Consider the following 142483-nt stretch of genomic DNA (forward strand, 5'->3'; position numbering starts at 1 on the left):
CCAAGCAGTAAATATGTTTCACTTGGAGGGTCATATGGTCTCTTTCCCAACTACTCAACTCTGCTGCTGTGGCATGCAAATGGCCATAGAGAACATGCAAATGAGTGGCTGTATCCGCATTCCAATAAAACTTTATTTCTGCATACTGAAATTTGGATACATATAGTTTTCATGTGTCACAAAATATTCTTCTTTGGATTTTTTCTACCATTTAAAAATGTAAAAACTATTCTTAGCCCGTGGACTATATAAACACAGTCAAGAGACCAGATTTTTACCCGTGAGCTGTAGTTTGCTAACACGTGGTTTACACAGGGGGGAGAAAAGGAAAACATGCTGTGGCCTGTGAGGTTTAAGATATGGTGCTACAGATTAAATCTCATCAATGTTTACGGAAAATGGCAGGAACTAGATGGGACTGTGGCTGTCAGGGAAGGCTTTGGGGAAGGGGCAAGACTTAGGCTCAGGCACAGGAACCGGCTGGCTAAGTGGATGATAGGAAAGCTTCCCAGGCATGGGCGATAATAGTAGAAGTAATAGTAACAGCGGCCTACTGAGTGTATATGATACGGCAGGCTCGGTGCTTAGTGTTTTACAAGCATGGTTTAGTTGAATCGTCATGGTGACTCTATCAGGAAGTAAATTTTACCCTGTCTTAAAATAAGACCAGGGCCGAGAGGGTTAATAATGTGCCCATATCTGCACAGGCAGCAGCAGAGTCAGAATCTCAGCCTAGGATGTCTGCCTCCCAAGCCCACCCTCCCTCCTACTATTCCTCCAGCAACCCCTTTGATCTAGGTCCCTCCCATTTCCTATGATCAGATGCTGCCACGTCCCTGGTGTGCTGGTATTCATGTAAATAACCATTTCCTAAATACACTCAATGAAAAATCAATTACATAGCAAAGTGGCTGAGGTTTGGATAAACAACCTAATTGTTCCCTCTGGGGCTGCAGGCTGAGCAATCCCTGCTGAGAGAAGAAAGAGAGTTAACATTTATTAAGAGCTCCGCCTCAGGCACCGATGTTTCCTTCCTCCTTGACCATTAGGGGTCTGAGCCCATTGGCCAAGCTCCCCACAGAATCCCAGGGAAGCTGCTGGTCTCTTATACCAGGGGTGATAAGTGAGAATTCCGTGTTCAAAGTACACCTGTAACCCAGGTAGACTTGAGACTTTGACCCCCCAAGGGTGCCTTTAGATGCCTTACTCAAAGATAAATTTCTGTCTGCCTTCCTCTGATTGATTTGAGGATAGTCTCTCCAGGAAGGCCACCGTGTTTACACCCTGACTTGCCCCTCACAGTTCTGTTCCCTTCTACTTACAATGTTGCAATTAGACTTCCCTTATTTTGATTCAGGACACTATCCTTGGTTGATATGCAAAGATCCCAGGAAGATTTATTCCATCAAACCTTATTAATCATTAACACCTTGCTGTGAATTAGTTTTCAGGACTTTTCAACCAGACAGGCAATTAAAATTGAACAATCGGCTAGAGAAGAAGGAGAATTCAAGTTTAGGCAGGGGGGCACGTAGGGGAATGTCGAAGAACAGCAAAGTGGCCTTTGGCAAGTGAGGTCCTAAAATGAAGGTACCGTACTTCAAAAGCCTGAGTCTGCATGGGGCTTATTTCCCCATCTTCCCCTCTACCCACCTCTTCCCTGCCTTGGTTAGTAACGTCAGTCATTTGTGGCGGGTCAGCTGGTGATGCTCAAAAAAACAAGATATGGCTCCAAACCTGAGACTCTCAAATAATTACAACAGCGGGCGATCCAGCCTGTAGGAAGACAAGAACATGTCTACGGTTCTGGAGTAAAGCGTTCCAAGGTGTGGCCATCCAACTACGGAGGTCACGGGATAACTGAAGGACACCAAGCAAGGAGCCAAAAGACAAAGATTCTACTCCTGGTGCTGTCCCACGTGTACTTGCTGTATGACATTGCATAAGTTCCTTTGCCTCTCTGGGCCTTGGTTTACTCCTCCGTTTACTCCACTGTTCATTCGACTTTGTGCCGGCCTTGTGCCATGCCCTGGGGATGAATATCGTGACTAACAGATACCTTTCCTGTTCACGTAAGGTTTACAGTCTAATATGGGAAACAAACATGCAGGCAGTAAGTTCACAGGTAATTGCCCTGTAAGATGATGAAGTTGCTCTAGATCAGGGGCTTTCAACCCTGCCCATAGATTAGGATCAAATGGGGCCTCTCAGAAAGATAAAATAAAAAAGATGAACATCTGGGCATTATCTCCAAAGAGGATTATTAAATCTGGTAGCGTTCAGGCGTAGACATGTTTCTAACTTCGCCAAGTGGCTGTGGGAAACCGGGGTTGACAGCCACTGTGCAACCAGGGTTGAGAGCCACTGAGGCAGACAATATTAACCTTTCCTCCTGCTCTAACTTTCTATTTGTCTTTTACATTCTATGAGCAAGCTAAGGCACATGTGAACGTGTATGGGTATTTCTGTACATATGTGTGTGAAAGACAAAAACCACACAGAGACACAAAGAGACCCACCAAGGCCATGCGGCATGTGTGTAGAACAACACTGGAGACCAGCGGGGAAGTAACGTGCACCGACATTGTCCAGACTCGGCCCTGAGGAATGTTCAGATGGATGATTACGTAGAGACTATTTGCCTACTCAATATTCTTTCTTCAATTCCTCTTTGCTTATAAAACTCTGATTTAATTCAGGGCAGCACTGTGCCCACTCTGAGTCTATACTTCCCAGCCTCCACAGCAGCCAGAGGTGACCAATGAGATGCAAGTAGAAGTCATGGGATGGGGCTTCCAGGAAATCCCCTCGAGGAGATACTCGTCAAGGGGGAACACACGAATACCCTTTACCACTTGCTCCAAGTTTCTTCCTAGAACGAGGATGTGATGGCCAGCACGTCATTAGCCATCTGGAACAACGTAGCGACTTTGGGGATGGAAGTACTAAGCTATTAGAGCACAGATATGAAAGGACCATTTCTTGGAGTCACATTCATCTGGACTCCTTACGTCTGTAAGCATCACACATTTACAAGTAATGTAAGTCTACTTTCAAATAACACTATTCACTTCACAGGTAATATAGGTACCTTACAGCAAAGTATTCCCAATTTCCTCTCCCATCTCTTATAACATCGCTGCCATTCATTTCACTTATCCATACACTATAATTACCCAATACACTATTACTATTATTAACTTGAAAACTCATCGATTTGATCAATTAAGAATGAGAAAAATAAAAATTTTCATTTTACCTTCACTTTTCCCTATTCTGCTGCTTATTCTTTCTAACATAGACCTGAGTTTCTGACCTGTATTATTTTCCTTCTCTCTGAAGAACATCCTCTAACATTTCTAGAGGAGCAAGTTCACTGTTCACTGGCAATGAATTCTCTCCTTTCTTTTTGGTCTGAGGAAGTCTTGATCTGTCCTTCACTTCTGAAGAGCAATTTCATTGGGTATAAACTTCTAGGTTGGTAGGTTTTCTTTCAACACTTTAGATAGTTCACTCTTCTCTCGTTGCTTGCATCATTTCTGACGAGTCATTGTAATTCTTATCCTTGTTCCTCTCTAAGTAAGGTCTTTTCCTCTCTCTGACATCTTTCAAGACTTTTTTGTTTTATTTTTGGTTTTCTGCAGTTTGAATACGACATGCCTAAGTGTGACTTTTTTTGGTATTTATCCTGCTTGGTGTTCTCTGAGCTTCCTCGATCTGTGGTTTGATATCTGGCCCTAGTTTTAGAAACCTGTTGGCCATTATGACTGCAGATATTTCTTCTGTTCCTTTCTTCCTCTTCTCCTGCTGACACAATTAAGCATATGCCGCACCTTTTGTCCCATCACAGCAGTGGTTCTCAAAGTGTGGTGCCTGCACGGCAGCATCGTCACTCCGGAAGCTGTTAGACATGCAAATTATTGGGACTCACTCCAGCCCAGACCTACTTACTCAAAAGCTTTTTGAGTAAGGGACCCAGTAATGTGTGCTTGATGAAACCCCCTAGGTCAACGGTCCCCAACCTTTTCGTCACCAGGGACTAATTTGCTGGAAGTCAATTTTTCCATGGTGATTCTTTGGCATGCAAAGTTTGCGAACAGCCATGCTAAAGCCAGAAAATGAGCACTAAGACGTCTGGAAAGGGTGACACGGAGAAAAGGGAAGGACAGCTGCTGGAAACATTTAGCAGCCTTAAAATTTTACACTTAATTTCTGCCTACATGTCAGCGATACTTCTTATTGGGAGTCTTTTATGCCTGCAGTAAGACCTAAAGGAAAACATGAGACTAACTCCAAGTGAACCGCCAGTCTCTTTGCCTCCTTTAACTTGGTTCCTAGCTAGTGGCCCCCTGTAGTGATATCAAGCAGCGTATCACCCTGAGAATTCACTTAAAATGACTCTAGACCTACTGGACCAGAATCTCCAAATCTTGATGTCCATAAAACCGTGTTTTAAACACAGTTTAATAATTCCCTGAGTATTCAGGCTCAGCCAGTCTACAACCTGGCAGTTGGGTGCCGTGGCTAGACGATTATAACCCAGCCTGTTGGTTGCTCTTCATGAAAGCAACAGTGCCCTTATCCCCCAACCAATCTCGATACGTCTTCACTCATATTTAAATAGACTCTGCCTCGCCCTTCCGCTCTTCATCTCTCCTTCCTTCAGATGGATCTGGTGGATTTCATACCTTCAGAGATGGGCTCCAGAGTCCCAGAGCTGAGTGCTTGGCCCCATGTGGCTCCCCTACTCTTTTTTCATGCCGTCAGAGGACTTAACATTCCCAGTGGCATTGGCTGAATGTCTACACTGACCCTCAGAAAGTAACTATTTCTGTTCTTTCCACCTCATCTAGTCCACTGAGGCCTGCCCATGGAAACATGACCCCTCTCCTAAGTTCCAACTAATTACCCTAGTACCTCAGGTCTCCGTAGGACCCGATTCTGTCCCAGGCCCCGGTCAATAGCTAGGGCCCCACTGGTCTCTATGCTTGAACTAGCTCTGCATCCTAAGACTGTCCTCTGGCTTTGTGTCCCGGCCCACAGGCTGGTACCTTGCTCCCTTAGAGAGACTGCATGTGAGGCCTACCCTTCTGCCTGTCTCCAGAGTGTTCCAAATGTCAGCCATTCCCCAGGGCGTCCCATCTGTGGGGCCACATCTCCGTGGCCACTCTCCTGACGCCAGTAGGCTCTGGATTCATGCTGGGACTTCTGGGTCCCTTGGACACAGGTTGAGCTCACTGGCTGAGTTAGCTCCATGTGTCAGAATGAGAGGGAGATCTGACAGCCTTGCCTGTCCCTGTAGCCTCCCTGTGGCAAGACTCATTCCATATCCCAAAACTTCCCTCATCCCTCCCTCCTGCCAGGGCTGGGATGAGGGGAAAGCAAGAGGGGGACGTAAGAGGTGCTCACCCTCAGAGTCAGGGAACCCCAGATCAGCACCGGAGAGGGGGTGCCTTCTTACATGTTGTACCCTAGACCCCTCACTCACCTCATCCGTGTCACAGCCCTGCCTCCTGCCCAGGTTGCCATAAATATTCCTGGTCCCTGTGAAAGACTAAAGTAGGACACTATCAACCCCAAGGGCTCCATGAAGTTATTCTGCCGCTCAGCCGGTATTTATTGTGTATCTCTAGGTTACAAACACAAAGGAGGCAGAGGTCCTGGCTGTCAGGAACTCACAGCATAATGGGGAAGGAAAACCTATCAACAAGAACTAACACAAGACTGGCCAGACCAAGTGCTATAACAGAGGAACATTTGGAAGCCAGTGGCGGCTGGGATTCCTTACAATAAGAGATAGCACGGAAGGCTTCAAGGAGAAGGTACGGATTGAGTATCCCTTATGCAAAACGCTTGGGACCGGAAGTCTTTTGGATTTGGTATTTATTCAGATTTGGGAATATTTGCATATACATAATGAGATATATTGGGGATAGGACCCAAGTCTAAACATGAAATTCATTTATATTTCACATATATCTTATACACATAGCCAGAAGGCAATTTTATACAGTATTCTTAAATAATTTTGTTCATGAAACAAAATTTTGATTGTGTTTAAACTGTGACCCATCACACGAAGTCAGAAGTGGAATTTTCCACAGGTGGCACCATATCGGTGCTCAAAACATTTCGGATTTTGAATATTCTGGATTTTGAATTTTCAGATTAGGGATGCACAACCTGCAGCAGTGTCGCCCGGGACTTGGAACTAGGGAGAGAAAACAGAAAGCTGATAGCAGGTAGAAAACAGCATGAGTTAAGGTGTGGCGTGTTCTGAAGCTGGCAGGTGGCTGGGCATTATTAGAGGGTTAGAGACTTGGAGAGAATGATGGAGATGAGGTCACAGAGGAAGAGGAGCAGATTTCAGAGAGCCATGAATACCCTGTGGAGGAGCGCTGGGCTTTGGTCTATGGCACATGGCGCATCTTGGAAGATTTTGAGGCAGAGGAGGAACGTAATCAGATTTAGCAACACAAATAAAGAATTAGAGGCTGGGGGAAGTGGACAAGATCAGCCATGGGAAAAGCAATTGGGAGGCTGTTTTAAGAACAGCTGGCAAGTAGCATCTGATTTTCTAAGTCAGGAGCATCAAATGCCAGAGGCGGTTACACTATGGGCTAGAAAAGCGGACAGCACCAGGAGGTCAGCCCGGACTGGCATCCTATCATTCCGCAAGCATCTGCAAAGCACTGACTTCTGCAGAAAGAAAACCTAAAATCACTGGCTCAGATGTTCTCTGGGACAGCGGCCTGCAGAGACACTTGTTAGAAATGACATGGAAACCAGGCTCCATGGGCTTCGTGGCCCACATCCTGGGTACCCTCAAGCTGCTGCTGCTTTGACAAGCTTCCGTTGGGAAGAAAATCTCTTCACGCCAGGAAGAAACGCACCTGCCTGTTACGTAGTTCTTCAGGTTGGGGATTAAAGGGCCCTGCTCTATCAGAGTCCCTAAAGAGGAATGTCCACGTCACTTTGAAAGCTTCCTTCCTGCCCTATTCATCTGCGGCTTGGGGCTTCCATGAGTATAAGATGCAGACACTGGAAACCTCAACTCTGAGAGTTCCCTGCTGAAGTAAATCCCAGGCGTCTGTAATGAACGTACTCATTTTGGTGGTTCACTTCTCTCCATCCACACTGAGAACACCAGGCCCCCTACGTGCTAGAGCCTATGCCTCGTCTTCCCTATTTTCAGTTTGCTCTCGTTCCTCTTCCCTTTTTCCATGAATAAAGCCAGAACAGGATTTCTGAAGCACATCAGTCTAATCTGATCACATCCCTGCCTGAAATCCTTCCTGCTGCTTTCAGGATACAGTCAGGATCCTTTGAAGGCCTCACTGGGACCCTTCACGAGGCTGCCCCATGACCTCCCTAAGCCCCAAGCTCAGCAATTAAAAATCCCTTCCAATTCCCCAAATCCATTGAACTCCCACCTGCCTCTGAGCTCTGCACAACCCGTTCTTGTTGCTTAGAGCAATGCCAGCCAATAAAGATAGAATGGAAGCCACGTATGCAATCATCAGTTTTCTAGAAGCCACAGTGAAAAAAAAAGTGAAAGGAGTGAGGGTATCGTGAACAACAATATTTTATAATTCAATCTATCTAAAACATTATTCAACATGTAATCAATATAAAGATGATTAATGAGATTGTTGACATTTTTTCCATACCAGGTCTTCCAAATCTGGTGTATATTCCATACTTACAGTACATCTCAATGTGGACTTGCCACGTTTTCAAGTGCTCACATATCCATCCATACACTCACACACATTGCAGAAGTTAGTGGGAGGCCCAGAGAGGTCTTTATTTGCTCCAGGTCACACAGCACAACTGGGACAGGCCTGGCACTACATCCCAAGGTGACTGCTCAGGTGACCACACTGCCTCCCACTGGATTAACAGGACCACAAGGTGTACAAGTGTGTCTGGGTACATTACGAATGATTCCTGTTTGCTACCAACCAGTGAGGAATGCCATACCTGATCATCGATAACTATATTTCTGGGCTTTTATGCTATTCAGACAAGTTGCCCTGGCTGGGGTGCCTCAGAGAAAAACCCTGCTGATCCCCAGGGCAGGCAGAGTTTTGCCGACACAGCAGTGGGCAGCCAGGGATTCATGCAGACCTGCCAGGACCTGGCACCTTCTCCTTCTAGAAAAGGAAGAGGCTGCACCATCACATCTCTCCCAGTCTCCTAGAAAGAAAGCAAGACTTTTGGCCTGGGTGAGGGGAGCCATGCGTGGTAGCCTAGAGCAGTAGTCTTAAAACTGGGGTACACAGTTACGCTGTGTGACCTGGGGCAAATAGAGATCTTCACCTCTCTGAGCCATCCACCAACTTCTGCAATGTGTGTGTAAGTGTAGGTGTGTGTGAGTGAAGAAAAAGTGAGTGTGCATAAGTGTGTGTGGACCTGTGTTTCGGTGTGCGAGTTGAAGGTGTATGAGTTTGTGAGTGTATATGGATGGCGGTGTGTACATATTCACATACGTACTTGAGTACACATGTGAGCGGAAGGGTGTACTCACTCACTGTGCTTTACTCTCCAGAATGTAAAAGTTTTCAGGGCACCAAACAAAAAGGACCATTAAAAACATTATTTGGGGGTGGATTTCCTTATTGATAAATCAAGGCACAAAGTTCATCTTAGGGCCTTCAGCCCTTCCCTGCTTTATACACTCTTTAGTCAAGAGCAAGCCGCAAGCTCAGTAATGGGCCCTCGAAGAAGTGGTCTTTAATCAGACATCCTGTAGAGTCGGGGCAGTGAGATGTTGGCAGTTTGGGGTAAGGACCTCTTCTCTGCATTCCTCAAGGCTTGTCCAAGAATGCATTGCTTTTGACAGGGTCCCAGGAGAGCAAAGAAAAGACATCATAAGGACTAAGGAAGGCTAAAATATGTCTTTTTTTCTCACATATTAAATATAAGCAACTCTTTTCAACTATTTTCAGTACCAACCCTAGAATGAGCACAAAGAAAAGAGGAAGGGAGGAAGGGGGTAAGGGGGGAGGGGGGTAAGGGGGGAGGGGGGAGGGGGTAAGGGGGGAGGGGGAAAGGAGGAAGGGGGAGGGGGGAAGGGGTAAGGGGGGAGGGGGGTAAGGGGGGAGGGGGGAAAGGGGGGAGGAGAGGGGTAAGGGGGGAGGGGGGAAGAAGGGGAAGGGAGGAGGGGGAAGAGAGGGGGAGGGGGGAGGGGGAAGGGAAGGGAGGGGGGAGGGGGGAGAGGTAAGGGGGAAGTTGGGGAAGGGAGGGAAGGGAGGGAAGGGAGGGAAGGAAGGGAAGGGAGGGAAGGAAAGGAATCTTTGATAGCCAAAGCAGCACAGGTTTGTAATGTTAATTCTTTTAAACACAAAATGTTTTCAGGGCTACTAATATTAACAAGTTATGCCAGATAAAACCTACAGAGAGAAATTGTATGTGCTTTCTTTTGAATGCAGTGTGCCTTATTCAATAGGTAGTTAAAATCTATTTTATCAAATAATGTAATAAGTATTCCAATAACAATCAATTCTGAGATTATTTCATCTTATAAAATGTTTAAAATTTCTTTCTCCTACACCTTCTATTAATCAAAAAATAAACTTAAAAATGCTAGCTACTGGACCAATTCATGTTTAGTAACAGATACCTTTCTCTCTCATTAAGTTAGTTGGAGAATTTATCTCAATGTCTAATGAAAGAAATTATTTCTTTATTTTTAAACAAGATTTATGTTGAATTATTCCCAAAAGCTAACTCTAAAGTTCAGTGCACATACGCATGCATATTTGCCAAAAAAAAAAAAAAGCAGCAGCCACAACTTTTATTATGTGTTTTCTTTTGTTTCATAAATAACTTCCACTTTTGGTTGCACATACATTTAATTGTGACAAACTAATAATGAGAAACAGCATATAAATTTACTCTTGCTTTCCTAATTTGCCATAAAAAAGATTAATTATATTATATCCTTCATGATTTTAATCTTGACTGCTTTTTACTAATCTTTTTACAAGATTATAAGTAATCCTTCTTATAGTGGTTTTTATAATACTCCTTCAAATCTATGATGTTGATTTGAATTAAAAATTTAAGTCAGACTTCTTACAGAAAGTAAGGCTGATTTCCAGACTGGTTTGACAAGAAAGACTAGCTTTGCTAAACAGATTATGCACAAGGCATTTTCCATAAATTGAATGAGCTAAATCTGAGCTATATGGTTTTGACAAAAAGACACTTGAAGCATGCAATAAAACAAATGCATCTGACTTATTAAAATGCATTGAAAAAGGTATATTGAAATTCACAATACTTTAATTTTTCAATCTTTTCTCAATAAGGTGAATGAGACAAGTTGCCACTAAGTTAAAAAAATAAATAGAAGATGTAATTAATAGTCACTAAATAAATTTTGGGGCCAAGTATGGTGGCTCACCCCTATAATCCCAACACTTTAGGAGGCTGAGGCAGGCGGATCACGAGGCTAGGAGTTTGAGACCAACCTGGCCAACATGGTGAAACCCCATCTCTACTAAAAATACAAAAATTAGCTGGGCATGGTGGTGGGCACCTATAATTCCCAGCTACTCAAGAGGCTGAGGCAGGAGAATCATTTGAATCCAGGAGGCAGAGGTTGCAGTTAGCCAAGACCATGCCATTGCACTCCCGCCTGGGTGACAGGGTGAGACTCTGCCTCATAAATAAATAAATAAATATTGGAAAAGGCTTTTTGGATATTCCCAGAAATTGAGAAAGCAAATGGCTCTAATTATGGCAACAAACACTTTAGGAAGTCTTTTTCTCTTTCAACAGAATTGAAAGAGAAAATAATTTTTGATGATAGGTAACTGTGTGATTTGGAGCATTTGAACCCAGAAAGAGTTCAAATAATTGATGAAGTTACCATAATAAAACACCGTCTATTCCTATCAACTTATGCATGTAAGCAAAATTAATCAATGTGCATATCAATAAAATTAAAACAAATTTTCAGTGAAGAACAGAATTGATTTATATCCTTACTCATTCTGCAAGAAGGAATATTTATTATCTAATTGGAGGATCACACTAATCTCCTTAAGAGATGTAGTCCCAATAAATTTCTACTATGTTTAAGTTAGCATTGACAACATTTATGTTATACTTATGTTATTTTGGTAATGTGTACACCGAATTATAATGATCACTCATTGAAGAAGTAATTTTAACATTTGGAAACTTATGGAAATGTATTAATATTAAAATTTCTGATTACACACAATATGAATGAACTTAACATTACTGAACTGTACACTTAAAAAAGACTGTCAAGCATAAAAACATACCACATTAGAATAAAATTCTGTGGGAGTCAGAATACAAAGATGAGTTTAAGAAGATTGGAGAATGAAATAAAATTTCTTGATGTTAAATAGCAGTTTGAGGCTGGGCATGGTAGCTCACACCTGTAATCCCAACACTTTGAAAGGCCGAGGTGGGAGGATCTCTTGAAACCAGGAGTTCAAGACCAGCCTGAGCAACGCTGGGAGACCCTGCCTGCACAAAACTTAAAAAAGTAAAAAAATAAAGAACAGTTTGTTCGCATAGTTTTTAAGGGACGATGATAGATAACTATGGTGTTTCAATTCCATTGAATACATTGAACCAGTAGTGATGGATTCATTTTAAAGAGTCAGTACTTATAATAGCCTAAAATTATGCCTTTGGAATGATTCCAACTTATGGAGAAAATTGTAGATGTTAAAGACATTTGAGGAGCTACACAGACTTTCAGAGTACTCTCAGGGGCACACGAGGAAAACTGAAAGGCACTGCCTTTGAGCGTGGGGAAGAGGAGGGGTCCTCGCAGCGAGGCCAGCCCTGTGCTTCCTGTGGAGTTGTGACTTTTCTGTCCTTGTTCTTCCCACTTCATTTTCTACAGCCATGTCTTTTCTCCTGGAGAAAGCAGTGACCCTGTGGAGCAGTTTTCAAAGGTATGTGACCTTCTCAGGCTCTAACCATTCTACGCTGCAGTAGCCTTTCTGTTCAAAAGGAAACGGAGTTGGGCCAGATTTTTTATTATATGGACTGGTTCATTCATTTAGGAAGGAGAGAAGGTGGAGACCTTTATTTATTGACTATCTGCCATGTGCTAGATACTGTGCAGGATGCTATCTAGATATTCTCATTTATTAACAAGAAAAATTGAGATTATTGGCTGGGCCAGGTGGCTCATGCCTGTAATAATCCTAGCACTTGGGAGGCTGAGGCAAGAGATCATTTGAGCTCAAGAGTTCAAGATCCTTCTGGGCAACATGGGGAAGCCCCATCTCTACAAAAAATACAAAAATTAGCTGGATGTAGTGGTACATGACTGTAGTCCCAGCTACTCAGGAGGCTGAGGTGGGAGGATTACTTGAACCCGGGAGGTTGAGGCTGCAGTGAGCTGTGATCCTGTCATTGCACTCCAGCCTGGGCAACAGAGCAAGACTCTGTCTCAAAAAAGAAAAATCAAGATTATTTTTATATGTAGTTATTATTATACTAAGGATTTACTACGTACCAGACACAGAGTTGGAAACTTTACATAAATGATTTTAATCAGTTTCTAGAATAATTCTGTGATGTAGGAATTATCTCATTTTTCGGATGAGAAAACAAATCTTCCAAGGCTAAGCAACTGGGAGGGGACAAGAGCCTGATCAGGATGCTAAAAGCCACGCTTTGACCTCAGCATTGTCATCCCCATTTAAAAAGGAGGCTCTGAGAGTTTCAGCAAGTTGCCAAGACCACAGTTAGTAAGTCCCAGGTCTGTCTGAGTCATTCATTCCTTATTGTATTCCAGATAGAAAGGAATGAAGGCACGGCCTGATAACCAATAGTCACGCTTACCTAGGACTCTCTAAGTGCGTGATTCCCCTCGCTTCTCTGCCAATTGTATAAAGTGGGCAGAATTAATTTTACTATATTGCTATCCCCCTTCTTTTGTTTTGTTTTCTTTCAAATGAAGGAACTAAAATACCCTGACCCTTTTCTGAAACTTGCATGACCATCTTAGCATCCTCTCAGCTCCCGATCGGAGCAGTCTGACAGCTGTGAGAACCAAGCCCAGGCAGCTGATGCCACGCACACTGGGGCCCCTGAGCTCCCAGGCTGGTACAGATAAGCAAGGGAAAGGAACCCCGACACACTCTGTTATGCTTTTGGCTGTCACTGAAGGTGCGGGCACCTAACTGACACTTGCCATCGTGTGGGGAAACTGTTTCCACAGCCTCATTCCTGGTTTTGAGCAGGAGTCTTTGGGCCCTGTTTAGGACAGAGGCGTGCCTTCGGGGGTCTTGAGAAAATAACGTTAACGGGTGGGGGGGGTGGTCTTAAGAAAAGAGGGGTCCATGGGTCTCACGCCCCACTGCCACTCCCTGAGTCAAGGGGCTTGTTCTGTTGCTTCACCAAGTCAGTCTTCATTGGACTTTGCATAAGGGCCTGGTTTTACTCATTATGTCCCAGGCAATGGCAAAGGGCAGTCATTTAAACCTAATGTAACATGTGTAAAAATCCAAACAGTAATCGGATTGCAAGAGAACCAGAGCTGTGGCGCAGCATGCTAAGGTTGATAGAACGGGCAAGAGGCAGGCCAACGGGAGGCAGTCCCTCCCCAGGGGGGCTCCTCCGCAAACCGCTTGCGGGAGCTCCCCAAATTCCCCTGCCTCTCCTATCCCACTCTTCCTGGGAATGGGGCATCCCCCGCAAAAAAAAAATCAATGGTCTCATGTGTGTGCTTTTTTTTGGATTAGAGAAAAAGAAATACCTTTTGTTTTTCTCTTTTTTTTCCCCAGTTGGCTAAACATGACATCCGACCTACAAGCTTGGAAAACAACTTGACCAGCAGTCTGAGCGATTAGACAGGACCACAGCCTGGGGTATTCTCTTGTGGACTGGGGGAAACCCAGGCTGTCTTTTCTTCTGAAATTTGTGGCAATCATCAAAAAAGAGCAGCTGTCAAACTCGCCTCCTGCCCCAGTGGGGCCACCAGGCCGCTGCAGTCTTTCTTTAATTAGTTTATTAATCTTATAATGCAATACCATCCTCCGTCTCATTGTTCCTCACTAGCTAACCAGGCCTGGACTTTGTAAATATGTTTAATTAAGCTCCCAAAGCCACAAGCCTCCTCTCTCCTTGGTTACGCTCTCCCAGGCCGACATCAGCCAGAACTGAAATAAACTGGCTCCGTCCCCCCGTCTACCTGCTCCCACCTGGGGCTGGGGATGCAAGGGGAGGACATTCTGCAGGAAGAAATGTCCCCCACCCCAGTGAGAGGTGCTGCCTTCCTTGGTAGGAGGTCTGCTGTTCTATGGGGAGACATCACCTTGATGTTCTAGAGAGAGAGGAGAGAAAAGGACACCTTTCAAACTTGTAGGTATAAATGTCTCTTTCTTCCAGCCACCCACACGTGTTTGGGAAGGAGATCTCCCTGCTACAAAGGAGTAGCTCTTCTCTGATATTTTTTGAGCTCCAGGAGACACTGCTCCCACCCTGTAGACATGGGGTAGTCTGGGGGGAGGGGGTACAGGGGAAGCTGGTGGGGCAAGGGTGGCAGGACATGAAGTGAGGAAGAGAAGGTGAAAATAGCCAGAGACAGGTCTGGGAAGGAATTGCACTTGAACATTTCCTGCATCTGCTGTGTGCACATCTGTCTTACCCAATAAACCCTGAGTCCTAGCAGATAAGGGTCAGTATCGAGCACAGTGCAGGGTGTGTAGAGGACATGTAAGTGTGGAAGGAGGGAGAAAGGGAGGGAGGGAAGGAATGAGAAAAAGCAGGTGGGTGGGCGGGTGGATGACGGATAGATGGTGTGATAGGGATTTGAACCGGGGACCACACTTACTGTTATACAGACCATGTGGCTTCAGGAAACCAAGCCATGGTGCTCTTTGCATAGTAGAGTCTCTTCTTAGGAAGGTACTCAGAGAATGTGGTCAGAGATGGCTTATATGAAGTCTGTGCTGCATACCACCAAAATAATGCCAGCAGGGAGGAAAAAAACCCAATCTCTACCACTTGTTTTGAAGACAAGATGCTAAACAACTCACTGCTTGGGTTGTAGAGGTTTTTAAAATGTATTCATGTATTTGTTTTTACTGAACCGTGTCCACAGGGCACCCAGAGTATACAAAACTGCAAATATTAAATCTACCACCTGGGCATTTCTGAACATCCGGGCATTTGGCATCACGCTAACCCCGACACACGTCATATGGCCATGGGGTTGGAGCCCAAAGCAGACACAGGCAGAGGCGGTGGCACAGGGAGGGGGTGTTTAGCTCACGCATCCCAGAATGCCCGTGGATGTCCACATTTCAAACACTCTGACGTACTGCCAGGCTATGCCCCAGTTTTTAATTTGGAAACTACAGTTGTGATAGATACAGGAGTAAAAGAAACAGTATGAGGGAGAAGGGAGAAAAAGAGAAAGAAAAGACAGCAAGTGAGAACGGGAGCTTGCTGGGGCGCTTCTCTGAGCAGTGGGGACGGAACAGCTAGAAAATGCATGCCACACCACATGGCATTCCCGAGGGGGGCTGTTTCCACAGCCACCACTCAACACTGTCGTGGGCTGTTCTCGCCCCAACCCCGAGGCTCAGATGGAAATAGCCCGAGCACCAGGTTCCCCTGGAGCCTACCTTACACCAGGTTTACTACCACTGTCACTTTCCTCACCTCAGTGGTGTGGGACAGGGAAGGAAGAGTAAGAATCTCCCCATTCTACAGACAGGGACGCCGAGGCTCGGGAGGGAACAGAAGGTAGCCAGCGATGAGCTGAAAGGCAAAGGTCAATCTAAACTCCTTGTTTCCAGGGAGGTATCTGCATGTTTTTCCTTTTTGAGACAGACTCTTACTCTGTCACCCAGGCTGGAGCGCAGTGATACAAACTTGGCTCACCGCAGCCCCCACCTCCTAGGTTCAAGCAATTCTCCTGCCTCAGCCTCCCAAGTAGCTGGGACCACAGGCATGTACCAGCACACCTTGCTGATCTATGTATTTTTAGTAGAAACGGGGTTACACCATGTTGGCCAGACTGATCTTGAACTCCTGACCTTAAGTGATCCACCTGCCTCGGCCTCCCAAAGTGCCGGGATTACAGGTGTGAGCCACAGCACACAACCATTTTTCTAGAGGTAAGAGCTCAGAGAAGCCTTAATTGAAATAAGTTTCCCTTTACCCCCATATGGATCAAAAGAGAAGCAAGATGAGGCGAGACTGCTTGGAAGCCTGGAGAAGATTGGCACCACTTTAAACAGGACCCCTGACATACACACCTCCCCTCCTGGAAACATACACACGCCCATGCCACAGGTCCTTACGATTCATTTTATTAAACCCATGAAGTGAAGCACATCCTCTCCACAGAGTCCCCTCACCGCCTGCCTTGAATCTCCCTGTGTTTTTGTTTCCTGTACTGGGTGATTGATTACAGAAGAGCAAATTAGCTCCCACTGCTTTTAAGATGCATTTTCTTTCTTAAAGAGAAGATGATGTGAGCATTACTTCTCCCTGCCCCCTGCCTGTCTTGGCTGTGGGCCTGCAGTCACTGCAGCTTTGGAAGGGCCTTCCTGGAAGGGAGGAGTAGCAGCAGTATCTGCCAGCCTGCAGCAGCCCACCCTGGGGGCCCAGTCCTGAACCCACTTTGCTTCCCCCAGGCCTCTCCTCCTATCCTTGGGGACTCTCGGTTACCCCAGGCTATTTTTACCCTTCTCTGTCTGTACCAATACATGTGAATTCAGCTGCCTAGCAGAGTAGATGCCGTTGAATGAATGATGAAATAAATGATGAATGAATTATAAAGACTAAGATCTCAACTTAATGAAATAAATGTGCTCTGGGCTCTAAAGCATGCTCCTCTGCCCCATTTGTCTCTCTCTCTCTCTCTCTCTCTCTCTCTCTCTCTCTCCCCTCTCTCTCTCTCTCCCCCTCCCCGCCCCCCTCCACCTCCCCCCATGGATGTTGCTATTCAAAGTGGTTCCTGGACCAGCAACATCAGCATTCACCCGGGAGCAAGGTTCCAAGGTGACCTATATACACATTAAACCTTGAGAAGCACCTCTGTGTGGTCCTGAGTGGAGGCAGAGCAGTAGACAAGATGACCTCTCAAGGCCCCTCATCGCCTTGCATGTCTCTCAACATGGTATCAGATAAAGATGGTTATGAGAAGACTTAGCCCAGGGCCGGCCTGGAATGTGGAAGGTGGAATTTCAACTCTTTCCCTCCGAGTCTAGTCCTTCCTGCTGCAATGCTCCTTTGGAGGTCTCAGCTGACAGAACCAGAGCACAGCATGGCTTTGCTCTAACTGCCAACAGTTGGCTGAAGCTACATTTGTTATTCAAAAAGCCTCATTAATCTCCTAATGCCAGTGTAGCCATGGCTGCTAATGGTGTCTCTCATCTCCCCATACCCGGTTCCGGATGGGGCATCCTGGCTTCTGGCAGCAGAGCAGCAGGAAACGGCTTCCTTCTCAGGAGGCTAAGCTAGTGTCTGGGGTCATGGAGCCAGGCTGATTTAGAAGCTGGCTGAGTTCTGCCTCTGGATGGTGTGGTCCTAGGAAGCTGGGACCAAATCCGGGTCACCCTTGGGTCACAGAGCCTTGGAATGGTTCAGGTAGCTGGAAGGATGGATTATAGAATACCATAAGGAGGCTTACGTGAGACCTATCGGAAGAGCTGAGCTGAGCTGAGCTGAGCTGCCCCCTCACAGCCAAATCAAGAAATCCGCCACTTTGTCTCTTGGGTATAGGGACAGGCTCTATCTCGGCAAACCCCGCAGGATGTTTGGACGTGGAAGAGGTGCCTTCCAGAAAGCTCATGATGAGGAAGTCCTGAACAACCAGAGAGCCTTTGCCAAGGTTCGAATCCGAGATTCAAACTTGCTGTATCCTATGGCCCAGAGAACGTGATTTCAGTGTTTTCCTGCCTTCCTTCTCTAAGTTCTGCCTCTGTGGGTTTGTCTTCCCAAGACTATAAACTCTGAAGGGACTGTACCTGCGGTGTCTTCCACACCTACCCCCTCATACACGCAGTATAGCCCTGCTGACTCATGAGCCGTCCACCTGACTCACGCTTAGATAGGGAGGGAGAGGAGAGAGCATGAGGAAGGCAGGAAGAGGGAGAAATAGCAGAGAAGAAAAGGCGGCAAGCAAAAATGAGAGCTGGCAGGGGCACACCTCCGGACAGGGAGAATACGATGAGTATCAAGAATAAGACGCTCCGTGATGACCCACGGCACTGCCCCCAGGGGCTACGGTCCAGACCCGGATGGGTGCACCGCCCCCAGCCGCAGGACTGAGACAGGCACAGCCTAAGGCTCCATCCTCTTTTTTCTTCCAAAATTTTATTATAACATTTTGCAGCAAGAAAAATTGAAGGAATTATACAGAAAATGCCCAGTATTTGCTTTTGTTTTTTAAATGGACCAGACCCTCTGGCCTCCATCAATTCAATTCCATCAGTATTGTCAAAGCTCAGGTGCGCGGGCCGCCTTCTCACGAGCCATTATTAAAGTATTTGTTAGAACAACACTGCCCCCTGCTGACCACAGGCTCTCACTTCTCCGGGACGGCTCTGCCTTGCAAAAGCTCAGAGGGCCGGATCCGGTTGTTCCTTCCCAGCCGTTTGCTTTGTCCTTCCCGTGTCTACCCTTAGCTGTGCCTCCGCCCTCAACCTCAGTTCTGGGGGGACCCACCCAGGCACAGCGATGAGCACCCGACTGAGACCCAGCTAAGCTCAGACAATTAAGCAATGTGTAAGGCCAGCAAATGTCTTCTATCTTCCTTTTCCTTCAGCCCTTCACTGAGGGCTGCTTGTGTGAGGCACAGCATTAGGGCTGCATGCAAGGCAAAGCTGTGTCTCCAGGCTGCGGATAAATAAATACCTTCCCTCCTCTGTGAAATAGGGATCATCAAACTCTCAGGGGCTCCCGAGCAAAGAAAGAGAAAGAGCGCAAAGAACCTGATGGTTTCAGTCATACCCAGGAAGATCTAGAAAGCATTCACCATCTTAAAGCTACAACAGAAATTATTTCCGGGTGATTTCTTAACTTCAGGTAAGTAGCTTGGGCCTTGGTATATGTATTCGTCCGTTTTCAGGCTGCTGAGAAAGACATACTCGAGACTGGGGAATTCACAAAACAAAGAGGTGTAACTGACTCACAGTTCAGCAGGGCTGCGGAGGCCTCACCAACACGGTGGAAGACGCGGGAAGATCAAGGGCGCGTCCTGCGTCCTCGGCGGTGGCAGGCAAAGAAGGAATGAGAGTCAAACGAAAGGGGTTTCCCCTTATGAAACCATCAGATCTCGTGAGACTTATTCACCACAATGAGAACAGTCTGGGGGAAAGCGCCCCAATGATTCAATTATCTCCCACCAGGTCCCTCCCACGACACGTGGGAATTGTGGGAGCTACAGTTCAAGACGAGATTTGGGTGGGGACACAGCCAAACCACATCAGTATATTTCTAGTTAAATATTCTCGGGTGTTTCGTGCTTAAATATCTCACCAAAGGAAAGAAGTAAAGCAGAATGGATCATCCCAAACACTGGTGGCGTCTGGGGCAAGCTCCCTGTGTAGCTGGAAGCTGAGAGAGTGGGATCTCACCTGAGGCTTCTGGCACCTGTTTCATTCAAGATCAATTACAGCTGTGGTTCTCAATCCTGAGCTAGATCAGAATTACCTGGGGGAGTTGTTAAAACCCAGATTGCTGGCCACACCCTCAGCCTCTGATTCAGCTTGCCTAGGGTGAAGGCTGAGGGTTAGCATCTCTAAAACATCCTCAGATACTCACCTGGGTCCAGACTGAGAGCCACTGAGCTCGGCCCTGCTTCGGTAACAACTCCTGAATCTCAGTGACTTCGCACCACAGAAGTTTATTTTTCGCTTGCACTACCCATGGATGAGTCAATGCAGCTCTGCTTCACATAGTCACTCAAGAGCCCAGGCCCACATGGGCCCCCCACCCCCCACCTTATAGCTGCAGCTTGCAGAACATATGAACTTCTTGGTTGCTGTGACACAGGGAAAAGAAACTGAAGAATCATTTCTGGGCTTTTAACTGTCTCAGCCCAGAAGTGGATACAAAAGCCACATCCACTCACATTTCATTGACCAGTGCTACACGCATGGGCCTGCCTATGTTCCAGGAAGGAGTCTTCCACATCACTAGAAGAAGTGGATTGGATGTCGGTGAACACTTGTACTTGTGGGGACAAGAATAACTTTATTTTAAATGCTAATTTGCCATGTAACTTCTGAATAACGCTGAGTCCAGGAATGCCTCCAAAATGTCTAGTTGATGTATTACTCTTTATGTAGGAACACCTATTCATTGTAAGTTTCCTCCAAAACAACTCTTGTAGTTGCAGAAATCAAAAGCTGTGACACCCATAGCCATTACACATCCCTTCCAGAGCCCGTATGCGTTTTCTTCGAGAGATAAGCCCTGGGTCTGGGAGGGTGTTGTGGTGCAGAGATCTGCCTGTCTTGGGACCCCCAAGACCTTGCTTCTGCCTGTAAGTTCCCCCTAATAAATCATCCCAAACTGACAACAGGATTTGTCTGCCCCTTTCTTTGGCTTCTTGGCTCCTTCTACATTTGGGGGTTGCTTCGCACATACGGCCCTTTCATGGAACAGCACTGACAACCACACCACCCAAGCATATCTCTTTTCACTCTCGAGAACTTGTGTGATCACAGCAAAATGGGGTGATGATTAGCGGGAACACATATTTGCCCTCATAAATCTTGGTCATTTATGATGATGATGATGATGATGACGATGACCAACAATAACTTCGGAGTGCTTACTATTATCCAGGAACTGTTCCAAGGGGTTTTTATGTATCAACTCATTTAACCCTCACAATTACCTTACATGGTAAGTACCATTTATACCCATTTTATAAGTGAGGAAACTGAGGCAAAGTAGGATTATGTAGCTCACCCAGGTCATAGAGCTGTAAGGGACACAGCTGGGATTATAATCCAGCCAGTCTGACACCAGAGTCCATGTTTTTAATCACGGTTCTGCTCATCACTATGCAGCTAGCTTTATTTTTGAAGATAGAGGTCAAAATGGGATCCAGTTCCAACAGAAGGGCTTTAGGTGTCCCCACTAATGCCCCGCAATGTCTGGAAGGCCATTCAGGTAGTATCTGTTCCCCGCAAAAAGCACACTCTTCCTAGTAAATTGATCGGGAGGATGGACAATATTTTTCTTTTCTCAAAGAATTGCCTCCCAGGTAGTATAGAACCCCCTTAAGAGGAGAGCCAGGAATCTTCTCATGCCCACTTCCCTCCTTCTTTCCCCTACACTTCCTCATGCCCACTTCCCTCATGCCCACTTCCTCCCTCATGCCCACTTCCCTCCCTCTTTCCCCTACACTTCCTCATGCCCACTTCCCTCATGCCCACTTCCTCCCTCATGCCCACTTCCCTCCCTCTTTCCCCTACACTTCCTCATGCCCACTTCCCTCATGCCCACTTCCTCCCTCATGCCCACTTCCCTCCCTCTTTTCCCTACACTTCCTCATGCCCACTTCCCTCATGCCCACTTCCTCCCTCATGCCCACTTCCCTCATGCCCACTTCCCTCATGCCCACTTCCTCCCTCATGCCCACTTCCCTCATGCCCACTTCCCTCATGCCCACTTCCTCCCTCATGCCCACTTCCCTCCCTCTTTCCCCTACACTTCCTCATACCTACTTCCCTCATGCCCACTTCCTCCCTCATGCCCACTTCCTCATGCCCACTTCCTCCCTCATGCCCACTTCGCTCCCTCTTTCCCCTACACTTCCTCATACCTACTTCCCTCATGCCCACTTCCTCCCTCATGCCCACTTCCCTCCCTCTTTACCCTACACTTCCTCATGCCCACTTCCCTCATGCCCACTTCCTCCCTCATGCCCACTTCCCTTCCTCTTTCCCCTACGCTTCCCCTTGGCCTGATTCCATCTGGAAAGACACTGCACAGTGTAGAGTCACCACCCTGACCCGACATCTACTCTTCCTCCTCTTCCTCTACCTTGGTGGGCCAGTGGCAGGTTCTTATTTGACAATATCACCAGAAAAGACTTTAAGTCTTAGCATCAGTAAGAAAAAGCAATTCTTCAGGTTGAAGCATCTACCCAAAAAATAACGCTTTTCCCTACTCATTGTGATAGCCTCTTATAACTTCAATGAGTATACTATTAAAAATTGTTTCTTTATTCTGTCTCACCAAATACCCTCTCCCCACAAGAAATTGTGAAATGAATACACACACACACACACACACACACACACACACACACACACACACAGTTGAGGGATGAGAGAGAAAAATTCCACCTGGATTCACTGGATTAGATGAATTGTTTTCCTCATTGGTGGATGGGTAGGATTTAGCTGCAAAGAGCCTCTGGCCAGCAGAGGGCAATAGTCTCTTGCTTCAAATGTGAGCTAGGGGCCTGTCCTCAAAACTATCTGGAGGGTGGAGCCGTGGATGTTCCCTCATCAAGAGGAATCTGTTTAATTTGAAACACAGGATGCTCCATGGTTCCTGTTAGTGCCTCAAATGGAGTCAATCAGTGCCTTCAAAATGTCAGATTTTCTCCCTGGGTTTTACAAGTCTCTCACTTCCTGTTTTCTTAATAAAAGTTCAAAATCTCCCTGGCAATGATTTTGAAATACTACAGTTTTCAAGAAATCTGATAATCCTGGCTCTTTTGGTTGGACAGCCATCAAAGATACCTGTCAGTCATTCTATCCATCTCTGTCTCTCAAACACACACACACTCAATATTCACAATTCTTGCTGACAGCTCAAACCCATGTCTGCAACCAGAGATTCAGCAGAGAAGAAGGAATGGCTGGAAATTGACTAAGTGCTCCAACAAGTTATTTTGCATTGACAATCTGTATTATGAGAGATCTCCAACCTTCTCGGGGGTGTGCTTAGCATCACTAAGGGCACATGGCATAGTGACTAAAGCAATTCTTTCTGGTCCAGTCTCCAGGTGGCTAAAGGCATGAAACATATCCTTCCTCTTTTGCAAGAGTACCTATCAGATGGACCAGCAGTGGGGATTGTGCTTTGGAAAAAGGCAAGAGCAGCTCACTTCTTGGCTAATTCTGACAAGTAAAGCATATTGCACCCACAGCTCCTGAAGGGCACCCCACGGGCTCTAACTCAGATTGAAAAGGAAAAAAATGGGGATCCAAGATTTCACGCTGCCAGAAAATCCGTGTCTTGAGAGGGTGGCAAAGGCAGACTTGGGATCCTTGGGTGCTCTCCCTCCAGCACTTGAGCTGGGAAGGCATGCTGAGCCCCATAATTCCTTACTGCAGCCCTGCCCAGCCCAGCAAGGTTCCCGCCCCACAGTTCAGTCTTAACCATCCCTGCGGAGGTGCATTAGTTTGCTGGGACTGCCTAACAAAGGGTCACAAACTGGGTGGCTCAAATGACAGAAATGTGCCATCTCAGTTCTGGAGGTAAGAAGTCTGAAATCAAGGAGTTGGCAGGGGTGGCTCCTTCTAAGGGCTGCGAGGGAGAATCTGTTCCATGTTTCTCTCCTAGATGTGGGTGATTTGCTTGGCAAATTTTGGGATTCTTTGGCATACAGAAGCATTGTCCCTATCTCTATCTTTATGTTCATGTGACATTCTCCCTGTGTGTGTCTGTGTCCTTTTTATAAGGACATCAATCTTACTGCATTAGGGGCCCCATCCTCCTCCAGTGTGACCTCATCTAAAATTCATTACATCTGCCATGACCCCACTTCTGAATGAAGTCACATTAGAGGGTACTGGGGGTTAGGGCCTCAGAATATACATTTTGGAGGGACACAATTCACCCCATAATGGGAGGGCATGTCTTCCCTAATGACCAACCCATCTTCCAGGCTGGATGGGGATGCCAATGGCCAGGGTATAAACCAAACCAAAAAAGCCACATTCATTTTATTATTTATTTGGAGATGGAGTCTCGCTCTGTCACCCAGGCTGGAGTGCAGTGGTGTGATCTTGGCTCACTGCAACCTCCACCTCGCAGGTTCAAGCAATTCTCCTGCCTCAGCCTCCTGAGTAGCTGGGACTACAGGCGCCGGCCACCATGCCCAGCTTATTTTTTGTATTTTTAGTAGAGATGGGGTTTCACCAAGTTAGCCAGGATGGTCTCCTGACCTTGTGATCCACCCACCTTGGCCTCCCAAAGTGCTGGGATTACAGGCATGAGCCACTGTGATCAGCCTATTTTATTTTATTTTTATTTTATTTTTTGTGACAGAGTCTCACTCTGTCACCCGGGCCGGAGTGCAGTGGCGCAATCTCGGCTCACTGCAGCATGTGCCTCATAGGTTCAAGCGATTCTCCTGCCTTAGCCACTTGAGTAGCTGGGATTACAGGCATACACCACTGTGCCTGGCTAATTTTTGTATTTTTACTAGAGATGGGGTTTCACCATGTTGATCAGGCTGGTCACTGAATGGTAAAAGTTTGAACGAGTGACATATTCAGATTTGCACTATCCATCAATCACTCTAGCAGGGCTCAGAAGGAACAGGAATGGGAGAGGGGAAAAAACTAGAGGAAATAAGACCAATTCAGAGGCTCATAATATAACCCAGGCAAGAGATGATGACGTCAACCCGTGAAGAGATGGAGAAGAACATGGAAATATAAGAAATATTTAGGAGGTGAAATCAGCCAGGCTTGGAGGCTTAGCGGATGTGGCGGAGTAAAGGAGGGTGGAGAGTGCAAGTGGCTCACTTCTAGGTTGGCTGATGGAGAAGACAACAGAGAACACGGGTGGCGGAACGGGTGGGGAGGAAGACGGCACGTTCATTTTACGGCTCTGCTTTACCCCAAACCTGCAAGCTCCCTGCTTCCCTTCAATGTCTAATATCTGATGGTTTCTCACTCCCTGTTTAGGTGCAGTTCTGGACATGCCAAACTTGAGGTGACTGTAGGACCCCCTGGGGGTGGTGTTCATCCCTGCCTTCAAAGAATTCATGTTCTAATAGAGAAGACAGATGTGTATGATCCAAATACACTACTTACAATTCCACAGTCCATGGTCCACCATCCCCAAATTCAAAGTGCCTTGGAAATCTAAGCAGAATTTTTAAAAATATAAATTCGAAGTAAGTTCATTTGGCAGCAAAACTGACTCATCAACTGCGAACAGGGGTAAGTTCTACACGGAAGTGGTATCACCCATTAGAGTCACATAACAGGGAAATAAGCCCTTTCCAACAGAAAGGGGGTAGAAGTGTATGTGCAGAAAGGGGAAAGGGTGCTGTTTAGACCTCACAGATATTCTCCATGCTTACAAGACCTCACAGGCTGTCAATATGGCATTATTACTCCTGTTTTGTAGATGAAACCAAGGCTTAGATTCATCTGAAGTCTCCCGACAGGGACTCAAATTTAGAATGAAAAGCTCTTCTATGAGATGAGAATTTGCAAAGAGGTCCTAGGACCTGAAATGTTGTTTTGGTTTTTTTTTGTTGTTGTTTGTTTGTTTTTTGAGACGGAGTGTCACTCTGTTGCCCAGGCTGGACTGCAGTAGTGCAATCTCGGCTCACTGCAACCTCCACCTTCCAGGTTCAAGCAATTCTCGTGTCTTGGCCTCCTGAGTTGCTGGGACTACAGGTGCACACCACCACACCCAGCTAATTTTTTTGTATTTTAGTGGAGACGGAGTTTCACCATGTTGCCCAGGCTGGTCTCGAACTCCTAAGCTCAGGCACTCTGCCCGCATCAGCCTCCCAAAGTGCTAGGATTACAGGTGTGAGCCACCATGCCTGGCTCTGAACTGTCTTTATACTAAGATTTCTGACAGGTTTCATTTTACACACCTGAGCTCTAATATTCTCTTCTCCAATCCATGGGCTAGAAGCAGAATCTCTCTCAGGGGTCTTGCTCTGGAGGGATAAATTGTGTCATACTCTCCCTGGGAAGATAAAAGGCACAGAGCAGTCCTTGAATTTAAAAACTAGAAGCAGGCTCTGTGGAACACAGAGGAAGCAGTACCTGTGTGGATGGTTCATCAGTGTCTCTGCTGCAAGTTTCATATCCCAATTCTATGCACAAAATGTCTAATATTTAATGGTGGCAGGAGGCGGATTCCCTCAGGATTCCGTCAGATGCTAATGCAGCCTTGCCCTGGTTAGAAGGCTGGGATATCTGTGCCTGTGTTTTGTGTTTGGAGAAAAGAGGACAAAGCAATGGTCATGAGTCTGGCCTACTGACTTGTTGGCTCATTGTACCCTCAGCCCCCCAGCTACAGCTGAGAGCACTTCAAGGCTATGCCCCCAGCAGCTGACACAGCATGGTCCCAAGCCTGGACACCAGGACCGTCTTCCATTAAGGAGCCTCAACGCCCTTTCAGTTCAATGTTCATGAGACCCTATCAGCATCCAGCCTTTCTCAGGCCCAGCGCTCAACTCTGTGGATAAGCCTCTGCCTCGCTCCCACAACCAGTTCTCCTCCCTGAACCCCAGATTCCCGTGTTGCCATCCCTGCATTGAAACTCTGCCCAGTGTCCAATTCCGGTAGGACAAAGACGTGTCCTTGCTTTTGGTTCCACCTTCACCTTGGGCTTGGAGTGTTGCCTTGATGGCTCTTGCCCCAAGTTCTCCCACCAAACCTCCTCATGCTACCTGTCAGTCTGCTTCCTGAATTTTAATTTACATTTGTTGGATAAATTAGTAAATTACTAGCTGCTATACACTGGGTAGTTAAAGCCACAGAATCTACTCTAAGGGCTCAAAATTTAGTGAAATGGATTAAATTAGTCATTGAAATTTTTGAATATAATAGAATTATAAACGGGGCATTTCCAAATGTTGTAGAGAGAGAGGATTATTTTGTTATGGAGGATTTCATAGCGGTGGCAAGATGTGAGCTGCTCTTGAAGCATAGTTAGTAATCCTGTAAACAGAAAAGAAGAGAATACTCTGGGCAGAGGAAATGGCCCATGCAAAGGCACGTGGCCTGAAAATCTCAGATACTGCCTTCTCAGGCTCCCCACTCTATGGGGAAAACTGCTCTATGTACACCTGTTATGTTGCCCCCTCACCTCTCATGAGAGCTTTGGGATGTGACGATTTGTTGGACATAGCCACTCCCTGTCACCACCCTCTCTAGATACAGCGCTCCTTCTGGTCTCTAAGTCCTTCCATTTTCAGCTGGGTTACAGGCTGTGATAAGATCAACCTTACCTTACAAAGCAATGTCCAAAATGCCTGGCCTGGGCTTGTTTCATTGGCTGGCACTTGCAGAGCTTCCTAGGGCTGTAAAAGGAACAGGGTCTGTCTTGGTGCTGCCCTTTCCTCCTGTCTTTGAAATCTGCCTTCTCACGTCCTAACCCAGGAGAGGACAGAAGTCTCTCCTTCCCCTTTCCCTTCTCTCCCCCTCACACCAACTTGCCACTAAATCAGTACCCCGATTTAGGGTCCTCTGGACCCCAAAATCAATCAATAATTTTCTAGCATCACCACATCATCTGGCCTTGCCACTTTCATAAGAATATAAGTCTTTGTCTCTTTGCAATCCTGTAGGCTGGCTGTTTTCCCCAAGGTTTTGGAAAACCTGGGCAGACCATTGTTTCTGCTTCCCCCCACCTACTGTGGGGAGGTAGAAATGCTGAAAGCTGAGATCAAAACAATCCATAACAAGGAGTAGCAACGCCAACATGCTTTCTGTCCTCACGCTGAGGACTCGTCTCCAACACGGAGTGGAAGGAACCAGCCTTGGATCTGGAGTGGCTGTTACGCCTCGTTTCCAATGCGCTGCACAGAGAAGGAGCCAGGCCATTGTTCTCAGCCCACAGACCTTGCTCTGGAAGCCGTATGCCTGCATTCCACCCCTATGCGAGCTTCTTTCAATCCATCTCTGAAGGTCAAATGTGGACCATGGCACTGCGAGCACTCAGACAAGAGATCTGGTGTTTAAATCCAGCAATTGCTTTCTTCCTCAGGAGTAGATTATTTCTGCGGATTTCTATTTATCATCAGTCCTATCATTTAACTACTCCATCTCAGGAACAGCAGCAGAGGAGAACATTTAGCTGGCGATGCTCCTGCTCCCTCAGAAACCCTCCTCGTCCTGAAAGCCTAGAAGAAGGGAAAGAGAAGGAGGATGGAGAGTGAGAGGGATCCACCTCACTGCGGGGGATGCAAAGGGAGAGGACAACTGGAAAAAGAATTTTCTTGTTGCTACTCTCTCTAGGGCCAGCTGGGGCTGGATGTGTCCCCAGAAGGCTGTCTGGTTCCCAAGTCCTAGGCACTCTAGTTGTTCAAGAGTCCTGGGTGTCACCCTCCCAAACCCATTGTCAGGGAAAGGCTTTGTCTTTCACTTGACCCGCTCTGTCTGACTAAGTCCCCTAACTAGGGCACACATTGATAGGACTCCTTAGAGACAAGAGTGATCGGGAGCTCAGGATGGCTCCTCTAGACAGTCATCCCAAGAGGGGAGCTGCCTGTAACCTCTACCTCACAGGCTCTTAAGCCGAGACCTCACTATACATGGAAGTCCTCCGTCCCAGACCTCTGGCTTACGGGTGAGCATGCAGACGCACTCTCTCGCCTTCTCTGCAAACGCTGTCCCCTCGTTGACCTCATTTGCTGCCTTCACCTCGATCTCTGGAGCCACCTTACATACCATATTGGTCTCTGCCGTGTTCAGATCCCCCAAGCGTCCTCTTCCTAAAGAGTTCATCTTTCCCGAGCACCTCGCATACATTATCTCATTTAGCTCTTACGACCTTCTTGTTGAGGAAAGTATTCCCTTACAACCAACTCATGCCTGAGAAACTGAGGCTCAGAAATGTTTTTAAAACTGTCTGACTCTTAGTCTCTGCACTACAATGGGTCTCAAAACGGTGTGCACATATTACAGACTGTCAGGGTCTACCCAAGGAAGGCATTCATCAAGGTCAACTATTCACTCTGTAGAACTTTCCAGAATGTCTATGCCATGCCTGCTGTCTGTGCTGGGCACTGTGGGGTACAGGGAATACTCTCAGGCAGACCCTGTGGTCCCACTGAGTCCTTTCCACAGGCTCAGTAATCGTCCCTGGGAAGTCTCCAGAAGGCTGACTTGCTGGGGAAGGCTGAGGACAGCTCCCTCCTAAGACAGAAGAGGGAGATGGGAGGAGGAGGAGCCGTGGCAGCTCACTGCCTGCAAACCGCCTTACTTACCCATGAGAGACGCCTGCAAATATGTTGGTTCTTAAAATATGAAAGAAAAGGGGCAGCAGTTACTGCCCGTATCAGAAATACGATGCTCCAGTGGCGCAGTGGGTTACCACGCAGTTAGTACAGAAGGAATATGGAGAACCGTGAGGCAAGGCAGAAGGAGGGGCTGGTCAGACAGTGCTACCAAGAAAATGATCCGTTCTCCGGCGGGGAGGACACAGGCTCCTCTGGGCCTGTCACCAGACAGGACACTGTCACTAGAGGGCAGTGCAGCTCACACTTCAGAGTGAAGGAGCAGGGACATCCCATCTCCAAGAGAGCAATCCTGCTGGGGAATCACGGTGCCCCGGCGGGGCAGGGCAGGTAGGTAGACTCGGGATTCCAGTCAGGGACAAAGGTGACATTACTTCTGACATTTTCATACACATTCTTTCATTTCATTTGACCCTGACAGTAGACTCCTTGGGGTAGGCTGAGATCTTCAGTCTAATTTGACAGATGAGAAGATAAATCATGCAGGTTAGACTCATCCCAGGTTACCCAGCTAATAAAGGTGCCATGGGACAGATGCCAGGTCCCCTAAGACCCAGTCCCTAGTTGATTCCAGAACTGTCTGTAAACATGATGACATGGGCTAGATTCCTTAGTGAAATGCTCACTGTTGTAATTTCTCCTTCATAGGCCATTCTTTTTGTGACTTGTGCACCCCTAGAAGGTAGGGAAGAAACAGAAAAACAAGATTAAAATGGAATCGCTCAATCAGATACTTTGTATGTAGCCTCGATTAAAGTTTGGATGAGGCAAGGGATACTCATGACTACGCACTGCCCTTGACTTCCCTCCTGCTGGCCTTTCAAGGCCACACCCTAGTGACCATGGAGAGTCATCGCAAATGCCTCCAGCTCTGGATACAGAAATGCATGTGGATAATGAAGAATGTGGAGGTGAAAGGCGCTTCAGTCTCTGCTGAGGACCAGAAACAGGTTCCCACGTAGGAAGAGACTAGGTCATAGCCAGAAATTGGAAGCCCAGGGTGGTGAGTTTTATCCTGCCCTCCACCAGCTCTTCATGGAACATGACATATATCCAGCCTGGGGTCATTTGGGAATATGATTCAAAGCAGTGGAGGTGATAGATTCTTTTAGCACATAGACACAAATCACACACATGAAAGGAGGGTCAAATGGTCACGAAAATCTACATGCCTTGTAGATATTTCACCTGCAAGATCCTGTGCTGCCTTACGTCACCCCAGGTACAGCTAGACATAACCAAATGCTTGATGAACCCCCCAGGTACAGCCAGACATAACCAAATGCTTGATGAACCCCCCAGGTACAGCTAGACATAACCAAATGCTTGATGAACCCCCCAGGTACAGCCAGACATAACCAAATGCTTGATGAACCCCCCAGGTACAGCCAGACATAACCAAATGCTTGATGAACCCCCCAGGTACAGCCAGACATAACCAAATGCTTGATGAACCCCCCAGGTACAGCCAGACATAACCAAATGCTTGATGAACCCCCCAGGTACAGCCAGACACAACCAAATGCTTGATGAACCCCCCAGGTACAGCCAGACATAACCAAATGCTTGATGAACCCTGGCAAAGGCTGAGGAGGAGGATTAAAAAATCTGGGAAAGAATACATAGGATGGAGAGGCCAAGGAAAACAGCAGAAAAGAAGAAAGTCCAGGTGGACTCCACCTTCCTCCTAGGCAGAGTGGCCATGAGGACCCACCCAGAGATCCTGGATGAATGGCCCACGCCTAACACCCAACTCTCTGCAGCATCTAAAGAAATTAGAAGATGCAACACAAACCAAAGAATGGGCCATTCTGTACATTCTTCAGGATTCTGTGTGTCCAGGGGGACAGCCCATGGTAAGCCTGATATGGTTTGGCTGTGTCCCTACCCAAATCTCATCTTGAATTTTAGCTCCCATAATTCCCACATGTCCTGGGAGGGGCCCAGTGGGAGGTAGTTGAATCATGGGGGCGGGTCTTTCCCTTGCTGTTCTTGTGATAGTGAATACGTATCATGAGATCTGATGATTTTATAAAGAGGCGTTCTCCTGCACAAGTTCTTTCTGTTTGCCTGCTGCCATCCATGTAAGACGACTTTCTCCCCTTTGCCTTCTGCCATGATTGCAAGGCCTCCCTAGCCACATAGAACTGTGAGTCCATTAAACCTCTTTCCTTTATAAATTATCCAGTCTCTGGTATGTCTTTATTAACAGTGTGAGAACAGACTAATACAAAGCCCATGTACTTATTATCCATTGTGCTCCTCCTCCCTTCCACGGTTTATGCTGTCAAACCCAGGACACACCAGAAAACTCTCATTTTTAGGATTTATTTAGCCCTTCCACTTTCAGGACTTTGTGGAAGTACTGCAGTCACTGAAACCTGGTTTCTACCTTCAGAGAGCTTACCACCTAAGGGGCAACCCTGACATGTATCATGCCAATTTTAACCCTAGTGGAGTAGGGCAGGTGTCATTGCAGAGATGCAAGAGCTTTGAGAGAAGAGAGAGAGAGTCATCCATTTTGCCTGTGGACTCAGGGAAAGATGCTCACTCAGGAGAGGACGCTTTTTAAAGATCCAGCTCCAATAAAAAGATGAGCATTTCGCAGGCCGCAGGAACAATGTGGGCCAAGACACAGCAGTGTAACGTGTCTATTCCTGGAAGTACTAGCAGTCTGGTGTCTTATTTTTAACATAAATAAATACTAAAGCAGTGAGTCTTGCATTGATTCATGCCCATGAGCCAGCCCATCTCTACGGTCCTATAATTTCCTTTCCCTCCAGCCCCCATTCCCTTATCACGAGCACATTCTATTCTCTGTTGTCCAACCACCAACTGGAGATATGTTTTGAAATAAGTGATATTTGCTCTTTGGTGGCCCCTCTTCCCCCTCATTATCTTTCCTATCGTGCCTTCAAGGCCTTGCACAAGCTGCTCCTTTTCCTGCCTCACCAGCTGCCTTTTGGCTGCTCCCCCACTGTTCTCCCTGCCCAGTCGCAATGCACTACTCTCTCTCCCCAACAGGTGTGGCTCCTTTCCACCCCAGGGCCTTTACACATGCCATTTTGGTTTGGTTTGGTTTTTCTGATTTCTCATGGAGCAATTCTTTCCCCTGACACATTTTCCCTTCCCTCTACCACCCTGGCACATCACCATGTCTTGTCATTTGGCTGTCCAGAAAGCTCAGTCTGGAGAACTAATTAAATGTAAAAGACAACGCAGAAAGGAGGCGACGTAAGAATCTGCTCTTGGACAGAGGAAGGATAGCTCTGTCCTCATGAGCTCATCTCCCTTTTCTCCTCCTTATATCAAACCTTAAGAGGACCCTTATTTTGTTTACTTGGAGGGGTACGCATGGTCCGACGGGAGCGTTAGAGGCAAATATCAGGTTCCAGATGGCCACTTTCCCCTTTGACAGTGTCACCTGCGACCTTGCAAAGCTGTCTCATCATTTCTAGTATGGATTTTGTGTAGGTATTCAAACCTCTGTGTTTTCTTAATTCTACCACACCCACCACTGACACCTCCTGCATCTGGTCCCACTCATCCTTATGCAGATTCTACTTTTTCTGTAAAACCTTTCCTGATATCTCCAGCCCACAGCAATCTTTCCATGACCCCAGCTCTGGGAATTACATAAGTTAATAGTACCTTTTTTAGCTATTGAATGATCTCCGATTGTTACTCTGTGGTTTGTCTTGTCTCCTGTCCTGGGCACAGAGTTGATGTTTAATAAATATTTGGTCAAATTGTCGACTGAGAAAACACAGAGACAAGGCCATTAAAAGAATATGAACCGTGTAATCCCAGCACTTTGGGAGGCCTAGGCAGGCAGATCACAAGGTCAGGAGATTGAGACCGTCCTGGCTAACACGGTGAAATCTTGTCTGTATTTTTAAAAATTACAAAATATTAGGAGGGCATGGTGGCACACACCTGTAGTCCCAGCTACTCAGGAGGTTGAGGCAGGAGAGTCGCTTGAACCCGGGAGGCAGAAGTTGCAGTGAGCTGAGATCACACCACTGCACTCTAGCCTGGGCGACAGAGTGAGACTCTGACTCAAAAAAAAAAAAAAGAATATGAACTGGACAAAACTGCAGCCGCGCATGTGCACGTGCACGTCTTTGTGCATGTGCATGCTTGTACCTGTGCTGTAATACCAAAAGCTCTCTTGCACATCCTCGAGAGACATTACTGAATGCCCCCTCAGATCTTTAGTCATCTGTGTTAATATTTGAGCAATGGGTGCTCCGCCTCCCCTCTAGGCTTCCAATGATTGGCAGACGGCCCTGTCAGTGCTTGCGAGGAGATTTGGCGTCTGACCTCATCATTAAGAGGCAATGCTTTCTCCTCTAGCACCCAACATCTGCTGAACCTATTTCTGTTTCCACAGCAGATAATTCATTCCTGGCTCTGTGGCTTGCCAAGGCCAGCAGTGTGCAGGTGAATTGGAGGGAACAGGAAGAAAGAGGATTCTGGTGGTCTGATGACAATAAGCAATCCCTTGCGGAATTCATCCTTTCATTGGCATGACTTACAAGATGCAGAGTTGACTGATCCATGTACTTGGACAGTAAAAATTGTATGAACATAGGAACTAGGTCTGGTTTCAGATCCCCAATACTCAGTATACAGTCAGTACTTGATAAATGTTTAAGGAAGGAGTATAGGTGTGTGTGTGCTGAGAAAGTCTTCAGAGAAGCAGAATTCAGCTTCCACTAGAGATAAATTTTGTAATGTGTGTCAATGCTCATGGGCATTACTTGGCTATCTTAGGTTGTGATAAACTCCCCAGCTCCCGAGTGTGCAAACAGGAGGAGGATAGCAGCTTAGTCGGGAATGCTCCACCCAGAGAGTCTAGGCAATAAATGGGATGTTGGATCAAAAACAATAATATACTATTATTCTTACTTTCAATGCTAACGATAGTTACCATTTATTAAGTACTGACTGTATATACCAATAATTAGCAAATCATATCTTACTTAGTTATGATGACTAACAAAGACCTTTCTATCCCTTAGGGCTGATAAATCTATCACGTCCAATAAACATTTGCAGAGCCAGCCACAGGAGGAGGAAGGAGGACAGAAAGAAAGAGGGGGAAGAAATACAGGCAGAATCACGGACCTTAAACAACTCTCAATTCAAAAAAGAAGACAGGAAACAAACTAGAATTCAAGGCAGAAAAAGATTAAGAATGAAGTAGAGTTGTAGACAGAGTTTGGGGAGATGTCCAAAGGGAGAAGTGATCAGTTCTCAGAGGGGGAGGGAGTCTTAGAAGGCTTCCTGGATGTGGATTATTTTGAATCTATAGTGTTTCTATAGACAGAGAATGAGGAAGGGGCATTTTCTTAACTAAGAGATCAGGAGAAATGAAGGTGGGGTGTTTTGTTAGAAATCAGTATTTCATATGGTGTGGCTGGAGTGTCACATGGGTAGAAGGAGATGCAGTGCAGGGCAGATAGCTTTGTGTCAGATCCTGGAATGCTCTCAGTGATGGGCTGAAGTGTTTGGATTTTATTCTGTAGACAGTGAATGTTTTTGATGAGGAAGCAACATGTTTTATTGAGGTAATTCTAGAATGAAAGTTACACTGTAGAGTGTCTAAGTCTATTCAAGGTGCGGTAACAAAATATCATACACCAGCAGCTTATAAACAGCAGAAATATATTTCTCACCATTCTGGAGGCTGGAAGTCCAAGCAAATCCAATGCCTGATGAGGACACACTTCCTGATTCATAGAAGGCATCTTCTCTTTGTGTCCCATGTAGTGGAAGGGCAATGCAGCTCTCCGGGGTCTCTTTTACAAGGGCACTAATTCCATTCACAAGGGCTCCACCCTTAATGACCTAATCACCTCCCCAAAACCCCATATTCTAATATCACCACGCTGGTGATTAGGTGTCAGCATATGAATTTGGATGGGAATATTCAGGCTGTAGCAGATAAAGAATGATCATAGCTAAAATTTATCAAGTGCTCACCATGTTCTAAGCAACTTGCATTCTGTCTTGCTCCACCCTACTAGTGTGTGAAGTAAGTTTATTTATTATGCCATTTTACAGATGGGAAAGCTGGGGCACAGAGAGGTTAAGCCACTTTCCCAAGGCCCCATAGCTGTCAATGGAAGACCCAGGAATCCAACCTAGAAGTCTTCCTCAGAGCCACTTTTAACTATCCTACCGCACCACCTTACCCTATCCTATCACAATTCTATCTGGGTGAGAGGATGAGGGCCTTAACTGAGATTGTAGATGTGAGTATTTGGCTGCATTCACATAAAGAAATACCATAATAACCGTGGTCAGCTCTAGAGGGCAATGCCAAGGTCAAGGGACAGATAAGGAGAGAAGGGGGTGACACATCTCAATGATGCCTTGTAATATGGTCCCTTTCTTGCCCATATGAATGTGGTATTTATTCAAAAAACATAAGACGACACAAAAGGAAGGGTATAATTTGAAAGCTAATTTCAAGGAACAAATGAAAGTGCCGAAGAGCTGAATGGGTTTGAAAGACAAATGAAACAGGCAACACAAACAGAGCAAACACTGGAGTTTCTCACTTCAGTGTTTGGAAGATGGTAGCCCATTAGCCGAGCCGGGGAAAACTGGAGGAGAGTAGGTTTGAGGGTGGCCATAACACATTCACCCTTGTTTGTAGGTGACAGTGAACATTTGGATGCTGAGGTTGAGGACGACAACCAGGTGGGGTGTTGACTGTGGAGATTCTCATGAAGATGGTAATAGACCCCGTGAGTAGATGGTAACCTTAGGGGGGGAGTAGAGAAGGAGAAAAGAGAGCAGATGACAAGAGGTTAAAGAATTCCGCACCGAAGGGACAGCCCCTGAGGAGCTAAGATGGAGACTGTGAAGCCTTGGACAAGGGGCGGGAGGGAGAGATGAGTACAGGAGACAGACAGAACAGAGATTTTCCAGAGGAGGGGGTGACTTCCTGGGGTCTCGTGGGTTAGGACTGAGGCAGTTTTTGAGATCAGAATGTTGAACTTCTGGAGGAGAGAAGACATATCAAAGGTATTGGGTGGGGCCGTCCAACCGAGGGGGGTCCCCTGTGGGACATCCAAGGCCTTTTCTCCCTGTTTCTCTGTAAGAGATAACAAGCAAGGTGGAGACTGAGATGTCTTCAGTCCCTACATGTCAGCCAGTGTACAAGTTCTGTTTTCCAGAGAGGTGTTTTTATACAACATACACCAGCATCTGAGGGATTAAAAGGGAAACTGAGGTAGACAATTCTAGAAAGCTTCTCTGATTTTTTTCTGTCATCACATATTCAGGATAATGGGAACCTATAATCCAATGTTTTTGTTTTTTATTCTTCCTTTCTGTCTTTCCATCACACACATCAATGCAAATGCAATTGTGCTCGCGTGCACGCGCACACACACACACGCACGTGCGCAGACGCACACGCCAGGCAAAAATCCACGAGCATTTTTCTGGATGAGACTCATTATTGCTCACTGGGAGGGAGGGAGAGCAGAGCCCTGGAAAGGAAAGAGAGATGCAAGCCACCCTAGCTACTTTTACTCCCCTTTAAGGCTGCATAGTTACGGTCCTGGGAAAGAAAACTCCTGCATTCCTCCCCTTTAATTGGGTTTATTGTGAAAGCGCTGGAGCAGCTAATCCTCACAGACCTGTAGGAGCTGGAGTGGGCGCCCAAGCAGGATTCTTCCTAAGTCCCTGGGTAAGATGAACCTGCTTTTTTTCTTGGCTTTAGGGGGTCTCCTTGCTTAGTGGGAAGCGTGCAGCACCTAGCGAGTGGATTTGAAGAGCCACTTTGTAAGCAACTTGGGCATTTATTTCAGCCCCAATTCCAGTCTTCCCTGAGTCTTTTGGCATCATAAGGTAAGTTGTAGCTGTCTTGGAAAATAAGTCTGAATGGGGTCCGGATGGAGCCATCTGTCCATCACTCCTGGGCTGGCTTGAATGGAAGCCTTTTGCACTTCTGGGCAGGGAAAAGGGAGAAAAATATCTTTATGTGCCCCTCCTTCAGTGCCTGTCCAGGCTCTGTGCCTGGAGGGACCCCGTCCATCCGCGGGGGTTGTCAGGACCTCCAGCTCTCTTGCACCCCTCCCTCCTGCTCAACCTTCATCTGTTAACCTCTCTGACCCCATCCATCAAATAAGATAGTGCTCTTTCTGCCCACCTCTTTGGGTTATTGAGAGGATTAGCAGAACCAGGTGGCAAAAGATTTGTAAACAGCCTGTGGCTCTGCAAACCTAAGGAAGAAGAATCAGCCTCAGTCCCTGCTGGAGGGGTCTGTGGACAGGTTTCAGGCTCCCTGTCCCGGCCGCGTTAAGATGCAGAACACAGCCGAGCTATCGCTGTTAGTCACAAGACAGCTTCTTCACCTTCCCCAGGGGCGCGTCTACCTCCCTTCTGTTTTTAAAGTTCCTTAGTTTAGCTCTCAGGTGAAGCTCTTAAAAGGAGATCTGGATTCACCAGCACCACCACCCCCATCCACGCTGTGGCCCCTTCTCTCCACGTAACTTTGACGCACAAAACATTAACCCTGAGGCTCCCGGGGGTGGCTGCCAGGGCTCACGCGCGTCTGGCTGCAGTGCTTGGCTGGCCAGCCTCTTGCTCTGGAGTCAGATAAATTGATCATGAGGAAAATCTCTGAGAAGGGTCAAGAGAGTCAAGCAGATTCTGCTTTAGGTAAGAAGATGATCTTTTCCAGATCATAGGCTGGACACAGAACAAGGCCCCTGTCATTCCTGCTGATCCAAGCTTAACCAGAGCCAAAGATGAGACCCACCTCTGAAACAGGCCGTAACATAGAGTGCTTAGTAATACCTGATATGGGGACACACTTTACAGTTTGTAATGTTCTTTTAGGATGATCCCGTCAGATGGTGTGGCGTGTATTACTTCCTTCTTAGTACAAATGAGACCAGTGAGGCTCAGAGGTTAAATGGTTTGCCTGGGGTTGCAATGCTGGTGATGGTGGTGGCATTTGAACCCAGATCTATTGATGGGTTCAGTGATGCTGCAGATTGCTCTGGTGTGTGTGTGTGCGTGCGCTTATTTAGAGTACTCTTCAGAAAGTACTCTTTGGGAAAGAAGCTTGAGGTTAGAGTGAGAAATGGTTTGAGCTGGAGCCATGAGAGGCTTGGGGCAATAGACATGCTGCCTCCAGCCTCGATGCTGAGAAATCTGAGTGCTTTGGGGATTCAGCCTTTTCCAGATTGTCCAAGCCATGTGTTCCCAGGGGAATCAATCAGATGTTAGGATTGCATTACAGCATCATGAGGATGAAGGTGGAGAGAGTGATATCCCAGCAACCGCCACCAGGAAAGAGGCAACAGGTTATGTGGTAGAGTGATGAGGAGACTAGCACTGGAATCCAGTCCGGTTCTATCATTCACTGTCTGTTTGATTTGGGGGATTTTTTCTGAACATTTCTACTTATCAGCACCTCAGCTGTAAAATGCGGTTACCTTGAAAGGTGGCCGTGGCATTGAACAAGATAATGTATGCAAAGTGCCTAGTGCAGTGCCCCTCCCAGGTGCCTGGTCGGGGCAGTGGATACTACAAAGCCTGGGAGCGATTCTACCTGGAAGTGAAAAGCATCCCCTCCTAAGAGGAGAGCGCCTTCCTCACTCCCTCTCCCCCATACACACGCACACAGGGCCAGAAATAAATTGCCACACGAGTGCGCGCGAGTGGCGGTGCCCAGCCGCAGCCTGCCAGCGCCAGCGAGTGAATGAGCTGCTGCATGAATGAGGGGGAGCGGCTGAGTCTGCAAACAGGCTGCGTGCCTGGCGCTACAACTGCAGGCGCGCCGCTACAATGGCGAGGGGGTTGGGGCTGAGTGGGAGCGGCTGCCAGCAAGCAAACAAGCTGGAGCAGGCAGGGGACTGCAGGGACCGTCCGTGATCGCCAAACCCGCGTCCTTGGAGGAAAGGCTGATAACTCAGAGCTTCCTGACACAGCCCTTCAGCCTGAGTTCAGCCTGTCCTTCCTTTTGCACTCCATCCCTGGTAGGGGAAAGATCCCTCCTGTCCCCTTCTGGGAGCCACAGGACAGTGCCTGGCCGGGAGGCTTAACAGTAATGAGCATCCAAGCTGTAGGATGGAGGCGCCTCTTGCATGGGATTAGGCTTGAAGGCAGTGCGTGACACACAGTCAGTAATAACCTTGAAAACGCCTTAGAAAAGTGCCCCAGTGGAAACCTGCATACTGCCCAGGAAAAAAAAGTATTATTTCCTCTCACATCGCAACAGTTCCCGGTGTTCTTGGTTGAGTACCAGAAGAAGTAGTTGGCTTGCATTTAGAGCTATGATGTATGAAAAATCATTTATCTTTAAACACTTCAGAATCACAGTGAGATGAGATGCTCACACTGTGAAAGGCACGTGGGAGCCGGGACCAGATGAAGAAACAGCAGATTCCTGTCTCCTGTCCTGTGCTCACCCCTGTTTAAATCTTTGTTTCCTTTTCTCTTCCCCCGGTTCTCAGTGTTTAATTCATGTGCCTATAATGTGGACCCAGTGCACGGCACTTTAGAGGCTGCAAACTGCTTTTGTGCCCATTGAAGCATTAGACCTCCAAAGGAATGCTGAGAAATAGAGCAGGGACCATTATTATTCCCATTCAGCACATGAGGAAACTGAGGCCCAATGTGCTTAGGAGCACACTGAGAATAAGCAACATACCCTGCCCTCTACAACGGCCCCTGTGCCCTCTACAGTGGCCCTAGAGGATGATCTTCACATCCTCTGTAAGAAGCACACAATAAGCCATTATGTGTGCTTATTGTGTGCTTCTTATGGCTTGTCACTGCTACAAGAGTGATTTTGTTAAACTTAAATATGGGTTTGCACCTTAAATAAGCTGCAGGCAACAATTGAAAAACCTTCTTGGGTCATTTTGTGAACAGAAATTGGCATGCAGAGTTGGTCTTTGAAATGCAGAATGGCAATGGCAGAAGGGCTGGGAAATGGAGTGGGTAGTTTTTGGAGTTTCCTTCCAGCCAGAAGTCTCCTGAAGCTTTTAGGGTCCAGAGCTTGGGCTTTGGCAAGCTGATGAGCCACATGGGTTGCAGTTCTGACACAAGCCCAGCCATTCACCTGTGACACCCGAGGAGGTTGGGACTGTGACTGATGGCAGAGGGCTGCTAGAAATTTCATCTGTCCCTCCAAAATATGAAGAATCACAAAGCATTAGAGATGGTATAGTCCACATTTTCCAAAGTATGCTCTGAGAAACCTAGATCCCCTGGACACTAATATTAGTGTTATAAGAGGAAAGAATTTTACTATCTACTAAATTTGGGAAATGCCAGATTAAACAGCTGTAAGCATGTGTCTTTAATGGTCCTCCGAGCCTTTATTAAGCTAATGTGGATTATGAATCTCCAAGAAGGGGGCCAGAGGAGGTAGCAAGTCCACCCTGCTCAAGCACTAATACACTGAAAAGCAAACTTTAATCTAGTCCAATCTCCTCTGTTCGCCAATGAGGAAGATGGAAACTCAGGGATGTATAGTGATCTGCTTGGGGCTGCACAGCTCCCGGATGTCAAACCAAGACTGGAACAAGCCTGGGTTCTTTCTAGTGTCCTTTCAATCCAGTGGATGATAGAAAGTCCAATATGGGCCAGAGTCTAGAAAACTGTGGGACCCAGGCAAGAACACTTCCCAACTTTTGCCTTTTACCCCTTTGTAACCAAACGCTGTACATATTTCCATGATTTCGTGTGCCCCAGCCTGCAGGCAGAGAGCACATTCTTATTAAAGATGATCCAACCGATAACCTCCCTCCCAAGGCCCATAGGCCTTTCCGAGTCATGCTCCCAAAGAGTGGAAAGCCCTGGAAGCAGAGACTATAAAGCAGTCTTAGGGTAGACCAATTCCTCTAAGGTCGGTAAAAGAGCCAGGCATGATCTAGAAGGCTCTGAGCCTGCTCACTATGCCCCAGAGTGATTCATGCCTCTGTTCAGAAGCCCCTAGTGACTGGCAAGAGGAGGGTGACTGTTCCCATGGGTAGAATTGAGAACCGTTATCTGTGGGGTTGAAGAGGTGCTACTCAAAGATGCTCTCCTTCCCTGTCCGTATCTCCTCTGGTTTGCCCATGACCAGCTATGAACACTATTACTGTTCCTGCACTGTACACACATTGGAATGGAGTGGGGTGGAGTGGGGTGGAGTGGATTGGATTGGATTGGATTGGATGGAAAGCCTTTGGATTATAACGTGATGCTTCTAAGACGCTGGATCACCTAATTAGGAAGGTAACACTTTTAAGCTCTTAGCCCAGCTCATTCATTTAATAAGCACCTCGGGGGCAGGTCCTGAAATGGCTGCAACTCAAATAGGAAACTTTGGGTAGGGAGGCCACATGGAGAGTGGGGCAGATGTAAGAGTCCAGAGAGAGAATCCGGGCAGTGTGGGATCACGAGGTGACCTGGCAGTTTTTGGGTATATGACCGCAGTGAGGAGGTCCCTGCAGACAAGCCTCACCTGCCTAAGAGTTCTGTCTAGGGAGAGTGATGCTCCCTTTACCAAATGAAGCTGGAGAAGGAGGAAAGACAGGGACGCTCCACGGAAGGAGCACCTGCCTCCTGGGCTCGTGGCCCAATCATCTCTCACCACCATCTCATACGCAGGCATCACACGGCCTGCCACTAGGAAGACGAAAAGGGCTGCAAGCAGAGGCAGTGTCACCCCAAGGCTGTACTGCCAGCCCTTTAGGAAGAACTTTCCCCTCGGTAGCCTCCTTCACAGCTGCAGAATTTTCCCCCAAGAGGCCAGGAAGACCATCCAAAAATACAGTGAAGCACTAACCAGGAGGCAGGTACAGCACGAAGCCCAAGGGAGACGAGATAGCCAAAGTCTTTGTGTGGAGTTACTTTCTATAGAAGAGATCAACCTCAAACAAATAAACAGGGGCTTTGAGATCGTCAAACGTCTTATAGAAGAAAGCACTGGCTCACCTGAGAGAGAGCAACTCTGGGTGTGGGTAAATGGACTCCAGGTAGAATGGTCAGGAAGAGCCTTGTCTAGTGCCCCAGGGAAGTTCTTCTGACCAAGAACTGGACACAGATCCCTCCCAGGCACTACTGTCCCTGAAATGATGATGACAACAAAGAAGCCAAGCAGATTTGGCCTTCTGTGGCCATTCCACCCTCTCCTGCTGCCGTGCCATGGACAGAGCTTCACAGCGATGACTCGATGACTATACACAGGGAGGCCCTGCTGCGGTCTCTTCCCAGGGCTCGGGTCGTCTTGCTAAAGGCTCCTCTCTAACGCAATATAAAGAATACATCCACCCGCCTTCCAGACTCATCTTAAGTCTAACTCCTCCACAGCGCCCTCCCCAATCAACCCAACCCCAAGGTTTTCTTTCTCATTCACTCATTCAGCAACCATGGGCTGGACCTTCAGTGAGTACCAGGCACAGTAATAGGTTCTAGGATTTCAAAGATGAGTGACACATGGTCCCTGTCCTTTAAGCAGACTGGCCTGCATTCTTAGCTCCTTATGTATATATCTGTATTTGGTCTTCATAACTTGATTGTAAGCCCTTTTAAGGCCAGGCTCCTATCATAGAAATGTCTATTTATACTCCAAAGAGTATATACAGGAAGTACTCAATAAATGCATGTTGAATGAAGGAGTATTACCTCCACAACTCAAAGATAGTCCCATGAATAAGGTTATTTTCCTTGCCAGGAGCCATTTTTGCAGAATATTCTTGGGAATCTTGCTCCGTTGAGGCGCAAGGTGCCTGAACCGGCCACGAGGCCAACATCCTCCATGTCTCCTGAGCCATCGAAGTGAAACCAGCCCTAAATCTCAGAGAAATCTGTGGCGGCTGCTCCTGAGCTTTGAAACCCAATGGAAATTGTTGCCAGAAATAGAGTGAGAGGCGGGGAGTACTTTGGAAACAAATGAGAGCAATATTGGAGCTTCAAGCTCCTTAGAATTTGTTTTCTTTTCCTCTGAAAGGGCCTAGATTACAGAAGTCAAGAGAGGAGGGGGAGGACTTTAGCAGAAGGAAGCAGCGTGCAGCCCTGGAAGGAGCGTGGGCAGCCCTTTCAAAGCCCGCTGTTCAGACCTCCACCACGCAGGGCGTGGGGTCCCGAGGCGACTCCTGCAATGTTACAGAGGGGTGGGAAGGAAAATCCAAAGGTATTGGGGTTTCAGATCTGGGCCTTTGAGTTTTCTGCATTGCACTGAAGACGGAACTAAATGGTTAGAATTCAGTGTATGGGAGGAGGGGTGGGCGGGAAAGATGTTTTCTTATAGCCTAACTTCAGCTAAGAATACTATGTTTTTAAAGCTATTTAAGAGAGAAGGGAAAGAAGGAACAGTGAGTACAGATCTGCTAATGAGGTGGTGCGGCCTCCTGGAGAACAGGCTGTCATTCCACGGGAGCTCCGGAAGGGGGAGTGATGGACGCCCGGCTCTTGGTCCCAGAGCTGCAAGACAGCTCTTGATTGGCTCCTTACCTGGAAAAGCAGCATCTACAGCCTTGTTGCTCTGTGGAGAGGGGAGAGAGAGAAGGTCAGGGAGGCACAAACGCAGTTGATTTTGCTTTGTTAAATGTTCAAACCTTTGCCCTCATCCCCTATATTCAAGACTTCCCAGCAGCAGTGTACCGACACAGCAGGAAGTATTTCTGATGCCCCCTGGAGACTGGGTCAGCTAAATGAGACTCTTTAAACCTCATAAGATTAACATGCAATAATGGACAATCTCAGATTTAGAGTACCCCATTTTTCTTTTTGCAGCCTGGTAGAGTGAGAGTTCATGCATTCTAGATACTAAGCACCCTCATAAGTGGAAGCTGCTAGATTTGGGGCTCAGGATCTACAGAAAGGCATCTGGCTAAAGGTATCCCCCTAGTCTTATGTTCCATCCTCCTCAAAGAGAGCTCCACCAGTCAGGGTCCATTTGTCTCTACCTTGTGTACTGTGCCCTCGAAGTCAAGTATCAGCCCAGCACCTCCGGCGAGACCTCCTCTGGCCAGTGCCTGCATCCTCAACTGCTGGGTCCCTCCAGGATCCCACCCTGCCAAGAGGAGCAGATCAGCAAATGGGCCAGAAGACCCAAGCACAAGCTACCAGATGGATATTCAACCAGATCGATCATGAAGGAGTTTCTCATATGCATTTTAAAATAATAAATAGCCACCAATTATTATATAGCCAGGTTGCAAGTTCCCACGCTATACTAAAATGTACACCAAAATATCCAGCTTCCTTGTTTCTTATAAATCTTTCTCATGAGCTTCCACCCCATCAGGCAGCAAAAAGGGAAATGGGGAACTTTACATTTGAATTTGTCCATTGTAGCATATCCATCTCCCTTTGGCTGTCAAGAGTCTCATTTAGCTGACCTTGTGCCTTTCAGAAAGACACAGTCTTAAGATGGCCTTTCCTCTATCTGCTCTACTTCAAGATGGCATTTTATGTTGAAAGGTATTTACCTGACCTTGCTGTCATATGGGAGAAGGGGGCCTCAGACTTATCAGAGACCCTGGATTCCACAGTCCTCTGGATCTCATCAGAAGCTGACTAGTGACCTCTGAGGTATGACTGGTCCCACTGGCTCATGGGGATCATGCTGACATAGTCTACTGAAGGCCCTTAGCCCAGCTGTTTGCTTATCTGAAAAGCCCTGATCATCACTGTCTCCTCACCAACCCCAGCAGGCTGGCCCTGACCTGCTCTACATCCCCTCATAGGGCCATGAGCAATGATGAGCTGGTAAATGTTTAATGACAGATCTTGGGGCAGGGGGGAGGTGGAGTCACGGAGAAGCCCTGATTGTAACTTTGCCACTGTCCCTGGTGTAAATACTCCTATTAGGCCAGGAATGGTGGCTCACACCTGTAATCCCAGCACTTTGGGAGGCCGAGATGGGAGGGTTGCTTGAGCCCAGGAGACCAGCCAGGGCAACATAGTAAGACCCTGTTTTTGGACAAAATTTTAACAATAGGCAGACGTTGGGGTGTATGCCTATAGTCTCAACTACTAGGGTGGCTGAGGTAGGAGGATCACTTCAGCCCAGGGGGTTGAGACTGCAGTGAGGAATGATCACACCACTGCACTCCAGCTTGGGCAATAGAGCAAGACTCTGTCTAAAAAAAAAAAACCTCCAGTACTCCTACTGCGGTCACTTTCTAGCTGCCAACGTAACACCAGAGATGTGCAGAGCTGACTCTCATGAGCTGGCATGAGCTGGCCCTAGGGAGCTTTCAGAGTCTCTGCCTATCATGTGGCACTGTCTCAACTCACCTCGTCCCTCGAGGCCTCCCCGTGATTCCTCATTGCCCTCTTAGATGCGGTTGCAGGCAGAGGTCCTCCTAGGCTTATAGCCTCCCACCAGCAGGTCCTGGTAAGCCACCCCATCCATGTCACCAGTCTCCCTATTCCTGAACAGATGCTCTACTCCAAGAGAGTGAAAGCAAAGATCTGTGCTTCTGAAAACTACACCATCTGTCTCCCATCCCCTTTCCAGGATCCACTTGGACCCAAAGTATCCATCTTTCCACCTCCTCTTCCGCTCTGCCGAGGGCCTCGCTTGTATCACAGTCTTCTCATTCCCAGGGCTCTAAGTCTCGTAGTCGTGTTTTAATGGCAGAAGAGGTTTCCTTCTAGTCCATGGAACTGATTTCACCACGAGTCCTCCAGATGTGGATTACCAGGAATGAAATACATCAATAAATGTCTCTAGAATATTATCTCTTTACGACTGTTTATCACTGTAGCAGAACAGAAAAAAAAATAAAAAAGAAAGAGAATTGTTTATCATGTGTGAAGCAATGTCTCTGTGTGTGCCATTTCATTTAAACTTTACCGTATCATAAAGGGTTTTGCCCCCACTTTACAGATGAGGAAATAGAGTCAAAGAGGTCAGTAACTTGCCTGAGGCCATTTAACTGGTAACTAGCAGAGGTAAAATTTGAACTCAGGTTGACCTCCAAAACTATGCTCTTCACCTAACGCTGAATTGTAGAGGAACAAACTTTCCTTTTGTTCAAAGGCTGTTATAAATAGAAGCCCCCATAGAGTCTACAGGTAATTTTTCTCAAGTGGGGAAGGGAGGTCATCGCCTAAGAGGGACAGCCATTAAACACATTTTCCTATTTCTCCATCAGGTTCAAGGAGTATGAGGGAGAGGGTATTGGCAGAAATGGTGTCTCACTCATCACTCCTGGACACCCAGTACCCTGCCATCAGCTGTTGGAGAGGGTAGGCAGAGTGGAATATCCAAAGGAACAGAGATTCCCTCCAGCCATTTAGCCCCACCCCAAAGATGTGTTTCTCTCTAGTATTCATGAGCTCAGTCAGGTCACCCCCAACCAACCCCAGATGCTCCTGCCAGAGATATGGGACTCCTCTTTGACTCTGTCGGCCCCGTCATATGACACATCGCCTAATACTGTAGATAACTGGACTCCCAGAATACATCCTGGGTTCATCCTCTCCTTCACTCCCATCTGGCCCGAGCCACTGTCTCTCTCCTAGACTTCTGTCCCCTACCTGTTTTGTTTTCCATGCTGTGACTCCTGCCCCCTCCACTCCCTTCACAGATCAGCCAGCGTGAACTCTTTAAAAAAACCTCAATGGTGTAAGTAACTCCTCTGCTAAAAATCCTTCATGTCTTCCCATCTCACTTAGAAGAAAATCCAGTATCTTTAACCAGAGTCTACACAGCCCTTTATGGTCCGCCCCTGCCTGCCTCTCCCTGCCCACTCATCACCCCCCATCACAGGGAGCTCACTCTGCACCAGCCACGCTGTCCCTTCAGGCTCTGGAGCACACCATGGTCTTCCTCCCTTCGAGCTCTGGTACTCAATTTATTTTGCAGAGAAGTTCCTTCCCGTGCTCTTTGCTGGTTGGCTCCTTCACAAACTTTGGGTCTCAGCTTAAATATGATCTGCTCAAGAGGCCTTCCCTGGCCTTTATCTGAAAAAGCCCCTTCCTGTTTATCTCTATGACAAACCCAGGTTTTTGCCTTTCATGGTTTTCCCCACACTTTGTAACTGTACATGTGTGAATTTCCTTGCCCGTTGCCCACCTCCTTCAGACTGGCAGCCCCATGAGGGCAGGGCCAGCGTCTGTATTGTTATCAGTATATATCGGCACCTTGCACACTGTAGGTGCCAAATAAATATTGGTTGACTGTTGAATAAATGTGTTAACTCCAGAACTCTGATATAAATTTAGGACATGATTCAATTTAGATTTTCGTGAATAACTATTTGCCCAGCACTGTGCTAAATGTTGTAGGAGTTACAAAAACAGCACAATACGCATTCATTTAACCCATAACAGGTGGGAGAGAGAGGTGGCAGAGTTGTGACATTAGAGAGAAAGCCTGGCTGACTCTATAGTCTGAATAAACATCGTGACTACGATCTGGGCAACATAGGGCCTGCCTTAGCCCAGCTCAGATCTCCTCAAGGTGGATACTCCAGGTTATCCACACGGGCACTCACTTCTGCCCTGATATGAGCATGCAGCAAGCATGGTGTGCATGTGGTAGGCATTCCATGAATTTATCATTGTAATTTTTAAAAGCAAGTGAAGAGATAGTTTTATTTTTGCCAATTACCCTGGTTTGCTCCTAATCCTTTCTTCTGATAATTACAGAAAGATGTATTTTAGATTCTTTTGCAGCCTGTTTTTATCTTGTTTGAGAAGGCAACTGATCAGACCTTTTTTCTCCTCTTTTCCCCCTCCCTCCAATAAAGCATCCTCAGAAGCTTCAACTCTGGAGGCGATGGGTCGAAAGGAAGAAGATGACTGCAGTTCCTGGAAGAAACAAACCACCAACATCCGGAAAACCTTCATTTTTATGGAAGTGCTGGGATCGTAAGTCCTGGGACTGTGAGGCCGGGTGGGCTGGGCTGCCTGCAGTGGGAGGTTGGAAGAGTTGTTCCTGGCTGGCAGCAATTCATCAACTGGACTGAGACTGCTGTGACTTAATTTCAGTGACTTTAAGGGACTTAGGAAGAGTTTTGTGGCCTGGGGAACGGTGGGTGAAGTGAGTGGCAGGTACTTTGGGTAATACCAAAGATGATTTCATACATTGGAGCCCTCGGGGAATACCAGTCCCTTTCTCCCAGGGTTCGCCTCCTTCTGACCCACCTGCTATGACTCTGTTTTCCTTCCAGATCTGTGACAGCTTGTGGGTTCTTGCCTCTGTCACAGGAGAGGGGAGCTGGAGAGCACTTCTGGAGGTCCAGTGATCCTAGAACTTTCCCAGCCTCCTCCCCTAGCATCTTCATTTCCCTGGTAGTGAACAGGCCAGACCCATCTTCTGCTGTAGCTGGAAGAGAAGGGGCTTTTGAGGCCCAGGGAGCTGCTGGGTCACGCACACCTGAATCAGCTCCCTGCACCACCATCCTCCCTCCTCCATATTTAAGTGCTTCAGCTGTGCTGGCAGAGCTGTCCATACCTCTGCCAGCCTGCAGGGTGTCTGTGCCTGCTCCTTGAAGATGATTACACGGCTGGCAGACCAGAGACAGCTTGTCTGGAGCTGACTCTCCACTTAGTCCTGCCTCTCCCCTGGGAGGCTGCAGACTCTGACGCAGGCTGGCAGCAGCTCCGGGCCACTGCCCTCCACCCCCTCAGAACCCCAGCTGGTCAGCTAATTAGTCTAGGCTAATTGGGCCTGGGCAGTGAGGAGCAGCGAGCGGGCTGTCCACCCGGGTAAGTTTTCTCTGTAGCCAATGCCACTTCACTTTGCCCTGACTAGGAAGCAGTGACCTCAGGCAATGATGGCTGCCCATGCTCGTGCTGTAGACAGAGAGGAGACTTCTGGGCCCTCCTGGCACAGGCAGGTTGTCAGGCCTTGCAGGTGCCGGAGGATCCCAGCAGCGTGGTGGTCATGAGAGCATTGGCCTTCCATCAGGGGCCTTTACCAAGACAGGAGTGCTAGAGAGGGGGTTTTGGCAGGATAAAGAGACAAGGCTAATGAGTAACTCAGAAATGATTTGCTAAGTGTCCCAAAAATCCAGAGGAGAGGAGAGAAGGGAGTCTAGGTTGACAAGAATTCACTATCTGCTAGACTTGTGCTGTAGGACTCAGAAGACAGACACACCTTCCCTCTTGGAACTCAGTGAAGTTTACCACAGCAGCATCTAAATCTGGGAGAACATCAGAGTCATCTGGAGAGTTTAGGCCTCCAACTTTTAACTGCAAAAATGTTTAAACACGAGGAAAAGGTGAAATAATGGTAAAACGAACACCAGTATACCCACCACCTAAACTCAACAATTGTTAACATTTCACTGCACAGTATGTATTTTACACAACACACACACACACATCACTGAACACTGAACTATTTGTAAATAAGTTGCAAACATGATAACATGTCACCTCTGAATTTTCTGTTTGCATCTCCTAAAATAAAGGCATTTTCACATATATCTATAATATCATTGTCACACTTCCCATAATTCCCTGGCATCTGTAGAGTGCCCGACACTCTACAGTGTGTAGAAAATGAGTAACAATTCCTTTTAGCCTGGGTGATTTTTGAAAAACAAATCCCTGGTCTCAGACCTACTAAGCTGGAATTTTGGGAGATAGGATGCAGCAGCCAGGAATCTGTATTTTACGTGCTTCTGGTTTTCGAATGTATCAGCCCAGCAGTGATTTGGAGGCAGCAGGAGGATGAGACAGGAGGCATATCACAGCTGCTGCAGAAGTCAGAGGTGCTCAGGACAAAGACAAGTATCCCTAGGCTGCAGACCCCACAGAGTTATTGCAGTGAGGTGTGGAAGAGAGTGGAGCATTTAGAGAGAGCAGCCTCCTCTGAATCAGGATTCACCAGGATCCCAGGACAAAGGCCTCTTGTCTCTGGTCCTCAGCTCCTCTAGAAGGATGCACCAGGGAGAATACCCTTTTGTTAAACTTGCCCAAACACCATCCACCATTCCAGAGCCCTAGGGTAGCTGGAGGGAAACTGCAAAAATAGCCCCAGAGCAGGGATATGTCACCCGAGTCCCAGGCCTTCTCCTTTCACTGCCAGGAAGAGATGTTTCTCCTTGGTCCCTCCTACCTCCTCCACCATCCAGGCTTCCTACAAGAATGGAGAGCTATTCAGAGCAGGAAACGCAACCAAGTTATATCGCAACAAGCACTCCTGGATCCAAAGACCCTTCCTGTCTTGCCTTCCAACCCACGCAACCTTGGCGGCTCAAAACTAGTTCTCTGGTTCTGACCCTGGCAGATGTCACAATTAAGCCCTCTAATCCCCTCCCCTGCCCCAACCACACCTTCTCCAACATACACACTTAAAGCAGTTTAGGCAGAAGAATAGTAACAGCATTTTAAATTGCCGTAACACTGCACAACTCCAGGAGGCGCCATTTGCATTCATGCTGTGCACATGATACCTCAGAGCTGGGCACACTGAAGGCCCAAATGTGATCCTATTCCACAAGAGGACCCAGAGTGGGGGTCCGTTTTGAAATCTGGGGACCATCATATGTGGTCCCAAAGGGGAAAAAAGGGAAAAACTCTCAAGGTGGACCGTACTGTGTCACAGCTGGAAGGAATAAGGGGGGATGTTTCAACTCCCTTATTTTACAGATTAGGAACGTGGGGTCTAAAGATGAATACAACACACAAGGAATCCTCATCCAGAATTCTCACCCATCTATCCATCCATCCATCCATTAAACAAATATTTCTTGACTGTTTGACATGGTCAGCCAGGCATAGGACCTGGTACCCACCCACATTCATCTCCCATGATCCCTTGCCTCATACCTCACAAGTGGCTCTGGACTCTGGCTGCCCTTAACTCTACCTGCTGTTCCACACCCAGTGCTTTTCCCATGCTTCCTCCCCGCCCCACCTGAAACAGCATTTCAGATTCTTTTTTTTCTCACGGGGTTAACTCTTTCTTAAGTCAGAGGGCCATGTATTATGTTCTCAGCTATTCCAAGAGTCATTTTGTACAAATTATGAAAAAGGTGCTCTTTCATCTAGCCTGCTGTCTGCTGGGGCAGGAATCATAATAATTACCATATGAACATGTACGATGGCTTCAAGGTGAATGGCACCTGCATAACCTGCCCAAACCATAGCAGGGGCCCTGTCTTAAGTGTCCATTTTCTGTGGTCTCTTAATATGTCATTCTTATGTGTTGTGTATGTATCTGTGTTTCACACTGAATTCCAAGCTAGCTCAATGCTAATCTCAGTGCCGGACAAAGAGAAGGTCCATCAGTTCAACAAGCATTCATTGAATGATTGATAGCATTTTTCAAATCAAATGCTAATTGCTTACTTGTCCCTGTTCCTCAGCAGTCTACAGGCTCCTTAAGAATGGAAACACTCACCTTTTAATTTCCAGTGTCTAAGACTCAGTAGGTGCTCAATAAATCTTGGTTGAAGGAATGAGTAAATGAAGGATGAAAAGAGCAAGCTCAGAAGGCTTTGATTAACTCAGTTCCAAGTGCAGCTGGAAAAACAGGAAACTCAGACACAGGAAACACCAAGTATTTTCTAATGCAGATTTTTAAAGTCCTTACAGAAGCTTCACTACTATTGGGCTTTCATTCTAGCATATCCAGATGGCAGGGTTGAGGATGGCTCAGCTGTTTCCTTACTTAGATTCTCTCTCCTTTTGTACTACTGGGTGTTCTTCACGATGTTATTCAAATAATAATGATGATAATAATAGTATCTAACACATATGGTCTTAATAGATGTCAGAAACACTTTTAAGCACTTTACATATGTCAAGTCATTTAATCTTCCAAGCAACCTTGTGAATCACATACTACTGATACTCCCACTTTTAAGATGAGGAAATTGGGTATATGGAAGTTAAGTGACTTTTCACCCAAAAAGCTGAGATTCTAACTAAAAAGCTGAGATGCTGAATAGTCAGGCTTCAGCATCTGCACCTAGCTTAACTGATGTTCTGATGGCCTGGTCTCCAGAGGACCCCCTTCAAACCAAGAGGCCTGTAATTTGGAATCCTACCCTGTATTCCCATTGGGTTCCACCTGCTCTGTCTTCAGAGCCTGCCTCAGAGACTGCTAGATTCTGATTTTTGTCTTTGCAGATCCTACTGAATGAATGAGAGGATGCTCAGCCCCCTGGCCTCTGATAACTAGTTCAGGGTGATCATCACCATCTAAAATTGGGAGAGCAGTCTTTTTGCTCTCACTGTATCTGCACCCTGTCCCCTGTGTTACCTCCAGCTGCAACTCCAGTGTGCCACACGGCGTCACACAGAAAGTGACATGAATTGACTCGTAGTGGCTTCTTTTTACTGGGCTTGCGGAGTAGAGAAATCTCTCCACAGCTGAAGTAGAGTCTCTGTCTCTAGGGCTCATTCCCAAACTACAGAACCAGGAAATAGCACCCCCCCAATCCCTCAATCTGTGGTGGGATCTTTTTCTTCCAGTATGGTCTTTAAATTAGAAAGCATATTAGCATGTCAAATACACCTGCCATCAACATAGCTCAGCAGCGCCCACATGACAGTGAAGAGTAATTATCAGCCCTTCCCTCATCTACTCTTTCACTTTGCCTCTAAGTTTAATAGTTTAACTTTTTAGTTGTTAATAATTTCAAACTTAGAAAAACATTTCAAAAATAAGAATAGCATGAGGCGTGGTGGCTCACACCCATAATCCCAATACTTTGGGAGGCCAAAGCAGGAGAATTGGTTGAGCCCAAGAGTTCAAGACCAGTCTGGGCAACTGTATCAGTCCCTTTTTATACTGCTATAAAGAATAGTTCAAGACTCAGTAATTTATAAAGGAAAGAAGTTTAATTAACTCCCAGTTCAGCATGACCAGGGAGGCCTCAGGAAACTTATAATCATGCTGGAAAGTGAAGGGGAAACAAGGCACCTTCTTCACAAGGTGGCAGGAAGAAGTGCCGAGTGGAGGAGGAAGAGCCCCTTATAAACCCATCAGGTCTCATGAGAACATCATGAGGGAAGCTGCCACCGTGATCCAATCAGCTCCACTGGGGGATTATGAAGATTATGGGGATTATAATTCAAGATGAGATTTGAGTGGGACACAAAGCCTAATGGATCAGCAATACAGTGAGTCCCTGTCTCTAAAAAAATAATAAAATAAGAATAGTAGAAAGAATTCCCAAATGCCCATCATCCAGATTCACCTCTTATTCACAATCTCCCCTGTCTGCCTTCTCACTGCAGTATTCTTTGTAGACTCGTAGAGATAGATGTAGAAAGATGATTCTTTCCTAATCTCCCGAGAGTTAGTTGTGGACGTCATGACCCTTTACCCATCAAGGACATTCATGTATATTTCTAGGGACAGGGTATTCCCTTATATGACCATCGTATAGTCCTCAACTTCAGCCAATTGAACATTGACACGTTAAGTGTATCTAATCTGTCATCCATATTCCAGTTCTATCAATTGACCCTATTACGTGTTTCACAGCATCTTCCTTCTCCAGTACAGCTTCCAGTCCAGGGTCTGGTATTGCACTTGGGTGCTTTCTCCCTAGCGTTTTTATGGCATTCACATTTTTGAAGAATGTCGCTTCCCCCTACCCCCACTACCCTTTTTAAATTTTTGAATTCTCCTGATGTTTCTTCCAGATTTAAATTCAGGATATGCCTTTGTGGCCAGAGGACTACATAGACTCTGTTGCATCCTTTCTGAGGTCTCACATCCGGAAGTGTAAGATGTCCATCCCATATTAAGTTTTATCTTTTGGTATCTTCTCCTCAGAGGAGCTTTCTCAGAAGTTTTCCTGGTGAAGCAAAGACTAACTGGGAAGCTCTTTGCCCTGAAGTGCATCAAGAAGTCACCTGCCTTCCGAGACAGCAGCCTGGAGAATGAGATTGCTGTGTTGAAAAAGTGAGTGGGTCTTAGGGTTGATTGGATGTTACTATAGGATTATAACATTTTATTCACAAATTACCTTCAAGAAGGACTAGGGATGGATTTCTGCACCCAAAGGCATTGTTCCCTTTGATTGAGTTGATGGGTCAGTTCAGTCAATTAGCTAAGTTTAGTTGGACAGCTGTCCTAGCTGATTTTTTTTTTTTTTTTGGCAGCAAATTGATTAGCAAACCCACTGGTGGCAGAACTGATCAGTGCACATAGGCTGGAGAGTAATTAGCTCAAAGAAACAAAAATCAATTAAGGGCCAACATCAGGAAAAGTCAATAATTAAGGAGGCAACATAAGATTTGGAAATTAACCTCAATTTATACCAAAGAAGATGGAGGTTCAGCATCCCGGTCGCCATGATGAGAGCGACACTAACAAATCCTCAAATGTTTACAGCAAGACTCTTACAGCAGACCCTTGCTAAACCCTCATGGTATACAAAAAGTGTGTTAGGCACATGAACACAAGATCAGGACCACAAGGATGAGGCAGACAAAATTCCTTACCCTCAGGAGCCTACATTGGACGCAGAGGTGCCCCTAAGAAAATCTAACGAAATTAGATGTGAGTCACTCTGGCAGAAGGCAGAGTTTGGAGGAGATAAAGATTCATTTTGCCTATGTATGTGTTTTTATGAGTATGAGTTATTGGGCACACTTTCAAAGAAGATTGACCTTGATGGATGACTCACACCTTGTGGGGGCAAGAAGGGCAGTGCAGAAAGGGAATTCAGGCCAAGAGCAGCATGAACTTTAATGTAGAACTGTGAAAATGCAAGGGTTGTTAGGGAAGTGTGAGCATTGGAAATCTCTGAATTTAGAGTGCGTAGTATTAAGAGACAAGTGATGAAACTAAAATCATGAAATGAGACATGATTACAAAGGGTCTTAGATGCCATGATAAGGAATGTTGGCTTTATTCTATGGGCAAAAAGAGGAGTCACATTGTCTGATTAATAGGTTGGAGCTATTCCTCTCAAGCATGATGGAGGATGGATTAGAGGGTACCAGCCTAGAAGACAGGAGGCCAATTATAAGACTTTCACAATAATTTAGGCACGGATTGAGAATACAAGCAAAGGTAATGACACAATCATGTGTGCCTAAAAGGACTTGATAGGAGAGATGTTTCAGAGAGAGAAGTGATTGGGTTTGGGGTTGTCTGGTAGAAGTGTACAAGACAAAAGCATTAAAAGAGCCCCTGAGATCGAGCAATTAATTGAACAACAATATCATTGCTTAGGACAGAGAACAAAAAGATGTGTAGGCTTGGATGAAATAGAAAGAAACTGGTTGGAACATACTGAGTATAAGTGTCTACCTATCTCCACATGAAGACATCTGGTAACAGGAGACATAGGCCTGGGATCCAGGGACATTAAGGCAAAGAAAGATTCTCAACTAATTGAGAGCAAGGACCATGTCATCTTTCTTATTATTGCCGTGTATCAACAGTATTTATGCTCAATAAATGTTTGTTCAGTGAGTGAATAATTGATAAATTAATGTTAGCATTGCCAGCTTATGAGTATAGTTGAATCCATCAAGTGACAACTGTGACAGGTCCATATCTTCTATAATATCTTTAAGAAGATAGCTACTATTGATTATGTGTTTACTATTCCCCAGGCTCTGTACTAAGCATTATGTATTATCTCCTTTTATCCTGATACAATTCTATAAGAGACATATGCTTCTCAGACCAGGAAAGTAAGGGTTTGAAAACTGGAATAAGCCAACTGAAGTCACCCAAGTGCCTGATCTAGATCTGAACCCAGGCCTGACCGACTCTGAGTCTAAGCTCTTAACCCCTGTGCTGCACAGCCAGGAGTAAACTTCCTAGAGAATTTTTTCCTTTACAGGCATGCACGGCATTGCTGCTGGGCAAGCTGAGCCCCTCTGCTAATACGATCATTCTGCTTGGCTCAGTCTCTGAGTAATCCCAAACAAGGGTAATCGAGGGCTGGACTTCTCTACCATGATGCTATAGACATTTTGAACCAGATAATTCTTTGTGGTGTCGGGAGCTGTCCTAATGTCCATTGTGGGATGTTTAGCAGCATTTCTGCCTCTACCCACTAGATGCCAGCAGCACACCCCCCTGCCCTAGTCGTGACAATCAAACACATCTCAAGATATTGCCCAATGTCCCCTGAGAGACAAAATAGTCCCTGGTTGAGAATTACATAAGTCATCCCACAGAACTAACCCTAAAAATAAGCATCTGCCTTAATACAGGGAGATTAAGGCAAAGATTCTCACAACATCCTGAAACACTAATTTTTCAACACTTCCTCCATGGTTATCCAAGAGGAGTCTCAGCTCACCTGAATCCCTCCCATTCTATACAAGTTAAGCATTCCTCATCTGAACTCCAAGTGCTCCAAAATCAGAAACATTTTCAGCATTGACAGGATGCCACAAGTAGAAAATTCCACACCTGACCTCATGTGACAGACAGGTCACAGTCAAAATGCATTCAAAACTTTGGTCCATGCACAAAATTATTTTTTAAATATTGTGTAAAATTACCTTGCAGCTATCTGTATAAGGTACATATGAGACATAAATGAATTTCATGTTTAGACTTGTGTCCCATCTCCAAGATACATCATTATGGATATGCAAATATACCAAAAACTCTTCTAGTCTCAAACATTTTAAATATTACTCAATCTGTACTTTTTATTAGCACCACGCTCTAACCAGCTGAGCTAACCGGACTCTATTCTGTACTTTTTTAATGCAATATTTCTAACATCCAAATATTCACTTTGTAGAATAACCTAGTGTTGGAAACTCCCTTAGCCTTCCTCTGTTCTTCTAACTCTTTTAGTAAAGTTTAAAGAGATTCCTGGCATAACAAGGAAATGTTTGTTTCCTGAAGGAAGGATGATCAATTATTCATTCAATAAACATGGACCAAGCACCACCATAGGAATCTTTTCTCTGGGATTAATTTGTGACAGTCTACTTATTATGAAGGCTTCACAAAGACCTGGTCTTCCTAAACATCACCGTCGAAAGCCTCCAACGGGAACTTTTGGGATAGGTCTGCATTCTTTGTCTGCACCACCTGAACCACATACGTTTCATCATACACTTTATTTTCCCCAGGATCAAGCATGAAAACATTGTGACCCTGGAGGACATCTATGAGAGCACCACCCACTACTACCTGGTCATGCAGCTGTAAGTGAAAGGTGACTTGCTTCCTCCACAGAGGCCTGGTGGGGCCTGGGAGGCCTAGAGGAGGTTGGTCGCTGGTGAGGGATGGATGGTGATTCAAAGACAAAAATGAAGACTTCGTTCAAGAGGCTCGGAAATGCCAAGGGTTCTTTTAGATTAAGTGTGCCTCTGGTCATGGGCAGGTTCTATGTGGGCCACAGGGTAAACCTGGGCTGATTATTGAGCTGCTTTGCACCAGGACAACCCTACCAGTGATTAGGATATTTCCTAATAGTCAGCAAATAGCTGCGACCCCAGTCCATCCATGCCCTTCTGCTGCCCCACCGCTCCTTGCCCCTCACGACCAAGCAACTGAAGAGGTGATGTCAGACTAACAAGGAGTCGCCAGAACCCTTTTCTGTCACCGTGGCTTCAGTCCATTTGGACCAATACATGTTCATCAAACTGGATGGTAAATGTTTTAACATCACTCTGGCATAAAATTACCGTAGGAGCAGAAGCCACAGGTAGATATATTTCAATATAAAGAAAGATTTTCTCAAAAGAAAGCCACCCAAAGTTAAAGACACATTGTGACTGTGTGTGTCCATCTGTAGGACAGAAAGTCATGCTTCATTAGAAAGGTCTCTGCATCATTGCCACATCCAAACAACAGTTCTGTCTGACAGCGACTGCTGTAGAGGTTGGTCGGTGTTTGTGAAGGCTCAGCATTGGGCTCGAAGGCACTTCTGTTTGTAAAGTACACACACACAAACACACACACTTGCACATGAACACACACATACACACGCACACACCACTCCGCAATCTCAGCCTGGCTGGACACAATGTGGTTTTTGGCTGATGGGCTGATTTCTAAGAAACTTTAATGAGCTAACTCAGGTCTAAGCAGCTGATTAACCTGGGGCTCATCTGAGGCTTTCTAAAGAGAGGCAGCAGGCAGTCAAGGGAGTGAGGTGGGAAGGGCCCCTAGTGGCACTAACAAGTGACCAGGGACCATCAGGCACTTCAATGAGGCCAAGCCAACAGGATTAGCACACAGTCATTCAGAAGGCAGGGAGGCAAGGAGGTGGGCAGGGTTGGATGCCCCTGAGGAGACACCAAGCCTCCTCAGAGCATAGCTGCAGGACCGAGGCCCCTCAGGGTCAGGAATTCATAGCTCTCTACAAACAGCATATTTCCTACAGGCCTCCAGCTCTTATAGGAGAGCCCAAAGCCTAAAGACCAGAAGCCAAAGAGCAGGGTGAGGTGAATTTCCATTGGAGAAATTCTGTTTCCTCCTCATTGTTTGGGCATGGATGGCCGCATCTAATGGCATGGGACAGTGGGAAGGGGGACGAGGAGGGTGAGAAGACTGGAACCCTTGGCTCATGGTTGAAATGGTCTGGGAATATTTAGCTCAGAGAAGAGAAGGGCTCCAGAGAGCGTTTCACTGTCTTTGCATACTTGAAAGATGCATGGGACAGGCTGTTATTCTTGTTTGGTGCAGTCCCAATGGGTGGAATTGGGTAGAAACTGGGAGAAACTACAGGGCATCAGGTTTCAACATAATGTATAGAAACATTAGGAAGATACCAAAAAACAGTCTGTCTTAGGCGGTAGAGTGTTCTCTGACACTTATGTGTTCTAGTACTCACTAAAAAACTTCTAGGCAAAAATAGCGTGGATGGTATTCAAGAGATAGAAGTCGGACTTGATCTTTAAGCTCCCCTGGGTCCTAAGATACTCTACCACTTGAGTCTCGAAGCACCCCTAAAGCCCTACCTGTAATTCCAGCTTTACAAAGCCCAATTTCCCAAAATGCAGAAAGAAATCTTGATATAAGTACAGTTAGTCTCCCTTGCAAGCCTTCTCTTTCCTACTTTGCATAATTTCAGTGTTACCTCTCTCTTTCATCATGGCTTCCTGTGTCATAGTCCAGGAAGGAAGTTGGCTAAGAAGTGTGTCCACACTAAGGGATTACTGACTTCTCGTGCAACCCCAACCAGAAGCATTTACATTTTAAAGGAAATTTCCAGAAAGAGAGAAGTCAATGCTTGACCCAAAGAAATGACTGACCAGTGGTATCATTCCAGGTACCCAGAGGGAATGTTCTGAGACTGAAGTAGTCCTGCCGGCAGCCCTCCAATCACTGTTCGTGGGTGCCTGCCTGTTCCACCAAAGCTGTGTCCCCCATGGCTATGGAGCAAACCCTCATTACTTTGACCTGAAATGAGAACTGAATTCCTGCTCTTGATCCTATGCCCACAGTGTATCCGGTGGGGAGCTCTTTGACCGGATCCTGGAGCGGGGTGTCTACACAGAGAAGGATGCCAGTCTGGTGATCCAGCAGGTCTTGTCGGCAGTGAAATACCTCCATGAGAATGGCATCGTCCACAGAGACTTAAAGGTGTCAAGCCGGGAGTCCTGGGTGGGAAACAGATAATGATCCTTAAGGAAGCTGCATGGGTTATGGGACATCTAAGCTCCATAAAGTGAGAGGGTTGGACTAGTGACTCCTAAGGCTCCTTCTGCCCTTAGATTCCTTAAACAGACCTTGGATGGGTGAACAATGGTTATTAATTTGCATCTCAATCTTTTCCTGAAGCTTTCGCTATGCCTCGCCCTAGTTGGATAACAAAATAATACATACATTTCTTAAACCCAGCCACAGTCAAAACCAAATGCAACGAAATATTTACTGAGGGCCTACATAGTCCGAGGCATTGCACTGGACTTTGGAGAGATCAGACACGATTAACCAAAGGTTGATTCCCTCAAAATGCAAACAGTCCTGGGGTAGTTGAAGTGAGGGGAGGAAAGGGTGAGCGTATCAATGGTTATAAGACTGAGCAACGTCAGAGCCGTAAGCAAGATGCAAAGTGCTGGGGTGCAGGGGTGAGGGTGCAGGTAGGAGGAAGGAGGGAAGAATGAGGGAGGATGAGCTGGCCTTGAAGTCAGGAGCACAGGGCTCTGCTTCCTATGGGATTATGTAGCAAGGGGAAGGAAAAATACTTGCTTCAGGTGGTGATATCCTACACTACGTGTTTTTTCTCCTACAGCCAGAAAACCTGCTGTACCTCACCCCTGAAGAGAACTCGAAGATCATGATCACTGACTTTGGTTTGTCCAAGATGGAACAGAGTGGTGTCATGTCTACTGCCTGTGGGACCCCAGGCTACGTGGGTGAGTCTGGGAGCAGGAGGAAGGTTGACCAGTTGGCTACATTCAACCATGTGCCTATCATTCATAGAAAGGGGTGATTCTGAGAACATAGGGTTCACCTTCAGGGGCTATCCAGGTAGGACATCCACTTACAAGGTTTAGGGCTAGCCAATGCATCCATCTCTGGATCTGCCCCTGCTGCTCCCAAATTCTACATTTTTAAAGACCACCTACCCCTGAGCCCTCCACAGCCCCTACCTAGGCTTTGGCTCTCATTTTTGCAGACAGACTTCCAGCCTTTGTCTTTCCAGCTGGACCAGGGGCAGACAAGATCACAAACCCAGAGACTAGCAGAGAGCTGAGGGGTTGAGCACCGACCCCACTCCTTTCTCCCACTCTGGAGGGGACATCAGCCCCCAGTTATTGGTAGCCTGGAAGCATAGGATATTGAATTTGGGCCTAAGGAATCCAGAAATGGGCTCCTAAATGTCTGCCCAAGGAAGCACTCTGGGAAATTGGCAGAGGTGGGGCCTCCTGCTTGAACAGCCCTGTGGGTTTCCAGGGTCCCAAAAAGAGTGAAAGCAGGCAGGGCACCTGGGAGAGTATTCCTGGGAGCTGCAGGACAGAAAGCTGAAACTCAGAACATCTGCTCCTGTTCCTTCCCTCTTCACAATCATCACCTGTTTGCAGTTGGGTAATGGGAAGGAGAGCACTGGCTCAAGAGAAGGAATCTACCCTCCCAGAAAGGCAGGTCATTCACTCACCAGCAGGTATTGAGTCTCAGCAGGTACAAAGCTCTGGTAGCTGCGATAAGAACAGAAGGCAGTTCTCTATGCCCCACAGGGCTCCTAATCAGAAGTCATGGGTCAGGCCCTCTGAAACCTCTCAATCTGCTGGGGCAGACTAAATGCATCCCCTCAGAAGGTACAGAGTCTGATGGGAGAGGTACTGCCTTTGCTCCAGGAGCTCCTAATCTAATGGCAGAGATTCAGCCTCTGCCTCCTGGGGGCTCCCAGGCCAGTGGGAGAGAGACAGCCCCACACTGAAGATCTCCCAGTCTGAAGGGAGAGGGATCACCCTTGCCCTGGGAATCTCCTATCTGAGTGGGGAGACAGGCCTTGCCTTCTGAGTGTACTCAGTGTAATTGGGGATCCCCAGTCTGACAGGGGAGTCATAGACCCGGTCACGGGGAAACTTCCAATCTAATGGAGAAGTCACAGTCTCTCTTTGTGGGAAGATTTAGTCTTCCCAGAAGAGACACAGCCCCCACCCTTAGGGAGTTTTCGGTCCCATAGAAACACCACCATCCCATGGTCTTCCCCAGTCCTCTTCTCTAAGCCTGACCTTCAGCCCCCACCCCAAAGCCCTCTCCTCTTGCCACCGGCCCTGACTCTGCCCTTGGTCTGCTGCAGCTCCAGAAGTGCTGGCCCAGAAACCCTATAGCAAGGCTGTGGATTGCTGGTCCATCGGCGTCATCACCTACATATTGTGAGTAGACGCTGGCCTGGGCTCAGCTGCTGAGAAGTCTCGGGGCCTGCTTACTCCTTCTCATTCCCACCCCCGTCTCAGCTCCTCCTCCAAGCATGTGCATGTGCACGAACAGACAGGCGCACAGGCACACACACAAACACGCACACGCATACATGTACACACAGCTTCGAAGCTTCCTCTGTCTCGACATCCACCGAGTTTTAAAACAGAGCTCAGCGTGAAACCACTGCACAGCCAGCTGGCACCCCGTCCTCTTGCACCCCTGCCCCATTTATTGCCTGTAAATGTGTTGCGTTCCACTCTGTGTCATGAACAGTGAAAAAGAGAGAGGCCAAGCCAGGCTTGGAAGCCAGGTGGACCCACTGTTCCTGCATCTCAGCTTTCTCTCCCAAGGCAAAACCGTGGCCTGGATGAAGCTGGTCAGGGCCTCTCCTTTCCACTCCTCTCCACACATTCCCAAGCTCTCCCTTTCCTTTTTTTTTTGGAGATGGAGTTTCGCTCTTGTTAACTAGGCTGGAGTGCAATGGCGCGATCTCGGCTCGCCGCAACCTCCGCCTCCTGGGTTCAGGCAATTCTCCTGCCTCAGCCTCCTGTGTAGCTGGGATTACAGGCACGCGCCACCATGCCCAGCTAATTTTTTGTATTTTTAGTAGAGACGGGGTTTCACCATGTTGACCAGGATGGTCTTGATCTCTTGACCTCGTGATCCACCCGCCTCGGCCTCCCAAAGTGCTGGGATTACAGGCGTGAGCCACCGCGCCCGGCCCTGCTCTCCCTTTCCTAACCTGCTCATCACCTGTTCCCCACCATCCCTCCTCGCCTATAGCAAACTTTGCTCTTAGGAAAATAACCTGGTTTCAGGTCTCCCCTCCATTTATGTTGAATAAGTATTCATTTATTTACTCAACCAATGTTCGCTGCCTGTCTACTCTGCATCTATCCCTGTGCTAGGTTCTAAAGAATACAACCGTGAACAACACAGCCTAAATAAATCCCTCATCAAACTTACACTGAAGTAGACAGTCTACCATCTTTCTTAAAGCATCCATGAGTCAGGGAAAGTACAAGGAGAGGTGGCGAGGGTTTCAGGGAACAATGTATGCAGGGACCTCCTCAGGATGCCTGTGCCAAGCCTTGGCACTTGCATAAACACTTTATGGGACCTGTACCATTCTTGAATCAGAGGCAGATCTGTGTCCCCATGTCTGGGACCTTCAGTGCCCACCTGTGTATACAGTGGGAGCCAGTGGGGCGGGGGCAGAGAGGCTGTCCCAGGGAGGACAGGGTTGTTCAGCAGCGTACCCCCTTCCTGTCCTGCTGCAGGCTCTGTGGATACCCCCCATTCTATGAAGAAACAGAGTCTAAGCTTTTCGAGAAGATCAAGGAGGGCTACTATGAGTTTGAGTCTCCGTTCTGGGATGACATTTCTGAGTCAGGTAAGGCCAGTGGGAGTGAAGGGGAGATAACAGGCTCAAGGTAGAGGCTGCTAAGAGAAATGAGCTTAACAAAGGATGACAGTCCTGGCTCTTCAAAGTCCCTGGGGATCTTACAGAACAGGTGCCAAGGAAAGTGGAGAAATCTTCATCTGCTTCAAAGACCCGATGAATTATTTACATCTAAAGGCCATGATTTTGTTTTTCTGGGGGCAGAACCACAGTATGCCTGATAAGGAGATGGGGTGGGGCAGTTCAGATGAGGGGCCAGGAGGGCAGAGCCAGGTGGCGAGGGGAGAGTTCCATGTGAGAGCGGCGAAACCAAGGGGTTAGATACCGAGAAAGAGCATGCAATGTCTGTGTGTGAGAGAAGATGGTCATTACGTGATTGTTGGACCTGTTAAGTGGAAATTAGAGCTGGAATAATCCAGCAGTCACGTGCGTGCCCATGTGCCAGTGCCGGCCCCTGTTTCAGTGCAAGCGCACGCACATGTGATGTGCGGGCCCATGGGGGCCTCGTGACGAGTGATGCTTCTGCAGCGCTGTGTGGGTGAGGCGGCTTGGAGCCTCTCTTCTTCAGTGGTTTATGGTGGGCTGTTGTTAGGTGGTTTGGATTTTTTTTTCCCTCTTCTAAGACTCTTAAAATTGCCTCTTTGGAAGATCAGCTAAAGATGCATTCACTGCCACCCACTAGCCTGGAAGTGAATTTTCATCAGTCATGAAATCTGGTCCTTAGTCATGTCTTTGATTGCTCCCCTTAGCCAAGGACTTTATTTGCCACTTGCTCGAGAAGGATCCGAATGAGCGGTACACCTGTGAGAAGGCCTTGAGTCACCCCTGGTGAGTGAGACACGGAGTGGACTCTAGACCCCAGCTCTGTGGTTCCCAAAACCATGCTGACTCATTCACGTTGCATTCCTCCGGAATCTGCTTGCCCTGATCCATTTAATGCTGCGACGACCAAGGACCATGCCATCGTTCATGAGGCCCAGGTGGAGATTCAAACAGCATTGGGTGGAGCAGGTTCGGATGCAAGGGTAGCAGCTGAGTTGTCTGGTCAAGTGCGGGAGGCAGGTGCAGCCGAGCGCTGTCATTCAGCACCGGGACAGGGTGCAGTGCTCAGCACTAGTTACTCAAGAGGTGCCAGGAATGGGAAACTCCACCCTGTCCTTAAGAGCTTTGTGTCACTCAGGGATCAATAACTATTCCAGGTGAACTGATTTAAGAACAACTGCAAAGCGACCAATTGGCAAAATAGGAAAAGAAAATCTTAAAATGCTTTTTCATGTCACTCCCTGACTCCATTTACAGTAGCTCCTCCCTTCCTACCCCAGCAAGCCTGGATTCCTTTGTCTTTCCAGTTGTCCCTAATCTGGCCTGACCCTTTATCTCCAGCCACTTTTCCCAGGATCCCAGCATATCTTCTCTGTCCAGACAGGCCTGGGAGCTATACTTGTCTCCCTGCCATCCCTTACCCCGCATACCAAGCTCTTTCTTAACTGTACCTTGGAGCGGATCATTCCCACCACCTAGAATGTCCTGCCTCTTGCCCTGTATGTAGCCATCCTTCAGGGTCCAGCCCAGTCTGTGCCCTTCCCTGAAGTCCCTGATTCCTGCAGCCCATGCCAACCTCCCCAAGTCCCAATTCTCTTTATAGTCACACAGCTGACCATGCATCACTGTAGTCCACAGCATGAACGACACCACACACCTAGACCATAAGCTCCCAGGGGTCGGGGCCCATGTCTCTTACTTCTCGAGATCCGTTAGTAGTTGGCACAGTACTATGCACACAGCAGGTGACTGAGGAGCACTGGAGACCAGTGAATAAGAGGCTAAGGGGATAGAAAAGGGGCACGCTGTACCAGATGGCCTTACGGAGGAAGGCTTCCAGGAGGAGGTGGGTTCTAGGCAAGGTTTTGAGCTAAGGGATGGTGACTACCCTAGTGCCCTGTGATGCTGGGTCCAATAAACTTTTTCTATAAAGCAGCAGATAGTAAATATGTTAGGCTTTGCTGGCGACACTGTCTTTGTGGCAACTACTCAACCCTGCTGTCACAGTGCAAAAGGAGCCAGGACAATACCTGAATTAGTGGGCGCTGCTGTGTCCCCATAAAACCTCATTTACAAAAACAGCCAATGGGTAGATGTGACCTATAGGCTGTAGCTTGTTGACCCTGCTCTAAAAGTTGTTGATTTCGCTAAAGCTAAAGCCCACTATGACCTGACCCGAGGGACAGAGGAGCCCTGGTTGCAGCCCTTTTCTGCTCTACACACTCTACCCAGCTCTCACCTGGACCTGCAGGCACCCTGCCCATTCCCCGGCTGAGTGTCCATAGCCACCAGTAGCCAGGTGTCCCCTCTTACATCCACAGGATTGACGGGAACACAGCCCTCCACAGGGACATCTACCCGTCAGTCAGCCTCCAGATCCAGAAGAACTTTGCTAAGAGCAAGTGGAGGGTGAGCTGTCCTCTCCAGGGGGTGGGCAGGCTGCTCTGGGTCCCTGGAGGCTGGGCTGGTGGGGGCTGACATAAGGGCTTTCCTTGGGATGTCCCAGAAAGCACTGGAACTCCCTGTACCCTCTTTGAAATGAGAAGTGGGCACACAGGTTTCAAGAGGCCACAGGCAAAGGGAAAGCTTAGGCCCTGAGGCTCTCTGAGGTTCCAGAAGGCCAGAGGCTGCTCTCGTGTCTCCTTAGCAAGCCTTCAATGCAGCAGCTGTGGTGCACCACATGAGGAAGCTACACATGAACCTGCACAGCCCGGGTGTCCGCCCAGAGGTGGAGAACACGCCGCCTGAAACGCAAGCCTCAGAAGCCTCTAGATCCAGCTCCCCTGAGATCACCATCACCGAGGCACCTGTCCTGGACCAGAGCGTAGCACTCCCTGCTCTGACCCGATTGCCCTGCCAGCACGGCCGCCGGCCCCCTGCCCCCGGGGGCAGGTCCCTCAACTGCCTGGTCAATGGCTCCCTCCGCATCAGCAGCAGCCTGGTGCCCATGCATCAGGGGTCCCTGGCCGCCGGGCCCTGTGGCTGCTGCTCCAGCTGCCTGAACGTTGGGAGCAAAGAGAAGTCCTCCTATTGCTCCGAGCCCACACTCCTCAAAAAGGCCAACAAAAAACAGTACGTATTTTCAGCCAAAGATGGAGCCCCAGCTTGGGCCTGAAAGAAAATGGATACAGAGGCCTCTCTCACTCACAGGCAGCTTCATAGGGTGGGATGAGCTCTGGATCAGGGGCGAGGAAAATGCTTCCAGCCCTGTCCCCATCACTTCCCAGCTGTGAGGCCATTGACAAGTCAGTGAATGTCTCCGCTTCTAGTTTGCTCATCTGTAAAATGGGTTGATTTGAAGTCTATTTACTCGCTCAGCCTGCCTCAGAGGTGCTGTAAAAGGTTAGTGAAGCAACAGAGATGATAAAAGCCCACAGAAAACTGGGTATGTGCAAGTGGTGAGCATCAGATTCGAGTTTCCAGGGCCTCCGTGCTTTGGAGGAGGAAGGGTAGGGGGGCTTGGTTATCTTTATCTTTTCTGCAGGGTCTTGAACTTTCTGAACCTCACGAGGGGAGAGCTGAGTGGATGGCACAGGCGCAGAGAACTACCACCTCTGCCTTGCCCCACCAGCACTACTTCTGCTCCCCTCAAATACTTCAAAGGTCGTTGCCTCATTTCCTTTCTAGGAACTTCAAATCGGAGGTCATGGTACCAGTTAAAACCAGCGGCAGCTCGCACTGCCGGGCAGGGCAGACTGGAGTCTGTCTCATCATGTGATCCCTGGAGCCTGTGCCTATGTCACTGTAATTTTCAGGTGAGGAGGGTCACAGTGTGAGGATTGGGGAGAGCTTCTGTCCCAGAAGAGAACCCCATGCCAGAGTGTGAGTGATGGGGTCTGAGGTGGCAGCCCCGCCCTCACTCTGAACCCCTTTCCCTTGCAGGAGAGATGTTCAGCTCCTCTGCTCTTTCAAACCTGGTGTCTATGTGGCAGAGGGAGGAAGGCAGAGCAATAGAGCAGAGCCTAGCAGGAGTGGTTTCTGGCCAGAAGCACCAGCCTGCTGCCGCGGGGGCAGCCCCTTACAGGATGCCCGGGAGGGAGCCCCAAGGCGTGGAAGCCTGGTTGAAGCTGTGGGCAGGAGGAGCGGCGCCTGCCAGCTTCCAGGTCTCCCTGACCTGCCTGCTCTGTGCCCCTACACCCTACGTGCCGTGGCTGTGTGCAGTGTACGTAGATAGCTCTCGCCTGGGTCTGTGCTGTTTGTCGTGAAAAGCTTAATGGGCTGGCCAGGCTGTGTCACCTTCTCCAAGCAAAGCCATATGGAGCATCTACCCAGACTCCCACTCTGCACACACTCACTCCCGCCTCTCCAGTCTCCATCCTCTTGGCCAGATTGGGCTCATTAATGTCGTTGCCTGCCCATCTGCATGAATGACAGGCAGCTCCCCACGGTGGTCTGCCTGTGAGCTCTTCAAGTTCTAATCCTCAACTCCAGGATTAGCTCCCAAGCGCGCTGAGACCCAGCCAGCCTGCTCCCAGCACACTTCTGGCCCCTCTCCCTGCCTCAATCTAAAAGCAGTGCCACACCCTCCAAAGTGGAATAGAAAGAAATTCATGAGTGAGGGCTGCAAGGAATTCTTATCCTGACCACATGCCCTCCGTGCACACACGCCATTGAGTTAACATTGGAAGTTGACGATTTTAATGTCTGCCAGGAGTTCTAATCCTGCCTCTGTTCCCCTTTCTCTCCTTGAAAGTCCGGTGCACTGTTCTTGTCCTTCCCCGGTTTTCTCGCCCTCCACCCCTCCAGCTTCATGCTCAGTGTTGTGCTCAATAAAATGGACTTATTTTTCTCTATGAAGCTTTATTTGGTTCTTTCAAAGTCAGGAGGAGTTCAGGGACTTCTGAGCATGTCTGGAGTAGAGCGTGCATGGATGGCTGGGGTCAGCAAGGAACCAGCAGTTGTAGCTGAAGTGCACACAGCAGCACATACAGTGCTCCAGGCACCCAGGGACATGAGTTACACCAGGGACTCATTACTCCTCACAACAACCTCTTGGGGCAGGTTCTGTTGGAACCCAGGCAGTCTGGCTTTAGCGGCCATTCTCTTAATGGCCATATTAGATGAGCCTGAGTTTGAGCCCCAGCTGTGCCCCGACCTGCTGTATCTGTGACCTCGGGTAAATGACTTAGCCTTTTGTGCCTTGGTTTCCTCACTCATCCAATGGGAATAGCAGTGCCACCTGCCTCGTGAAATGATGCAGATGATGTGCCCAGCCCAGTGGCCAATAAATAATTAAAATAACAACGATCAAGAAGTTAATGTAGATAAAATGTCTAGCACAGTGCCTGCTTGGGCCACGGTTAACACAAAAATGTCCATGCCATTCCAGATCACCTCCACCCCGCCTGCCACACATATCCATTCACAACTTCTATTTAAGATCCCAAGAGGCACAGATTCTAGTCTTAGTCCTGCCTCTGGAAGACGTGTGAATTTGGACGTTCCTTCCCTTCCCCACCTGTAAACAAGAAGGTGAATCGCTGCTTAAAGATGAAAACTGCTTGTCTGGTCTCTCAAGGATAGACTCCATCAGGTTCTTGGGAAGAGGAGTCCAGGCTTCCTAAGTCTGGGTGTCCAGCAAGCCAGGTGGAACAGAGGAGAGCACACTATGGACTTGAACAGAAGAGGCCCCATGAACCCCAAATGGGAGGCAGAAATAGTAGCAGGAGTCTACCCAGTGAGGAGACAGGCCGTTTTTCCTCATTGAACCTCCAGGCTCTTTTCCAAAGATTTTTATTGGGCTTTTCATTTCCACATCACTTGCGTTAAGTTTTTGTGTTTGGTGCGGGATTCCGCCGCAGTAGAGAACTAAAGGCGGGGGATACTGCCCAGCCCATCTTCCTTGACGTGAGAGCTTTTAGTTACAATGGCATCCCAATCACCACCATCTCCGTCGGTCAAGTGTAACCTTCCCATTGGCTCAGGCTCAGCTGTAGCCCAGGGTAATCTGAATAGCGGCACACCACGGGTGGTCCAGGCTGGGCTTTAGGCTGCATGAAAGTCTCCTGGAGATGGAAAGCATTCCAACCCAGTCTGGCCCCAACCAAAAGCGAAGGGGGCAGATGAGTGGGGCAAGGGGCTGGAAGCTGTACATCACTTGCAGGTGGCGTAGTAGAGCACCCGCCCGTTGATGTGGTCACGGATCTGCTCCACACGCTTCTCCAGTCCTGTCAGGTCCGCTGAGCGCAGCATGATGGCTTCGCTGCCTCGCAGCAGCTCTGACTCCATTTCTAAGGCAAATGGAACAGCAGCAGGAGGAGGAGTTGATGGTGAGACTCCCAAAGACTCCCAACCCTTCCTTCCCCTCCTGCTAACTGGAGGTAGCATGTGCAGAGGAATCCCCTCCAGAGAAATCTGGCCTCTAAAGCAGTGGGGCCCCTCCGGCTTCATGCCTCTCCAGCCCCTTTCGCATGCTTAGAAACCTGGCAGGGGCCAAACCCAGCAGGCCCCCACTCCTAATTATCCCTGGGTCCCTGATCCTCTGGGCTCAGTTGTCCCAGGCTAATGAGGGAGGCCACAGACACCAAGATTAGCAAGCCAGTGCTGCTGGACTCAGACAGCTGCCATCCCATCAATGATCCTCAAGTGGGCAGCTTGACAGAAAAGCTGAATGGGTGACCAGAATTCCTCCTCACTTTCCCTCCCCAAATGCCACTCCAAATAAATCTAGCCCTCCTCCTCCAGTTCATTCTCCATACCTCCACCAGATGATGCATGGAGGTCTGAAGAACTCTGTAAGTGACTCAGTCCAGCCTGCCCCCAGTCCCTCTAGGCAGAAGTCCCTCTGTCACATCCATGAGAGCTGGTACCCAGCCTCAGCCTGAACTTTTCAGGAATAGGAAGGAAGCAGGCACTGCCTCACGAGGTTCCAATTTTAGGCAGCTCTGGTTACGAAAAAAATCATCTTCGCATGAAGCCAAAATCTGACTGCCTCTTGCCTCCACCTCTTGTCCCAGGTTTGTGTCCAGGGGGTGTAACAATGTATCTTCTCTGATCTCGCATGGCAATCCTTCACATTTCTGAGGCTTTATTGTCTCCAGGTTAAATATCTCCAGTCTTTCCACCTACTCCTCATCTGATAGAATTGCTGTGTCCCACCCTGGTCACTCTCCCACTGATGGTTGCCAGTTTGTCAATATCCCTTCTAAAGTTGTAGTAGCCATCACTTGAACACCATCCCCCAGTTGAGATCCCGTCAGCAGAGTGTAACAGTGTTATTATTGGGTTGACATTCAGCCAGTCAATATGGACTCACAGGTTGATAAAATATTTAAATATGGCCATAGTGGTTGTTAAATAGCTGCCATTCTGTTCCCTGGTACCCACCCCCAACCCACCTCTCACCCCTGGTCAATGCATGATCTTCCCCCATTATCCTGCAACCAAAGGTAAATTCCTGCAAGCAGGTGCATTCCTGTTCCAATGCTACAACCTAAGCCTTTTCTGGTTAGTGGTACACCACTCCAGCTGCTAGATAGTCTTACCTTCGGCCGGGCGCGGTGGCTCACGCCTGCAATCCTAGCACTTTGGGAGGCCGAGGCAGGTAGATCATGTGGTCAGGCGTTCAAGACCAGCCTGATCAACATGGTGAAACCCCATCTCTACTAAAAATACAAAAATTAGCCAGGCGTGGTAGTGTGTGCCTGTAATCCCAGCTGCTCAGGAGGCTGAGGCAGGAGAATCGCTTGAACCCGGGAGGTGGAGATTGCAGTGAGTAGAGATCGTGCCATTGTACTCCAGCCTGGGCAACAGAGCGAGACTCTGCCTCAAAAAAAAAATAGTCTTACCATCACCCCAAGCTGTTACTCCCTTCACTTTGTGTCGCTTTGTGTTCGTTAGCGCTTCGGGATGCAGCAAGCATTGCTGGCTTCTAACAAGCTTGTAGTTACTCAAAGCTCTTGGGTCTTTTTCAGGTGAGTAACAACTCATATTTGCCCATCACTTACCCGTTGTAAAGTGGGTGCAGTGGCATTAGCCACTGAGAAGCCAGGCTTCACCTGAGCTCTACACGGGGGTTTAAGCCCAAACAAGGCCAGAGCAGGAAGTTACCTTTCTCCTTATTTCATTTGTTAGTTTCAGTCCATCCTGCTGGACTTTTGCTGTTGCCTTAGAATACTGATTCTGTTACCTGGTGTCTTAATTATCTGTCGTCCGGAGACTTGATACCCAAATTCTTTATCTTCACACAAAGTACGGGATGAGCAGGGCAAGGAAGAGCACTGACTTAGCCGCTGGCCTTCCCCTAGGTCAGCTCCTCTCACTCCACCGTTTGGGTGAGGCTGGCCATGGCCTCAGGTTTATTCATCGCCAACCCACCAGCCCAACCTTTTATGTGGTGCCCACCTGGCTACCCAGCAAGACTTCCGCCAAACACTTCTGCTGCAATTCGGAGCAACTCTGTCTGTGGCTTTCACTGCACACACCAGTCCAGCGACCCCATTCTCGTATCTTAGAGATGACTCTAGTTCCCAGGAGCCCTGTTCTCCTTCCTGAGGAATCTTTGGAACCCCTTCAAAAGCTACTTTCATTATGTTTCTGTCATATTCAAAACCCCTGGATGTGCCCTACCGCCTCCCGAGCTATCTCCCCTCCTCATCCTCACACTGGAAGCCAGGCACAGGGACAGGTCATGTTGACCCCAGGCCACTCCTTACTGACCAGCTCCTCAGCAACCCTCCTCTCCTGTCCCTGTGTCAGAACTCACCTTGTTCCCTTCCAACACCCTTGTGCTAATGCCCCTCCTCTTCCTCACAGCTTCTCCCCGGCCTTCACATCTTTCCAGGCCCATCTCAAATCTTCTTTTTTTGCCCTCACTGAATATATCTCTCTCAAATTATTTATCCTCTGAACCCCGAGCTCTTATTATTCAATCCCTATCAGAGATCACCTCATCCCGTTAAATATAGTTCTACGCATCTTAAGCATAAAGCAGTAGGAATAGAAAATGTCACCCCACTGTTTGCAGTAACAGAAAAAATGGTCCTATTAATTGCAAGCTTTTTGAGAGCAGGCCAAGTCATGGGAACATCTCTGCATTCCCCAGCCTCATATGTACTAGATGCCCAGAAAACTCTAGTTTGATCTCACTCCCATAGCACAGCTAGCTCCAGTAAGAACGGGCTTCAGAAGCCTTGGGTTGGGTGGGACCATCCTTCACGGATGCCCAGTAGTCCATGCCCCTGAACCATTCCCTCACCTTTCATCCTGTCCATCATCTCCATGGTCTCCCCAAACAGCTCCTCTGCCTCTGTCTTCACACTCTGGATCCGGGCGCCCTGCTCACCCAGTATGGGACTCCGACCCAACCGGTCCTTCAGCTTAGCATACTTCTGCTTTATTCTCTTAAATCCCTGAAAAAGGCAGAACAGTCTCAGTGTCATTGTCATCATGCAAGGTCCTAAAGACCTGTGGCCAAAGCACTTAATATCCCCCAAATCAACATACAGTGGGAAGGCGCCTCCTATGAAGCCCCAATAGCATTGGTTTTGCCTGTTAAAACCCCTGAGCCACAGACTATGACCTAAACTTCCGTTTCCCTCTTCCCATCTCCAGCTCTTGACATATCCCACCTCACTTCCAGCACAACATCAGTCACATCATAGGATGTTAATATTAAGCTGACACTTAATAGTATACGTAGCAACTTGGTCGCTATGCCAGGATTGAAAGCGCCCACGTTCAGTGAGCCGAGATCACGCCACTGCACTCCAGCCTGGGCAACAAAAGCGAAACTCTGTCTCAAACAAAAAAAGAAAAGAAAGAAAGAAAGTGCCAATGTTCCTGGCCATGGGGGAAGCAGGTAGTGTGCTTGAGGCACTGAGAATGGGCTCTTTGATCTCTCTCATCTAATTCGGACAATCATGGAGCCCAGGTTAGGGTAAGCAAAGAGCATCTGCCCAGGCTGGGGATCCGAGAGACAAGCTCTGGATCCAGTGTCAGGGGCCTGCTTTGTAGATGAGTTTTAGGCCTGTGAACAAGTTATCACCTCATCTGTAAAAGGAGAGGGCCTGTAACATCCCAGCACTTTGGGAGGCTGAAGCTGGTAGATCACAAGGTCAGGAAATTGAGACCATCATGGCCAACATGGTGAAAACCTGTCTCTACTAAAATACAAAAAATTAGCTGGGCATGGTAGCACGCACTTGTGGACCCAGCTACTTGGGAGGCTGAGGCAGAGGAATCACTTGAACCCGGGAGGCAGAGGTTGCAGTGAGCCGAGATCACGCCATTGCATTCCAGCCTGGTGACAGAGCGAGACTCTGTCTCCAAAAAAAAAAGGACAGGGACTGGCCTAGGTCATCTCCAATGTCCCTGTGCCAGCTATACCAAGGCAGTGAAGGGAGAATTCAGATGCTTGGCCAGGTTTGGGTTCATTCAGAGACTGGTTCTGTCATTCTAAGAGCTTTTGAGTTTGTGGTCTTATAGAGTGTGCAAAGTCCTCTCCTGCTCAGGACCCTCACTGGCTGTGCATCGTTGAGCTAACCCTGCCTTCTCTGTACCTCCTGGGCACTCGATGCCTGCTTGCTGGCACCTTCCGCAAGCTGCTGGGCCTGGACTGCCTGTGCCCCCTGCTGCCGGGCCTGGTGGCGGAGCTCCTCCATCCGTGTCCAGAAGTCACCCAGCTGCTTGGTCATGCTTGTCACCAGTTTTTCTGCTGGCCGCAGTACCTGCTGAACCTTTGTGGAAAGAGGGAGATCTGGCATGTGTGGTGGGTCTCACGGGTACTCATCAGGCAGTGAAAACCCTCTCCAACCAGAACAACCACGACTGCCCAGCTCCCACCCCTGCCTTCTGCATCCCAGCCACAAGACCAGAAACTCCGAGGCCCAGAGCCAGCCCAAAGCGTGCCACCCTCCTCTAGAACTCCACCTCAGGTTTCATCTGGTCCCTTTCTGGCATCTTCTATGCCTGGTGCCTAAATTTTCCTGTTTACTCCCAAATATGGGTGGAGGAAGCCATGACACCTCACCTCAGCAACCCTGTCCTGGATAAGCCAAAGGGAGCGGCTGGTGCCTTGCATGGTGTCCTGAGCTTCCTGCAGTGCCACCGTGCCCTGCCGCAGGTTCCCAACCACATCCTCCACCTGGCCCTCCACTGCATGGGCTCGGCTCCTGGGTGAGAAAAGCAAGAGGGAGAGGAGACAGAGAATGAGTGAACAGTGAATCCATGTGTGGTTCAACTCACACAGCAGTGCAAAAGCACACCCTTCCCAGCCAAGACCAAGAGCACCGGGAGTACTAACTCGGCAGCTTTGACGGCCCAGGACCCCATGAGGCAGACATGAATGTTCGCGTTATGCCTGAGACACCCTATGGGCACAGTTTCCAACACGGAAGACACAGTCATGCAAATTAAGTTTAACCTGCACTCTGGACTCTGTGCCACTCCCCACCATGGTAAGCACCCGCTCCTGTCTCCCAGTCCTCTGCACCCCTTTCCCAGAAACAGAGTTGAGGAGCAAAATGCCAGCCTAATCCTGGGCAGAGAGAAGTTCAGGGCTCGAGGCCATACCTGGCTTCCTCAGCCTCGGCCTGCAGTCTGCGGGCCCTTGCAATGTCCTGCTTGGTCTGGGACAGCACCAGGTCCACATTGGGGAGCCTGGCTGCAATGGCCTGGATCTCATTCATCTTCTGCAGAACGGTAGCCGAGTCTGCGGGCAGCGACAGGGCCAGCACGGCCTCGCTGACCTCCTGGATAGTGGCTGCATCGGTGTCAGGGTCTGGAAGGCAACCATGCATTAGATTGTGGGAGCCCACTAGCCTCCCCAAAGGTCTGACGCCCCTCCTGGCTAAGCAGCACTCATGAAAGGCACCCACGGTGGCCCCTCTACCGTGCTGTCCCAAGCGGCTGCTGCCCCCTCTCAACCAGACTCAGGTGCCTATTCTCCGGGAATTTCTGGGAATGCTGTAGGAGGATGACTGTCCTGTGCTCTGTGCTACAGAGGGAGGAGGAGGAGGGGTGTCGTCACAGCTGTGGCAACTAAGTGTCTGGTGCCACAGGAAGCTGCGGGCTGGGGAGAAGGAGGTGGTGCCAGACAGCTGGTACTGAACAATGTCTGCAGCACATGCACAATCAGCCCTAAATTGGGAAGAGTGGCCAGAAACTGGAGCTGCTTCCTTGGCAAAAAGACCCCCTCCCTACACTCCCCCTCAGGCCAGACGGCTCATTTTTGCAAAAGCAAATAAGAATCATCAGGTCTTTGCTGGAATGTCACCTTCTCAGGGAGGCCAACCCCGGCCATCCAATCTAGAATTGCAACCTCCACCCTAGACTGTAGCATACCTGATCCTCCCTCCCTGCCTCATCTTTCTCTCTAGCACTTGCATGCCCATGTGCCAAACACTGTACTCATGTAACTGGCTTTTTGGTCTCTTTTCCTCTAGAATGTAAGCTCTGTAAGGGCAGGGACTGGGTTTTGTCCACAGCTATATCCCCAGACCCCAGCACAGCGCCTGGCACTTGGAAGTCCTCGTGTGTGTAGAGTGAATGAATGATTGACAGGGCTCCAGGTCCAGATCTTGTTTTACTACTCAAGCCACCTGGGCAAGTCAAGTGGTTCCTCTGTGCTCAGTTTCCTGATCTGTGAAAAAGGAATATCAATCCCCAACCCAAAGATACAGCATGAAACAATCTATTTGCAAGAGTTGTTACAAACCAACTCTGGGTCAGCGAGTAAGATCAGAAGTACAGAGATGACATCTCCTCCCCATCTCTCTCGATTTGCTTTTAGAGATTTCACTGGTATTGAGGTGTTAAGGAGGGGGGCACCCACTCACCCAGATGGTTTCCCCTGGGACCTGAACTCCTCTGGGGCCCCAGGCCCAGCCTTACTCTACAACTAGAGGATACTGGCTGGCTACACAGACCCCACTCCCTGCCCCGTCCCATGCCACGTGAAAGGACACTCTGGAGGGAGGAAGCCACGCTTATTCATTGCTGTGTCCCTCAGGGCTTGCATGGAGCAGCACACTGCAGGAGCCCAAGGCATAACTGTGGTTGAGTTTCACCAAGTGGGTTTATCCCAGCAACAAGCTTTCATAAAGACCTTCCTAATAGAGATCATCAGTCTGTCATCTAACCTAGTGTCCTAGAGTCCTGCTCTCAAAACAAGGCTTCACATGCACCTTCCCCAGAAAGCCTTGCGGGATGAGCACATCCCCACCTAGATCTGACCCTTCCTTTACTCTGCACCGCTTCAGCTGCACCCTCAGGCTCAATCTGCATGACACTCAGTTGCAGAGCCTTCTGGGTCTCAGGATGGGCTCAGTAAATATTTACCGCTTTGAGCAAAAGCATGGAAGGAGTTGAGCCTACAGATCAAATTAAACTCACTCCCTGCCTTTATAGAGCTGGAAATCCAATGGGAGACAGGCACATGAACTAGGAAGTACAGCTTTGAGTGAGTGGAGTAAGCACAGGTGCCAGGATGGCCATGGGAGCGGCCCCCAGCACCATCTGACAGGTCCAGGGAGGCTGCCTGGAGGGTGGGATGCCTAGGAGGGTTCCTAGAGGATGAGCAGGAGCTAGCCCGGTCAGCAGAGGTGGGAGAGGGGAGACAATCCAGAGAGAGGGAGAACATTTGCAAAGGCAAGAGGCTGGAGAGTGTGTTTGTGTGTGCTCACACGTGTGTATGTGTCCATGCCATCATGCAATAGGTTGTAAATGACAGTCAGACCATTAGGCTTGAAGTCTACCGACACCACTGCCAAGTTGGATGGCTTTAGGCAAGTTGCTAAACCTCTCTGTGCCTAGATTACTTGTGTGCAAAGTGGAAGTAATAATAGTACTTAGCTCATGTAGTCAGGAATAAATGAGGTAATACATGCAAAGCACTTGGAGTAGTGCCTGGACTCAGTTAGAACTTAATAAGCCTTAACTATTCATTTTGTCAATTCTGTTTGAAGAACTGGGAAAGCGATGTTTCTTCCTCCCTCCACAGACTTTCGACTCTCCCTCCCACACCATGACCCTACATCCAACAGCAGCCAGTGCTCAGTGGCTTCTGCACCAGGACTCTGGAGCCCAGAGTCTGAGCTCACCACTGCAGAAAATTTTCCTGGGTACCCCCGACTGGGGCCAGGCCTCTCTCAGGCCCTTCTCTCTGACCTTGGACTCATCATAAGACTTGACCTGAGAACAAGTATAAGAGAGAGGGCAAAAGGGGCCTGGCAGCTCCCTGCCTGTTCACGTGAGCCTCGGCTGCACCCAGCAGGAGAGAATTCCAACCCACCTCCCACCCCCTGAGGTCAGAGCCCTGGCTGACATTAATGTAGGACGAATGGCCATTCAGTCTCACTGGGCTCGACTTGGGGTAAGACTCCCTTATCCATGAGCCTAAGCCCCACAACTTGACCTGCCCCCGTGCACAATCTCCCTACATCCCCAGGTAACATTCCCCGCCGCTCGCCCCTACCCATGTGGGCCTCATGGCCTTATGCAAGTCATGAGACCTCAGAAGAACTTTCCTGTTCCTCTCTGACCTGCCATCTGCACTCAGGAGGGGACTTTCGCCTATCTGGGACAAAAACACTGTAATAGCAGCAAGAAGAGCCACTGTCGTTACACCAAGCCCTGGGCTCGTATTAACTGGGCTCCCAGCCAGGCAAATTTCCTGGCAGGAACCAGAAATCTAACAATATCAACTCTTGTTCCTGAGGCACCTTTCCTTTTTCAAAACACATTTTATATCAGTTATTTGAGTCTCAGAATAAACTTGTGAAATACTACCGTCCCTGTTTATAGAAGCAAAAGATGAGGCAAAGAGAAAAGCAGCTTGCCCAATGTCACCCGAGTCTCCTAGGTCCTGTTTAGGGATCTTTCCATTGCACAGCCCTTCCTCACTCCCCAGGGCAGTGAGGAAGGGGATCTGGTTCATTTATTCATGCCACCAATGTCAGAGGCCTTTCTGTGTCTGGCCTGGTGATACAGTGGTCAACAAGACACACAACCATCCTTGCCCTCCCGGGGTTCCCATTGTAGTGCAGTGACAATCCACTTGTAGACAACTAAATGAGGGTGAGTAGTGAGAGGAAGGTAAGACACCAAGGGGGAATGGGAGAGGACCGGGGACAAGCAGATCAGATAGTCAGGGAACATCTCTCTGGAGAGCTGACCCAGAGGACAAGAAGCAGCAACCCTGGAAGGAGGATTCCAGGCAGAGAAAGAGCAAATAAACACCCCTGAAGCAGGCAAGAGCCTGAGATGTTCAAGGACAGCCAGTGAGTAAAGCAGACAGGAGTCCAAGGTCACTCCCAAGAGATGGACAGAGGCCAGGCTCTGCAGGCATGATAGGAGTTGAGAGCTCATTCCAAGAACAAGGTGAAGCCACCGAGGGATTTTAAGCAGGAGTGAGATGTGATCTGACTTATACATTTTAAAAGAGCTACTTCAGCTGTTATGCTGAGAATGAGAATGGGTCACGAGGGAGCAGAGTAGGTGGGGAAGGGCAGACGGGAGAACAGGAAGGTTACGGCCACGGTGCCGACAGAGGAGGAGGCCTGGGGCAAGGTGTTGCAGGCCTGCGGGGAGGGAGGGAGGGCTGAATGTGGGAATGAGGGACAGGTAGGAGCGGAACGGCAGCCAAGGTGGTGGTGGACCCAGGCTCACCTGTTAGGAAATCCCGGACCTGCTGGATGAGGAGCCGTGTGCGTCTGATGTCTTCCTCCATCTGGGAGCGGCTGGTGCTCATCTGGGTCTCCAGGCGCTGGGCAGTGGATTGAATCTGTGAGGCAGATTCCTCGGCTGCCCTAATCTGTTGACACACACTCTAGGTCAGAAGGGGTAAGGCCCCAAGGGAACGTCTCAGCAGCCTCAGGATTCTGTGGATCATCCTCTATGCCAAGACCTACCTAGGAAGCATTTGTAACCAACCCAGTTTATATGTGGATGTCCAGTAAAAGAAAAAGAACTCTCTTACACTTGCTGTGGCGCCTTGAGCAGATTGCCTAACATCTCTGGGCTTTAGTGTAAAATGGGAACTCTGACTTGCCCGGGGGCTCTATCCTGTCTGCCTCCTCCCGCCTGTGCCCACCACACCTCGGCCGCACTTACCATCTGCCTGGTCTGCTGGAGCTGGGCATTGAAGACCCGCAGCTGCTCAGCCACCTGCCCCGCCGTCCAGAAGGCCCCACTGGCCCTGGGAAGGACACCCTTGCAGTGGGAGCCACAGGCTGTGCCATTGTCTTGGGGACACAGCTCACCAGGGCATGATCCCGGGGTGCAAGCCATCTGCCTGGAACTGCCACAGAGCTGTGGAGAGATGCAGGTGTCAAAGAGGCTACCCAAAGCCCCTCAACAACCAATCCCACCCCACACCTGGGAAACCAACAGCCAGACATCTCCATGACAACCTAGCACCAGAAACAGCCAGACATCTCCATGACAACCAAGCACCAGAAACTGGTTTCCTTGGCAACCACTGAGCTCACAGTAAGCAGCACAAGGGTCAGGATAGCTGTGGGAGTGGGGTTCTCACAGGGGCAGGTCTGCCCTAATGGGAAGCAGGCAGCCAGCAGCTGGTGTGTGACAAGCTGGGGTAGGGGCTCCAGGAAGTGGGACTCCATGCCCCAAGCCACCTTGTTGAAGGTGGGTGTCAGGTCAGGCAAGGAAGACATCTCCAGCCTCAGGGCCTCAAGCTGGGGGCCGCCGGCACCTCCTCCTCCTCCCGCCTGCCGTTGCAGCCTCTCTGCCTCTCTCCGGCTGTCCCTGAGCTGGTGCAAAAGGCGTGAGCTGTCGGAGGCCTGCTGAGCAGCCCGGGCTGACTGCTCGGAGGCTGTGGTCAGCATCCGGAAGGCTCCTACGGTGAGAAGAATGAGCAGAGCGGGGAATGGAGATGGAGGAGGAGCAGGAGGGAGAGGGGGTGGCGTGCCCAGGGCCACGGCAGTGCCCATGCCCAGAGCTGTCCAGGTGCCCCTCTCCTCACCTGAAGGATCAGCACTGCTTATTTTTTCAAACTGCTCCCTCTTCCTCTGATACACAATGAGGAGACCGTTGAAGCTTCTGTCCAGACTCTCCAGGTCCCCCAGGAGGGACAACGTTTCCTCCTCTAGGGGCAGATCCGGCTGCAGGCCCTGGAGAGTTTGCCTGAAAAGGGAGAGGAGCTTACACTACAATATAGGAGGAGTTTTGCCTCCCCAGAGCTACCATCCCCTTAGAGAAACTGCTACTGAGTGAGAACAAACAGAGGCCTTGAGCAAAGGCAATGGAACAGAGAATCCACAGGCTAAGCAGGTTCCGCGGGACAGAGGTCAGCAGCCAGCACCACCTTTCTCTGTCCATCTGTGGGTGGAGCCACAAAACTCTCCTCCCTTGCCTTCCGAGACCCAACATTCCTAATTCTCCTCCCCGTCTTCCAGCTCCTGGCTCCCCGTGAGAACCCCACTGCCCTGATGCTCTCCTCCTTCACTCTCTACAGGCTGGCGTCAGCCACCACCTGCACAGCTGCAGCTCCAAAATCTCTTCCGCAGTCCACACCTCCCACTCAGCTCCAGACCCCATCACTGCTGCCAACTGGTCATCCCCCAACCCCCAAAGGAGGCTCAGGGTTCTCCCCCCAGGCCCACGGGCACTGACCTCTTGGAGAGTCCTCTCTCCCCATGCCCTTTGCAGCTCCACCAACCCAACCACCAGCTCCCTCCTCCAAGCCTCACAATCCACACCTCTAGGCTTTGATCAGGCACAGAATGCAGTTCCAGGGGACGCCCCACCATGCCTGCGTTTGGACCTGGTGGACTGACTGCCCAAATGTGACTTAGGTCAGAAGGCACCTCTGTGAAGCCTGCCATGACACATTAAAATATGCGTCACATTATAGTTGACCATTTATACATCATTCTCCCCAATGCGAGCTTCTTGAGGGCAAAGACTATGCCATATTAATTTCAATATCCCCGATGCCTTGTACAATGCTTGGTTCATGAAAGGTGCTCTAAAATTATGTAAAGTGAATGAATGAAAGAAAAAAGAATGAATGAATGAACCCTAATATTTGCTTGACTGCCTCTGCCCAAGCCCCCAGCTAGAAGCTGTAGCTCGTCACAAGTCACGGAGCCTCTTTTTTCATTCTTGTCAGGCTGCCTTTTCCCTCCCTGCCACTCACACACCTGGATGGCTCTGTGCACCGTCAGAAAGCCAGTGCTCAGGGAATGCAAACTAATTATAGAAGCCTCCAGAACTGAGTCTCACTAAGAAGGTGCCTCTGCTGGTGGGATGGGGGTGTGGGTGGGACCACTTGCATTACAAAGGCACATGCGAGTTATTTTTAGAGCCCCTGCCTCTCGGATGCCCTCCGCCAGGGTGACTAATCCAGAGCTGACTTCCACGGGCAGCACCGGGCACTTGAAACAGTGCTGGGCTTGGGCTCCTGGGCTGTGTTCTGAGTCCCAGCTCTGCGCTTTCATGGCCACATGGCTCTGGCACATCACCATCTCTGCCTGTTTTCTCATCTGCAAAACCACACCAACCTCACAGGGCAGTTGTGATGGTTGAAAGAGAGAGTGCCGTGAAAATGCATTTAAACGGTAATGTGCTGTATAAATGTAAGGAAGGACCAGTGTGCCCCGTATGGGAACCTAGGGGCATAATTATTCCATGTGCTTGGCAGGGAAAGGGAATTACCTGATGGAGAGGATGGCACTGGCCACCTGAGCCACCTCCTGCTCTGTGACCGCGGCGCTGCTAAGAACTGCTCTGATCTGCTCAATCTTATTCTGTGCATCTAGGATGCGGGAGGCCAGGCCAGGGTCCTCCAGCCCCGGCCCTGACCACAGGCTGGCGGTGGCATTGCGGAGGCTGCCAAGGCGCAGGGCCTGCTCCTGGAGGGTCACATCATAGGTCTGGAAGCAAGGGTGGCAGGCCACGCACGCCGGGTAGCGGTCACAGTAGCCTCGCTGGCACTGGTCACAGCGGGGCCCAGTCAAGCCAGGGCGGCAGAGACAGCGGCCCGATGCCTTGTCGCAGCCCGGGCCCTTGGTTCCCCGGAAGTCACAGTCACAGGCTAGGGCCAAGAAAAATGACAGTCAGAAACGGGGTCAGGAAGAGAGACACAGCTGTCAGGGAGGGCCCTGAAGAGGGAGTTGGACCTGAGGCTCTTTCTACACCACTTAGAACAACAGAAGTCACAGCCAGAATAAAAACCAAGGTAACAGCTGCAGTGAAGGCAAACGCTTACTTGGCAGCTGCCATGTGCCAGGCACCATTCAGCGTCGCGCACACACACTAACTCATTGGATCTTCACGCCACTCTGGGAGCTAACACTCTTGTTTCCCCACTTTTTCTAGATGAGGCAACTGAGAGACAGAGGGGTTAAATACAGCATGCCTCTTCCTCAAAGGAGGAAACCGAGTCTAAAGAGGGGAAGCAGCTCCCCCAAAGTCACTCAGCAAGGCAGGGGCAGAGCTGGGGCAGAACCTCGTCTGCACACTTGAAGGCCTGTGCGCCTCTGGTGACGTCAAACTGACGTCCTGGGAAATGACAGCCTTTCCCCCTCAGGACTCCCTTCCTCCCTCTATGAAGAGGGAAGAAACAGCTGCCCCTTCTTGCTGCTGCCCTGGAGATGGCTTCTGGGAAATGCTCCCTTTCTCAGGGAAGTGGGGAGCAAAGCAACCAGCATGTCATGGGAATACAGGAACAGTGGGGCATAGGCCTGCTTCAGGGGCTTACAGGCCACGCCAACTGGCTGGAGCGTGAGCACTCACAGGGCTGCCCAGGCCCACACGACAGGCACCAATACGGGACGTCCTGCCCTGCTGCAGACCCACACGCCCCACCACGTGCCCACCATGTGCTCGGCCCCCACAGCCTCAGCGTCCCCCAGGCTTTCAGCACACACCTCGGCATCCTGTGGCTGCGTCTCCATAGGTCCGGTCTGGACACTGGCGGATGGCTGCAGCGCTGCACGTCAGGCCACCATAGCCTTCCCGACAGGGGCACTGCCCTGTGAACTGCGTGGGGAGAGCAGAGTCAGTGGACCCTGCCTCACAGCCTCTGCCTTACCCTGGTGTGAGGGACTGAGTCCTAGATTCTCAGTCCACAGGTAGAATCCAGGGCTCGTGGCCACCTCCAGAGCTCCTGTACCCACAAAACAAGGGCTCCTACTCAGAGATAAGCCTTGAAGTCAAGGCCCAGAGGGGCCCTTCAGAAGGTGTGGTGCATATGGCATTACTGACGGCCAAGAGCCACAGAGGGAGGGACATCCGGTGGCTTCCCCAAAGGAGAATGGGGACAGAAGCAGCCCAGCCTGACAGGGGAGAGGCCCAGAATGGTAGCATGGAGGGGCAGCAGAGAGGCTTGTGTGGAGGACCCCTCTCCCACCGAGGGCCCCCGGGCCGCCCTCACTTCGTACCTGGTTGCACTGGGGGCTGAGGGAGTTGTGCGAGTCGCAGGCACATGGCTCACAGCCCTGGCCACTGGCCAGCTTCCAGTGGTAGGGACCACACTGGTCACATTTGGAGCCCACCACGTTGGGCAGACACAGGCAGCGCCCACTCTCCTCGTCACACGGCATGTCCCTCCGGGACCCCAGGATGCTACAGTCACAGCCTGCAGGAGGAGAGCTGCTGAGCTCAGGCAGACACACCACGAAAAACTCGCCCCCAGAGGACACACATCCAGGGAGGGGCCCCGCCTGGGAAAAGAACTGGGCAGGGCCGTTCCCTGAAGATGACATGGCTGACTCACAGGACCCCTGCGCTGTTGCACCAGTTCCAGACACCTTGCAGCTCAGCGCCCGCCTGCCCACCCTCCATCTGGCTGACTCAGTCCCACCTTCCAACCCGGGCCTATGCTGCCACCTGCTGGAGGCCAGTGGCACGGCAGCTGGCTCTGGGGAAGAAGGCAAGAAGTCTGGACTCCTGGCACCCCCAGGACTGCCTGGGCACACCCCCTCTGTCTACCCTGCAATGGGATTTTGAAATACCCTAGTTTGAGCTTGGCTGTAATGAATACATTTTAAACAATCCTGCTAACTCCATTTTGCCCACCCTGAGCTATGTAGGGCATTCCGTTCTGAGAGCTTGTGGTCTGAGATACCTGGCATCTTTGTAACCAATTTTCTGAGAAACAGGGCCCACTGGCCCATACATCTTGAACCTGCAACTGTGTGTAACTGCCTACCCCACATCCTGAGTAAAAAACAACTTTCAATAGAATTCATTGTTAGGCACCCCCAGCTTCCCCTAACCTGCTCCTTCTGCTTCTGTAATAATCTGCTCACCGCCCCCTGACCCTGAACTGGTATAAAAATGTTGACCGCCCTTTGTTTGTGGCCAAGAGGTTTGAGCTCTAGCTGACTCTCGGCCGCCGGCCATTAAAAGTGGACTCTCAATAAACTCAGTGCATGGCGCTTCTGTTTAAACTCACTTGGGTTTAACATTTGGAGGCCCTAGCAAGATATTATATCATCATCGGGCACGGACCGGGCTCACTCCAGACCTCCCCAGATGAACAGCGAACTATAGGGGAGGTGCCCCCTGAGATGTTCCAGGGCCCCGTAGGTCACCGTCTCCAGAGAGGAACAGACCAACCGCCGCCGCTGCCCACAAAATTTGGCACCGAGTCCATTGTCTCGGGTCCCAGGAAGGCAAATCAGATATGACTCTGCTCTGTCTGGTTTCTGGTTTCTGGAAGGGACAAGTCCTGACAGGGGCATCCCTTCATTGATCCTGTCCAAAATCCAGGATGCTGGAGGATAGGACCACGGGTCACTGAATTTGTCTGGTTAACAACAACTGTATTAGCCTCTGAATGAGTGTATATGTGCACGTGTAGATTGAATGAGGAGGCCAAGGGCCTGCCTTTGGATCTCCAATTTGTGGCTCCAGGGTGAACAACTACGGAGTCCGAGAGGGCCCCACCTGCGTGTCCATGGCAACCTCACATGGCTTAGGGCAGTATCAGGCTCCACTCAGACCCCATCCTTGTCATGGGTTTATACCGACCCGCCAATGCTAAGAGACACCTAAATTCCTGTAAGGGAAGCGGCCAGGAGGGCACCTGAGTGGTCCCTCATGGGGCACCCCTTCCCCATTTCTGTGTGTCCTCTGTCTTAGTGTTGCACATCTGGCAGCCGATATTGTCCCAGGCAGCTGGGGAAAGACTTTTTCTCTACTATTGGTAGAGACCTCCCGCTCCCTGGGACAGTGGCTCTTGTCTGGCGTCTAGGATGGTCACCCAAAAATTGTCTGTACTGTTTCAAAACCATTAAGTGCTGCTATGGATTAGATTGTGAACCTCACCCCGTATTGACTGGAAGTTCTGGCACCATAGAGACTGCTGGCAAGTGGACTGTCACCGTCCCCGGCCAAACGTCTGGCTGTCCCCCACTGTGAATAGGTGGTGGATCCAAAACAGCCACTGCTGACTTGCTGGCACACCTGTTCTGCCACCCAAACACTTTCCCCAGCCGTCTCAGTCCTGCTGAGTCATATGTGAGGCGAGCTTTCGCTCTTCTAAACTCCTTCCTAGCCCTTCCCAGTGAAATCTGGGACCCGGCGGACCTGCAATCTAATACCAAATACCCCCCTAGACCCTGTCCATGCCCCATACCACTGAAATCCCTCATTCTCACCAGGGACAGATACTGCAGGACCTGGCCCTTATGGCTCTCCTCTCTCCCCTCACTGAGAGGGCAAAATTCGAACTCAAGGCTTTCGACGAGTGGAGGCACCAGAGGTACCTTGGTTACAGATGCAGAGGAAGACAGGCATTGGCCCGGTGTTTCATCTGAAGCTTCCATGTGGCAAGCAGCTTTAGCCCTGACCCTTTTTGTTCTCTTTTTGGTTATAATCCTTCTGGCTTGTAGGTTCTCTCAACTATCCCCTCCTGGCCGAGAATTTCTGCCTGTGTTGGGTATAATTTTCTCTTGTAAGCCAAGACGGGAAATGCACCCTCCCATTCCCATCCTCAGCCACCTACTCCTTTACAATGTATGCTTTAAAACTTTTCCCTGGGTTTCACAGGTGATTATGGAGTTCACCTCTCAAAAGGCTGACTCCACACCCTGTGTAAACTAGAATGGCCAACTTTTAATGTGGAGTGGGCGGACAGAGGGTCACTGGACCCTAATGTCATCCGGGCTGTTTGGAGGGTAGTTATGGGAAATCCAGGCCCCCCGACCAGTTCCCGTATATTGATCAGTGGCTACACTTGGTTCTTAACTCACCGCCGTGGCTCTGATCCTGCATGGCTCAAGATCCTGCTTCTAAAATACTCCTTAACCACACCACTCAGTCGCTGCCCTCTTCAGCTGCAGCCCCTCCAGTTCTGCCTCCATCTGAGGAGGATGAAGTTCTGCCCCTCCTTCCCCTGCCTTATGACTCACCGGCCCCAACAGGGTCGCCTACTATTACTTCTTCTGTTCCCCCTGCCACAGCACCGCCTGTGGCTTTCAGACTCCGGCCATGACAGGGAGAAGAGGCTACGCCCCCTCCCCCTAAGGGAAGCTCCGCCTCCGGCTGGTGGTGAGCTATCAACCCCATTTTTGGTTTATGTCCCATTTCCACCTCTAACTTACATAATTGAAAAGCTCAGAACTCGCCGTTTTCTGAAAAACCCCTGGCTCTGACCGCTCTGGTGGAATCCATACTTCAGACTCATCATCCTACCTGGGACGACTGTCGGCAAATCCTCCTCACCCTTTTTACCGCAGAGGAGAGGGACCGTATCCACAGAGAAGCATGAAAGCATTTCCTCTCCTCCACTGGTCAGCCTCAAGAGGAAGCCAGAGACCAGTTGGAGGAAGTCTTCCCTACCAGCAGACCAAAGTGGGAACCCAATTCCTCGGGGTGGAGGCAGGCTTAGGACAACTTTCACTGGCATCTACTCATGGGCATTAAGGGAGTTGCATGAAAACCCATGAATTTATCCAAGACCACGCAAGTGGTCCAGAGGGCTGATGAGTCTCCTGGGGCATTCTTGGGACGTCTCCAGGAGGCCTCTCGCATTTACACCCCACTTGATCCGACTGCTCCCAAAAATAGCTGTGCTTTAAATTTGGCTTTTGTGGCTCAGGCAGCCCCAGACATCCAGAAAAAAAATACAAAAATTAGAAGGATTTAGTGGCATGAACATCACACAACTTTTAGAAATAGCCCAGAAGATGTTTGATAATAGAGAAAACGCTGCTGACAAAGCTTCCAAGAGACAGGCAAAAGTGTTGGTGACTGCCCTCCAGGAGACACGGCGGAGGCCCCCTTCCCAACAAATCAACAAGAAAGACAAGGGCCATTGTCAGTTGGGGGCCCAAACCCCACTACGGCGAGATCAGTGTGCTTACTGTAGACAAACTGGACACTGGAAAAATTAATGTCCCCTAAGAGAGAAACTGAGAATAAAGACACTCTTGGCTGTGGAGCAGCTAGAAGATTGATGGGGCCGGGGCTCATTTTCGCTTGGCCCCCGGGAGCCCATGGTTACCGCCACAGTAGGGGTCACCCTGTACAATTTTTAATTGACACCGGAGCAGAACGCTTGGTATTAAAAACACCTTTGGGTCAAGTCACTAATAGAAAAGTGGCAGTTCAAGGAGCCATAGGAACTGTTTGCAAATACCCAGTCACACAAACCAAGAAGTAAATTTAGGCCACAAAAAAGTAACTCATTCCTTTTTGGTAGTCCCAGAGTGCCCATATTCCCAACAGGAAGAGACCTACTCCATAAACCTCAAGCCTCTATCTCTTTGTCAACTCAGGAAACACACCTAACCTTAGAGAACCAGGACTCATCAACCACCCACCTCTTAGCAACAACCCCCTTGTCGAAGGAATATCTCCTGGTTCTAAGCTCCCCAACCACAGCCTCAGAGAACAACTCCCTTATTTTGGAATTGCAGGCCCAGTTTCCCCATGTTTGGGCACAATCAAACCCCCTAGGACTGGCAAAACACCATCCCCCCGAATTGTAGAACTATTGGCCCTGGCCTTACCAATACAAGTAAAACAGTACCCTGTGAGTCAAAAGGCCAGGGAAGGCATAAGTCCCCACATCCAGCAACTACTGCAGGCAAATATTTTAAGACAGTGCAAATTGGCCTGGAATACTCCGTTCCTGCCAGTAAAAATGCCTGGCACCAATGACTATCGGCCAGTCCAGGATTTATGAGAGGTCAACAAGCGGACAGTCACTGTCCATCCAACTGTCCCAAACCCGTACACCCTCCTCAGCCTACTCCTGCCAAACCATACAGTATACACTGCCTTGGACTTGAAGGATGCTTTATTTGCCATCCCTCTGGCCCCTAACAGCCAGTCAATCTTTGCTTTTGAATGGACAGATCCAGACTCGGGAGATACTACCCAGCTTACTTGGACCCCATTACCCCAGGGGTTCAAAAATTCTCCCACCCTTTTTGGAGATGCTCTCCAATGGGACCTAACACCTTTTCGGGCCAGTCATCCAGACTGTACCTTGCTCCAGTATGTAGGTGACCTACTGCTGGCCACAGAAATGGCTGACAGTTGCTTACAACATACAAAAGACTTGTTATCCCTCTTCCAAGGACTTGGATACCGAGTCTCAGCAAAAAAGGCCCAAATGTGCCTCTAAAAGATATCTTATTTAGGATACAAGCTCACCCAGGGAAAGCAGGCACTTTCCAATGCTCGGAAACTGGCTGTCTTGCAGATCCCAACCCCAACCACAAAAAAACACGTGCGGGAATTCCTGGGGGCCACAGAATACGGCCACCTCTGGATTCTGGGGTTTGCAGAAATTGCCAAATCTGTCTACACCGCAACCAGTGGGAGTGGGGAATTGATCTGGACTGAAACAGAGGAACAGGCCTTTCAAAACCTAAAAAAGCCTCTCACTGAAGCACCAGCTTGGCACTCCCAGACATGTCAAAACCTTTCCACCTGTTTGTCCATGAAAGCAAGGGCATGGCCAAGGGGGTCCTCACCCAGACCCTGGGACCATGGCAATGACCAGTTGCCTACCTATCAGAAAGATTGGACACAGTGGCCTCAGGTTGGCCAAGCTGCCTGTGAGCAGTGGCAGCTACTGCAAGCTTGGTCCAGGAAGCTGGTAAGTTAACCCTGGGCCAAGAATTGGTGCATACAGGACCCCATGCCATGGAAATCCTGCTCAGAAGTGCCTCGGGAAAATGGATGTCAAACTCACGAATCCTACAGTACCAGAGCCTGTTACTGGACCAGCCCAGACTAACTTTCCATCCTGCATGGTGCCAAAATCCAGCAACTTTGCTCCCGGACCCAGACCTCTCTGCTCCCATCTATGACTGCCAAGAAATACTGGATGTCACAGAAACCAGCAGGCCAGACTTGCAGGATACCCCTCTAAAACAAGTGGATGCCACTTTGTTCCCGATGGAATCAGCTTCATCAACCAGGGGGTGCGCGAGGCCAGTGCAGCTGTCACAACTGAGATCAACATTATTTGGACTCAAGCACTACCGGTTGGCACCTCTGCACATAAGGCTAAATTAATAGCCCTCACCCAGGGTGGGCAAAAGACAAGTGGGTTTAACATTTGGAGACTGTCCTCCACTGTAAAATGTTAAACCCGAGTGAGTTTAAACAGAAGTGCCACACACTGAGTTTGTTGAGAGTCTGCCTTTAATGGCCGGCATCTGAGAGTCAGCTAGAGCTCAAACCTCTCAGCCACGAACAAAGGGCGGTCAACATTTTTATACCGGTTCAGGGTCAGGGGGCGGTGAGCAGATTATCACAGAAGCAGAAGGAGCAGGTTAGGGGAAGCTGGGGGTGCCTAACAACAAATTCTATTGAAAGTTGTTTTTTACTCAGGATGTGGGGTAGGCAGTTACACACAGTTGCAGGGTTCAAGATGTATGGGCCAGTGGGCCCTGTTTCTCAGAAAATTAGTTACAAAGATGCCAGGTGTCTCAGACCACAAGCTCTCAGAACGGAATGCCCTACATAGCTCAGGGTGGGCAAAATGGAGTTAGCCGGATTGTTTAAAATGTATTAATCACAGCCAAGGTAGGATATTTCAACAGGACCCCTGCGCTGTCACACCAGTTCCAGCCACCTGGTAGCTCAGCGCCTGCCTACCCACCCTCCATCTGGCTCAGTCCCACCTTCCAGCCTGGGCCTGTGCTGCCACCTGCTGGAGGCCAGTGGCACAGGAGCTGGCTCTGGGAAAGAGGGTAAGAAATGTGGACTCCTGGCAACCCCTCTGTCTACTCTGCAGTGAGATTTCCTCTGAAGAGAGCACAGTAAGCAGGTTAAGCTGTGGGTCTGGTGGCCCCATGCAGCCTGCCCCCTACTCACGGTGGCAGCCCTGCGGGTTGGTGTAGGTGAGTCCAGTGAAGCCCGGCTTGCATAGGTCACAGCGCTCTCCCTGCACGTGCTCCTTGCACACGCACTGCCCGGTCACTGGGTCGCAGGGAACCCCTGGCACTGCCCCATCCGGATCACACTCGCAGGCTGAGGGAAAAAAGCAGCCACCGCAGTGGGAACAAAGAAAAGTAGAGTTCAGAGCCGATTCCAGGAGCCAGGTTGCCTGGTTCAGATCTTTGTTCCACCACTGGCTTTCAGCTTCACAGCCTTGTCAAGTTACTTAATCTCTCTGTGCCTCAATTTCCTCATCTGTAGAATTAAAGTAATGATACAACCTCATTGGCTTCTTATGAGAAATAAATGAGTAAACATCTGGTGTCTCACACTTGTAATCCCAGCACTTTGGGAGGCCAAGGTGGGTGCATCACCTGAGGTCAGGAGTTCAAGACCAGCCTGACCAACATGGTGAAACCTCATATCTACTAAAAATATAAAATTAGCTGGGCACAGTGGCGCATGCCTGTAATCTGAGCTACTAGAGAGGCTGAGGCAGAAGAATCACTTGAACCCAGGAAGCGGGAGTTGCAGTGAGCTGAGATCGCACCATCGCACTCCAGCCTGGGCAACAAGAGTAAAACTCCATCTCAAACGAGAGAAAGAGAGAGAGAGAAAGAAATGAAAACATAAAGCAGGGGGAGCACATTTGGCACATGGTAAGTACTACAGAAGTCGTTTTGCTGTCATTATTTATTGAGCAACTACTCTGTGCCAGCCATTTAACTGGGCACTCTGAAATGTTGCCTCATATAATCCTCATGGTAATCCTGGAGACTATTATCCTCATGGTACAGAGGAGGAAACTGAGGCTCAGACATGTCAAATCTTATTCAAGTTCTCATTACAAGTCCATGCTGGAAGCAGGGATCAAACTCAGTTCTGTCTCACTCTTCCCATAAACAAACACCAACAGAAAGTGACTCAGCTTTCCCCAACCCTCGCTCCCTGACTTCTTTCATGCCTTTCAAAATATAAGACCCCTTCAACCTGAAAGTCTTTTCTGACTAAACCTGCCCGAATCAGATTGCTGCAGTCCAGGCAGCCCTATCCTATATGAAGGCACTGTCTCTTGTGGGCAGTGAAGCCACTTCTGCGTGTTCCCTCCCATTACATTCACACATGCTCCCTGAGCCTCAGAGACTTTTCCAGTCAGTGTGCCAGGGCCAGAGGACATGAGAAATAATCCTTGCCACGGAGGAGTTCTCCATGTTGGGAGAAGTAGAAAATTAAATCTCAAAGCTCATCACAACACGGTCAATGCGACAGCGTGCGTACGGAAAAGGTGCGTTCACTCCTCTTCTTCATGTGTGTATAGTTTATGTTGCCAAACAGTGTGTGCTGTTCCCTGATGGCAGAAACTGTATCTTCTGTTTATTTTTGTCTTTCCTATGTCCCAACTAAAGGCCATATATTGATGGATTGTCTGATTCATGGTCCAGAGAGGTTAAGTGACTTGCTCAGTAATATTCAGCCAACTTAAAATAATCTCCCACAAATCCTGACTCACAGCCAAGTTTTCATGCTCCCCAAGGGCCTTGGTGTACCCAGAAACATGTGGTCTGAGGTACTCAGAGGAGACGGGGAGTAACAGACAAATGACACTCTGTGTCTCCAGACACTCTGTGTCTACTCACGGATGCAGGCCTCCTGAATGGAAGCACCCGGGCGCCGGTTCCGGAAATAGTGCAGCTGACACCGTTCACAGTTCCTGCCTTCCGTGTGGTCCCGGCAATTGTCACACACACCTCCATATGCCCCCTGGCTGGCGGCAAACACAGCGGGGTCAAAGTGACATGTCTCTGAGTGCCCATTGCAGTCGCACCCTGGAAAAAGAGAGTCCCAGGGCTGACATCTGGCCCGCGCCTTTGCCATCTTCAGAGCATGTGCCACAGTAGCTCACTGGCATCTGTAACAACTCTGAAAGATGATCAAGGCAGGGAAGTGGGGAAACTGAGGACAAGGGAGGTTTGTACAATTTATTTAAGGTTACATGACCAACAAGAAAGCAGAGGAGATTAAGAACTCAAGCCCCTGATTCCTAGGGTTGGGATAAACCCAAAAACACAGTGAGCCAAAGTAAGAGCCCTTTGAATGCTCTATCCCCAACCCTTCCACTGCCAGCATTGGCCTCCTGGGTCATCGCCTGCCACTGGGCTGAGAATCTCTGTTTTTCTCATCTATGTAAACAAAGGCCCTGATTCTAGGGAGTCATTTGAAGTAGAAGATGACGATAGAAAACCAGACATGCCCTAAACAGGGTAAACCAACTGGAGGGGCCAGAAGAAGCGGGCTCTGGGGTTACCGTGAAAGTTACATGGAATCAGAAGCATGAATCAAGACATGATCCCTCCAGGCCTGGCTGAGGAGGAGGCAGGGGCCAGTGGGAGGACACCCCCCAAATACTCTCTCCATCCTCACAGAGCTAAGGGAGCTTGAATTGTAAGGGTGCAATTCAGTTTAGAGTTACATAAGAAAAACCAGATGCCCCTGTGTCCCGGGTGAGGTCATTGAGGGCTAGAGGGGCCGGCACTCCACCCAGACCCTACAAGGGAGGGGTGATCCAAAGCTCCTACTTTGGCATTCATGGGCTTCCTGGCCCTCCGCAGGTCTCCAGGGCCGGTTATTGTAGAAGGGCGCACAGCGTTCACAATTTGGGCCCGCAGTGTTGTGCTGGCAGACGCAGATATCATGGACCTGGAAGGGGAACCATCAGCCATCAGGAGTAATCAACAAAGGAGGGCCCCAGGGATGGACCTGCCCGCTCTCCTCTGACCCTCTGCACACCACTCAGGTTCTGGCTCAGACCTCAGCCCTTCCAGGATGCTTTCTCTGAATGCCACAGACTTCACCCAGCTCCTGTGACACTGCCTGCCACTGTTCTGCACATATGAACACGTGTGTGTGTGCGCGCGCGTGCACGTACACGTGCCAGCACTGCTCCCCTAGCGAGGTTTTTGCAAGCTCAATCCTTGCGCTTCGACACCCCCGTGACACCCCGTCAGAGGCAGCAGCTGGAAGATGCTCAGACACTCTTGGCAAACTGTGGGATCCAGAAGCTGGTGGGGCCCTCTGGAGATTTCTATTCCAACAATCTATCACTACAGTTGTTTGGCTAATGGAACTGTTGTGATGAATTGTCACTAGACTCATTAAGGTATAAAAATAGAATAGCTATTGTGCGCTAATTGCCTTCCAAATTAAGCCCAACACCTTCACCTTGGCATTCAAGGACCTTTATCACGTTAGCTGCATTCTCAGCTCCCACGCCCTGCTGACAGCACTCCCTGTGCGAGCCCTACTTTCTCCATCTTTGGGCCTTTAGCAAGGTTTTTTCTTCTGTCTAGAATTCTCTTCTCTCTGTATTCATTCGCAAAATCCTGGCAGGTAGGATCCAGCTAGAGTGGCACCTCCCTCATAAGGCCTCCCTGGTCCCTCTAATTCCACAGACCTCAACCCCGGCTGCACCTCAGTGTCACCTAGAGAGCATTTTTTAAAATGCCAAGGTCCAGACCCAATTCAGTCTGAATCTCAGGGATGAGGCCCAGGCAGTGGCACCTTTTAAAAGTGGTGATTCCACTGCACAGTCAGATTTGAGGACCACCAGGTCTGGGTGGCTCCCTCCCTCCTCGTCATCTCATAGCAGGTTGTATTCCCTCTGTGTCACTCAGCCTTGGATCCTAGGAGTATGTCTCATGGGCCCTGACAGATGGCACACTCCCTGAGCTGGCCTCTCTCTGCACACCTCTGCAGTCTGGGACAGAAGCTGGCCCAGAAGTGGAAAGAAGAATGCCAGCTGAGGCTCGTGCCACCTCTGTTTCCTTCCCAGGCCATCTTACATGATGTCCTCCTGTCCCTCTATCCCTAGGACAACTGTCACGCTCCCACGCTTCTTTGCTCAAGGTTCTCTCTTCTTTACCTGGTTCTCAAGTTTGGTTTTACAGCAAAATCCCCTGGGAGGGGAAGACTTATAAACTTGAACTTCTCAACCCCCCATCCCTGCTGAAGCCGATGCGGCTGGTCTCAAGTAGACTTAGCATCTGGACTAAACATTGTTCTCTCACCCTGCCCCATATCTCACCTCTAAATGAGACTTTAGAATCCCTAAACCAGTGGCTCTCAGACCTGGCAGTATATTAGAGTCACCCAGGAGCTCTAAAAACCAATCATAAAATTAGAATATCTTAGGGTGGAGGCAACAGTTTTAGCTCCCTGTGAAATAATACATAACGAGGGTTGAGAATCATTGCCTTAAACTCCCCACCAATTTCCACACTTACGTAAATGAAATTAAAATCATCTCAAATTACGAGGCAAGTCTAAAGAGGTACTAAACGATTCTGATTTTTGGAATGAAAACCACTTAGATTTTTTGTTGTTGCTGCTGAACTACTGAATAGCCAAGTCTTAGACGTAGTGCCCTCCCTGCTTTACTGGAGCCCCAAGAATGTCCGTAGTCTGCCCTGGTCCTGCCCCCTTCCTCTCCCCTTCCCACCCTAGGCTGTTACCTGCACAGCAGTGGAGGGGCCTGCAGAGGCCCCAGGCTTGGGGGCACAGCGATCAGCGTGGCCGTGACAGAAGCAGCTCCCCTGCAGACGCAACTGGGACACTGCATAGTAGGCGCTGGGAGGGTGGTAGCCCCTCTGGGGCACCCGGGCCATCCTGGTGAAGTTGACTCTCAAGTTTGTGATCTCCCCCAGCTCTGAGAGGGCCAAACGGCAAGGAGAGAGGGGTTGGAGAATGGAAAAGAAAGAAAGGAAGTTAGAGGCACAGTCTCCTTGCCTTCATAATGTGATACCATGGGCCATCCTCTCCAGACCTCAACCATCCCACAGCATCCCACAGACAACATCCCTATGGGGTAAGCAGGGCAAGTATTAAATCCCCAACCACGTTGACAGAAACATGAAAGACCAGGAAGTTTCCAGGACCTGGGTTCCAACTCTGTTTCCTTCCCATTCATAGTTCCGTGGACAAGAGGAGTAGCCACACTGACCTTGAATTTTTTGACTTGGAGTTGCTGGAATCCCAGATGCTAAATCCATAAGGTTAAGTTGGACCTACAGAGGGAAGGGAAAGAGAAGCACTGAAGAAGAGGCAAATAGTGTACCCCAAGCTCAGAAGGAACCTTCCTCTCCATTGTACGCCCTGCCCTCTTCACACTTGTCACCAGGAAACCTGAGACAGACCATGGCTATGAGGTTTGTCAGCTGCTCTTGGGGAGCAAGATGACCATTGGGCCCTAAATGAGTGTGTGAGAGAGTGTGTGTGTGTGAGAGAGAGAGTGTGTGTGTGTGTGTGTGTGTGTGTACCCGCCCGCTCTGGTTGAAAATATAAGTATCCTAAGAATCTCCTGAGTTCCCTGGGTCAAAAATTATGGTAAGATATATCATTTACATATGAGGGTTTAGGAGACACTAATTTTCTGATGACTCAGGTTGAGTGAGAAAGTCTAAAACCCAAAGATGCATGAATGTGGGTGACCACAGCACTCTGGACAATCCCAATTTCAACTATGCTTTTGATTTATTTAAATTAAAAAAAAAAACACTCATTAGATGTGATTTCATCTACATATCCCAGGAAGAGTTTTCACATCAGTCCTCCACAAGTTAGGAAAAAGTCCTGCGTTCTGATCTGGCGTGTGAAGAATGTGGTTAGCATAGATTTGGCTAAAGAGATGCATGCCTGCAGAGAGGGCCCCACTCTAAGCGTCGGTCCACACGAGAGCAGCTCTGAGGGCTCACCTGTGTCTCGGCCAGGGAAAGGAGAAGAGAGACTACAGCCTCTTCTGCCAGGGGATGGGGAAAAGCAATTATGAAAGAATCTGACCCACATTGGGAGGACTTAGGGAGAAACATTCTGAGTGTGTCTTCAGGCAGGTTCTTATTTCTAACTTAGGGTTTCAGCTCAGGAGAATTCAGGCTCTGGGTTATATCAGAATTCCCTCCAAGGGCTAAGACTGGGTTAGATGAATAGATTAAACTGAAAATGTTTATGTTTGTGTTAAACCCTACCAAGGTGAAATGAAATTTGTGTAATTTGCTCACTTGCATCTAACTAGCCACCTCAAAGTCCTCACACAAAAGTAGTGTTGATTTCATCCTCCCACTAGAGGGATGAGCCAATGAGTCGTGGGGGAAGGGGCATGGAAGAGGGCAGGGGTAAGTCACGTGGCGGCTCCAAGATGTTTCTAAAATATCCCTCCCCAGCAAAGACGATAAGTCACAGATGTTTTGAGGGTGGCCACGGGGTCATTATTGGGGGGAATTCAGGAAACTCAGCAAGGGGAGCTGAGGAAGGCATTTCCATCTCTTCTCAAGAGTCCATGTGGCTGTGTGAACAGAGGGACATCGGGGACTTCTCCCCAGGACTACTTTTCAGGATTCCCTCCACCTACCTTCCCCCCATTTAGGCGCGCATTAGGCCTCTGGGGCAGGGACTGGCACCGAACATCCTGCCAGCTCTGAGGCCGGCCCTGGCGGACCCGAGGGAAGGCAGAGGTGCAGTCAGCAGCCAGGTACTGGTACACTCGCCAGGTCTTACCGAAGTCCGAGGAGCGCTCAATCAGCATGCCGGCGGGCATGGGTCCCTACAGAGACAGGGACAGTATGCAGAGGGGAGGTGCTGGGGCTGGGCCCCATGGAGACACAAGCAGAGAAACAGGCTCCTCCAATGAACTGGGGAGAAAGGGGGCCCAGTGGGAGCAAGTGGGCTCAGGAGCTTCCGTGTCCAAACCTCCTGGTATGCCACAGGCCACGGAAGTTTCTCCCCAGGATCTGCCTTCCGGAAGGAGTGATCCCTAGCTCAGCCCACCAGGTTTCCAGGCTAGACATTCTCCTTCTCCTACACTTCCCACAGCTGACCGTTTTTTATTCTCTCTCTCCTGGAACTCATGTCCATCCTCTGTCCTGGCCCTCCAAACCACATTCCCCACTTCACTAGAGAGAGCTTCCTGGGTGGTTATCTGATCTGTGAGAGCTTCAATCAGTCTGCATTGCTCTCAAGATATAATGTGAGCACCTTCGCATGACATGTTGAGTCCCTGCTCCTTCCTGCAGTGACTTCATCCATTTTTGGTGGCTTTAAATGTGGTCTTTATGCTGACAGATCCCAGCTTAGACCACTTCCTGGAACTGCAGGTCTATAAACTCAGCCTCCAAAGCAGATCCTGAAAAAGCCCAGGCCTGTCTCTCACCTCCTTCCTGATCTCCCTAGTAAGCTTCATCTGATTTCCCCTTTCCCCATGTTCACTCTTAGTCATATCTTCTTTTTTTTTTTTTGAGACAGAGTCTCACTCCATCACTCAGGCTGGAGTGCAGTAGTGCAATCTCAGCTCACTGCAACCTCTGCCTTCCAGGTTCAAGCGATTCTCATGCCTCAGTCTCCTGAGTAGCTGGAATTACAGACACACACCACCATGTCCTGCTAATTTTTGAATTTTTAGTAGAAATGGGGTTTCACCATGTTGGCCAGGCTGGTCTCGAACTCCTGCAAGTGATCTGCCTGCCTCAGCCTCCCACCAAAGTGCTGGAATTACAGGCGTGAGCCACCACACCCAGCTAGTTTTTGTATTTTTAGCAGAAACAGGGTTTTGCCATGTTGACATGGTCATCTTCTTAAAACATAAAATGGGCCTTGTCACTCCTCCAAAAATCCTCCAATACTATTCTGAAACGAAATCTGAACTTCTGACCGCGAGTGAAGAGGCCCCAGGCTTCCTGGGCCCTGCCTCATCCCAGGCCACCTCCTCTCTTCAAGCCCTAAACCAAGCTCAGTCCCCTCTCAGAGCCTTTTGTCCAGTCTTTCTGCTTGGAATGCTCCTCCCGCTGGTGGGTTCCCTCTCCTCTTTTGTTCTCAGCTTCAATGTCATTTCCTGGTACAGATCTTTTGATACCTGACTGACGTGCATTCTCCTGCTCATGTCCGACCCACACCGCCCTGCCCCATTATTTTCTATTCCAGCATCTTTTTTCCTTCAGAAACATCACCACAATTTCCAGTTATTTACTTGCTGGTTTCTTGCTTTGTATTGTTTTCCCATGAGACCAGGATTTCTCAACCGTTCTCGCTGTTGAAGTACTGAGTTGGGAGAATCTTGGTCCTAGGAGCTGTCCTGTGCACTGTAGCCTGTGCACAGCATCCCTGACTTCTACCCACCAGATCTCATTGCATACCTATAGTTATGACAACCCAGAATGCCTCCAGAAATTGTCAGATATCCCCTGGGGGAGAGGAGAGGGCAAAACAGTGCATCTGGTTGAGACTCAATATACCAGACTGCAGCCCCTATTGACTATCGGGTTCACAGGTGGACCCCCAGCATCTAGCACATCAGTGTTTAGTACACGTTTGTTGAACGAATCTTCAGCCTGCTCCCCTCCCGCTGTGTATACTTGGAAATTCATCTCACAGCAGTCTTCAGCCCTCCCCATCCTGGCTTCTTCTCACCATTAAGCACATTTTATCCTCCAGGCCCTATGTGCATTTCCTTGCCCCCGCCCCCAGTCATATATCTCACCTTCCTGCCGCTTGCCTCACAGCCTTTGTGCTTATGGCTCTCTTTGCTTGGAACAAACGTTGCCCTTCACCTGACCATTACTGGTCTATGAAGGTTCATCTTCCCCTGGGTGAACTCCCTGAAAAACCCTCCCAAGGTAGACCACACAAGAGCCCCTTCTGGGCTCCCAGCACCTCTTCCTACCAATATCAGAGCACACATTTCACTCTCTCACTAATGACTTCCCCACATATGGTGAAAGCAGCTTGAAGATTGTGACTTGGCTTTATTCATCTTTATATCCCTAACATCTGACACCAAGCCTAATGTGTAATCAGTGTTCAATAAGTGCTCATAAATAATTGTCAAATAAATGAACAGGTGAGTAATGATAAAGTGAGGAGACTTTAACACTGTCCATCCAAATGAATGCTGCCCTTCAAAGCTGTTGCCTTTAGAGACTGGGCATTTATTCAAACGATGCTGGCATTTCTCAAAATACTTTTGACCTTTACATGGGGCGAGGCTCTTAGAGCCAACTTCTTCAGTCATGTAAGAAATCAGGTCCTATTACTTTTTATTCCAAGCTCATTTTAACTCCTGAAAACTATATCTCCCTTCCTGATCATTTAATCTTATTAACCAAATTTGATCATTCAATATCTGACTATTTCTGTAGAAAGAATAAAATGAAATCATCTCTGAAAAGAAAAAAATGACCTGTGGCAATTAAATGAAAACGTTGCCTCCAAAAGACGTATCTAGAAGGCTGTTCTAAAGGCAGAATCTGAAAGTGCTTTGAGAAGTAATGGCGCTGAATGGTAGATTGCCCACCAAGAGAGCTGCTCCAAAGGAACGCCCATCAGTTAGTTGGATAGGCAAGTTCTTGGCTTCTTGTTCAACTCAATCTAATATGCAAAGTTATTAAAACAGAGTATACCAAGGATACACAATTGTACAGCAAGCAACACGGGCCCAGTAGAATTGGTACTTGGCAGAGCTGAATTAATTAAATGGGTTAAGGGTGGGGACTGAGAGAGGAAGAGGACATCCAATCACTGTACGACCAAGATAGGGAGCCTGGAGGCGCCACTGTTCACCCAGGAGCGAGCCCTCTACTGTAACCATGACATAGCCTCATGGTGAGTGTTGCCCCAGCCCAAAGAGACAAGGATGTGGTGCTCCTCCATGGCTCCAAACCCACATGGCCCAGGAGCCCCTCTCCTATCCACTGCCACCCCCAGGAAGCACACCTTGAACTCCATCATGACATCCTGGAGCTGGAATTTCCTGTCCAGGTCCAGCTGCAGGGAGACAGGGCTCACATCTGGAAGGACAAAAAGTAGAAACTGTCAGCCAGAGACTTTCCATTTCCCCAACCCTGAAGGAAGCCCTGGACTAGACTAGCTCTAGGAAGTCAGAAAGTCTCCAACCTTGACTTTCCAATCTCCCTCTTGAAGATGAGTGGGGAGTGGTATGTTTCTGCTTATATTATCCATTCCAGATCCTATCTGTTTTTGACTAAGTTTCCTTCCCACCGTTACCTGATGTCTTCAATACTTTGGAGGGCTTGAACTTGCCCGGTCGACACAGACTTGTTCTCAAAGCTTAATTCCACAAGCCCACCCACTGAGACTGAGTGGAGGGAAATAAAGACATTCCTCTCTCCTCACATTCTTGCCTTCACCTCCAACAAACTCTTCCACCTACCATAACATCCAACAGACCCCAAACATGAGGCAGAAAGGTTCTGCTTGTCAATCACCCATGTCACATCACCGTAAGAAATTTCTGGGAAACTCAAAGGGTTGCAGGGCACCTTCCATCCACCTCATCCTGTGGAGCCTGCGTAGTTTAAGACCCTGTAGATGGCAGATGCTCACCATTCTGTGACTGCCACCAGCGCATGGGGCCGGAGGATGAAACCACGTTCTCTACTCGGTGACTGTTGTAGTTGTGAGGCTGCCTGGAGTCACACTTGCAGCATTTCATCTGCCACTGTGGGAGAGGGAGATAGCAGACACTCAGAGGTGGCGTCCTGGTAGAATCCCCCCTTGCACCCTGAGATCCCAGCATATCTCCTCTATGGAAATCCTGCCCCTAGGAATCACTAATTTTATTAATACACTTATTAATACACTTGGAATGATTAATCTCTTAAAACAGGGCTATTGGTCGTCTTTTAATTTAACTCCTTTGTGTCCCTCCTAACACACAGTAGGTGAATGGTGAATAGATGTGTGAATGGGGAAGAGGTACAAGGTGGGAAAAAATACTTGAGTACATGACATTGCCTTGCAGAGACACTTGAGTGCCAAGAGCAAAAAAAAGGGCGGGGGGTGGGGGGAGAAATTCACATTAATTGAGCACCTATTACGTACTAGACACAGGCTGGAAAGTTTTATAACTTATCTCATTTAATCCTGGCAGCCTGGGAAATTCTGGGGTTTTAAGGATCAGGGAGAGAGGACTCCAAAAGAGGACGAGGAAATGTGGAGTTTCAGTCCTAGCTCTGTCACCCCTACTTCCTAGGCTGAATGTTTTTAAGTGGGGATTGAGCAACAGCCTTTCATCTACCCAACAAATACTTATTCAGCATATGCCATGTGCCGGACTCTTCCCTGGGCTCCGGAGTTACAATAGGGAACAAAACAAAGGTCCTGCCCTCAGAGAGCCAACATTCTAGTGACAGTCGGATGATTGCTAAAGCCTTCCAGCAGTGACATCTGGGGCTTGAGGATCTTTCTGAGGTTCAGTATTCCCTAACTACAGGAGAGCAACCGGCCTCATTGGGGAGGTCCCCAGTAACCTGGCCTATGCTTATCTCTTGGAATGAGACAGGAGCCAGAACGGAACCCTATGGGTTTCATGGCAGAGCCAGGATCACCAAGAAAAAGAGCATGACCAGAGAGGAGACACATCTCTTGTTCTTTAGCGTGTACCTATATGCATACATGAACACATACACACACACGTGCACATACATGCACATGCACACACGCACACACACACACACACACACACAGATACATGACCTTTTCCCAGTTCCCCCATGCAACCCACATAAAACCTGTCTTCTCTGAGTAACCATGACCCCAAATCCTGTGTGCAGCTGAAACAATATGTCCAGAGAGCTCCAGATTCACCCACAGATAGATGCAAGGCTTGGACAAGAACCTCCTGGACCTGCGGGTCCTTCCGGGTGGAAAAACTGTCCCTCCACACACCCTGTGCCTCTGCTTTCCTCTAAGCCTCCACTCACCAGAACGAAGAACCGACCCAGAGAGACTGAGTGGATGTGTGGGGCCTATGCCTTGAGTGATAGAACCTGCCTGCCCAACACCCATCTTCCCTCTCCAAAGCTGGAATGGCCTGCAACAGGAAAGAGCAAGGAGGGGAGCCAGGGGTCTCGGTTCCCTGGGTCTCTGCTTCCCACGCCACTTTCCAGCTCTCACCCAGTCTGCAAATGAAGAGAACTATCACCCTTCCTAGTGCTTGGAGGTGCCCTTGGCATGTCCAAAAACGCTTCATTACACACTAATTCTTTGGATGTTTAAGGCTCAAATAACAGCTGGCACATGAGCCCTTTATAAAATAGCACCCATTGCCCCACCTTCCACCACTCACTGTGCATTCTCTTGCCCTGATGTATTTTTTTCATAGTACATATTTCCATTGACACATTGCATATTTATGTCAATTTATTTATTTGTCTATTGTCTGCCTCTCCCTTCTAGAATGTATACTCCATGAAGGCAGGGATTTGCTTTCCTTCACTACTGTATTCCCAGTGCTTAGAAAAATACCTAGAAATGCCACATAGAGGTGAAGGGGAGGAAGGCAGCAAATCACACTGCCACGTATGCACCTATGCAACAATCTTGCATGTTCTTCACATGTACCCCAAAACCTAAAATGCAATAAAATAAATAAAAGAAAAATACCTAGCACATAGTAAGCCCTCACTAAATACTTCTTAAATAAATGAATAGCAAATTCTCAGTAAAGGCCAACTATTTGCATTAGCACTATGAATAGGCACACCCTTCCTGCACTAGGGGAGTTTGAAAGGAGGGGTGGGAGAGTGAGGAGGTACTAAAGCATCAGGAGCGAGTGATGGAGTACAACCGTGTGCAGAGGCGTCCTCGGTGGTTTCAATGCAGTAACTTACTAAAATCTCACAATAACCCTACGTGATAAGTAATATTAGCCCCATTTACAGATGGGGATACTGAGGCCCAAAGAGGAAGATGACTTTGCTATGGACTGATCCCCACCGTCAGCATCAGATAAGGGTCCCTCTCTTCTCTCTCTTTCTCCCTCCTCTCATCCTCTCACTTCCACTAGAAAGAGCTGAGTGGGGGAGATGTGGGAAAGCACGCTAAAGGGTAGCAGTCTCTGTCTCACGCAATGAGCCCTAAGAAAGGACCCTGAAGCTTATCTTGGGAAGACCAAGGCAGAGAGAGCACTTTGGGAAGAAATGGGGCTTCTCAGGCTGACCCAGCTCAGTTACCACAGAAACTGGAGACTTGTCACTGGCTGAAATACTTGAGCACGTAAAATAATCCTTTCTGGGCAACAGAAGGACCTTGCTAGAGCCGGACTCCCCTCCAGACCCCTATTTTGGTCCCTGGCAGTGAGCATGTCCTTCTTATACTCTTCCCAGCCTCTCAGGGACAAACTTTTCCACTCCTGTCCTCTGTCTGCACTCAGCACATGTCCTGAGGAGAGACAAGGGCCAGCTGCCTTCCAGCTGCCTGTCACCAGAGCTTCCCCCTAGCTCTGCTGGGAGCTGGTCCAGCCCTTCCCTGGTCAAGGGAGTGCCAGAAACAAGCCTTTCTTTCTTTCTGTGGGCCATGGGACAAGGAGCTGGAGACTGCGGAAATGTCCCTGATACTCCCAAACGACAGGATATTATGCAACTATTGAAAACGCTGTTTAGACAAAAAGGTTTAATTGCATGGAGAAATGATTATGTTTTTGAAAAAAAGCTGGACATACACTTGCATATGCATCATAATCTCAAATATATATATATGTATGTGTGTGTGTGTATATATGTATATATTTCCATTTAAAGAAATGTTAAGTATTTGGAAGGAAATATACCAATATGCTAAGTGAAAACATATGAAATTGCTGATATTCACCTGTTTTGACCTACAAAAATGGCAACTGCTTACAGTTCAACCTGATATCTCCGGGTAGTGGATTCATAGATAACTTTTTTCCTTCTTTGTTATTTTTTATTATGTTTAAACTTTTTATTTCTTTATGTTTTTATTTTTTTGAGACAGGGCCTCACTGTCTCGCCCAGACTGGAGTGCAGTGGCACAATCTCTGCTCACCACAACCCTCCACCTCACAGGCTCAAGCAACTCTCCCGTCTCAGCCTCCCAAGTAGCTGGAATTACAGGCGCACGCCACTACGCCCAGCTAATTTTTGTAATTTTAGTAGAGACGGGGTTTGACTATGTTGGCCAGGCTGGTCTCGATCTCCTGACCTCAAATGGCCCGCCCACCTCAGCCTCCCAAAGTGCTGGGATCGCAGGCATGAACCACTGTGCCCGGACTGTTTAACCTTTTATACCTTGGATACCTATTCACTTTTATATCCAGGAGAGTAGATAGTATAAAACAAAACCAACTGAAAATGCCCAGGGTTTATTGCCCCGCTCCTCCCTCAGTCTTCACAGGATAATCTGGGGAACCCATGCCTTCTTCTCCTGCCTTCCACATGTGCAGGCCCTGATGGTGGGATCAGATGGCCTCATCGGCTTACAAACTACTTGCTGCTTATCATAGTAACATAGCTAAAGGAGGGATTTATTTCAATCCTCAGAGACAGGCTAAGCCAACAGGCGAGACAGGTATTTTAAGTAGTTCTGCCTGTCAACGAGCTAGCAGGACAGAAGCCTGAAATAGAGCGGCTTATGGCAGAAGCCCACATGAAGACAAGCTGCTAATTTATCCTTTTACTCTGGGCCTCAGTTTCCCTTTCTACTTTATTCTGGTATGCTTATATGTAGGGTGTACATATTTATAAGCGTCGTGTGCACGTGTGACTCTGAGCGTGAGGCTCTTCCTCCCTCCTGTGTGATGTGCCCCCATCCCTCCCAGCTACGGCAGCTCTCTGCTGCAGCTGCCTCCCTCTCTGGGGTCATTTGGCCGGCATTCTCCTGGCTGCGTTACCTCAGAGACACAGTACTATTATCAATTCAGCCTGTCAGGCCTCTAGCCAGTTTGGCTCCTGACTGCTCTCCAGCTGGAAAGGCTAGGCCTTCTCCCTTATCCTAGAGCTTTCTAGAAGCTCAGCAGTCTGGCTGGAAGACAAACCCTCCCAGAGAACCAAGGGAAGACAAAGGAGCAAGAGGGCAAGACCCAGCAGGGGCCTGAATCACAGTGGAGATGGGTGGAAAAGGAAAGCACACGCAAGTCAAAACTCTGAGCTTTTGCAAAACACGGAGATAACTGTGGGGGAAATAGGAAAACAGGCTCAGGTTATGCACGGCGCAGCTCCCTCCCATGAGGAAGCCAGGAGGCTATCTGGGTTCATCTAAGAAGCTACAGTAGAGTCATGGTCACCAACCAGGGCCAAAAGCAAAAGAAACTCTAGCTGCCTTCAAAGAAAATACATCTCCTCCACTTCCACCTGCTTATTGTTGAAATGCAAGGGTCGGATGAGACAGTAAAGTTCCACCTTGTTGTAACATGCTATCAGGATTCTTCCCTACTCTAGCATATCAGCCCAGAAGTTAGAGGCACTCTCAGCAAGTATACAAAGAAAGCAAGAGAAAAATAAGACATTCGCCAGATGCTATCCTGGAGAAACACATTTTCCAGCAATATGGACGGGGTAAGGAGACCTTAAAGCCCTTTGGTCAGCCAGGCTTCTGTTAGAACCCAACACAGTTCAAAAGCCTCAGCGTCTCTATGCCAATGCATATTGCCAATGATCAAAAGTCAGTGCCTACTGCAGGCGCTGGGTGGGAGGAGGACTGTCGTATGCAAGACACTTTCAACTTTGTCTTTTTCTGTATCATGAAATGAAATTTTGACCAAAGTTTTAACTCAGTATAGCTGTTATTTCCATCCAAACTAAATTCAGAAATCACTTTCTGAAGCTTATTATAGAGATGATATACGCTACACACTCAAAAATTACACTGCACCAGCCTCAGTCCTGAGCAACGTACATATATTATCTCATTCCATCCTTCCGAAATCTCTGAGGTAGCTAAATTATATTTACAAATGGTAGGTGTCCCCGTTTTGCAGAATAGGAAAGTGATAAGTTAAGAAATGTGTCCAAGCCCATAAAGTCAGCAAGGGAGGAAGCACAGATTCCTGTCCCACCTGTCTGACAACAAAACCACCTGTGCTGTTCTTTTCGTCCCCCCCCCTCCCTAGCACACCAGTGCTGTTCTGATTCAAGGAACAGAGAAATCACTTGGCAACCACTGAAAATTTCAGAGTTGGTTTTCAGGAAACTCCCTTCTTCCGCTTCACCCCGCTAGAAAGGCAACCTCAACTCCAGCCCAGACATCTCCACAAAGAGGGATGTCCCCTAGACCCGAGTGCAGAAAGTTGGTTAGTGTCCTGGGACCTCGACAGGTTCTGCCAGTAGAGACAATGACTACAATGACTACAGCCCCTCATATGGCCACACAGGCAGTGGGGAGATGGCCAGGCAAAGAAGCAAGGTAGGTCTGCAAGACGTTGCCCAGAAGCTTCCACAGGCCTGGACCCCAGAAGCAATGGGGTGAGAAGCCAGGCTGGCAAAGTCGTGAGGCCATCCATGTTTGTCTTTGGGCCTTCCCATTACACATTACTCCTCTCTGCTTTTAACCCCACAAGCCTACTTCAGCTTGTGGGGTTAAAAGCATCTCTGGGCTTGCACACGCTCATGAAGAACCAGCGGGTTTTGCCGGAAAGCTTTCCATCCCTGACTTCTGCTCCCAACAATGTCTGCTCCAATGTTGTGTCTGCTCCCGTAAATGCTTTATTTATCCCTCATTCCCTCCCTATCTGGGGGAAAACTTAATTACCAAGCTGCCTTAATAACAGTCTTACACAGCGCATTCCTCAGGTTAATTAACTATGTAAGCCAAACAGCTGTCATTTTTATCGCTTGGAAACAAGCTGAGGAGAGTAGCCAGTTGGAAGTGCCTCCTGTCTAATACGCGCAGGCGCACATGCATGTAAATACACCCTTGTCGCCCTCCCCACTGACACACACACTCCAACAGCCACTGCCTTTCTTCATTTGACAATTGTCTGTTTTCCTGACCTTCAGGAAGACGAATGTGTAGGCAGAGGATGTGTTCATATATGTACTATGATCCATGTCCTCAACCAATAAGGGATTTTGAGCCTGCCTCTGGCCAAAATATCTGCTTTCTTTTTTTTTTTTTGGGAGACAGAGTCTTGCTCTGTCATTCAGGCTGGAGTGCAGTGGTATGATATCGGCTCACTGCAACCTCCACTTCCCAGGTTCAAATGATTCCCCTGCTTCAGTTTCCTGAGTAGCTGGGATTACAGGCATGCATCACCACGCCCGGCTAATTTTTGTATTTTCAGTAGAGATGCGGTTTCACCATGTTGGCCAGGCTGGTCTTCAACTCCTGACCTCAAATGTTCTGCCCACCTTGGCCTCCCAAAGTGTTGGGATTACAGGCGTGAGCCACCGTGCCCGGCCCAAAATATCTGCTTTCTCGTTTCTCAGAAACTCTAAGCAGTTCTAAAGCTTCCAGAGCTCTACCACTGGGGGTTTACTGTTTTGGAGGAAGCATTATGGCGTTCCTTGTTTAAAATGCAGACAGCCTTGGGAATGGCACCATATCAATATGACCTACCATTCATCCCTCAGCAAAAGTACGTCTATCAGATACTTCGATGTGCAAGCCCAGAGATGACCGAAGGGCATGGCACAGCCTGTGCCTTCACACGCCCTGAGAGAGGGCAGTGGACTCTCGGGGTCACACACGGCCCAGCTGTCTCTGGGAAACAAGCTGAGTGGCCAGAGTTGAACAAACGGCAAAGATTGACTAACCCAACCCCTTCACTTCACACATGGAAAAATGGCAGTTTGGAGAAGAGCAGTAACTTTCATGAGGTCACATCCCTTTTATTAGTGTCAGAACCAGAACCAGAAAGAGGAAGTCTTCACCCCCAGTCTGAGGTGACTTCACTAACCATGACCATCTGCGGATTCTTCAACAGCTCACTCTAAGTCAGATTGGCAGCGATCACCCTGGGAGGCACAGAGGAGGGCAGCCCCGGGATGGGTGGATTTTAGTGAGGTATGTGAACTTGTGTCCTGATTAGGGAAGAAATGCTCGCAGATGGGGCAGCCTCTGCCTGCAGACGCAGCCACCAGGAGGCGGGCAGGGGAGGAGGGCTGGATAGAATGGTTAGCATCTGCCAGGCACCATGCTGGTGGTCCCTTTGCACATTCTTTTATACAGTCCTCATGACAACCACTGAAGCCCATTTTTCAAATGAGGCCCAGGGATAGCACAGAAGTAAATGAGGGCGGGAAGGCATCACAGACATTTTCATCCATGCTTTGAAATTGAGAGAATAATAGTGCAGTGAGTTTTCCTAGAATCCATCTAGGAGCTTGAAGAAAGAAAACAAGGGGCCAGGGTGATGGGACGACAGCTTCAGGCCATTTTGGTAAAGAATAGCCTTGTCCCAACCACAGACAGTGAATGGGTCATCAAGGCAGGCGAGCCCAGAAGGGCAAAGTTGGGGAGGCAGAGAAGATGCCATACCGCAAAGCCGGCCAAGATCTATGTCCATTGCGAGGGTTGCAACATGGACCCAGAATTTACAGAAGCCCTTGAGACCAATGGGATTTAGCAACTGAGACCGAATTGGGTAGAGGAGGTAGCATGCAAACAGGCTAAGACGGGTCCACGCACACAAAAAGCCACGCCTGGAGGTAGGGAACTAGGAGAGACAATTTTGGAACTGGAAGGAATCTCCACTGCTCCTGCAATTCCATTCTGCTGAGTCGCCCTCTGTTAGTCGGTTGGAAGTGGGGGTGGGGAGTAGAGTGAGTAAGGCAGAAATGTCCAGGGGTCACAAGTCCCCACCCCATTGCCCTTGCATTCATGGCACATCTGTACTAGGCTCAGGACTCGCCGTGTCATCCCTGCATGGAGATAGAACAGGGGCACTAACCAGAGGCCTTGGCTTCAGGGAGGTGTGACTGTGGGAGTGGGAACTGGTAGAGGGGGAAAGCTGAAGGGAGAGGCAGTGGGAATACAGCATCGCATCCGGCCAAAGTCATTTCCAGCTGTGGCTGTCCAGTACACCCCGATCACTAACTACTCAGAAAACTCAATGTACGATGTGTTTCTCATGGAAGTCTGAAGTTCCAGACCACACCCAAACCCTCCCAATAGCTCACAGGGAAAACAAGAGCCGCTTCATGGGGTGTTATAAGAATTACTTGAGATAATTTATATAAAACTCTTAGTATGATGCCGAGGACACATGATACGCTTAACGAATTATAGTTGCCATTAGTATCATTTAATAACAAAATAAACTTAAAAACTGAAATTGGAACTCAACAGAATCAAAACCTGAATTTCTAATTCTTATCATGCAGCCATTACTGCACCCAGAGAGGGTTCAGGGTACATCTGTCCAGGGTACATCTGTCCAGAGGAGTCTCTATGCCTTTAATACACATCTTCATTGCTGGAACTCACGGCCTCTCCCAAAGGTAGCCAAGTAGTAGTGAGGGAAGGAGAAACGAAACAAGACAGAGACGTAGAAGACAGGGAGAGATGCTGACTGTCAGCAGCTGGCTCATTGTCAAAGAATGCTGGGGAAAAGGAGGGACCCTAAAGACCATCTCATCTAATACTCACTTACAGAATAGGACAGCAAGGCTTAGACAGGGGCAATCTCTTGCCCAAGGTCACACCTCAAGCAGTGGCAGACCCGAAGCTACACACTACCCTCAAGATGCTACCTGCCATCCTCTATTCTTTCCTAAAGGCTGAATTTATTCCCCCTTAGAAAAAAAGGAAAAAAGAGCCGGTGCTTCTCAACTTTCACAGCAGAAAAATAGCTGAGATTTATCCAACCCCAGAGTTGCAAAAGTCTGAACTTCTGTTCTACCAGTCTCCTGTGCTGCTCTCAAGGAGCTGCTTAAGAGCAGGGGAGACAGTTGACTCCCTGGGGCATCTGAGGAGGCAGAGGGCAGGCCAGTGTAGCCCCAGGCCTGGAGGAGAAGGGACTCTTCAGACAGGGCCGGGATCAAGGGTGCATCCCAACACAGGGGCCTCTGACCTCTCCTTGCCTCCCCTCCCAAAATGCAAGTCAGCCTGAAAGAGGAAATCCACAGAGGTCTCCCTGAAATTTGCAGACATGGACTCATAATTTGGGGGGATATGGGGGAAGGGAGCAGCCAAAATCACTCTGTTGCCTAGAAAGCTCAATACTGCCAGATCCCCTGATGCTCATGGAGTAATCTAGACCCACGGGGAGTCCTGGCTAGGACTGGCCATCTTACCTAACCCTGTCAAATGGGTTTCCCCACATCCAAGTGGGTGAGATGCAGAAACCACAGCCATCTCTGCTTAGCAGCTCCAGTCACTTCCCTGCACCATCTGTGACTAAAATGCCAAGAGAACACAGGGAATCGAAGGGCAGTAAGGCCCAGAGGCCACTCGCAGATACCACCTTCCACAGCCCAGAGACAACGGCAGCCTGGAGAGGGGAAACCACAGACAACCCAGGTCTCTTTCCCCAAAGGCTGCAGTGACCTGGGGCAAACGCTCCCTTACCCATTTCCTTGTACAAGCAAAATGGCCAAATGAGGAAGCTGGGAGACATGGAAACAATGAGCGATCTCAACTTTAGTAAAGAAAGATTCCACCCCATCGAGGGCAAACAAAATAAACAAAAACCCAAAGTTCCTACAAAAAAGACTCAGAGACAACGTGGAAGAAAAATACAGCAGCTGTTTGAAAATGCCAATTGCTAACAGGCAATGTTAATCAGAGCTTAAAGCATTGTGTTTCTGGATTTGATCCAACTTATCACCTGAGCCTCTGACCCTGCTGGATAACTTCGAGTCACTTCCTCATGTATCTTGCTAACTGTGGCACAGCTCAGTTCCTGCCACAGCAAGAAGACAGCTCGGCCCACACATCCCAGCACCAAATGACACGTGAGGCTCTATACACCTAAAGGGCCAGTGTTTGTCAATTTGCATCCTCCCAAGACTTGAAAAACTATCCTGCCCATGTGCAAGGGCTGAGAAAAGACTCTGTGTTATCTCAGAGAGATAAGAGAAGAGAGAAATGAGCTATTTTATTAATTCTGAGTACATGTCCTCTTGCCCAACTAACAGGTAAATTCCTAAGAGGCAAAGATCTGGCCTTACACGTTTACTGCACTCCCCAGTCTGCATAGTACACAGGGCTTGGCCTACCAAGTACATTCTTGGTATTCAGTGGACAAATGGCAGCTCACACACCCCTCCCATCCCGCCTTCCTCTAATCCTGGGAAGTAGGGCCTACCTCGCCATACTGGGTGCAGTAGGTCTCAGGCTTGGTCAGTCCACAGGTAGATGAAGCTCGGAGAAACCGGGTCCTCCCAACAAGCAGGTCCCCGACAGGTGGATAACAGGCCCCACGGGAGCAGGCTTGCTGGGCATGCAGGAGGCCAGGCAAGGCTGAAATCACAGAAATATGTGATGGTGCAGTCCAGAAAGAGGCGGCCTTGCTGGCCACCCCAGTGTCCTTTAGGGGAGCCGACATTAGCAAGATACCCTCTCCCTCACTCAAGCTTCCACTAGCTGCTGGCAGTAATGATTACTGTATTGATGCTGTTAGATTTTAAAAGTTGATTTCATATTCTAGAACTCGAAACTTGAAAAGGAGAAGAAGAGAAACACTGGCAACCAAAAACCATAGTGATCCTAAAATATGGCTTTTAGAATCAAGCTGGAGACATAGACGTGGCCCTCAAGACAAGGTCCACAGCTCTTTCCACCTGCATCATGGCCTCTGTCAGCAGCCCAGAGGAGGGCTGACTGCTAAGCCATTGGCGGAACATTAAGAAAGGCCTGCATTCATTCTACTTCTTTATCTTCAAAGCGGCCCCAACCACACTTTGTGAGTGCCCAGCTACAATCCACTGGAAAACAGGAACTTAAGCCACAGTGGCTCTGGAACCAGCTTGAGAAAGGATGGGAAACTGTGGAGTGCACTCAGGAAACCACAAGCCACCTTTGGGTAAAAATAAGAAGACATTTGGGAGCCTTTCCAGAGAGGCAGAGAATCTTCTTCCCCAAGGGACTAAAGGAATGGGGAAATCTCACAGGTGGCCCCAGTAGACAAGTATTCCCAACTGGAGGGACTACAGGTGACAGGCGATGCCCACGCTTTGGTAAACTCTCCTCCTACCCGTGGCTGTCACCTCCCTGCCATATAACAGGGCCTGGAAGGATGAGAAGGGGTACTTACCAAAACACAGGAGGAAGAGTGGTCTCATCTTCAGCCAATGGGGTGAGCCCCAGACAGGACCTGACCTAGGACAGAGCAAAGCAACCTGGGTACAACAGTGCAAGCCCCTAGAGCACACTAGCCCCTTTTCTTTTCCGTTTCTAGACTCAAGATTTTTTTAGAAGTCTTTACCTAGGGTCCTGATCTAGGACCCTTGGAGCAGCCCATGCATTTGTAGCCAAAAGCTTGGAAAATGCTGGAGCTCTAGACCCTTGTTTCAAGCGGTATGTGACTCACAGGGTGCCCTGGGAAAATCCCATCCCCTCCCAGATTCCAGCTTCCTCCTCTGAAATGGATGAGAAGGAGTGTGGACCCTGCCCTACTCCACACAGCCATGAGGATAACATGGGGAGCAGGAAAAGGCTGAGCCCTTTGCAGGAGAAGAGTTGTAGGAAGGTCCAAGGCCTCATTCCTGACCCAAGAGAGAGGGCTGGCTTTTCTCAGGAGCTAGACCAGCAGTCTCAATCCAGCCCAGCCCAAAGTGAATGAGTCAGAGTGGCTGACAGCCTGGAGGCAAGCCTTCTCCTGCCATCGGCATGGCCTCCAATACCATCCAGGGCCACTTTGAGTTTGAGGCTGTGTACCCACAATTCTGGGTGAAGCAGGCAGCTGGGACACAACAGGGAGAGATGCATGGCTGTCTTTAACAAGTGAGTGTGGATTTCATCTGAAAGGAAAACAACCCAAAATGTCTTCAGTGATGGGCTGGGGCTCGACAAGGGGGATGGGGCTGGGACCCCACAAAGCAGGGATTCTGAGGGAGGCTGGGGAAGGATGCTCAAAAGCCACTGTGGGGTCCCAGAGGCAGGCCTGCCTTGTGGAAGCATACCCCACTCCTGCTTATGCGATGACCCCCTCTGCCTTGAATGGGATGCTCACTCTGCTCCAATGACAGCCACAAACTCCTTTGGCTAGGGTGGAGGGCTGGGGGCTTGGCAAGGCAGGGGCAGAGGGGGAACGGAGGACATTCCTGGCATCTTTAAATTGTAGATCCTAATGCTTCAAAATCATTCTTTCCAATCCCTCTCCCAAAAGAGTCATGGGCCCAGGGAGGGAACATGTGCCCTGAGGTCCCACAGCTAATGATGGCCTAAGAGAGACGCATCCTCTGCCTCCCATCCAGTGCTTTCTCAGCTTTCCCACCCCCGACCGGAAATCCCCCTGGAACTAGGCATTCTGAGCCGGCACACCCTTTCCACTTCCCTTTGTGCTCAACCCCGGATCCGAACCTGCTTTCTTCTAAGTCACTGGGGCACTTTTCAAGTGTGAAAAAGCAATCCAAACTGCAGCATTTTAACCCAGCGTTTAGAGGTGAGCTCACTCAGGTGAGCTCCCAGGAAGAGGAGTAAATCAGGCTCTGCAACCAGGCCCCAGGCACCCGGAGATACAGGCCTCCTCCCGCATCCCGCCCCCACCAGGCAGGTAAAAGCAGGTAACATACCTCGCTGTGTGTTCTGCCGTTCTTTCTCCAGATCTTCTGAAAGCTCCTCTTGAATGTGGGGGTCTCCCCTCCTGGCTCCAAGTTTTTAAACAACAGCCTCACCTCTGGAGACTCCCCGGCTGGGTGTAGCCCCACCGCAGGGCGGGTCTCAGGAATCTGGCAGCCGTCACGCCCATCTGTCGTCACTGCACCCCCAGCTCCCAGGACAGGACTGGACAAGTGGGTCAGTCGGTTGGTCCCAGAGGCCTTGCAGTAAGCTCCATAATGCCCGCCTGCCTGTGGGGGCTGCAAGGGGCACCACAAACAGAAAGCACCAGGCAAATGTAAGTGATCATCAGAGACCAGAATTCCTAGGGTGGGGAAGGGCCCTTGCATTTGTGCCAAGCAATGAGCTTGGCATTGTCCCAGGGCAAGCAGGGACCTGGACCATCCCAGGCAAAAGACCAGGCAGAGAACACGAAGATTAGGGCTTATATAGAGAGTTAAAGCCCAGACGTGTCACTGGGCTGGAAGGTGAGAAGACCCAAACATCCTGGACCCTGGAAAGCACCAATCCCCTCCCCAGGGTGAAAAAAAAACCCAGCTTCTTGGGGAATAAGGATTCAAAGCTCAACTCATCCAAGGAAAGCTTAAGAGAAATGAGCAGAGTAACTGAACATTTCCTCCAGCTCCCTCCGCAGAGTTGGCAGGGAGCCCAGGGACAGGTAACTGCCTGTGAGTCACTCTCCCACCTTCGGGGAGGGTTAGTCTCCTCGCCCCTCCCTCCCTAGGCAGGAATGCCCGCCTGGAGGGCCAGAAAACAGACCTGACCACAAGTGGTGGAAGGAAAGGCTGAAGCATAGCTAGACTAACAAAGTCAAAACAGACTTTCCCTGGCCGCCTGCCAGACCTGAGAACACAGTTTCCTTTGTGGGCTCCTTGCTCAGAGCTCCTGGGCTTCCAGCCACTGTAAATGGAAGTGGCAGGTCCAAATGGAGAGGCTGGTCTCACAGGACACTCTTTCCCCCAGGTCAGGGTCGGAGAGCTTTTAGGGAAGCCTGGAGGGTCACCCAGTCCATATCTTGGCCCTGGAGAGCCTGCACTGGCACTGTTTTGGAACGCTCGTGCCTCAAAGTTTCCATTTAAAGGAGATTCTTAACTATCTATTCCACTTTGCCAGTGTCTCCTAAACAGAAACGTCTCTACCATTGGAGGGCTATGTCCGAGAAACTGGCTTGAAGACTCTTAAGGGAAAAATATAGAATTTTGTAGATTAAACTGTGCATTTCTAATACTCAGATTCTAACTTGGCATAAATTCAGGTGGGCAGAAGAAATAGTATAATTAGCAAGTGGGCAGTAAGTTGTTTAGATGCATAATTGATACTCCAATAAATGCCAGTGTCTTGGCCCCTATAGGCATTCCAGTGAAATCCAGCTCAACTCAGCATGTCTGGGTCAGTAAAAGCAGAGAGACCTCCCTCGAGCCCCCCACAGAGAAGGGTCGCCCCTGACATCCCTGTGTTTTGAGTTCTCACCTGGTTGTCTCTTTTTCTCCACTCTCCCAACTCCCTGAACAGAGCTCCCAGGAAACATTCACCCTCTCCCCATCACCAAAGGATGTGACAAAGAACTCATTAATAATTAACTCAGCAGAAGAGAGCGGGTGTTGCAACTCCAGATCCTCGGAGGAGACGAGGCAGGGCAGGTGTGCGGTGGGCCTCACAATGAGTCGCTGAGCCCTTTAAATCCCCCTCCTCCTCCCTTTATCTGAGGCCATGAGCCCAGGTAAATACACATTTGGTGTCTCAGACTTCACAGGCTTGGGCACGTCCTGGAGTGGTTTGGCTTCGCAGGAGGGAAATGCCAGTTGCTATGCTTGCCTTCCCCCATGTACTCCTGGCAAAGTCCAGGAAGCTGTTTATGCAGAACCCCAAGAGCAGCCCAGCCAGCCTCACTCTTCGGGGATGCTGATCCACTCCCTGAAGAACGCTAGGGCTCCAGGCACACACTCTGGAACTTCAGAACCCAATTTGTTCAGAGTCAAGTACCCTAAAATAGAGCCTGAGGCCAGATTGGGGTCTAAGATTAAAGGGGAGTGGTATTGCAGCTCGCGCCCCTCAGCCTCCCCTGTGTGCATGCCTTTTCTCTCTCCCTGCACCCAGCCTCCTACATCAGAGCACTCATCTGCCCTACAGCCTTGGTTTATTAGAATGTGTGCTCAGGAAAGGGCTAGTGAAGTCATCCTGGACTTCAGTGTCTCTCGCAGCTCATCACTCCATCAGCAAATTCGGTCAGCTCCCACTTCTAATAATAATCACGATCTACTTCTGCCCTCCTGGCCTGAGCCTCTCCTCCTGGGACATCTGCAACAGCCTCCTCACTGATACACGATCAAATCCCAACACAGCAGGTCATGTACCTCTAGCTCAGAACCCTCACACGCCCCTATCCCACTCAGGGCCAAGGCCAGAGCTTTTTCAGAGTCCAGCAGGCCCGACACCACCTCCCTCCCATTACCTCTTAAACTCTACTATAGCAGCCTCTGTCCCTGCCTTAGCTCAGGATTAGAGCTTTGACTCCAGCTGCTTCTGCTGCCTGGAACACTCTTGCCCTTGGATATCTACAAAGCTAACTCTCTAACCTCTTTCAAAGTCTTTGTTCAGTTCCTAACTTCTCAATGAGGCCTACCCTAATCACACTATTAAAATTACAACCAGCTTCCCTGCCCCATCCCTATCCCCCATAATAGCACTCTTAACCCCACCTACCATACATTTTTGTGAGTTATTTATTTACTTACTTGGTAGGGGGACATCACTTACCAGCTTCTAAACAACTATATAATTTACCTACTTACTTATTTTCTGTCTCTCCCAACTAGAATATAATATCCAAGAAGTCAGAGATTTCTACTTTATTCACTACTGTTTTCCAAGTGTGTGGGAAGTAGAAACATTCCTTTTTAAAGTTTCCTTTCTTGTTAAAGAGTAAGTGTGCTAATAACTTCGTTAAGCCCTATCCTATGTAACTGTTAGACATGCCATGCTTACAGGCACATAGTATATTCTATGTCCTTACACTTTAACCAAGATATCTGTGCTGGACATGCTCACAGGCATGTCCCAGCTCTCCATTGCTTTTACCTGTTTAGAAAAGTTTTAAGTTATTAGCCAATCGGGTTTTAGTTTAAATTGTGAGGTCTGGCTCCAGCCAATGGAGATCAGACACAGCAGTAAGGATGACCTCAAATGCATAAGGAATAAATTTGTGTGTTTTCCTTTGTTCATTGTACTCTCATGGCATGATGGCTAGCAAGAGTACCCTTCCTGCAGTCCAGGAAGTAAAAATTGCGTTGCTAAGAGATCCTTTGTCTCAGTGCTAATTTTTCTTTGTGGCACCGAGAATCTATTTCCAACAAATTGGCCACCACAAAGGGACACATTCCCCTCCAGAGTGGTCTCCAGCTGAGCCCCACCTGGTTCGAGGAATAAATCAACCTTATCTCTCAGCAATGTGGGGAAATGAAAGGCTTCAAGCTTTGGTCAGAATTCTAAAGGTTAAGTACGTGTAAGTGTGCACGAGAGAGAGCAGTGTGAGTGGTTCCTCTGCAAAATCTGTAATCACTTCATACGGTCTAGAGGCCAGAGGGAGCAAAGTGAAGGCAAAGAGAGGAGTGAGAGAGACCCCCAAAAGGGTGGGGTAGGGGGGATAGTTAGAATCCTCCCCTGAGGTGGCTGCAGCGGTGCCCGTGACTGGGTCAGCCACTCATTGGGGTGGGGCCCAGGGAGGCAGAGGTCACAGGCACACAGGGGCCAGGCCACTCTGAGTGTTCAGTGCAACAGCCGGGGCCTGGGTCAGGAGAAAGGAAGCAGCGCAGGTGGCACCGGAAGTGAGTGGCCTGCGCAGGGACGGCAGCAGCGGAGGTCGCCTGTGAGGCTGCTGGCCATGGCCAGGGGTGCCGCAGAGGTGGTGGGAGAGGCCAGAAAGCAGCAGCAAGACATCCCAGGCCGCCTGCTGGGAACCTTGGGGGACAGACAGGGGCGGCACCTGCGCCAGCAACGGAGAAGACCAGCAGCACGGGCGGTGCAGCCCAAGGCAAGTCCCGCTCCAGTCAGCAAAACGTTAAAATATAAGAAAGAAAAGGTACATGAAAAGACGGTAAGAGAAAGTGTGTGAAAGAGAGAGAGAGAGAGGACGTAAAACTAAAGAAAGAAATAGTGTGAAGAGAAGCTTTTCTTTTAAAAACTCAGGCAAAACAACTAAGCCAAGACATGTTTAAAAAGTTTAAAAAGGAAAACTATAAAGTAAAAGAGGAGGGAATTGTGGGAAGTAGAAAAGTTCCTTTTAAAAATTTCCCTTCTTGTTAAAGAATAAGTGTGCTAGTAACTCTTTGTTAAGCCCCATCCTACGCAGCTGTCAGACACGCCAGGCTTACAGGCACGTAGTACATTCTATGTCCTTGTACTTTAACCAAGATATCTGTGCTGGACATGCTCACAGGCGTGTCCCAGCTCTCTATTGCTTTTATCTGTTTAGAAAAATTTTAAGTTATTAGCCAATTGGGTTTTAATTTATATTGTGAGGTCTGGCTCCAGCCAACAGGAGATCAGACACAGCAGTAAGGATGACCCCAAATGTGTAAGGAATAAATTTGTGTGTTTTCCTTTGTTCATCGTGCTCTCATGGCATGATGGCTAGCAAGAGTACCCTTCCTGCAGTCCAGGAAGTAAAAATGGCAATGCTAAAAGATCCTTTGTCTCAGTGCTAATTTTTCTTTGTGGCAACAAGCATCTATTTCCAACAAAGTGCCTGGCATATAGTAGGTGCTCAATACTTGCAGAATGAATGGATCCATATTAAAATACAAACCAATGATATAGTTCAATGCATCCCCATGCCTTTTATGTGGAGCTGCATTCTCAGAGGAGACAATCCAGCCTTTGGGCACCGGAATGGATTACTAATAGTGGAAATTCATGTATCAGCCAGAGTGCGGAGGTCTTCTTTGAGGCACCTATGTCCAATTACAGAAATGTCACCATATTGATAAAGGCAGTCTCCTCCTTTGCCTGCTTCTCAATCATTCCTGGCAATGTTCCTGTCGGGGTGTGGGGGTGGCATTAGAAGCTACTGTCTCCATTATCCATCTGTCAGGCTCAAACCATCCAAGTTGCTAGGGAGATCATCCAGGACCTGATCAATCGGAGATCAAGGGATAGGGAACAAATGAGGGAGGAAAGGGGGAGGAAAAGGAGAGAGAAGAGGTTCAGGGGGGATAAGACAGCCTGGTCCAGGCTGTGACTCTCAGGGGTTGGAGGAAGGGGCACCAGGTGACTCAAGCTCAGGCCACACCTGAATACAGTGAGTCATGGTTGAGTCCTTGTCTATGGGACAGGGTGGATTCCAGGAACTGGAGATTTGCCATGTGACTAAAGCTGGCATTGCCCTGCACTATAACAGCTGCTCAGCTCAGACAACAGATCACACTCTTCTGTGTGCCTCCCCAGGAACCAGGGAGATAAAACAGGTTTGTTATGTTACAGGGGCACAGATAGGAGCCCAGCCTCAGGAAGCGGGAGGCGAAGCAGGACAGAAGCTGCCTGCCATGAGTGACTCTTCCATGCCTTTCCTTCTCTCCCCACCCTCACCTACCCAACCTCAATGTTCACCCAGTGGACAACTGTGCATACGGCTTGAGCCCAAGGGCTGGGAGCAATCGGGCAGTCGAGCTAAAATCACTGCAGCTGACGTCTGCTGAGTGCTCACAGTGCCCAGGCACTGTTCCGAGCCCTGTGCATGTATTCACTCACTTAATACCCACCACAGCTCTGTGGGGATAGACAACTATCCTTATCTTGCAGACAAAGAAAATGAGGCACATTCTCTGTAACTTGGTCTCAGCTAGTAACTAGGGATTTGAGCTCAGGTCAATTTGCTCCAGCACGCGTACTCCTAACTATTACACAGTGCCGAAGATGGGCCACATTGCCTGAACTCCTGGAGTCCACCCTGGCTAATCCTTGGCCCAGAGTCTACCAGACTCTGGACCTCATGTCTCCCAATGTCTAAAAACTCCTTTTTGTCGACCAGGCATGGTGGCTCACGCCTGTAATCCCAGCATTTTGGGAGGTCAAGGCAGTCAGATCACCCGAGATCAGGAGTTCCAAACCAGCCTGGCCAATATAGTGAAACTCCGTCTCTACTAAAAATATAAAAATTAGCCAGGCATGGTGGCAGGCCCCTATAATCCCAGCTACTGGGGAGACTGAGGCAGGAAAATCACTTGAACCTGGGAGGCGGAGGTTACAGCAAGCCGAGATCGGGCCGCTGCACTCCTGCCTGGGCATCAGGGTGAGACCCTGTCTCAAAAAAAAAAGAAAAGAAAAGAAAAAGAAAAAACTCCTCTTTGTGCCCTTGTTCCAACCCTTGGAGCACTGATACTTCCTGGGGGCTCCGGGAGTGACACTGATGCTGTAGAGACATCTAGAACAAACCCCACCTCCTTATTTGTTTTCCATATTGACAACCAATCTTGTGTGGGCACAGATGGAGAAGGTGCTGGCCTCCAGTTCTTCCATCTCAGAGGCTCCAGCACATACCAGCAGGGTTTCTTCCCTCATACCAATAGGGGCGGCTCTGGCCAAGGACAGGGGCATGCCAGGAGGCGTGGGAAGACAGGAGGTGACGGCAACATTGCAGTGAGCTGACGAGGTGAAGCAGAGGGCATGACAAGAGGATGACACAACTTCCCCTTTGCCAAAGGAAGGGGATCCCCTGCCCTGAGGTCAAGCACCTGGGCCGCCTCATGGGATGCAGCTCCTTCTGCCCTGCCTCCCAATGTGCCCTCCAAATGGCCCAACCCTCCTGAGGGGTACAGCCCAGTGCAGCCTGCAGCTTGGTGGAGCCATATGCTAGCCCATGGCTGGCTGGCTCCCGGAGAAGAGAGAAGAATCTTTTCATTCCTGCCACCTCCATCCCCTCCCTATTTCCCAACATTCCTCTGGCAGACAGGCTGGCCCATCACCACGCCCCCCTCCTCTAACCCCAATCACCTCTATCTCTATTCTGTGATTCTATTTGGCCATTGACCTCTGGGGATTACTGGGATCTAAGTCCAACCTCTGTGACCTTTAGCCAAGATTTGCCGTGTAGTTGGCCATGTGACCATGGCCGAGACTCCCTGAGAGGAGAGAGACATACAGCGGTCTGAAGGGGCACCTAGCCACGTGGCATGGTGGGTCAGGCAGGTCGGGAGCATCTGGGGAAGGAAGAGGGAAAGGAATGGCAGAGAGCAAGCTAGGGCTTTTGTGTCCTGAAATCTGCTCTTGAAGCTTTCATAGGGCTGCCCCACAGGACTTTAAAATTCTAAATATGATCCCTGAAAGGGCGATCAGACAGACAAACTCAGCGTCCTAATGTTTAAATTGGCATTTAAGGGCTGAGTATGGAGAAATAAGCGTCTCGTGGTTTGAGGGGGAGGGAGAATGGGTGCGTCTGGCCTCCTGTCTGGAATCACCACCACCTAGGAGCTTTTAATCAGCACGTGCCCGCAGCGCCTGTGGCTACACCAGGGTGTGTATGGGCTTGACGTAGCTCTGCTCTGCTACTCAATAGAATTGCAAACTTGGGCAAGATCCTCTCTCAGCCTCAGTTTCATTATTTATAATTAAAGATATTAGATTCTAGTGGCTCTTACTCAGGCTTCCCCTCAGAATTACTTGGAGAATATAACATGTTATATACCAAGACCAGGCCTCACCCCGAGAATTATTGGCTGGCAGATGGGCAGAGACATTCAATGTCTTTCAAGCTCTCTAGGTGATTCTAATGAGCAGCCAGGGTTGGGAAACACCGAAGCCCCCCCCAGCTCTAGGATGCTGTGCCCTCAGGGTACGGTGGTATAGGACAGTTGTTAAAAGCCTAGACTTAAGAAAGAGAGATGAAGGCCCAAGTCCTTGTTCTGCACTCACTATCTGTATGACTTTGGACAACTCATTTAATCTCCCATAGCTCCATTCCTGCAGTGGGAATAATGACAAATCTACCTTGCGGATCCTGTGAAGATTAAAGGAAACATGCATAATTCTCAGTAAAGCGTCTAGCTAGGGGCATGCTCTACTAGGGGTGTCTGATCCCATGCGTGCATCACACACAGGTACTGGGGGCTGTGATCAGCAGTCTTTGCAGCTGCTAACACAAAGCAACTGACATTCCCATCCAGATGGCTCATAAGTCACTCACTGGGCAATGAGCAGGCTTCTGCCGTTCCTCTTCTCCTCCTCCAGGGAAGCCCAAGGCCCCAAACTGAAAATCTATGCTTTGCCCATTCCGCCCTATTCCTTAGGAGCTGTATACTTCACAGTAGCCATGATCTGGACCAGAAAGAAAAGAAGACACCCAGGGGGACCAGTCAGAGCTAAGCTCCTGGGAGTAGGAAGATGCTTCCAAGCTGCTGGATAAGGAAAGACAAGGGTGTGATGTGGCGGTAGTGTTTACAAACATGGAGGACAGAGGACAGAGGAGCAAGTGTCAGCTAATGGACTTACTGTTTTACGGCCTTCAAGAGTTAGCAATATCAGAGTCCAACATCTGATGATGATGAAGAAGAAGGAGGAGGAGGAGGAAGAAGAGGAGGAGGAGGAGGAGGAAGAAGAAGAAGAAGAGGAGGAGGCGGAGGGAAGAAAAGAAGAAGAAAGAAGAAAAGAAGAAGAGGAGGAGGAGGAGGAGGAGGAAGAAGAAGCAGAAAGGAGTCAAAGCTAGTCTGGACAGCAGGTTTGCAATGGAACTCAGGATAATCGCCAGGAAGTCTGAAGGCAGCAGAAAAAAGGTGCTTCTTCTCCCGGGGCCTCTGCCTCCACCTATCAAGGGTGATGATTCTTCACTCAACTTAACTCTTTTCCTTTCAAACAGAATTCAGAACTGCACCCCCTTCTGATCTAAATATCGATTTTAAAAACGTGTATAACTTTGGAAAATGTTTAGGAGGTACTACTAACTGGCAGAAAAAAAGGAAACAAATTTACCCAAAATCTACTTAACTCCAAAGAAAAAAGTACTCAGAAAATAGATAAAATGTTAACGTTTCTTGTCTCTTTCTATTTCTCTGTGTGCTCTCTTATTCCACAACGAGGGTATTTTACTAGAATAATCAGTACCAGTAAGGTAAAAAGATTTAGAGTGAGAAGAGTAAGTCTTGTTCACTACAAGTGGTCTTTGGTTAGTCACTCCTCTCCGCTCACTCCTTCACCTGAATGCCCTCCCACTAAACCCACTGACTGCCTGAGAGTAGGCCGTGTATGTTTTCTGAATCGTTGCAGATTTTGTAAGACAGGGTTTTCCGCTTTTAAGAAGTACTCCTTCTTGAGGCAGGATTTGTTACGTCAAGAGAGCACTTAGCACAGTTCCTCAATACATGTTGTAGGAGGAAGGAAAGAAGACGGGGAGGGAGGGAGGACTGAAAGCAGGAGTAACTACCAGCACCTTATTTTCCTGCTTCCTAACTGCTTGTATGTATTGGGGCAAACCAGAAAGAAAGAACTAGAGACGGTTCTCACTTTAGCTACATTTTGGGAGAGAGAAGTAAGGACAACTAAAATTACTGCTCTTGTCCAAATTTGCTTCTCCCATGGATATCTCCCAAGATAATGCCTGATTTTGATTTTTCCCATTGCTCACTCAGAACTCTGTTCACCCAGCAGCTCATATTGTTCACGGATAAATGTGTATATATGTCCAGGATTGTGATGTTACATCTCTATGCCATATTTGTGCACTGTCTCCAACAAAAAAAACATGGCTCCCTGCAGCTAGGATTGCCAAATAAAAGAATCCCAGTTAAATTTGGATCTCGGAATACTCTGTTGGCATAAATAGGCTCGAAATATTGCATAGGGAATACTTACACTAGAATATGTGTTGTTTACCAAAAATTTTACCGGAATTTCTGTCTTTTTATTTGCTAAATCTGGCAACCTCACTCGCAGTAGGTTGTTTATCCAGTTCTGTGACTTCCAGATTTTTTCCTAACCTGGTCATCTTCCTCTAGAAGGTCCACCATCTGCTAGTAATCTTCCAAAATGTAACAGTTAGAAATAAGCACAGGTGCCCTGGGTTTCAGATGCCTTGACATCATGGTGGCATCCTCCTGGGCAAGGGTCCCTTTGTCAAAGGCCATTCCAGGTGAAGGACTGAGAACCGAACCAACAGTGCAGAGAGGGGCCTGCCCCTCCATCACTGCGAGACTCCACATTGGCTTCTTGGGCATTAGAGATTGTATTTACCCCTTGGTTTAAGTACTACTCCAGAAAGAAATATCTCTCTATTTTTCTGAGAACAGAAGGAAACAAAGTATTTTTCCAACTCTTCTTATGAACCAGGCTCCATGCTAAGAAATGTCTATACAATATCTTGTTTAGGCATTCCTGCAGTCCTTTAAGATGACTCTTTGAGGAAGATATCATATTCCCCTTTCTACAGCTTCAGCATTAAGTAGCTGGCACAAGATCACAGAGCTGATGCTTTAGGATATGCTTTGCTACAGCAATAACCACAAAATCTCAGCAGCTTAACATAACAAATGTTTATTTCTGGCTCACACAAGGAAACATGCAAGATGATGGTGAAAAGAGGGATCCTCTGTTGCACACAGTCACTTAGGCACTTCTACCATCTTGTAACTGCACCAACCAGCACACACGGCCTTATAGGTCGTGGCAGCAAGGTTAGAGAGGACGCGGAGGAACTCTCCCCACCCCACTTACTCCACACCTGAGCTCTGAAATGACACAATTAGTTTGGCTTACAACTCATTGACGAGAACTACTCACAGGGGTCCTAGGTAATTTTCCTATGTGCCCAAAAGAGGAAAACAAAGCAGGACATGATAAACATAGAGCATTGTCCACCACAACTAGTATATGGTGAAGCCAGAAGTCAATAGCAGGTTTTCTTTGTTTTTTGAGAAGCAGTCTTGCACTGTTGCCTGGGCTGGAGTACAGCGGCGCCATCTCAGCTCACTGCAACCTCTGCTTCCTAGGTTCAAGCGATTCTCCTGCTTCAGCCTCCTGAGTAGCTGGCATTACAGGTGCTCACCACAAGGCCCGGCTAAATTTTTTGTATTTTCAGTAGACCAGGGTTTCACTACGTTGGCCAGCCTGGTCTCGAACTCCTGACCTCGTGATCCACTCAACTCGGGCTCCTAAAGTGCTGGACAACAGGCGTGAGCCACTGCACCTGGCCTCAATAGCATATTTTTGTTTCCAAAGTCCGTGTTCTTTCCACTACATTTGGCTTACCAGTATTGAGGGAATCTACTTTTCACCAAAAGGAAATGTCATATGGAACAATTTACCAGAAAACAAAATCTCAAGGAAACTGGTAGGAAAGTCTGCTGTGGTGAATATTCTAGATTTGCAAAACCTAGAACATGACAAGAATGCTTCCCTGAAAAACCTGAAAAACATAGATGAGATCTCTGCAAATTATAACCAGAGGATAAATAATTATGAGACACGTATGCCACCTCTTCAGTCTCTTAAAGAAACATCATTGGAAGTGGAGAAAATAAAGGAGAAGATTCTGGTCTGTTGCAGAGTGATTGACGATTCTGGTTTGCCCAGGACTCTTGACATTTTAGCTCTGAAAGTACATCCCAGGAAACGCTTTAGTCCCAGGTAAATTGGAATACTTCATCACTCTGGACAGCAATACTTTTCCTCCAAGTTTTTGAAAGTATTACCTCAGGTGGCTCAGTAAACTCTGCCTGAAGATGCACAATGATCTGAGAAAGTCCAATTTGCTCCAAGTCCAGGAAAAACTTGATAGAAACATCACGTGGGAATAGCAGTTCCATCCAGGGACTTGGAGAAGAAAAATAATATTGTCAATATGGCTTTTGTGCAGGAGACCCTACTCCACTGCTGCAGCCTGATGTACAGGAGGCTTCTCCCAACCAAGTCACACCTCAGACCCATATTGAGCTTGTAGAAACTTTAACAGCTCTGTCTTTCTCAAGCCAAATACTGTTAAAACAGGTTGTCCCCTCTTGAACTGGTACCATTCCTAAGATGTATGTGAGCCTACGCACACACAGGCACAGACATTCCTTGGCACTTTTCCTGCTGCATTTCATCTTGTGAGTTTTGGCTTGTGCTCTATTTGCTAGGTGTTGGATTTGGTATGGACTTTATCCTGCACACCCTCCATCATCTCCAGGTTAAAGTCCAAAGTCTTCAGCCGGGCACTAAGGGCCAGCTGAAAAAGTTGCATTTTAGGCCCTAAGTCACACAACCCCTTTCACAGACGTGCTTTGATTTAGTCATTTGCTCCCTCAACCACACTTAGGGTTGATTCATTCAACCCTGCCTGTCTACACTGCCCTGTCCACCTCCTGTATACTTGGCAAGATCCGAAATCCAAGGCTCAGATCAGATTCCTGTATCAGCAGTGGCTTCTCTGGCATTCTCTGTAAATTCTTCCCAAACTCTGGCAAGTGGACCTGACCTCTACAACTCCACCAGCAATCAGCTCCATTCTGTTCTGTCAATCTCTTTTCTAAATATCTCAAATTTGCACACTTAGGCTTGTTCAATGTTAATTATTTTGTGATTTGTCCCCAAACATGGATTATAAAATCCTTGAAGTCAAGGAGAACACTTGAGTTCGTAGCCCAGTGTTTGTACATAATAGGTGCTCAATAAGCAGATAATTATTTCTTAGTAGGAACTCTTGAGGCAAGAAATAACCACATATAAAAAGTGCTTGAAGAATATGATTCCATGAATGTCACCCCATAAACTCTCTCTTGAGACAACTCGGAAAGAAAATCATCCAGAAAAAAAAATCCCCCTAAAAATTGGAATCTGAGAAAATTCATGATGAACTGATCCATGCTTCAGAATTCCAACCCTATGCAGCCTTGAGTTATATGCCAATTTCCTACTCTATCCACCCTAGCTGGTACTTACAAATAGCAAGAACCAACCTGGTGGTACTTTTGGTATTTGAAACTGAAATAGTTCTGGGATCAGGCCATAGATTCTAGGCAATCGAGCCTTTAAGATCCAGCTTTTAGAATACTGAGAATGAAAGAGGTAAATGTGGGTTTAGGAAAGAGAAGGGCACAGATGGGGCAGAGGGTCTTAGGAATCAAGTATCCCTAAACATGTTTTAAGAATTCTGTATCACTCCCAAAGAATTAGGGAACATGTGTATCCGGAAGATTTATCACTTGCTGACTATTCCCATGCTGCCAATGATCATGTGTCCCCCTGTCAGCTTCTGACCCATTCCAGCCCTTGGCCAATGAGTACCAAAGCCAACACGCTGAGAAGCTCCTCCCTACAACCAAACGGGGTCTAGGAATGTTTGTTTCTCTAAGTCCATTGCCTGGGGATCAAGAGTATCCCAAGAGTCAACAGGAGTATTGAGGGTCAGCTTCTCTCACCAACAGCCCCTCTGTGTGTCCAAACTGCTGCTTTGCTGGCTTTTCTGTCTAGATCTTTGACAGTGCCCGTTATTCTTTCAGTTGTTCTGGGAGACTGAATCTCCTGTCTGAATCCTCCTTAGCAAATCAGTCTGCATATTGCATATTGCATACTGATCCTCTTCCACCCCCAGCTTCTTTCTGGTACTCACTCTCAGGGCCTGGACTTTTCTTCTAGTTTTCCTCATCGCATTTCAGCAGACCCTTCTGACTTACAACCTAGAAACATAAAAACACCCAGAACCATTCATTAATTCAACAAATATTTACTGAGTGCCCACCCAATGCCAGGAACCCAGCAACACAGTAGTAAACAAGTCAGACACAATCATTATCCAGAGGAAGTCTACTGTGTCATGGGACACAGACATTAAACACATAATTACCAAATAATTTATTAATTTTGCAACTGGAACACCCTCGACTTCCTTAGCTATCCAAGAGTCCTTCTTTCCTCTACTACCCAAATAACAGAAATTCTGAGAATTCTAAGGTTAGGTGCTAAAGTACAAATCCATTCTAGTTTCTGCTGCCCCCAATCCCTTCTAGCCTTCTGAGCACCACTTCCCTATGCTGCCCTCAATCCCTTCTAGCCTTCTGAGCACCACTTCCCTATGCTGGCCCCAATCCCTTCCACCCTCCTGAGCACCACTTCCCTATGCTGCCCTCAATCCCTTCTAGCCTTCTGAGCACTATTTCCCTGTGCTGCCCCCAAACCCTTCTACCCTTCTGAGCACCACTTCCCTATGCTGCCCCCAATCCCTTCTAGCCTTCTGAACACCATTTCCCTATGCTGCCCCCAAACCCTTCTACCCTTCTGAGCACCACTTCCCTATGCTGCCCCCAATCTCTCTTGCCTATCTTGGCCCTCAAAGCAAAACACGAACCCATGGTCTTTCCTCCATTTTCCAAAGAACAAAACACATAGCTGTTGAGTTTAAGAAACTTTACTGAAAATTTGGAGAAGACAAAGGGAAATTACTACCTAAAAATAAATATTAGCTCTCACCAAACCCAGAATCCATGCAACATCCTAGCATGTTCTTTCTGCCATCTCCTGAGCTCTGAGGCTTCGCCAGGTTGCTGAGGCCATGGCCCTCACAATAGTCTTCTCTTTTTATGAATTCACTTCTCCCTTCCCGCACCATGAAGAAAGTGTCTTAAAAGGTAAAAACCCAAATGAGTCTATCTGCCTTGGGATTAGTTAACTCTGTGCTGCTTGCCATCCATGAGCCCACATTCATTCATTCATTCATACATTCATTCATTCATTCATTCGTTCGTTCAGGAAATATACATCAAGCACTTACTTTGTATCATGCATCGCACTAGGTGAGGAGGTCATAGCAACAAATTAAACAGAGAAGACCCTCCTTCATAAAGAAGACAAACAGTACGCTAGCAAACTAAAAACTAAATCTGACAATTACATATTTTAGTTCTTTCTACTAAATATCAGAAGACCAGAATGATGTGATAGATGGGTCTCAGGAAGGGGGAATGCCACTTTATAAAGGATGGATAAGAGAAGTTCCTCTGAGAAGGTGACATTTGGGATGAGTCCAAAAGATTTAGGTCTGGATTTCCCAAAACAAGCTAAGCATATATTTAAGGTACCAGTAAGGTAGAAGCACCAAAATTTCTTTAGAAAATTATTATTTTTGACACATCAAAAAGACATGGAAGTAGACCCCTTAGGAAAATTAGAATACTGTAGGCCCCTCCTTATACATATTTAAAACTGTAATATTGTGTTTATTTTTATTTAATGGGCAGTATAGAGGACCCTTAATCTTCCCAGGGTTTACAACCTCTAAAGTCACACTCAGTCTTCAAACATGCCAGGAATGGGTGTTCTAGGCAGAGAAGGAACAAACACAAATGTCTGTTGGCAGCAAAGAGCTTGGCCTCTTCTAGGAGCAGGAAGAAGGGGTGAAAACAGCATGAGCAAGGTTGGGGGTTAAAGCTAGGGTGGGGGAGCAGACAGGGGCCAGGTCGCATAGAGGAAATGGTTCTCAACTCTAGTTATGTATGAAAAGTCCTTGGAATATTCTAAAACTTTCTGATGCCTGTGTCCTACTTCAAGAGACTTAACTGACCTGGAATAGGGTTGAGGAATCGGTATTTTTTTAAGTTTCTCAAGTGATTCTAACACGTAACCAGAGGAAAAAAAAACATTGACCATAGGGCCTTGGAACCAGCCAGAGGGACAGTGTTGAATGGTGAAGAACATGGACCCTGGGAGCCAGGCTATCTGGCTTTGAGTCCCATCCCCACCACCGACTAGCTGTTTGATTTCCAGATACCTTGCGAAAACTTTCTGTTCCTCAGTTTCCTCATCTATAAACATAGGGATAATAGTTTACCTACCGCATAGAGTTGTCTGTAGGCTTAGTAAGTTAATACATACAGAAGTCTCAGAAGGCACACACTAAGGATGCAATAACTTTTACTAAAAAGCTGTGACTATCCTATGCTCTCCTAGAGATGGAAAGGAGTGGATGGAGTCAAACTGTCAATTTGATAGAACTAATTGGACTTGCTAAAAAACTGGAAGAGGGAGATGAGGGGGTTGGGAAAAGGGAATAAAAGAGAGCTTCCATGTTTGGGGTTTTAGCAATTGGGTGGAAAGTGATGCCATTTCCCAAGATGGGGAAAACTAGGAGAAACAAGTTTTGAAGACAGAAATCAATAATTTCATTTTGGCATGCATTCACTTAAAGAGACCTTATTAGACATTCAAGAAGAGACAGAAATCAGACAATGTGTAAGCCTGGAGCTCAGGAGAGACAAACAAATTTCAGAGTCATTAGCATATAGAGCTGTCCTGTCCGATACAGTAGCCACCAACCACACATAGGGGGTTATTTAAATTTAGATTAATTAAACAAAATTAAAAATTTAGGTCACCAGTTTTGCCTCATTTCAAGTGCTTAGGAGCCTCATGTAGCTAGTGGCTACCATATTGAACAGCACAGATAGGCCACATTTCCATTGCTGCAGAAAGTTCTGTAGGGAACACTGAAGGAGTCTCAAACCATGGAACTGTAGGAAGTCATCTAGGAAGTGGTCCATGACTCTGGCTACACTCTAAAATCACCCCAGGAATTCAGAGTTGATTCATCTTGGGGCAGTCCCAGGCATCGGTAGTTGTTAATAACCCAGGATGATTGTAAAGTAGAGCGAGGGTTGAGAACCACTGACCCAGGGAAATAATGCAGGAGAAGAAAGGAATCATGGGAGGGCCTGGATTGCTTCAACAGTATGGGCAATGACTCCAGAACTAATCTTTCTCTAGAGCTCCTGGTTCATGATTCACATATAACTATCTGATGAACATCTTTGCCTGCATGTCCCACAGACAGCCCAAAATCAATAAATCCAAAATGGAACTCATTTTTCTCACCAGAGATGTTCTTCCCCTTCTCATTCCCAAACTTGGGAGTCACCCCAGACTCCTTCCTCTTCCGCAGCACAAGTTCTGCCAGGTTTTCTGATTTATCACTCGATCTGTCTCTTTCTTGCCCCATTACCTCTGTTTTGGCCCAGTTCTTCACGGTCTCCTGCCTGAACTACTGTAACGGCGTCTCAGTAGCTTCCTCTAGTTTGCCCCTCCCTTATCCATCCGGCAGTCTGCCACAGTGATCTCTTAAAATGCCAATCTTGTAGTGTTTTTCTGTGTAAAATGTATCAGTGTTTCTCATTGCCTATAGGACACAGTTCAATCGAAGACAGATTGCCCACTATGTATCAAACACCTTGAAGGAACTATGCACTGCACTAGTTCTGAGAACACTGCACTGAGCAAGACAGAGGGGGCTTCTGAATAGAACCCGTAATCCCTCAAGGCTCCCAGCACAGTCTGCAATGGAGACAGACAACAGAGTTATGGAAGGGAAAGCAAGGTGGCCATGGGAGCAGGCAGCAAGGGGAGCTGGCCTTATCTGGGTGAGAGGGAAAGTCTTCCCTGAGGAAATGAGAGAATAGTGACACTTGGAGGATGAGTAAGAGTTCACCAGACCACAGGGGATGAAGAAAGTGTTCCTTCCACATGGAAAGAACTACATGGGGAAGGACCTGCAGCTGCAAAGAAATGGAACAGTGTGACTGGCACCCAAAGAGTGAGGGTTGAGGGATATGGGATGAAGCTGGAAAAACAGACAAGGACAGGATGGTGGGTGGCTTCTACGCCATGAGAAGAATCTGGGGCATTCCAAAGGGAAAAGTGGGGATGTACTGAAGGATTTTATTTTTTTATTCCACTAACTTTTTGCTAACCACTGAAGGACTTTAAAGAGAAGAGTGACATGACCAAGTTTGTACTTTTTAAAAAGACTACACTGGATTGAAGTGGACTAGAGTGGTCAAAACCTGAGGCAGAGAGACCAGCTGTGAGACCATACTAAATGGTCTGGGGCAGGCAATGAGAGTTTAGACTAGGAGGGTGGCAGAGGAGATAGACAGCAGATTGAATTAACAGATATTGAAGAGGTAGAATGATAAGTCTTGGTGATTTTTCACATTAGAGAGGTGATGGAGGGCAAGAAGGAAAAGATGGCTCCTTGACTTCAAACCTGAGCTACTGGGTGAATGGTGAAGCTTAGGTTAAGAAAGGTGGTTACAAGTTTATGGGGTATAAATATTGAATTTGGCTTTAGACACAGTAATTCTGATACCTTGTAAAACATCCAAGTCAAAATGTAGACTAGGCAGAGGGATACACAGGCCTAGAGCTCAGATTTGTATGTCATCTGTGTAGAAGCAGCAATGGCAGCCCTACCAGTAAATTAACTCACTGAAGAGAGCATGTAGAATAAGCAAAGGGGCTCCAGGACTGAGTCCTCAGAAATGCTGACATTTGTAGGGTAAATAAAAAGGCAAAGTGAGATAAAACTGCTGAGATTTGTCCAGAACAGGGTGAGAGGAAAACCAGCAGAATATGGTATCATGGAAGCCAAGGAGAAATGTGTTTCTAGAAGAAGGGAGTGGTCACCAGTTCCTAGGCATGACATGAATAGGAGCTCATTATCTGGCTCCTACTTACTGCTTCCTGCTCATTTTTTGCCATTTCCCAAAGTCCATTCTTTACAATTTAACACCAATCTTGTCTAACTTCTCTTAGACCATGTGATGCTTTATTTTTCATCCTCCCTTTTCATATGCAGTCCCAGCTCATTCAAGCACTCCCCATGCCCTGAATACCACCCTGTCCCAGAACCACCTGGTGAACACCACCCATCCTTTAACATCTTAAGCCTCTCGGGAATCATTTGCCCTTAGGCCTTCTTTGACCATCTCCTCCCCACACTGAATCAATACCTGTCTCATTCTGTTCTCTTTGTTCATCTGGTATAAATTTCTGTTATGGTGCTTATCTCAGTATATGGTAATAACTCATTGCCAGTCTGTGTCCTCTACTTCACTATAAACTTCTTGAGGGCAAATGCAGTTTGTGTTCTGCTTTCTATAACTATGCTTAGCACAGGGTCAGCTACATGGCTGGCTTCAACATATATATTTTTTACCTTACTAGAAGCTAACTAAATGTCACCTAAGGAATGCAAATGTCCTGGGCTGAAATAAAGCATCATGGGAATTACTGACGTACAGCAAGAGGCAAAGACAATTGAATAATAACAGCCATCATTTAATGATGGTTTCATTTGTGCCAGACACTGCCTAAGGCCTTTACAGCACTCTATCTTATTCACTCTTCATCACACTCTGTTTCATAGGGGCTTATCATCATCACCATATTCCATTTAATAGAGGCTATCATAACTCTCACTTTACAGATGAGGAAATAGAAGCTAGAGAAGTTAAGTCATTTGTCCGAGGTCAGACACTAGAGAGTCGGGATTTGAAGGAACCCAGGTTTGCTTGACTTCAGAGCCCTATACACTTAAGTCCAACTGGCATTTGAGCTTGGGGAAAATTCCTTGTGCTGATTCAATCTTGTAAAGTATATTGTTTAATCTGAAAGTGGTATGTAGGCAGCAGGGTGCAGGTGATCCTAACCACACTACCCATGGCTATTCAAGGCTCCCAGCACAGTCTACATGCCCCAGCAGCTGGTGGCTCTGCTTGACCAAAAGCTATGAGGGACAAAAGCCAAATGCCTAGGAAGTCTGTTCCTTTGCCTTGCTTTGTCCCAGGGGTAGGCTGGAAGGTGCCTTAGAATGAGCCAATGGCTGTAATGTCAGATTCTAAGTTGGGAGTGGAAGTGAAAGGTGAGGAGGCCAGAGTGAAGGAAACTAAGCCAAGTTGCCAGGTCTTGGGCAATTTCAACACCAAGGCTCTGAGCCAAGGACAGGCTACTATGCCTGAAATAACTTCCCAAGAGAGCCTTAACTGGTCATTTTGCACTCTCTATCCCAGCACTGACTGTTAGGTCAATGTAACTAATATTGATTAGCTCCCTATTCTATGTTAGCACCACAAAAGATACAAAGCTTTGGTCTTCCACAGAGCTGAAGCAAGCTCACAAGAAACAATGAGGGAGTTATACAAAATGGTAATCAATCCAGTGCCAACCTGTGCAGTACAATCCCCCAAGGCAACAAATTCACAGAAAGGAGAGATCAGGGTGTGCTGGTGTGGGCAGTGGTGGCTTCTTGGAGCACATGAACTTGAACTTGACCTCAAAGAAGAAAGGAAGACCAAGTAGAAAGAGGATGGCATTTCAGGTAGGAAGAACAGTGTGAGTAAAAATGAAGCAGCAGCTATGAGAATGAATTCTTTCTTGGCCTGTGAAGAAAACTCTCCGTGGAAAAAAGCGTTGTTGGGGGAGACGAAAAGGAGAAGATTGGGCCCACAGAGATCCTGAATTCCAAGAATACTAAATCAAGCAAATTCAACATGCAGGATCCAAGAGTCCATTGTGTGGGCAGTGAGCAATAATCTTGGGCTTTAAACGGACAGTGAACAATAAAGAATTAAATTTTAGGAAGATTAATTTGGTAATAGTGGAGATTAGAGGAGAAAGGATTAAAGGCAAAGAAAACTATCCCCCCAAGAAACCTGAATGCTTCTTTAAGCATCTACTAACAGTTGGACTGTATGCAAAAAAAAAAACCAGTCCCTCCCCTGCCAGACTTCACAGTCTAATAGGAAATCCATTCATTAATCTCATAGTTAGCCATTAAGGACCTATTATGTGCTAAGGATTATACTGGGCACTGGAGACACTGTGAAGAGCAAACCAAAGTCCCCACCCTCATGAAACCTATCCTCCAACACATGGAAGACAATATAAAACCAAACCATTAAGTATATCCACATAGAGTCAGGGAACAAGTGCTGGAAGAAAAGAAAGGAGGGCACTGGGTGGAGAGTGGTGGGATGCAGTAGTCAGGGAAGGCCTTCCCAAAAAAACTGCCACAATATTTCAAGCCCAGAGAACAAATAAAATGGAGCCGTCACTGCTAGAAATAAGGATATTGAGAAGAGGATGTAGCTCAGTCAGAGTACAGAGAAGAAGGTAAGGAGGCTTGTTTCAAGTGTGTCAAGCTGTGATAATAGCAGGGTATCCACGCAGAAATACTAGACTGTAGAACTCTTGTCTACAAGACCAGAGGAGATAAAGGCTAGACATGTAAATTTCAGTGTCTTCCATTGATATTTGAGTGATAAGAAGCCTTCTTTTTAAAACCATGAAAAGTAACTAAGGGACTAAAAAAAAACTCAAGTGGGGTAGTTTTTAAATTATAAATAGTTTTATCATATTGTAGAAGGAAAATAAAAAGATCAGAGTATAGTTTAAATAATAAGCATAACACAAGTAGTAGTTAGCTAAAAGTAAAGGCCATTTAAGAGTTGTACAGAGGCTAAGGAATTTAAGTAATCCCTGCCTAGTGAAGCTGCAAGCTTATCTTGCATTCTAGGCTAGGTTGTAAACTGTGTTTAGAAAAAAGTAAAGGCTAGCAGACTGGGCACCACCCTTAATCACACTCCTATCTATAGACAGCAGACATAACATGGCAAACGTCCTTCATTGTTCTCGCTCAATTGTGTTCAAACCCCCACCTGATCACGTACTCCACGCCTACTTCATCGATCATGACCCTCTCACATGTACTTTCTAGAATTGTAAGCCTTTAAAAGGGCTAGTATTTTTTTTGGGGGGAGCTCAGTTTTTGAGACACAAGTCTGCTGATACTCCCAGCAGAATACAAGTCACTTCCTTCTTTAAATCTGGTGTCCAGGAGGTTTCATCTGCGTCCTGTCCTGCTACTGAGATGGGACACCTCCTCACCTCCTCCCACTTCCCTGCCTCCACCTCCCTCCTCCCTTCCAGATGGGAAGAAGGGTGAAAAAGAGACAAAATACCAAAGAGCTTCAATCCGTGGTTAGGCAATTTGCTGACACCACTGACCAGACCATAAAAAGCCCCAGGAAGATAACTCTTTTCGGTTCCCAGTGCCTCTGCTGTCTATAAGCCTTGAAAAAGTTGCAAAGAATGTATCACTACAGCTGGAGCCCGGCACTGGGTCACGTCCTCCACATTTGCATGACCCAGGCCCCCTCCTGGAAATATCTCTGCCAACTAATAATTTACTGCCTTTGTCTTGCTTCTGTAAGCCCCCTCCCCTGCCTGTTCCCTCTCACACTGCTTACGAACTAGCGAATCAATGAACCCAAAGTTTGTGAGGTAAAATGTCCAGCCAATGAGCAATGACACAGTTTCACCTCTGCACCCCCTTTAGAGTTGTCAGCCCTTAAAAAGGGAAAGAAGCTGCTCTTCAGAGAGCTCACTGGTCAAGGCATTAGCCTCCCGAAGCTCTTGGCCAAATAAAAAGCCACTTCCTTTCTCAGTTCTGTGTTCGAGAGGTTTGTTCCCTGCTGATCCTGCTACATCACGATATCTCCTATAATGACTCCCTCCCTCCAGCTGCCTGGATTCCCAGAGGTGTGCAGTGACTTTGTGTAGGCAGCAAGGAGCTAGTAACAAAATTATTACTATTATTATTATTGAAGCTGATTTACAACTCACCATCCAAAAGACCTCTTTCCCCTGTGTCTTCAATCTCCAAGGCAGAGTGGTAGGGACAGTTTCATCCCTCCTCTGCACTTACCCCTTGAACCACATGCACCTCTTTGTGACTTTACCCTCTGCAAATGGCTCTGAGTGTCTTAATGTCTGGGAGAAAGGGATTTAGAAAGCAAAACATAAAAATTTTAAACTAGCCCTTCCCACCTTCCTAGAAGTGGCAAGAGTCAAATGTTGCAATAGACTCAAGGGCAGATGACTATTTCAGTTTGCCTGGAAGTGCCTCGGTTTTAGCAGTGGGAGTCTTTAATTTCAGAAAACCCCTCATCCCTGAGCAAAATAAGATGGTTGGTCACCCTGTGGCTTGGTTTGACCATCATAGCTATAACCTGCATACATGACACAACACAGTGTTTTATTTCCCTAAAAATGACATCAGCCTCACTAACGTACGTGTTTAGTTTCCAAACCCTACCTAGTCCCCTCCTACCCTAGGAGCCAGGCTCTCTTTTCCCACCCAGACAGAGTTGCTGCTCTCAGAAATTCCTAGACATGAGTTGACACTGGATTCTTTAGCCTTCTACTGCCATCTCCCACTCAGCCCCAGCTACCACCTAAACTAGGAAGATCAAATCCACCAGTGACCTCTGTCCATGGCACTTGCTGCCCCTCCTCTGCTCAGCCCTTGCCAATATAGCTGCTGGAACCTGGGGGTCAAAGTCAAATTATCAAAAAAGGATCTGAGCTGGCAATGTGCTCTAACACAGCAAATCACAGGAAAGGAGAACCCCAGATAAATTACAGCCTGCTGACCTAGGAAGATATGTGGTTTGCGTCTCTGAGTTACAGAAACACAGGAAATGCTTACTGGCCAGTCAATTTCAGAGTTTTGGGTCCCAAGTTAGGCTGACTCACCTTCAGAATGGAAACCAAGCGACAGCCCTCATATCAGGGCATATATCACGTGCTCTTCCAGAAGCAATGAGTTTGGAACCCTCACAGATACTGGGAAAGCTCACAAATCATTTCTGCCAGTTATTAGAGGTTCTGAAATTATAAGGAAGATTCAAAGAAAATGCCAACACTGACATTAAACTTGGCGGGAACCCTCGTTACAGAATTTTCCTGCCTGACAAGGTTAAAAGAACAATAAGCAGGAAACACAATCCTCCAGGAATAATCCCGTTTGGCCCTTAGTCACCTTGACTCAAACAGACTAAATTCTAAAATGTAGAATTTCAAATAAGCTATTTAAACAACCTTGACCATTCTCCACACACAAACCCTTGCCTGAATTGTTAATAGCCAAGGCAAACAGTAGTTGTTACTGCTGCCTTTTTAAACTGAATCATATGGGAAATTGCTTCAGACCCCCAAAGAAAGATTACTGTTAACAATTCAAAAACTAAAACATTTGATACCTGAGACAGCCCTTCCCCGACCCGCCCTTCAGGGCTCAGTATGACCAACTGTGAAGGCTGTTGCAAGATTGCATCACTGACCTTTGCAATTTTCTGGCCAGTTTGATTTCCCTTTCTTTCCCCTGCACCCTCCCTTTCTCTGCTTAAAGCCCTTTGGCCAATTTGCATCTCCTTTTCCCCTACTTTGCTAAATCTGGCATATCTGTAACCAAAGGCAAATTAGAAAGCTCCCTCGGCCCCAGGAGATTATATCTAATCCTGGTCAAAATCAATCCTGTATCTTCACATATCCAAGAGTATTCACACTGGATTCTTACCTAAGCTGTCCACTGCACATCCTTCTGCCCCAAACTGCTTCAGTGCTGAAGTTGAGCTGGAGCAGTAAAGCTGTACCCCCAAACCCAGGAGGGTGGCAGAGAATTATTGAGGAGAGCATGAAATACTTCCATTCTAGAATGGCAGACGAACTTCTACCAACAGCCTCTTCCATATTCGAGGCCCCCCTCCCCCGCGCCAGCTCCCAACTGCACATCTCAAGTGGAAGTGAGAAGAATTTGAATTTAAAGGCGCTGTTCCCTGATACACCGAAGTATGTAAGGAAGGAGCTTGCAGGCAAAGAGACTAACTTTTCTCTCTCTCTCTCTCTCTCTCTCTCTCTCTCTCAGACACACACACACACACACACACACACACACACCCCTCTCTGTGCAGAAAAGTCACCATCATCGAATAGTTTCCTATCAACTGACTCCAGCTCCACATGCATGCACCTCTCAATAAAACCAATCAGGCAGGAAAGAAACAACATTGGCACATACTGCTTCATCCAAGCGTGACCTGTTCTATTCTATTGCCCAGATGCCTCATCCTTGCCTTCTCCCCTCTGATCCATTGCCACACACGTGGAAAGATGACAACCTTCCGAAATAAAAATTAAAGCTTTCGCCTTTAGGTGGAACCCCTAGATTCCCTCATTATTTATAATGTCAGGTTGCCCTTTACGAAGAAGGTGCCGTCAGGCCAGAAATGTCCATGGACACCTCCCTGGGCCCGTGCAGGCCTGCCCTCCCGCGCGCCCCCGCTGCGAGTCCCCTTGCTCACACAGTCAGAGCGTGCGCAGCGCGTGGCCACCTCCCGCCAGATCCCAGCCGGGTTCCCCCCCTCCTCTCCCCCTCCTGCCTTTCCTCCCCTTCCCCCTTCCCCTGGCTCCGGCTGCGCTGGCCTGGGCCAGGGCGCCCAGGAGGCGTGGCTTGGAGAAAACATATAAGCGCCCCGGACGCTAACACGGTGCCAGCTGCGGAGTCTCCATCTGGAAGAGCCGCTGCTGCCGCCGAGAGGAGGAGAACGCCGAGGCCGGCCGGACCAACAGATTCGCTGACCGCCGCATTCGCCGACCGCCTCCGACTCCAGCCTGCGCTGCCTCCTGCTCGCGCCGCGCCACTAAGGTGGTCCCCCTTTCCACCAGCCCTCCCCAAGATACACTGGGTGCGGGGTGGCGGGAGGCTGCGGCCATTCTCCGGTGGCTGACGTCCCCTCTCCTGCTGCTCCTCCTGCAGGTCACTCCCGCCTCCGAGAGCCCAGAGCCGAGATGGAAACCGTCCAGGAGCTGATCCCCCTGGCCAAGGAGCTGATGGCCCAGAAGCGCAAGGGGAAGCTGGTGAAGCTGTACGTGCTGGGCAGCGTGCTGGCCCTCCTCGGCGTGGTGCTCGGCCTGATGGAGACCGTGTGCAGCCCCTTCACGGCCGCCAGCCGTCTGCGGGACGAGGAGGCGGCCGTGGCGGAGCTGCAGGCCGCCCGGGAGCGACAGGCTCTCCAGGAGCAAGCCCTGCAGGAGAAAGGCAAGCAGCACGACGCCATCCTCTGCGGCAGGGCCCTCTCCAACCGGCAGCACGCCTCCTAGGAATGGTGGGAGACCAGTGGAGTGGGAGGGAGAGACGGCAGACAGAGCGAGCGAAACGGACTGAGAGAGGCAGGGAGAGACAGAGGGGGCGCGCGCACCGGAGCCTGACTCCGCTGGGAGAGTGGAGGTGCACGTGCTGTTTGTTATCTGGATCTACTTCAGAGAAGCCACTGACATCTAGAACTGATCTACCACAAGCATCCACCAAAAGGAATTTGGGATTGAGTTTTGCTGCTGTGCAGCACCGCATCGTCATGACGCGTCCAGTACTGTGTATCTTTGAGTCATCTAAACGCGTCTACTATTTTGCACTAGGGAGGAAGGATAAATGCTTTTGGATAAATGCTTTTTATATTATTATTATTATTATTATTATTATTACAATGACCACCATTTTGCATTTTGAAATAAAAAAAAAATTTATACCATATCTCATTATCTAATTCCTGAGAGGTGTGGTGTCCTGGGGTGGGCAGCAGGGAGGCTGAACAGGAGGGTGATGGTGTAGGTAGGGTCTTATACCTGCACTGCAGAGGGAGCAGCTTCCTGGTCAGACACTTGCTTCACACCTAGGAACTGTGTGATAAGCTACTACATCCATATAAGTCTGTTGAGTACTCGTTTTTGCTTCTTGTTAGGGGTGAGAAAAGGGAAACTTTTATAAGTTCCATGAGATTTAGCATTTTAAGATCGGAAGGTAGATCCACCTCTGAGTTAGAGCGAGCGGGAGATAACTGATTAATTCTAAGGCAGAAAAGCTCTCTGTTCCTCACACCTGTGCACCAGAGGGTCCCATGGCTGACACCTTTTTCTTCCCAATTGTATTTTAGAGAAAGAGAGAGGCAGAGAGAGAAGGGAAGAAAAGGAAGGAGGGAGATCTGGAGGGGAGGGTAAGGGAAGAAAGGAAAAACTAGCTACCTGGCAGGAAAAGAGAAAAGCTCCCAAGAACACCAAATCAGATGAGTCTAGCTCTACGCAGCCTTCCTCTCCATGAACCCAGATCATAGTAAGAAACCCTGGGCTAGAAAGAGAAAAAAAAATTGCTTGTGATATATCTGAGTCCTCTTCCTTTAGTGGACAGAGCTTCATCTGTAGTAATAGCTAATTCAGTGACTCTACAGGGCTCAGCATAAGAAATTTTAAACTTGAAAGAGGTTGCCAGGAGCCAGAGGCATGGCCTTGATGGTAGTCTCTGCACATTTTTCACGTTACCTGTCCTAATCAGGTACTGACACTTTACTGCTTTGATCAACAGCTGCGCATTTTTGCCAAACACACCACTGGCTCACACCGCTGCCTCTGCTCAGACTCTCCCTCATCCAACGCCCCACACACCTCCATTGCATTTCTGCCAACTCCATTCCTACCCAGCGTTCCTGGCCCTGATCGAAAGCCATCGCTCTCTGAAATCTATTCTTACCACTCCCAAAGGAAAAAGCAATCAGAATGTGGTAAGATTATCCGAGGAAAAGAAACATATTTGGAGTTGAAAAGGAAAAGAAGAATGTCAGTGGCACCACGGTTCTCCGTTTCCAAAATGGGAAATTCAGCCCTATACCAAGGCAGAGCCTCCATTTCAATGTCCAAGAAACTTCCTAGGAACTGACTCAATTTTATCCTTCTTGACACTCTTCCAAAATGCCTCTTCTATTGTATTAATTACACTCCTCTGCCCATTCAGCTACCACCTTGTCTGGCTTTCAACGTTCAAACCACCCCTGCACCCTCTAACACATTCACCCTAAACAGTCCCTTGTCAGACTGTCCTTCCATTAATCCCTTTCATTCTGCTGCTCCTGAATTCAAAAACGTCTGAGACTAAAACTCCCATGCCAGGTTTCAGTGCCTCTGATGTGCTTGTCTCAGCTGGCCCTCTTGCCTGATTTCTCAGGCTGCCTACCATGAACCCTGGTCCCCTCCTGTTCCCCTCCTGGTCCCCTCCTGTTCCCTTCTGGTTTTTTGTACCTTTGTTTACATTACTCTTCCAACCTGAATGTCCTCCCACCCATTACCTCCACATCTTCTGAAACCACATACCTCAAATTCTCCAAGGGAGGTATGATTTCAAATACAGGCATTTTGCCCATTGTCAAACTACATGTAAAATTGTGTGCTCTGATTTTTTTATTTAGAAGGTAAGGCCTATGTTTTGAAAGTTTGCCTATACATAAAAAGTTACCTAAATATATAGGTATGCCTATATGTTTTTGTGTAGCGGGAAATTTCCCATGCCTATTTATGTTCAAATTACCCAACCCAATCAAGTCTGAGCTGTTGAAATCTCTGTTCTCACTGGTCTTCTTAATTCTCTGAGTTCTTAAATGCCTGAGTCTCATACTGCATCACTCACTAATGGACTTTTTTTCCTCCCAGTTGTTCTGTGGGCTTGGTCATGTCTCTTATAGTATAATCTTCTTGAGGTCAAGGACCATGTCTTCTTTAGTGTTCACAGAAATCATTAGGTCCTAGCCAAATAGTAGGTTCTTAATAAATAGTTGATTGTTTAATTAATCATTTATGAGGT

General features: G+C 48.2%; 3 protein-coding genes and 2 long non-coding RNA genes across 9 annotated transcripts; 2 read left to right on the plus strand and 3 right to left on the minus strand.

Moving 5' to 3' along the window:
- Positions 1–25643: 25643 nt before the first annotated feature.
- LOC135268228 (uncharacterized) lies at positions 25644–43937 on the minus strand. Of its 3 annotated transcripts, XR_010336508.1 has the most exons (4): positions 42857–43937; positions 42018–42298; positions 27813–29884; positions 25644–27271 (listed from the first exon to the last, which is right to left on the minus strand). It is a non-coding gene; the product is annotated as an uncharacterized LOC135268228 (long non-coding RNA). The 3 variants fall into 3 exon arrangements; XR_010336507.1 differs by lacking the exons at positions 42018–42298; positions 42857–43937 and having other exon boundaries at positions 27813–28093; positions 29180–38912; XR_010336506.1 differs by lacking the exons at positions 42018–42298; positions 42857–43937 and having other exon boundaries at positions 27813–38912.
- Positions 36730–68198, plus strand: CAMK1G (calcium/calmodulin dependent protein kinase IG). Of its 3 annotated transcripts, none has more exons than XM_012459246.3 (13): positions 36730–36917; positions 47938–48058; positions 53931–54059; positions 57212–57286; positions 59534–59672; positions 60325–60448; positions 61840–61915; positions 63242–63354; positions 64113–64191; positions 65727–65814; positions 66053–66477; positions 67033–67160; positions 67288–68198. In XM_012459246.3, the coding sequence occupies exons 2-12, from the start codon at positions 47967–47969 to the stop codon at positions 67121–67123; spliced, it is 1431 nt and encodes a 476-aa protein (XP_012314669.2). In that variant the 5' UTR covers positions 36730–36917; positions 47938–47966; the 3' UTR covers positions 67124–67160; positions 67288–68198. The 3 variants fall into 3 exon arrangements, with proteins under 3 accessions (XP_012314669.2, XP_012314670.2, XP_012314668.2); XM_012459247.3 differs by lacking the exon at positions 36730–36917 and adding an exon at positions 36947–37078; XM_012459245.3 differs by lacking the exon at positions 36730–36917 and adding an exon at positions 37801–37891.
- On the minus strand, positions 44140–48020 carry LOC105722073 (uncharacterized). The gene is made up of 3 exons (XR_010336509.1): positions 47799–48020; positions 45476–45942; positions 44140–44246 (listed from the first exon to the last, which is right to left on the minus strand). It is a non-coding gene; the product is annotated as an uncharacterized LOC105722073 (long non-coding RNA).
- On the minus strand, positions 68195–114267 carry LAMB3 (laminin subunit beta 3). Its single transcript, XM_012459241.2, has 23 exons — positions 114186–114267; positions 112706–112770; positions 111758–111912; positions 101095–101209; positions 100465–100538; positions 97112–97303; positions 95708–95771; positions 95220–95413; positions 93288–93408; positions 92349–92537; positions 90649–90804; positions 83748–83944; positions 83235–83346; positions 82021–82399; positions 80327–80487; positions 79980–80200; positions 79456–79653; positions 79012–79156; positions 74917–75124; positions 74375–74516; positions 73905–74081; positions 72602–72755; positions 68195–69635 (listed from the first exon to the last, which is right to left on the minus strand). Exons 2-23 carry the CDS (start codon positions 112731–112733, stop codon positions 69499–69501), a joined length of 3519 nt encoding a protein of 1172 aa, XP_012314664.2. The 5' UTR covers positions 112734–112770; positions 114186–114267; the 3' UTR covers positions 68195–69498.
- Positions 114268–139337: 25070 nt separating this feature from the next.
- G0S2 (G0/G1 switch 2) lies at positions 139338–140389 on the plus strand. Its single transcript, XM_012459255.2, has 2 exons — positions 139338–139504; positions 139616–140389. Exon 2 carries the CDS (start codon positions 139648–139650, stop codon positions 139957–139959), a length of 312 nt encoding a protein of 103 aa, XP_012314678.1. The 5' UTR covers positions 139338–139504; positions 139616–139647; the 3' UTR covers positions 139960–140389.
- Positions 140390–142483: the final 2094 nt, after the last annotated feature.

Source organism: Aotus nancymaae, unplaced genomic scaffold, assembly GCF_030222135.1.
Source record: "Aotus nancymaae isolate 86718 unplaced genomic scaffold, 86718_ANA_hifiasm-v0.15.2.pri h1tg000039l, whole genome shotgun sequence".
Taxonomy (NCBI): Eukaryota; Metazoa; Chordata; class Mammalia; order Primates; family Aotidae; genus Aotus; species Aotus nancymaae.

Excerpts from the sequence above, each read along its gene's own strand:
- LAMB3 (XM_012459241.2), bottom strand. The coding sequence starts at position 112,733 with ATGAGACCACTCTTCCTCCTGTGTTTTG. Across the intron at positions 90,805-92,348 it reads CATTCAGGAGGCCTGCATCC|CCTGCGAGTGTGATCCGGAT; the intron begins GTGAGTAGACAC and ends TTTTTCCCTCAG. Across the intron at positions 74,517-74,916 it reads GCCGAGGCTGAGGAAGCCAG|GAGCCGAGCCCATGCAGTGG; the intron begins GTATGGCCTCGA and ends TTTCTCACCCAG.
- G0S2 (XM_012459255.2), top strand. The coding sequence starts at position 139,648 with ATGGAAACCGTCCAGGAGCTGATCCCCCTGGCCAAGGAGCTGATGGCC.
- CAMK1G (XM_012459245.3), top strand. The coding sequence starts at position 37,840 with ATGAGGAAAATCTCTGAGAAGGGTCAAGAGAGTCAAGCAGATTCTGCT. Across the intron at positions 60,449-61,839 it reads TGGGACCCCAGGCTACGTGG|CTCCAGAAGTGCTGGCCCAG; the intron begins GTGAGTCTGGGA and ends GGTCTGCTGCAG. Across the intron at positions 66,478-67,032 it reads AAAAAGGCCAACAAAAAACA|GAACTTCAAATCGGAGGTCA; the intron begins GTACGTATTTTC and ends TTTCCTTTCTAG.